At 50.6% G+C, this 119,241-nt stretch overlaps 3 protein-coding genes and 2 long non-coding RNA genes across 11 annotated transcripts; 3 read left to right on the top strand and 2 right to left on the bottom strand.

Annotated features, from left to right (window-relative positions):
- The first annotated feature begins 10,850 nt into the window (after positions 1–10,850).
- CRYGN (crystallin gamma N) lies at positions 10,851–18,872 on the top strand. The gene is made up of 4 exons (XM_082473837.1): positions 10,851–11,035; positions 12,962–13,210; positions 14,912–15,057; positions 18,628–18,872. The coding sequence occupies exons 1-4, from the start codon at positions 11,015–11,017 to the stop codon at positions 18,761–18,763; spliced, it is 552 nt and encodes a 183-aa protein (XP_082329963.1). The 5' UTR covers positions 10,851–11,014; the 3' UTR covers positions 18,764–18,872.
- An 8,566-nt stretch (positions 18,873–27,438) lies between these two features.
- Positions 27,439–34,358, bottom strand: LOC309666405. Its single transcript, XR_014267082.1, has 2 exons — positions 34,230–34,358; positions 27,439–27,883 (listed from the first exon to the last, which is right to left on the bottom strand). It is a non-coding gene; the product is annotated as an uncharacterized lncRNA (long non-coding RNA).
- On the top strand, positions 33,942–71,878 carry WDR86 (WD repeat domain 86). Of its 5 annotated transcripts, none has more exons than XM_082473826.1 (7): positions 33,942–34,029; positions 34,932–35,219; positions 45,448–45,589; positions 48,077–48,497; positions 55,650–55,785; positions 58,843–58,946; positions 59,247–59,550. In XM_082473826.1, the coding sequence occupies exons 2-7, from the start codon at positions 35,057–35,059 to the stop codon at positions 59,418–59,420; spliced, it is 1,140 nt and encodes a 379-aa protein (XP_082329952.1). In that variant the 5' UTR covers positions 33,942–34,029; positions 34,932–35,056; the 3' UTR covers positions 59,421–59,550. The 5 variants fall into 5 exon arrangements, with proteins under 5 accessions (XP_082329952.1, XP_082329951.1, XP_082329949.1 ...); XM_082473825.1 differs by lacking the exon at positions 33,942–34,029 and adding an exon at positions 34,317–34,417; XM_082473823.1 differs by lacking the exons at positions 33,942–34,029; positions 59,247–59,550 and adding exons at positions 34,397–34,460; positions 71,479–71,878.
- On the bottom strand, positions 64,027–92,328 carry NUB1 (negative regulator of ubiquitin like proteins 1). 3 transcript variants are annotated; one of them, XM_082473780.1, is made up of 15 exons: positions 92,211–92,328; positions 89,621–89,738; positions 86,897–87,064; positions 85,125–85,183; positions 84,031–84,101; positions 81,378–81,560; positions 80,779–80,870; positions 79,414–79,520; positions 74,113–74,299; positions 73,320–73,427; positions 71,885–72,037; positions 68,085–68,231; positions 66,037–66,132; positions 65,184–65,361; positions 64,027–64,941 (listed from the first exon to the last, which is right to left on the bottom strand). In XM_082473780.1, the coding sequence occupies exons 1-15, from the start codon at positions 92,279–92,281 to the stop codon at positions 64,763–64,765; spliced, it is 1,917 nt and encodes a 638-aa protein (XP_082329906.1). In that variant the 5' UTR covers positions 92,282–92,328; the 3' UTR covers positions 64,027–64,762. The 3 variants fall into 3 exon arrangements, with proteins under 3 accessions (XP_082329906.1, XP_082329907.1, XP_082329908.1); XM_082473781.1 differs by having other exon boundaries at positions 92,082–92,217; XM_082473782.1 differs by lacking the exon at positions 92,211–92,328 and adding an exon at positions 91,997–92,017.
- Positions 92,329–92,445: 117 nt separating this feature from the next.
- On the top strand, positions 92,446–104,257 carry LOC309666399. The gene is made up of 3 exons (XR_014267075.1): positions 92,446–93,095; positions 100,844–101,616; positions 103,476–104,257. It is a non-coding gene; the product is annotated as an uncharacterized lncRNA (long non-coding RNA).
- Positions 104,258–119,241: the final 14,984 nt, after the last annotated feature.

Here is a 119,241-nt window from a genome sequence, read left to right as displayed (position 1 = left end):
CCTGGAGTCCGAGGAAGGCACGGACTCTGCGCCCTTTTGCTCCGCATTCCTGACCCGCGGCAGCCGGTACTGGGGTGTAGGTTCCCGAGGCCCTGCCCTAGTGACCTGCAAGCTTGTCCATGGTTTCTTGTCTCACCTTCCGAGATTCCTTTTCGGGATTTCGGGGTGAAGGGCGATCGGAAAGCGGGGGACTCCGCAGGAGAGGGAGGGGAGCCCGACGCCGGGGGCGGGGCGGGGGGGGCGGTCGGGGGGGGGAGGGGGAGGCCTGGTGCTCCGCGTGTTAACATCTCAAAGCTCCGCAAGGAAGGGGGTGTGGCAGATGTCACGCGGTTGTCCCGGGCCCCAAGTCCACGCGCACGCGCCACGGCCCCCGGCGAGGAGGGCGGCCCTTCCTCTCTCCCCCAGATCCCGGCGCCGAGGGTGCGGCGGGCTGCATCTTCCTCGCAGGCTCCCCGCCCGTCCCGCCACCCGCCCCTGATGGGTGACTGGCCGCCAACAGCTCCTGCGTTACCTTTCCGGAGGCGCCAGTGCTGCCTGGCCGGTGGGCTCCCCACCCCCTCGAGGTGCCAAAAGTCACCAGGCGCCCGGAGCGGGTTCTGGCCTCTCAGGGGAGATGCAGTTCCATCCCTCTGTCTACTGGCGGCTCTGTGATGAGTTTCCTGAGCGGGGAGAAGCCAGGTGAAAGCTGTTTGAGGAAGACTGATCTGCTGATGGGCGCCCCGGCTTCCTTTTCGGGGATGAGGTGAGTGACGCCAAGGAAACAGAAGGAACCACGGAGGAGAGCATCTGCTGCTTAAACTTCTCGACTCCCACCTCACCCCCAGCCCGGCCTGGGCGATGCTGTCTATTGAGGGAAAGCGGACAGCGCCAGCTCTTCCCACAATGGGAACGCACTCCAGTCTCGGGAAGCCGGGAAAGGGCGCTCTTAGCGTTTCCCCCTCTCAGATGAGGGCGCCCCTGGGACGGCGGGGGCGCAGGACGGGAAGCAGGTTAGGGGCGGGGGACTCAGATTCAACACGTAGGGAAGGGACCGAGGGCCACGTGCAGATGTTCCAGAAACTCGGATTCAGATATTAGCAGTGGAAAAAGGATATTACAGCAGATAAAACATTTAAAATTTTTAAATGGACACTATGAACATCTATATGCCAGTAAATCTGAAAACTTGGATGGTCAATGGAATGGAAGACTATAAATGACCAATAATGACTCGAGAAAAAATACAACGCCCAAATAGAACTATAAGTGTTAAAGGAATTGAATCCGTAGTCAAAAAATCTAACCATATATAAAGCACTAAGGGGGCTTCCCTGGTCACGCAGTGGTTAAGAATCCACCTGCCAATGCAGGGGACACGTGTTCGCGCCCTGGTCCGGGAAGATTCCCACATGCCGCGGAGCAACTAAGCCCGTGCGCCACAACTATTGAGCCTGCGCTCTAGAGCCCGCGAGCCACAACTACTGAGCCCACGTGCCACAACTACTGAATCCCACACGCCTAGAGCCTATGCTCCGCAACAAGAGAAGCCACTGAAATGAGAAGCCCGCCACACTGCAACGAAGAGTAGCCCCTGTTCATCACACCTAGAGAAAGCCTGCACACAGCAACGAAGACCCAACACAGCCAAAAATAAATAAATTAATTAATTAATTAATTTTAAAAAATTTAAAAGCACTAGGCCTAGACTGTTTTAAAGGCCAGTTTTACCAAAACCTTCAAGGAACAAACTCCTCCAGAGAATGGAAGTAAACAATTCCCCATCATCTTTTATGAAACCAGCATAATTTGATACCCAAACTAGAGACAGCCAAACGTGACAAAGAAAAATTATAGGTCAACCTCCTGCCGAGGGAAGGGGACAAAAAAGAATCCGACACTGTGAGGGCAGGCAACAAAGAGTGGAAGACACACATCAGCAGGCTGATCCTCATCCCCAGGGAACGTGGCAGGAAAAGCCAGTAGGAGGTGCACCTGCCCCTCAGGTGTCCCAGGGCCTGGAAGGGACAAAGCCGGTGCTCCCTCCAGAGCCACTCACAGCTCATGAGGGCACTCTGTCCTCACCAGCCACCCCACCCAGAGGGTGCTGGGCAGGGGCTCCACTAGTACCCCCCCCGGGGAATTGCCCCTGCCCAGGGCCCTTGGGGGTCTCTGCCGCTGCAGCCAGTCTCACTGTCTGCCAAAGCCAGCCAGCCTGCACCCTGGGCTCTCAGATGAGCCCTCTGCCACCCACTGTCCTGTGACCTGTCACTCTGCTCTTCTGGGACCTGGGTTGCTCATCTGTAAAATGGAATAACTGTACAGAACTCTAGTGACATGGAGATCTGTAATGAGTGGTCACCAGTTAAACAATAAGAATTTATTAAACACCAAAAAAAAGGAAAAGGGAGGAGAGGGACTTCCCTGGTGGCGCAGTGGTTAAGAATCTGCCTGCCAATGTTCGAGCCCTGGTCCGGGAAGATCCCACATGCCGCGGAGCAACTAACCCCGTGTGCCACAACTACTGAGCCTGCTCTCTAGAGCCCGCGAACCACAACTACTGAGCCCGCGAGCCACAACTACTGAAGCCTGTGCACCTAGAGCCCGTGCTGCACAAGAGAAGCCACGGCAATGAGAAGCCCGTGCACCGCAACGAAGAGTAGCCCCCACTTGCCACAACTAGAGAAAGCCCACGTGCAGCAACGAAGACCCAACGCAGCCAAAAAATAAATTAATTACTTTTCAAAAAAGAAAAAAAAAAAAAGGAGGAGAGTGGAGATCGCAACCCGGCCCTAACTGCTCACTCTCACCTGCTGGTGAAGCCTCATAGCAGGGCTGTGGAGGAGGAGTTTCTTTGTCCCTCTCCCAGCTTAGGCGACTGGGACTCAGGGCCAAACGCCAAGACCACAGTGGGTGTGACTCGGTGGGGTTGCTCCTTCCTGCCGTCACAGCAGGCCCGGGGCTTGTGGATCTCGGGACACCTGAGCCCTGCTCCGGGGGGACAGTGGCGGGTGACACAGGGAGAGACAACACAAGCTGCCCTCTGCCCGGGACGGAGCAGACACCAGCCCTCTCCCATCCCAGGTGGCCAGGACATCCCCTGTGGTGACTTCCATCTGCGCTAATGAACAAGAGGGACCAACGCTCCTCCCCTTGGACAGCACGCAGTAGCCGCGTAACTAATTCCTCGCAGGCCGGGACCCCTCTGCGACGGCCGGGCTGCGTGACTCCTGTTGGGTCTTCCCACGTCACCCTCACTCTTGTGGGGGCCACCCTGGCCGGTACGAAGGGGCAGAGAGGGACCGTGAGGAAGGCGAAGTGGGAGGGGGAAGCCAGGTCTGCAGGGCCCGGAGGCTCTTGGGGTGAGGGTGACACAGAGGGAGGAGGGGTTGCAGGTGGCAGCCAGGTTCAGGACTCGGGTCACTGGGCAGGGCATGGAGTGGGTTTCAGAGGAAGAAGACGGATCAGGTTTTAAACATCTTGACCTTGAAGGACCTTGGCATCTGGGTGGGCGGAGATGCCCGGGAGGCAGTTGGGTCCTCAGCCATGGAGCAGAGTAGTCTGGGCTGGAGATCATGACTTGGGGGTCCTGGGGGCTGCTACCCCCTGGGGAGAGGCTGTAGAAGGAGGAGGTGTGTGAGGGTGGGCCTGAAATGGGAGGGGGTTGCAGGTGAGTTTCCAGACAATCATTGGTGTCCCTGCTACGTGGAGAGGCACGGTACCACCCCTTCGGTCCAGCCCCTGGGGTGAGGTGGGTTCCCCTTTGAGAGGACAGTTTCCTTGGTGGGGAAGAGGGCGGTCACTGAAGCCAGAGGGAGTGGACTATTTTTGTGGCAGGTGACGAATGAAAATATAAGAGAGGGTTGCAGTGTTGGGATGAAAGGGGACTCTTTTAATACAGTTGTTATTTTTTAGGTATAATTTACACACAATAATAATTTACATACCTCTGGACCATGCACTGTCCGACCTGCTGCCCATCACTGAAGATTTGTTCTACCTTGTCCAAATTTCAAATAGAATCATCCAATGTGCAGTCTTTTCTGTCTGCCTCCTTCAGCTCAGTGTAATGTTTTTGAGATTTTCTTTGCTGTTTGCTTTGCTTTTCTATGTGTATCAGTAGTTTGTCCCTTTTTCCTGCTGAGGGATGTTCCCCTTTCTGGGTGAACTGTGATTTCTTTATCTGTTGAAGGAGGTCTGGCGCTTCCATGTTGGGGTTGTCAGGAGTGAGCTGCTGTGAGCAACGAGGGCTAGTCTTTGGCGAATGTTCTCATTGCTCGTGGGTAAGCACCAGGTCGCACGGTAGGTGTATCTTAACTTTATAAAAATATGTTTCTGCAAGTGGCCGCAGGGTTTTACATCCCTGCCAGCAGCTCAGGAGTGTCCACCTGCCCTGCATCCTCACCAAGACTTATAATTTGTTGTCTCTTTAAATGTCCGCCATTCTAATGAGATACAGTGATGTCTCATTGTGCTTTGAATTTGCATTTGAGGGGGAGTTTTTAAAGGATGGGCATATTCTTGGCCTTTGAGGCATTAGATCAGGAAATGTTGAAGACTTAGGTGAAGGAGGGGGAACTGGAGAAGCAAAGTCCAAAACAAGAACAGGAATAGACAAGCTGGACATCCTTGGAAAACTGCCAAATGCTGAAGGAATGTTAAAATTGTATATCTGTGGGGGTTAAGGGCATGGATTCTGGATTCAAATCCCAACTCCACTGCTTACTTGTTGTGTGACCTTGGGCAAGTTACTTATTCACTCTGTGCCTCACTTTCCACATCTATGAAATGGGGGTAATAATACCTACCTCTTTTTTTTGTGGGTTTTTTAAAAAAAATTATTTATTTTTATTTATTTATGGCTGTGTTGGGTCTTCGTTTCTGTGCTAGGGCTTTCTCTAGTTGCGGCGAGCGGGGGCCACTCTTCATCGCGGTGCGCGGACCTCTCACTTTCGCGGCCTCTCTTGTTGCGGAGCACAGGCTCCAGACGCGCAGGCTCAGTAATTGTGGCTCACGGGCCCAGTTGCTCCGCGGCATGTGGGATCCTCCCAGACCAGGGCTCGAACCCGTGTCCCCTGCATTGGCAGGCAGATTCTCAACCACTGTGCCACCAGGGAAGCCCCCTACCTCTTAAGATTGTTGAGAAAATTAAATGATATAATGTCTTCATTGGTGCCTTACTGTGTAAACACTATGAGAGTCATTATTACTGTTCCCATTTTTGAATTTATTATAATTCTATGTCTTCCCACTACCTGGCCCCTAGCAATTTCCCTGGGAGGGAGGGGGAGGTGTAGTTACTGTAATCACCTCTAGGGGTCAGGCTTCAGCGCCTTTCACCTACCTAAGCGGCACAGTATTTGAGGATAGGATATGGGGGACAAGGGAATTCTTTCCAGGACCCAGGCGTCCAGCCTTTGCACTACCACCCTTTTCTTCCCTACCCCAATCCAATGTTCCCCCCTGGAGACCTCTGGCCCCTCTTTTGGGAAGGAGATGTCTTCTCATCTCCTAGAAGTGGATTTGAACTAAGGCAGAGCAGGGAACCCCTGGTTGGTGGGGCCTCACACTGAGCAAGCCAGAGGATGTTTTCACCCCTCAACCCAGAAGGTTGAGGTCCCGGCTAGTGCACAGACAGGGCACAGACTCTGGCTAAAGGTGTTCCCTCCTTCCCTGTCCAACAAAAATGGGTCCCAGTCCAGTGGTTCAAGCCACAAACTGGGAAAGGTCTTCAGATAATAGGTTAGATTACAGGTTAAAACACACATGGACACAATAAAGGAACAGATAACAGGTTAACACACCCAAAAGCAAAGGAACAGATAACAGACTAATAGACATACCACAAAGGAATAGATAACAGGTTAACACACACACATCAGTCAGGAAGGACTCGGGGAAAGATGAGCAAAGGGTATGAATAAGCAGTAAACAGCAGAGCAAACATGATGTACGTATGGACGATGTAGCAGCTGAACACAAATGCACGGGTCTGGGAGGCCTTTGCTTCATCCTGTGGAGCTGAAGGTGTGCTCATGCTTCCCCTGGCAATTTTACTAAAGGTGTGGACCCCAAAGGGGGCGAGATTGGCCCCTGGGATCTTTTGGAAATTTGAAGGTGTTTCCATTTGTCAGAATGACAGAGGAAGGGTAGCCTTCAGTAGGGAGGGCCCAAGGATACTCGATACCCTGCAACATGCAATGAGCAATTGTCCCGCAGTTTCACCCATAAACGCAGTATTCTTGGGAATTCCCTGGTGGTCCAGTGGTTAGGACTCCGTGCTTCCACTGCAGGGGTTCGATCCCTGGTTGGAGAAGTAAGATCCGACCAGCCTTGCGGCACGGCCAAAAGAAAAAAAAAAAAAAAAAAGACAGTGTTCTTTGCCTGATTTTAATATACACCGAATTTTCCCAGCATGCAATTTACTAACTAGATGGGAGATTTTACTTAGTTTTCTGAGGGACTTTTCCAAGAGTTATTCATTCACCGTTTCAGAAACTGGGGTCACTAACAACAAAATAACAAATGACAGAAGGATGCATATACAATATTGCCACATTGTAAAAATGTGTATTATTTCCAGGTATACAAATAGACAGTAAAGATGTGAAAACATGCAAAGAAATAATAAACACAAAAATCAGGATAGTGGGTATATGTGGGGAGGGAAAGCTTCTGATGACTTCTTTCTTTAAAGAAAATAAATCAACCTGACATAAACATGGCAAAACATTAATATGTGACAAACCTGGGTAGTGGGTGTGTCATTGTTCCTTATTTTCTAGAGCTCTCTATGCTCTAAATTGCCCAAAAGGGAGAGAGACTTGACAAAAACAAGAGGCAGGAGGAGGCAGGCAGGTGGGCACTGAATCAGCACACATTTTGCAACTTTCTGACACTGAGCAGCTACTAACAGCTTTTAAGTTTGCATGTTACTGAGATTTTCTAAAAATCAAGATAGCATCCTCAGCCTTGCTCCTTCCACTGTCACCACACTTACGCTGAGCCCATTCCCCCAGTATTTTGTCCTCAACTAGCTGTCATATGCGGCTTAAGATCTCACCTATTTCAAAGTACATTTTAACCATGCTTTGAAGATGATTCACTCAAAGAAATGACTCTCTACTGGTGAGGTTTTGCCAGTCTTGCATTTGTATATGTATGTATTGATAGCTACTTAGGGGAGGAGCTCTTCTCAGGCACACATAGATCATGTGAGTCTTGGCAGACCTGACCTCCTTATAATGAAAATCCTGAGTGAGAATTGAGATGTTGCATTGGGAATGGGGAATGGAGGTTAAAATTGCAGAAATCTTATCGACAGGTTCATTTTTTACCAATTCTCTGAGGCTTGTGACTGATCATTTTTCAGTATTCTTTGCAGAAAATACCCCAAATCACTGCTCTGTTTTGAATTCTGCCCACATCACCTGTGTGCATTGGCTGTGGGCTCTGGCCCTGGCATAGTAACGGCAAATACAAATTAAAGATAAGACACTCTGAAAATAATGAGATCCCACTACACACCTATCAGAATGGCTAAAATCCAAAACACTGACACCACCAAATGCTGACAAGGTTGCCAAGTAACAGGAGCTCTCATTCATCGCTGGTAGGAATGCAAGATGGTACAGCCATTCTAGAAGACAGTTTGGCAGTTTCTTCAAAATTAAACATACTCTTACCATATGATCCAGAATCGCTGGATCATATTGCTGAAATTTACCCAAAGGAGTTGAAAACTTATCTCCATGCAAAAACCTGCACATGAATGTTTATAGCAGCTTTATTCATAATTGCCAAAACTTGGTAGCAATCAAGATGTCGTTCAGTAGGTGAGTAGATAAACTGTGATGCATCCAAACAATGAAATACTATTCAATGCTAAAAGGAAGTGAGCTATCAGGCCATGAAAAGACATAGAGGAAATGTAAAGGCATATTACTAATTAAAAGAAGCCAATCTGAAAAGACGACATACTGTATGACTTCCAACTAGATGACATTCTGGACAAGGTAAAACTATGGAGACAGTGAAAGGATCAGTGGTTGCCAGGGGTTGGGGTGGGGGGAGAGGGATGAATAAGTAGAGCACAGAGGATTTTTAGGGCAATGAAAATATTCTGTACGTATGATGCTATAATGATGGATACATGTCATTATACAGTTGTCAAAACTCGACACCAAGCGTGAACTGTAATGTAAACTATGGACTTCGGGTGATAGCGATGTGTCAATATAGGCTCATCAAATACAAGAAATGTACCGTCTGGGTGGCGTGCTGATGGTGGGGGAGACGGTATACGTGGAGGTGGGGAGGGTATGGGAACCTTCTATACTTTTATTCAATTTTGCTATGAACCTAAAACTGCTCTGAAGAATAAAGCCTATATTTAAAAAAATAATAAGGGGCTTAATTTTCCCAGGTGAATACAAGGGAAGAGACTTCCCCTTTTTCTTCCTGAATTTCTTTGTCTTTTTCACATGTATGGGCACCATTTTTTTTTTTTTTAACATCTTTATTGGAGTATAATTGCTCTACAATGGTGTGTTACGTGCACCTTTTTAACGGCTAAAGAAACCTCTTGCCAATCTAATACTCTGAAGGTTTCCTCTAGCAGCTGGGAGCTATCTCTTTGAAACAATGACGTCCCACCTCCCAGTTTCCTGGGAGGAGAGGGGCTTAACTTCAGCTGTCACCTTACTCTGAACTGCAAAGCCTATTTTATTGCAAAGCCTAATTTCTTTGTATCTGGGCATAAAGATATGAGAAAATTAGCAATTTTATCTTGAGAACATGTATATAATGAATATTTCTGCCTGACTGTGACAGGCTGAGCTTTCTCGGTCTTTGCAGTCACTGTAGCAGATTGCCTGGGACACATCATCTCTTGGTTTAATGCTTAGTCAGTAATACGACTGTTCTTTCTCTTCAACCTATATGGACAGGCTCTCTGGGTTGGGAGATTTTGTTTTGAATTCCATTTCCCCAACAGGGCCCATGTCCGAAAGCAAACGTTAGAATGTGTGGTTTGGCCAGTGTGGTTGCCTGTGGGGACGACAGTCAGGCCAGGCCCCCTGGGAGGCCTGTCCTTGGATGCAAGGGTGACATGCAGGTGGTAGTGTCTGCACTACATGTGCCAGCCTCCCAGAGCAGGGACGAGGTCACCCCTGTGCTCGCACGGTCCATGACCTCCTTTTCCTGGACCTGAAGTGTCTCATCCGTGAAACGGTGATAAAAATCTTCCTTCCTGAGAACAGCTCAGACTGCTCCCCACACCGAGTCCTCTCTGCCCTGTCCTCTGTGAAGCCCCCTGGGGTCACCACGGCTTGGATGAGCTCTCTCTCCCTCGAGCTCAGGGTTGGCCCCTCGCCCCAGCTAACCGCCCTGCATTGTTCTCCGTGTGCACGTCTCATCCCCCTGGCGATTTGGGGGCGCGCATCTTGTGGCCTCAGTGTTGACTCTGTTCATTCCACAAACAATCTTTGAGCCTCCGTTATGTGCCAAGAACGTCTGTGCCCTGAGAAAGTCCCACGCTGGGGTGAGGCTGCGTGTTTCTGTAAACCCGTCCTTGCCGTCCAGGGTGGTCTGGGTGTAGAGCACTGCGGACCGCTGGCGAGTGGGGTTTGAGTCGGGACGGGTGACACCGCAATGGATCAAGGGTGAGCACGGACTGGGCGGAGCGGGGCAGAGGTAGAGGGACAGCATTCTGGGGGGCAAAACAGCAGAAGTGGAGTCTGCAGGCCCACAGCCTGGCATAGAGATGTAGGAGCAACCCAGGGTGCTACTGGAGCAGAAAATTTAAGGTGGGGCTGGGAGCTAAGACCAAAGTGTAACGGAGCAGGACCCTGTGGGACCTTCCTGACAGACCCCTCCCCGCCATGCCCTCTGCCTGGCTCTTGTCTGTAGAAAAGCTGTAGTCTCTCAGGCCTCCCCCGAGTCACAAAAGCCTGGCTCAAGAATTAATGAGTGGAAGGATGTGAACATGTAGTGATAAAAAGAGCAGTGGGGCCAGGAGAACTGGTAAGAATTTGGACGGTAAATCAGCCATGTGGCGGTCACAGAATCCTTAGCTCCTCCCTGAAGTACCTAGATAGCAGTATCCGATGCACATTTCCTGAGTTGTTTCACAGATGCTAAAATCCCCACCAAATGGAAGAAGTTAACCACTTGAGGACCATGAGCACTGTGGCCCCCAGGCCTACTGGAGCCTGACGACTGATCGCGTTAACCCCTGTGACACCGCCCCACTACCTCACCATCAGCCAAGCAGAGACTTGTGCAGGAGCTGATCACTTCACACCCTGCAACTCCCCTCCCTCACCTTGCCTATAAAAAAACCTTCCCTGAAACCCATCAGGGAGTTGCAGCCTTTCGAGCACGAGCCAGCCGGTTCTCCTTTCACGCCCCTTGCAGGAAACCCTTCTCTGTGCCAAACTCCAGCGTTTCGGTGTGTCTGGCCTCACTGTGGGTAGGATACACAAACTTGGGATGGACAAGAGCAGCGGGCACGAGGGCGGGCAGGGGCTGTCTTCTTTGCCCTCTGGAGCAGGGGTCCATCCTTCTTCACTCGAAGAGAGAGCGAACTCAGTAGCAATGTGAGCCTGGGTCCCCGGGTGGGAGAGCGCGCGGCGGGAGGTCTGGTAAGGCTCCGTGCTCTGTGCGGAGGAGGGAGGGCGAGGGGAGCCTGAGGAACCCCACCCCAGGGCAGAGGCGTCGGGGAGGGGGTGGGCGGGGCCCACCCGTCCTGACTCAGCAGGGCCGGCAGGCCGGCTGGGTCGGCGAGAGAGGAGGCCTTGGGGTCTGGCTGGGCTCGCGGGCGCGATGGCACCAGGGAGACCCCCGGGCGGGGGCGGGGGCGGGGTCGGGGTCGGGTTGTGTCCCACGGGCCGGGCGGCCCCTCGCGGGCTTAGCACGCCCGACAGCACTAACGCGCCGGCCCAGCAAATCTTTTGTCGGGGCGGCGCTGAGCCAGCAGGGCGCCGCCCGCTATATCTGGGGCCCCCGCGGGCCGGTGGGACCGCGCACCAGGCGCAGCATGGCGCAGCGCTCGGGGAAGGTGAGTGCCCGCTCTAACCTCTCGCGTCCGGCCGCCGCCGCCCAGGGTCACCGCAGGGCCCCTGGGGCGGGGCCCAGACACCCGCTCTCATTGCCCTTTGTGCTCAGGATGGGGGCCGGGGACAGGGGCGGCCAACCCGCTTGATGCCCTTTGCATCTGACAACCCCGAGCAGAGTGGGCTAAACCTCTGAACAAAACGGGGTGCCTGGCCCCGGCTGAGGGCCTCTGTGATGTGGTTGGGGAGGCCTTCCGCCCAGCCCCTCCAGCACTGGCTCTGCGGTGCCAACCCCCGGCCCCAGAGCCCGGAGCAGGGACGGTGCTCAGACCTAAGGGGTGCCGGGGTTGGAGTGGGGACCCTTGACTTGCCCTGCAGCCCCTGGGCCCCGCTTCTTTGCCTGAGGCTGTTCTAACGTGGCTGCTCCTTCCTCGGCTGCTCGGGGGCACTTGGGGCTGGTTCTCTGCAAAATGTTGAAATTTGAGGGACCTTCGAATCCTGTGGGTGACCAGTTGTCCTTGAATATCTGGGGGCGGGGGGGGAGCCCTCAATCAGACCTGCCTTGTGTGGGAAGATTGGCAAATTTGGATCTCTGCCCCCTTCCCTGGCTCCCTATTCTAGCTAGTCTGAGACTGCCTTTGGTTTCCAGGGGCTGCATTCAAGGTTAGTGGGTGAGACCGTTACTGTATCTGTCTGCAGGGGGCTAGGTTACACCTCAGCAGCAACCCCAGGAGCTCACCTCCACTGTGGCCTGCACCCCCTCCTCTGTGCTGCAGAGGGACACCTTGATATCAGCAGAGGGAAAGGGAGGGACGAGAAATGGTGCGTGGTTTTCAAAGCTTCCACGTCCACGCACATCCCTTTGGCCAAAGCATCTGGCCTTGCCTAACTCCGAGGGGCCCAGAGGAGCAGTTCTACCATCAGTGACAGCACACACACATCATGACCACAGTTACTGGGCCCCAGGTAACATTACTTTGCCAGGGCCCTTCTAGGAGCACAATTCTTGAAACCCAAAGGGTTATTGAGAGTTGGAATTTTAGGTTCCTCTGCAGAAAGTGAGTGAGTTTTGGGGTCGGTATGGTTCTTTTGTTTGTTTGTTTGTTTTTGTTTTGTTTTATTTTTATTGAAGTACAATTGGCTAACAAGGTTGTATTAGTTTCAGGTGTATAACATAGTGATTGTATATTTTTATACATTATCAAATCATCACCACACTAAGTCTAGTTACCATGTGGTTCATGTTTAGTTTGGGAACAGGGATTACCCATCAGTGCTACATCACCATAGGACACAGTGTCTGAACTGACCGCTGGGTTAGAAAGCGCCAGATCTGACACAAGCATGTCACCCAAAGGAGAGGCCTAGGACACAAAGGGACGGGGTTGCATTGAAAAAGCCCTCTTTTGAGCCGTTAATCCCGTGCCAGGCCCTGACTTGGCTCGTTGGATTCAATATCTCCTGTTAAGGGGCCCAGTCTCAGAAACCTGACTTTCTGGAAAGTGAATATTTGGTTATAGGGTTGTAGGTGAAGTGTTTTCTTTTGAAACATTTCCTTGGATGTTATGTCTTAACAATTAACAAAAATTGAGTTTAAAAAATTCAGTGGGAGTTTGAAAAGACCCTGTTTTCAAACGGGCCCCTGAACAAAGGGGAAATCCCTGTCCCCTCGTATCTTCTGAGATTTGTCTGCTCAACCGTGGCCTCCCGGGGCGGGGCGAGCCGGGCGCGGGGTCTGACCTCAAGCCGCCATCCAGGCATTCTCTCACCCAGGCGACAGACAGTGTTGAGCGCCTACTGTATGCCGCAGGGCGGGGCTTCAGGGCCTGGGAATTGGGGTTCAGTGGTGGATGTTGGGCCCCCTGTGTCCCTTCCCAAAACTGACAGGAGAGGAGCCCCTGACTCTGGGTCCTCTAACCTGGCCGTTCTAGATTACTCTCTACGAGGGCAAGCACTTCACGGGGCGGAAGCTGGAGGTCTTCGGGGACTGTGACAACTTCCAAGACCGAGGCTTTACGAACCGGGTGAACTCCGTCCGCGTGGAGAGTGGGGCCTGGGTCTGCTTCGATCACCCCGACTTCCGGGGCCAGCAGTTCGTCCTGGAGCATGGCGACTACCCCGACTTCTACCGCTGGAACAGACACAACGACCACATGGGCTCCTGTCGGCCTGTTGGAATGGTGAGTGGGCCTGGGCCACTCCACTTGGCCGGGATGGGGGGGTTTCCTGCTGGAGTGACCCAGGGCCCGGTTAGGCCTGGTCAGACATGGGATGAGTAATCGGGGGGGGGCGGGGGGGGCGGGGGGAGGGGCAGGGCCCTCCCAGCTTTAGGAACGGATGAGACCGTGGGATCTTTAAGCCCGAGAGATGTCCCCACACAGACCCAGCCACTCTCGTGCATGGGGACCCAATTGGAAAGCCCCTGGAGAGTTTTCATGCCTGCGTTTTCAGCCATGTATCAGGAAACCACTTTCAGTTTCTGATGCCAAAATCTTGCTGAATTTTCCACTTAAAATGCTATTGAAAACATTAGAGGTTTGGATTTGCAACCAGATGGGGGAGCATTCAGCTAAAGTAAGGCTGATGTGGTCCTGGTGCGTCCACCCAGGCAGGTCATCTTCTAGCGCTTTTCAGGAGCCTTCGATGGAGTGGCCCACGGAAGAAGCTTAGGTATCACTGGCCAGGCAGCGGGAATTTGGGGGCAGGAGCCAGCAGGTGGCTGCCTTTTCACAGGGCTGCCCAGTACGTGTGGGAGAGCCAATGAGAGGTGTCACTCCCCCATGGCGAAGTTGCCCCGAGGGTAGGGTTTGAGGACTGGGCATTCCCATTCCTTAGGATTCTTCCACGTTAAAGTCCTAACTGACTTTCTGTGAGCTCTAGAAGCTAGGGTGGGAAATGGCTGGTTCCTGAGATCAGGAGTGAACAACTTACCAGAGAGTCTCAGCCCTGTGTCTGCAGGAGGACCCTCTCCTGGACGGACATCTGAGGACCCCCAGGGGAGGGGCCTCCTGTGTGGAAACCCCTCTCTTTTCTACATGGGTTGCAAAACCAGCTGGGCGTTGGCCTCTCAAATTGTAAGAATGCTTTCTTAAGATTTCCACCAGGTCACGGACATTTGGAAAAAGGAATTAACGTGGCTGGCCCTGGATCTTGCATAATGCTATTTATATGAAAACTATCCTGGGTATCTTTCGAATGCTGTTCTCGTAAGAGCTATCCTTGGGGCCAGCTGTGGCGCAGACCCAGCCCCCGCCGGCGCCAGAGCCCGTGGGGAGCTGGCCCACCTCGGTCTTTGGAAATACGGGAAATCTTATGGGGAGATGTATATCCTCGTCCCAGGGAGCCAGCAGGGATTTCAGCAAATGAGATCCCTGTTATTTGTTTTAGATTTTTGGCTTCATGTTTTAATAAACGTTCTATTACAGTTTGTAAAATATTATCATTTAAAGGCTGCCAGTGGCCTGTGGCCCAGGAGGGGGTGAAGGGCAGAGGAATGTGGTGGTACGTCTGGGGCAGGAGGAAGCCCAGCGGCCCGGGCCGGTCCGAGGGCGGCCGCTGTCCCAGGAGGTCTGGCCCTCTCTGGACCTTGGGTTCTGCAGTTGAAGAAAGAAGCGACTGGACTGCTTCAGGGGCTCTGAATCTTTTTAAACTAATAGACCCCTTTCATCCAACCAAATCTCATGTGCAAGAACGAGCGGCAGTTCTGGTCTGAGGGGCGTGCGTTGAGGTCGGGGTACTCACCGGCCCCCCAGCCCAGGAACTCACGGGTGCCCTGGGTGCTGGGTGGGCCCAAGCTCCTGCCCACACGGGCTCCTGTTTATGACGGGAAACGTCACCACTGTTCATCCTCTTTCCTTCCTCCCCTTGCGGGGGGCCCACAGCATGGGGAGCATTTCCGCCTAGAAATCTTCGAGGGCTGCAACTTCACGGGCCAGTGCCTGGAGTTCAAGGACGACTGTCCCTTCCTTCAGAGTCAGGGCTGGGCCAAGAACTGGGTCAACGCCGTCAAGGTGTACGGGGACGGAGCGTGAGTAGAACCTGCGTGGCCACTGACCACAGTTCCCCGCCTGCCGGGCTGGGTCAGACCCCAGCAGGGGGGCAGCCTGTCCCCTGCCCAGAGACCTTGTCCCTCCCTCATCTGTCCCCCTGGCCCAGGAAGGCCAAGGTGAGGGGACGCAGGGCCCCAAAGGCCCCCCTCGGTGGCAGGAGGGCACTTTGCAGACCTAGCCGTTCTCTCTGACTAGGCTGAGCTCATGGAATGCGCTTTGGTTTTCTTGAGCTGGGGAAAGTCTGCTCTGGCAAGGGTGGCCCTGCCCACATGCTCACCCCTTATTTACCCCGAACTGGACCTCTCCTACCACACACCCAGCCCTGCCACGCTGGCCTCCCGGGGAGATGATGGCACAGTGGTTCACTTCTGGGGGATGGAGAGTGGCTGGGAGGCTTTTCCCCAGGCCCAGAGGGGCTCGTCCGCCCTAGCCCAAGAGAGCCGTCAGAACCCTGTGCTTCCGTCGACTCCTGCACACCCGGTTCCTTCCACCAGCTGAGGGCATCTGAACGCCCATTGTGCACACCCTTTGTGCCAAGTTTCACAGCCCCTGCTCACACCCCAGCTGGCCAGCTCCTCCTCCTCCCACCTGCCCAGCTGGGTGGAGAGCGTTTCCCCATTTTACAGAGAAGCAAGCTGAGACCCAGAAGGTTACCCAACCCCGCTGGGAGTAGACCCGCTGGGATTGCAGCCAGGCCTTTGGCTTCAAGTCAGACTATCCCTGATCTAGAGCTGGGTGTCTCCACAGACCTCAGCCCCATGCCCCAGGAGAAGAGCCCCAAAACGTGGGTCCCAGGAGCCTGGCTCTTCTCTCGGCAGCTACGGGATCCCTTTGCTGTCTGTGTTTCTGAGGCACGGGATCAGGGTGCACGCGAGTGGTCATGGGAGGGACTGAAGGAAGAGGTGGCTGAGCTGGAGGAAGAACTGCTCCCCACCTTCCCCTGCGAGGTCAGGTGTTGGCTGCTGGGCCCTGGGCCTCTGACCCAAAGGCCGTTCAGAAATTCCAGGTTTGCCCTAAGTTGATGGCACCTGGGAATCCGGGGGTAGAATTCCAAAACAACCATTTGCTGGCTAAATTGTGTCTTGTGAGGCCAGAGTCGTACCTTTGCGTAGAAGGTGTCCTGAGCCCCGAGGCCCAATACCCCTCCACCCACCCCGGGGACTCCAGGGGCTTGTTTAGAGAAAAAGGCAGGAAGGTAGGAGCTAAGATTTGACCGTAGGGACTTCATCCCCCACTTCACCTAAGAAGAGATAATGCTCAGAGGGGCAAAGACTCTGCGGGGGACTGCCTGCGGTGGGTCCCACGTCTGGACCCGGGCTCTGCTCCACTCCCCATGGAGCCCTCGTCCTTGGCCTCCTGTGACTTTAACTTGTAAAAAAATAATGTAAGCCCTTGGCAAGGAAAAGCTGCCCAGTGGTGCCCCCCAGGATCCCCTAGTATGGACGTGACCTCCTTCGAGGGCTTTCCTGGCATCTGAGGTTGGGGGTGCAAGGTGGGTCTCCCCACCACCTCCTACCTGCCAGGAGTCATTTTCTTTGGGTCCCAAGTCGCTCAGGAATGGCCTGTCCCCACAGACCCGTGTCCTGAAGGGCACCTGGAAGAGATGTGCCAGCATCTCGAGGCCCACTTCCCAAGGGCTCAGTCCTGGTGCCGATGCGGACGGCGTGCCCCCTCCCTCCCTCCTTCTGCCTTCTCTCCACCCCATGGCAGGAAGCAGGGGAGGGTGAGGGGTTCCTGCGGAGGCCTAGCTGGTCCCTTCCTCTTCTTCCTTTTGGGGACACCCATGTGCTCCAGGGCAGCCCAGGACACTGCTGGGGTTCCTTCCCAGCTCCTCGAGGGAGGGAGGGAGGGGCTGACTCCCTTGGAGGTGCCTCAGGCCACGGCCTCAGCGTGTGGGCGGGAGTGTGGGGAGGTCATGGGCTGGGTGGGGGGATGCGGTGGGCACGGGGAGGCCTGGGGGCGGGGAGGGGAGGCCAGATTGGCCCCAGCCCGCCCGGTGCTCCCTGGCAGGTGCTCCCCACTCACTCCCACTCTCCACCTCTCTCTCCTCATGCCCGACCCCTGACCCTCAGCGGACTGAGCCAGGCTCCGGATGTGGGGTTGGGACGGGGGAGGAGAGGGACGGCGGTGGCAGGTGAGTGGCAGCTGGCCTTGTGCTGGATGGGCTCACAGATTCTGAGGATGTGTCTCCTGGGGAGAAACCTCCTTCAACACCAGAGTGCTTTGGGGTCCGCGGACAAGAACCCTTAGGTCAGAGCACCCCATGGCCTGGGCCGGAAGGGACCCCAGCAGCCAGACCTGGGTGTGTAGCCCCTTTGTCGGGGGCCTGGAGACTGAGGCCTGCTTTGCTTCCCAAGGCCCCCAGCTCCTCCGTGACTGACAGAGCAGAAAGCTGTGTTCTATCAGTGGTCAAAGAGAAAGAGGCCAGAGTGAGGTGGAGAGGGCCGCCCTGGACAAAGAGTGGGTGTGGACCAAGCTGGCTTTCAGCCCCGCCGCCACCCCCTCGCCCCTCAGCACAGGCTCCAGAGCCCGGCTCAGTGGGGGGTCCCCTCGGCCCTCCCAGCTGCCTGCTTGCCTCAGGGACAGTGGAGGGACGGGGCTGCGACAGGCCCGCTCCCCACGTGTCCGGAGGCCTCTCCTCAGATCACATTCCCTCCCCTCTGTCCCCAGGCACAGACAACTCTCAGAGGGGCCCCCATCCCCCCACCGAAACCTTCCCGATTACCGGGCCCTGGGGCCCTTCCCCTGCAGCCCCATCGCCTCTGGTGATGCGGGGCCCTGTCCTCTCCTGCCCTGGCCCAGAGCCCAGCCATACGTGCTCACAGACCAGTCCGTGTCCTTGTCGCCGGTCTCTGCTCTCCGGCCTGCTAGCAGCTGCCCCGGCCTGCTAGCAGCTGCCCCGGAGCGGGGAGCTGTGATGGGGAGGGGAAGGATCCCTCCTCCGTGCAGCTGCCTCCCTCGCCCCTCCCCCCACCGCAGGAACCTGTGCGTCTGACTGATTTGAGACTCGCCAGGGCCTGAAGCAGGGCTGGGCGCACACGTGGACCCAGGAGCACATTTGCTGAACGATCCAACGAATGGATAGTATTCGGTTCCCGTTCTGTGCCAGGCCCCCTGCCACGTGCTGGGTGCTGTCTGTGCAAACAGGCCTTTCCAGGAGCAGGAAGGAGTGGGGTGTGTGTGGGGGGGGGTGGGGTGGGAGTCGGGGGATGAGAGGGCGTGCCTCCTGGAACCACTTCCGGCCCTTGTGATGAACATTCTGGACTGGTCAGTTGCAAGTGTCAGCTGAACACCCCTGGGTGCAAAATGTCTCACCCAGCACTGGCCCGGACACACGGGGCAGTGAAAGGACGGGCGGGAGGTGGGGGGAGAAATAAGCCAAGAACGGGGATGGGGTCACGGGCGTGAAGGGCTGGCCCGGGGCGGAGGGGCGCGGGGCGGCGGCTGCGGGGGAGGCGGGCACGCGCCGCTGCGGTGCCAGGACAGGAGCGGCCGGGCCCTGCGCTGCTCAGCACCGGGCCCCTGACCTCCGCCGCCCTCTGGCCTAGGTGGGTCCTGTACGAGGAGCCCAACTACCGCGGCCGCATGTACCTGGTGGAGCGGGGCGACTTCCGCAGCTTCTCCGACTGGGAGGCCCACAGCGCGCGCGTCCAGTCCCTCCGCCGGGTGGCCAACTTCTACTAACCGCCCGCCCGCCGGTGTCCGGCTGCGACCAGGAGTGGCCGGAGAGAGGGACAGTCCCCTCAGCCCGCCCAGGACTCGGACCGTGGGAAATAAACGTCATACAAGCCAAGCGCTGCGTGATTCCTCTGCCCTTCGTGACCAAGGGACAGCCGGGCAGGGGGCCCCCAGGCCCTGGGCAGGGGACTGGCAGGACCCCCCCGGCGTGGGAGGGACCGATCAGGAAGGGTGGAGGGGGGACGTTGTGAGGCACCCGCTGGGGGAGCATTAGGGCTGGAAGGGACCTATAGGTCATGGAGTTCAATCCTGTCACCTCACACGTGAAAAGCCAACGTCCTACATGGGGAGTCACCACCTCGGGTCCCAGAGCAGCTCCCAGTGGAACCAGGATGGGGCCAGGGCGCTTCCCCTTCCAGGAACCCCACCCACCGGCCAGTTAGGGGAGAAAGGGGGGGCGGGGAAGGTGTGATGGGGGCGGGGCAAGGATGTGATGGGGATGGAGCAGGGCAGGGCACCGAGGGGGTCTGCTGCGAGGTGGGGGCTCCCTCTGGGCTGTAGTCTCCCTGATCAGGGAGAGGGGCTGCCAGGCCGTGTGGTCTGGTCCACTCCACAGCCAGGCCTGACCCAGGGTTCCTGAGTCTGCATCTCTGGGGGATCTTGTAGTTTAATGGGGAGGATCTTCTGGAAGGATTGGCTGGATCCCAGGGACACATCACCCCTTGTACCCTGTAAGGAGAGAGAAACTGGGGGGCTTGGAAGATGAGGGGGAGTTGCTGCCTGAACAGGTGGGCTCTGGGGGGATGGAGGGGTAGGAGACTTAGGAGGAAGCCGAAGGGGCTGAAGCTTTCAGGGCTGAAGGGAGCAGAGAGCGTCTGCTCACCCGCAGCTGCTCACAGGGCTGCACCACCCAGGGCCCAGGCTCTCTTCATCCCGAGGGTGAATCCACGGAGCTTTTTTGTGGCCCGGGCCCTCTGCAGGACACTGGGCCCACCTTGTTGGGGTGGGTTTGATAGGGGGGGTCACAGCCCCAGGAGAGAGGGAGGAAAGAGCCTGGCCTGGGAGGTAGTGGGATTTCCGGGAATAAGAGGCCCCCAGTGCCTCCCCACCCATACTTCAGTGTCCAGCCTCCTGTCCCCAGCGAGAGAGGGCCTGCTGGATCCTGGGAGTGGCCCGGGTAACTCCGCGCTCCCCGCCTACAGCTGCCCACCAGAATCCTGAGCAGCGGCGCTCACCGTCCAAACCAACAACTGAAAACCACCACATGGCTGATGGAAAGGCGTAGTTTGGAGTAAAAATAGGCCTTTATCTGTCATATATTGCAATTACTTATCCCAATTTATCTTTATCTGTTATTGTTGTATGCTTTACACATACACATTTTCAGTGCTAAGGAAAAGGATTTATTGATTTTTCTTGACTTTTCTTTCTTTTTATTATTAGGAACCCTTTCCAATTTTATTTTATTCAAGTTATTATATGCTTTCCTGTTTTCCACGTTTATCACTTGAATCCTTCTGAAATTTGCATCTAACTTTGACTAGCTTATTGTGTAAGTGATAGAAGCATAATAACTACCACCACGCACCAAACAAAAAAAAAAGAAAGAAACCACCACAAAACTAACAGCAAACCAGTCAAATCTCTGAGCCCGGAGTACCTCGCCTTGTGTGAGTTGAGAAGAGGGTTTGTTGAAAACCATGCTCTTGTTTTCCCTTTCTCTGCCAGTTTATTCGGGGATGTGGCGCTTTCCCTGTGACCTCAGCTACACTCGTCCCCACGTGTGGGAAGCCCTGCCCGCAGCCATGACCTTGTACCTGCTCAGCTGGTCTTTCCTGCAACTGTCTGACCCTCAAAGCTCCACATCAGGCCTGGGAGGGGAGGGGTCAGCGGGTCTAGCTGGCCCCAGGCCTCCAGGACCTCACACCCCTTTCCCCGTTGTTGATGTTGATGATGATACTATTGAACTTTTATTTTATGCTCTGACTTGATGCCAGGCTCTGTACTAGTGGAACCTGTGTAATTTTACTTATTGTGTGCGATAACACCAAGATGGTGATATGCTTATTATCACCACTATGAAGGAGAGCTAGACACAGACAGGTTAAGCAACTTGCCCAAGGTCACACAACAGTCAGGATTCAAACCCGGTCTGGCTGATACGTTTGCTCCCAACCACTCTACTGCACACGCATTTGCATATGCAGGTGTATTTTATCGATACAATCGTTAAAATAACAGTAGTCCACCCAGTAGCCATCACATACTCAAAAGCACAGTCCCCTGCCCCACCTCATTCAGACTCCCCATGGCCCATGAGGAAGGGAATCCAGACGTCCTTATCCTGGTCAGCAGGCATCACGGGGAGAAGCAGGGCCTGGTGTGAAATGGGAGCAAAGTGTATCAGTCAGCACGGGGCTTAGATAATGGAAATGTTTTCTCTCACAGTTCTGGAGGCCAGAAGTCCAAGATCAAGGTGCTGGCAAGTGTGGTTTCTCCTGAGGCCTCCCTCCCTGGCTTGCAGGTGGCCGTCTTCTCCCTGTGTCCTCACACGGCCTTTCCCCTGTGCGTGTCTGTGTCCTAATCTCTTCTTATAAGGATACCAGTCACATTGGATTAGAGTCCAACCTAACGACCTCATTTTAACTTATCACCTCTTGAAAGACCCTGTGCCTCCAAATACAGTCACATTCTGAGGTTCTGAGGGTTAGGACTTCAACATACGAATTTGGGAGGGGCACGTTTCAGCCTATAACATGAACCAAGTGGTCTCTCCAGGCCTCAGTCTCCTGCTCTGTGAAATGAGTGTGATCATGTCTGTTGTTCCAACTGTATACAGCTGTAAAGGCCAAACAAGTAACACTGGCTCTTAGTAGTAAGTGATGCACTGGACGTCACCCAGAACGTGGGGGGAGCAGCGTTAAGGGCCAGCTCTGGGTCTCCGCCCCAGTCCTCCCTCTGTTACTCGCTAGGATGTGTCCTTGGACAAGTCACTGCCCCGTGCCTCAGTTTCCCCAGCTGTACAGTGAAGATAAGCCCCTCCTAGGGAATTAAGGCAGAATCCCCCAGGCTGAGGAGCTCGGTCCAGTTCCCGGTAGCCAGGGGAGGAGCCAGCCTCGCACGCAGCCCTTCCCGCGTTCCAGGGGTTTCTCTAAACTCATCCTGCTGCCCAGCACCTCATTAACTGGTGATTTAGTGCTTCACCAATAGGCTGCGCTCCCAGGTGACCTCCCCCTCACCCCAGCCCTCTGCTCCATAATCTGTCAGCGAATCTGCTTTTTGTCTCAAGAAGAAAAACAAGATTCCCAGCAAAGTGCTTGTGGGCAGGCTTGTAATTTGTCTGATGTCGGTCCAGGGGGTCGGTGGACCGAGGGCCAGCGCCTTCTGAAGAGAGTCACACATGCTTCACATACTTCTGTCCCAGCCCTGCGGTTTGGAGGGCCGGGGCGCTCACAGAGCCATCCTCGTGTCCTCAGCCCTCGGTCCTCCCACCCGCCCACCGCTCCACGCCCCCTGCCCCCCGGCCCGCGCTCCCTGCCGGCCAGGAAGGCGCATGCGCTGTTTATCAGGCCCCTCTGATCACAGGAAAAACATTCCCTTTGAAAACCCCACAGATGTTCCCACAACCTCGCTGCCGCTGCCCCACCGCCCGTGAGCCCGGGGTCCTCTGCGCCCCTGAGGACCCCCTACGTTCCCTGACACGGCCTCCTGTCTCCACCTCCAGAGCCCTACAGATCTGTGTTCCCTCTAGAAACCACAGGGATGGGCTTCCCTGGTGGTGCAGTGGTTGAGAGTCCGCCTGGCAATGCAGGGGACACGGGTTCGAGCCCTGGTCCGGGAAGATCCCACATGCCGCGGAGCAACTAAGCCTGTGCGCCGCAGCTACTGACTGAGCCTGCGCTCTAGAGCCCACGAGCCGCAACTACTGAAGCCCGTGCGCCACACCTACTGAGCCTGCGCTCTAGAGCCCACGAGCCACAACTACTGAGCCCGCACGCCGCAACTACTGAAGCCCGTGCGCCTAGAGCCCATGCTCCGCAACAAGAGAAGCCACCACGATGAGAAGCCCACACGCCGCAACAAAGAGTAGCCCCCACTCGCCGCAACTAGAGAAAACCCGTGCGCAGCAGCGAAGACCCAACGGAGCCAAAAATAAATAAATAAATAAATATATTTATTAAAAAAAAAAAGAAAGAAACCACAGGGATTTTCAATAAAAACCTGTTGAATGAGAGAGCTTAAAAATGTAGCTCCAGAGTTTCCGTTTGGGAAGATGAGAAAGTTCTGGAGATGATGGTGGTGATGGTTGCCCAACGACGCGAAGGTGTTTAATGAACTGTGCTCTGGAAAATGGTTCGGATGGTAAATCTTCTGTCCCGTATATGTCACCACAATAAAGACAAAGTCTGGCTTCTCGTTGCTGGGGGGCTGAGGACTGTCGGGAGGTAATTTGGATGTGGAAGAGCCTCCCCAGATTCTGGAGGACAGCGTGGGTTCCACCTGCCCACACCTCCCCGTACCTGGGGAATCTCTCACTTGCACCCCTCAATCCCCATCCAGTGCTGTGCGATGGCTGCCGAGGGAATGGAAAGTGCACAAGGGGTCGTTCCTCCCACAGGGTGGCTCAGAGAGCCAGGGTGAGGACCTGGGCTGAGCCCTGACCTCCTGACCCCCAGTCCCTGCCCAGCCACACAAATGTCAGGGCAAGCCCGATGACACAGGAGGGAGGGCCTTGCACTGGGGCCCGTGAAGCCTGGACCTGTAAAATGAGCTCTTTTGTAAATAGGCTCTTGGCTTCCCTGCTGCCGGAGGCTAAGCCCCTCTTTGGAATGAGTGATTGAAAACATCCCTAAGAGTCCAGCGGACACTGTGCCCTGGCATGGCTCTGCCGGGAAGGGGCTGGGCGGCGGCTGCCCTGGACGGGCCTGTGGGTTTGGAGCCGGCCTCGCTGGACGCTGAGACCAGCCCCTCGGTCAGGGTATGTGGCGGGAGAAGGCTGAGCGGTCAGAGGTGAGAACCCCGCTCCTGGCCGTGCAGCCCCCAGGACTAGGCACCCTGGGTGGGGGGCGGGGGCCAGGTGAGCTATCTGTCGTGTGGCAGGGTCCAAGTTCAGCAAGAGGGGGAGGGCGCTTGTGATGGTGCAGGCTGCCTGATTCGGGGACCAAAGTCTGGGGAGTGGACAGGAGGACAAAGCCACCCCCTCTCTCCACGGACCCCAGAGTCCCCAACAGCCAGGGTGGAGACCCCAGCATTGGGACTGGGAAGGTTGTCTCCCGGGTCCCTTTCCCATCGAGGACTGGGGAGACTGACCCTGAGTGCCTGGCCTGGGGAGCAGGGCAGTGTGTCCACTTCACAGCTGGGCCCAGGCCACCCTGGGCCCCGGGGCTCCTGGATCACGTGGACAGAGAGGGCAGCAGGAATGGGGCGCCCCCCAAACGGGGCGGCTGGTGGAAATCCTTTCCTGGGGCCTGCCAGAGAGGAGCCTCGGAGACGGCAGAGCCCTTCACACAAACAGGCGTGGGGCTCAAGCACCACGGCACCACAGGGGGGCTGGCTGCCAGGGCCAGGGAGAGTGTCCACCTTCCTCAAAAAAGAAGATGGAAAAAGGATATGAAGGAATCATCGGACTTTTGAAAAAGAAGGAAAAAGGTGAGGCCATGGTAATGTTAGCGTCCACGATGCTCTATGTAGCAAGCAAACTCCAGATTCTTTGCTGGAGAGGGACTCCCGATGGGGCCAAAGCAAGCAGGGAAACAAGATCGATTCCATGAGGCCGGGTCCAAGAGATAAACCCATCTCCCCGGAGAAGCACAGCGATTCCTGGGACTCCGGCCAGAAAGGAATTTCTTCCCTGGGTCCTCAGGACCCATGCTCATCATCACAAGCTGTGTCCTCAGCAGATCACTCCCGCAAAGAAAAGAACAAGTTTCTTAGGATTTTTTGCTAATCACATCCCACAGGGGTAGGCCAGTGGCATCATGCCAAAGTAAACTTTCTGTGGGGGAGAAGATTTTAACATCACTTGTTTACATAGGAACATTTAGCAAATTCTAAGGGAATCTAATCGGGCTGTTGAAGCAGGGCCTGGCCATACTTGGTTATCAGTAAACAACTAGTAACGACAACACAGCTAACATTTATTGAGCAACTACTATGCCCAAAACACTGTGCTAAACTATTTTTTACTTATAATGAGGTGGGTATGTGACTCTTGTCTCTTTTACAGCTAAAGAAAAGTAGACTTAACAAGGTAGCTGTAACGTGTCCAGAGCTGCACCACAAGTGGCAAAATAAGCAAAGAGCTCCAGCCAGCCGACTCCAGAGCCCGTACCTAACTCCTGCCATCAACCACAGCAGAGGTTTTCCCAGATTTCAGACCCAGACACGCACATCTTAAAAATATTCTTCTCTTTGTTAAGTAGGGTAGGGTTCTGGTGTCTGATTTATCATTTAGTCCGTAGGTTATAGAATATAAGACAGTATCTCAAAACAGAGTGACAGACTGAGAGAACGACCTTATGGTTACTGGGGGTAAAGGTGGAGGGAAGGGGTAGCTAGGGAGTTTGGGATTGACACGTACACACTGCTATATTTAAAATGGACAACCAACAAGGACCTACTGTATAGCACAGGGAACTCTGCTCAATGTTATGTGGCAGCCTGGATGGGAGGGGAGTCTGGGGGGAGAATGGATACATGTATATGGATGGCTGAGTCCCTTTGCTGTGCACCTGAAACTATCACAACATTGGTAATCGGCTCTACTCCAATATAAAATAAAAAGTTAAAAAAAAAAAAAAAGACTATCTCGATGAGAGTGAACATACCTCATGCTCTAGGACTCAGAGACCAGCCACCCTATCACACCACTTTGGGGCATGGGAAGCTGGGTTGGCAGGGGCTCTTTGGATTGTCACCTGTTGGGAGTGGGGCGATGCATGTGAGGTTCACACAGGGCGGTCCCTGGGAGGCAGGGGCCTTTTTCATCAGTGACCATGGAGAGAAGGGTGTTTGTGTATGAGCCCTGGGCAGAAGTCACAGGGTCCTGCCATAGGGTCGCCGGCAGGGAGCGACTTGGATCTACTACAGCTGCTGTTATTCTGCTGAGGCAGCAGTCACAGGGTCCTGTTCCCAACCAAATGAAACTCGAGGTAGGGCAATTAATTCTCTCTCCTTGGAAATGAAATCTGGTACCAAATCACCCTGGGAGAGAGGAGGGCTGGAGCCAAGTAAACTCATAGCCACATCCCAGAGATGCATTCCTCAAGTTCTGGCTGCTGACACGTTGGCTTCTCCCAAGTTCTTGACCTTCTTTAATCTGGGTGTTCATCTCTTCTGCACTCGCTATCCTTCCAACAAATCCCCCTTTCTTGCTTAAACTCCCCAAACTCAGTTTCTTTCGTTTCAGCCAAAGAATGCTGACTGACACCCCTGGTCGACCTCCCTTTCTGCTCCCAGCAAAATAAAGGCAGGTGTGGAGTTAGGGGTGAGCTGGCCCTGGTCTCCACTTGAAAGAACCCGAAACTCATGTAAATACCCTTTGTAGGATTAACAACCCCGGTACGAATTACACTTGGCTTCGAATCCACACAGAGAGCAAGCAAATGCATGGCTTTGAGGGAAGCTAGAAATCTTCTGGAATGAGTGAAAACAGATGTTGCTAAACCAGGCTCACTCATTGTCCCTCCGAGGCACACACACACACACACATGCAGACATGCACACACACACACACACACACACACGCACACACCCTAACCAGGCTGCCACAGTGTCAGATGAGGATGAAGAGCACGGGGGCCCACGTGCAGCAGCTCTGAGGTCTCTGACAGGGGAAGTGTGTCTGCCCAGAGACTGTCGCCTTGCTTATCTCATCCTCAGGGAAATGCTCTTAGGGCAGCACCCACAGATCCTCATCTGAGTGTTCGGGGAAAGGGACTCTTGCCAGATCTTTGCCCAAGACCTCTCTAGGAAAATTCAGCGGGACTGGAGCGAAAGGCAGTGCCACAAGCCTTCTATGTGTTCACACAGAGGGTGGGCTTGCTCCATCCAAGTCACTGACTCTCTCATTTGCTGGACACGCCCTTAGACTTGGCGATAACAGATATGCAATCTCCACTCACCAGCTGAGCGACTTTGCTTAACCTCTCGAGGCTTCAGTTTCCTCATCAGGAAAATCAGGAAGATAATAATTATCCTGAGAAGTCGTTATGGAAGCCAAAAGTTATTACCCAACGTGTAACTGTGCCTGCCTTATGATTGTCACTCGATTATAGTGGAATAAAATAAACATTCCAAAAGCACAGGAATTTTTGTTTGTTTAGTGTTATTTGGGGGGCGGGGAATATGTCGGAAAGTTTCTACCGCCTTTGTAAATCGTCGCTTTCCCATTGGCCGGCGAATACAGAGACCTGGTTTTACCTCTTTGTAAGCTGGTGCAAGCAAGGTGCTGGTGAAGAGTATGAACGATGGGTTAGTTTCAGGTAATTACTTGCAAGGAGTTGGCAAAGTTGGTCTGAAACCATAAACCAAAGATGGCTGTCACCTGCACAAGGAAAAATCAGGATGCTTGGGAAAGTCTCTCTGTCTCAAATATTTCTCCTTCTGAGGCTGAAATCTGGAATGTAGGGGAAGTGCTCCCTTGGCCCCCTTAACAGCAAATGGAAGCCTAGTAATTCCACTTCAAGAATAATTGTGCTATATTTAATTGTTGAGTAATGGGAGGGACCCTGGGCTGGGGCCGGAGAGGGTAGAAAGGATCAGAGCAGGACCCTGAGGGAAGGAGAGACGGGCCCCCTGGAACAGCAGGAAGGTCCCTGGAGGCCCCCTGGCCAAATAAATGGATGCTGAGGCAGCATTAGCTCAGCTAAACTCTTGACTTGAAATCTGGGGGTGTTTCCAGTTTTGACTATTGGAAATAAAGCTGCTATGAAAATTCATGCATAAGTCTTCACATGGACAGATGCTTTCGTGCTCTTGGCTAAAGAGGAATGGATGAGTCATATGGTAGGTGTATGTTTAACTCTCTAGGAAATTGCCAAACTGTTTTCCGAAGTGGTTGTACTGTTTTATATTCTCATCAGATGTGCAGGCACGCCTCGGAGATGTGGGCTCAGTTCCAGATCACTGCAATAAAGTAAATGTAACAATAAAGTGAGTCACACAAATTTTGGGGTTTCCCAGTGCATATAAAAGTTATGTTCACACTACATTATAGTGTACTGTGTGCAATAGCATTATGCCTAAAAAAAAGTACATACCTTAATTTTAAAATATTTTGTTGCTAAAAAGTGCTAACCATCATCTGAGCCTTCAGCAAGTCATAGTAACATCAAAGGTCACTGATCACAGATCAGTGTAATAAATATAATAACAATGAAAAAGTTTGAAATATTTCAAGAATTACCAAAATGTGACACAGAGACACTAAGTGAGCAGATGCCTTTGGAAAAATGGTGCCGATAGACTTGACACAGGGTTGCCACAAACCTTCAGTTTGTAAAAGGCAACATCTGTGAAGTGCAATAGAACGAGGTGTGCCTGTATATGAAAGTTCCAGTCGTTTCATATTCTTGCCAACAAGAATTCTTGGAATGATCAGACTTGTTCATTTTAATCATTCTAATAGGTGTAGTGGTATCTCATTGTGGTTTTAACTTGAATTTCTCTAATGACTAGTTTATGTTGAGCATCTTTTCATGTGTTCATTGGTTATTTTGTATTCTTCTTTGGAGAAATGTTATTCAAATCTTTTCCTCATTTTTAAATTGGGTTATTTGCATTTTTATTGTTGAGTCGTAAGATTTTTAAAAAATACATTCTGAATACTAAAGCCTTATCAGAGATATGATTTGCAAATATTTTCTCCCATTCTGTAGACTGATTTTTCACTTCGAAGCACAATAGTTTTTTTTTTTTTTTGGCTGCGTTTGGTCTTCCTTCCTGTGCGTGGGCTTTCTCTAGTTGCAGCAAGCGGGGGCTACTCTTTGTTGAGGTGCACAGGCTTCTCATTGCAGTGGCTTCTCTTGCTGTGGAGCATGGGCTCTAGGTGCGCGGGCTTCAGTAGTTGTGGCATGCATGTTCAGTAGTTGTGGCTCGTGGGCTCCAGAGCACAGGCTCAGTAGTTGTGGCGCACAGGCTTAGTTGCTCCGCGGCATGTGGGATCTTCCCGGACCAGGGATTGAACCTGTGTCCCCTGCATTGGCAGGTGGATTCTTAACCACTGAGCCACCAGGGAAGCCCACATTGATTGATTTTTGAATGTTAAACCAACTTTGAATTCGTGGGGTAAATCTCACTTGGTCTTGATGTTTTATGGTTTTTATATTTATACTGTTGAATTCGATTGCTAAAGTTTTGTTTAGAACTTTTGCATCTATGCTCATGATGAATAGTGGCATATAATTTTATTTCTTATAATGTCTTTGATTTTGATATCAGAGTAATACTTGCCTCACAGAATGAACTGAGAAGCATTCCCTCCTCTTCAATTTTCTAGAAGCATTTGTAGAGAATTGGTCTTATTTCTTCCTTAAATATTTGGTACAATTCCCCAGTGAAGCCATCTGGGTCTTAAGTTTTGTTTGTGGAAAGGTTTTAACTACAAATTCTGTTTTAAATATAGATACAGGGCTATTCAGACAGATTATATATTCTTCTTGATGAAGCTTGTGTCTTTTGTGTTTCTTATGTTTGGAGTTTGGTGAGTTCCTTGGATCTGTGAATTTATAACTTTCATCAAATTTGGAAACTTTCAGCCCTTAGTTCTTCAAATATTTTTTTCTGTTCCCTCCTTTCTCCCCCCTTCTTCAAGGAGTACAATCACTCATATATTAGGCTGCATGAAGTTGTCCCACAGCTTACTGATGCTTTTTCCGTTTTTTACATTCTTTTTTTCTCTGCTTTTCGTTTTGGATAGTTTTTACTGCTATGTCTTCAAGTTTACTAATATTTTATGCTGAAATGCCTCATCTGCTGTTAATTCCATCCAGTGTTGCTATTGTTTAATATCAGACATTGCTTTCATCTCTAGAATTTCAGTTGGGACTCCTTGATTCTACATCACCTTTTGAACACATAGAATACAGTTACAATAACTGTTTTCATGTCCTTGGTGCACTACTCTCAGCCCTGTGTGGGGTTGGGCAGTAACCCTTTTCCCACCTTGGGTAGTTTCTTCCCATGCACGTGTTAATCTGTCTCCAGCTACATACTGGAGAGGGACCTTCTGTAGGTCTCCAGGGGTCTCTGCTCTCTGGTACTTTATCCAACTCTAGGCACTTGTTTGTCCTGGTTGCTCAGCTGTTTCTGAAACTCAGGGAGTCCACTGGGCTCCATCCAGGCTACCCCTTCCTGATCTGAGGTCTGGAAATTCTCTCAGGGCAGTAAAGTTGGCCTCTCATAGGACTCACCTCATTTGTCCCTGTCTCTCAGGAACTGCTGTCCTTTGTTGCCAGATGCCCAGTGTCTTAAAAACCGTTTCACATATTTTATGTGTCTGGTTTTTGGTTGTTTCAGGTAGGAAGCAGGAGGGTAAATCCAATCCCTATTACTTCACATTGGCCAGACTTGAAGTCAAAGCTAGTGAATTCTGAAAGCTGTTGAAAAACTGCCTTTCCTTTGTCTAGTTAGCCTCTGACATTTCTCCAAAGCTGCCAGGAAGAGTCTGTGGGGGAGATAAAATGAAATTTGGAGGGATGGGATGTTTACCAGCTGGCTTTAATACTACAGAATAGCCATGTCTTTACTAACACTGCCCCGGTCAGACACCCAGGAAAGGCCCAGACATTCCAGTGCCGGATGTGGGGTGAGCTTGGAGAGCCATGTGTGTGTCGAGTCTCTGAACCTTCCTCTGGGCCAGTCTCTGAGTGGCAACTCTCTTGTCCAGAGGGCCTGACTGCTGACTTTGGGGGCCAGCAGCGAGACAGTGGCCAGTAAAAGAGATTTTCTTGTCATGAGAGGGAGATTTGGTTTTCTAAGCCTGCTTGTTTTTAAATCTTGACCCTTTTTAGAATGGACGGTGACTCCTTGGAGCAGATTGAGAGCATGTCATCCTGGGAATGAGGGGGGTGGGGAGTGGGGAGACCTGAGCCCAGTGGTCCGGCACATTCTGGTTCAGGACCCTTGCTCAGAGACTACAGGACTCTCTGATATCTAATGCTGGTCCCATCCTTCTCTGGACCCTGGCAACACTCATAGTGTGGGACGTGCATATACAGGGTTCTAAGGGTATATGGCCATGTATTATTCCCCAAACAATAATTTTAATTCTCTGATAATCGTCCTCCAAACATTAATTATAATAGTAATAATACTGAGGTTTCACAAAGCCCTCTTTTTTCTTCCAATAATACAATATGTTTTGTGTTTGTGTGTGGTAAAATACACATAACAAAATTTACCATTGTAACCATTTTAAATTGTACACTTCAGTGACATTATGTACATTATGTACATCCACATTCACATTGTGCAACTATCACCACTATCTAGTCATACTTTTTTCATCACCCCAAATCAAAACCCAGTACCTGGGACTTCCCTGGTGGCCCAGTGGTTAAGACTCCACGCTCCCAATGCAGGGGGCCCGGGTTCGATCCCTGGTCAGGGAACTGGATCCCACATGCATGCCGCAACTAAGAGTTTGCATGCCACAACTAAGGAGCCCGCCTGCCGCAACTAACACCCAGTGAAACCCAATAAATAAATAAATAAATAAATAAAGAGAAGAAACTCAGTACCCATCTGTCTTTCTTGATGCCCTGCAGAGAGGCCCCTGCAGCAGTCATTCTTTCTAGCAGGTGGAATTGTGGCTATTTGTGTGGCATGTGTCTGAGCACCCCCTGGCACAAAATGGTCTCCTCCATCGCTGTTGGTGCCCGGAGTCCCCCCCGCCAACCTTCAATCAAACATTGCCCCTTTCCTGTTTCTCCCATGAGGCATCTGGGCCCTTGGAGGAGTCTCTGGAAGATAGTTAAGTGCATGACATGGGGGAGGGAGACCAGTGTTTGCTGATTGCACAGTTTTGCTGGCAGACCTAGCTTGGCTCCTGGGTCTCTACAGCTCTGTTTTCTCAAGGTGGGAGGCGGGAGACCCCAGTTTCAGAGGAATTAGGTGCTGTTTTCCAAATTTCCCACCTTCTTGCACCCCTGTTAGATTTGGGTGAAGTTCACCAAAGCAGAGTCTGTAATGCTTGACCTGGGAAGAGAAGCAGGCTCAAGATAGCATCTTCACTGCACATGCAGGCACCGAGACACCCCACACCATCTCACACACACACTCTCCCTACACACATAAGGAAATAGACCGGCTGGCTCACTCCCCACCAGGGGACCACTTTGGCCAAGCCAATGTGGGGGAAGAGGAATAAAGGAGAAGGGGAAGAGGAATAAAGGGGAAGGGCAAGATGAACAAAAACTGTATCAACTTGGAAAGAGGAAGATGGTGGGGGTGAGCAGTACTGGACCTTGGCTGGCTGACGTTGCGGCAGCGCTTCTGAATCCGCTCCGTGTGCTGGGAGCTGAGAAGGGAGCAGGTTTGTGTTGGTGGCGACTGAGGAACAGAAAGGTATGCCTCCCATCTTGCTCACTTCAATTGTGTGGGCTCCTTGGAAGTTCAACTTTTCTCGTAGTGTAGCTGTCCTTTTTCAAACACTAGTAGGCAGGCTCCTTGAGGGTGTGGCCATGGTCATCTCACCCTGCCTTGGACCTCCCCACTTCTTGAACACCCTCTCTTCTTGGTGTCCAAGATAGCAGATGCCTGTTCAGAACATTTGGGTCTCCTCTGGCTCTGAGACAGGCTGGGACCTTGGACCCTTTGCAGTGCTGCAATGCTCGCATCTGGACACACCTCTCCTCAAGCAACAAAATACAAAGAAACTATATGGGACTAAAAATAACTGCATGCATGAGCAGTTGGGGCAAATTATGGGCAAAAAGCTACAAAAGACCAAAAAAACCCCTACTGCCACTTTTGAAGAGCCCGGAGCAAAAGATGGGGGTCAGGAGCAAAAGCAGGGTACTGTGCATGCCCCCTGCACGCAACACCACAAGAAGGGTGGGTAAAACACCTATGCCACCCCTCCAGCCTGACTCCCAGACCCCTACCCTCACCCCATAGAAGGAACAAGCTCACCCACACACACAGGGAGCGAGAGAGCAAGGGAACCTGTTGTGTGTTCTCGCTCCCCCCCTGCTGCAGCAGGGGCCCCAATAAAGCCTTGCCTGAATTTCTTGTCTGGCCTCTAGTCAATTTCTATTGACTGGGGAAAGCCAAGAACCCTGGTCAGTATCAGCTCTTCTCTGTGTAAACTCTCCCTATGTCTTCTCACTCTTCACCTCACCTTCCCCAAGGGCTGCAGCTCCCAGGCATGCTCATGACTCCCACCCTCTCTGCCTGGCCTCAGCTGTAGGCTACACCTGTATGGCCAGATGCCCATCAGTGTTCACATGTGGATGTTGCAATGGCCCCTTTAAGTACACAGCTCCTAAAATGAACTCACGATCAGCCCGTAGAAGCATCCTCTGAACAGGTGTCATCAGCCACCATCTACCCAGTGTCTCGGCTCAGTGGGGACTCCCAGAGTCCCTCCTTCCTCCCAGCAGGCATCTAGTTTCTGAAGAGTCCACCTCTGGAATATCCCTGCCCTTTCTGCCTTCCTCTCTCCTGCTGGATCCCAGCAGCCCCCTCCTGCCTCCTTTCAACCCACCTCCACCAGTCTTTTTCCAAACGTCTCCAAACGTCTAACCATCACCCCCCCCCAAACCCTTCACTGGTCCCCATCGCCTACGAAGTAAGTTCCCACTCCTTAAGCGGAGCTGCAAGGTGATTCACAAATTTGGGGAAAGAAAGAATGGTTTTCTCTGGTTTTGACCACTTGGAGAATAAATGGCCCAATGCCCCATGAGACCCCATTATGGGCTTTTCTTTCGGAGTCTGGACGTGGTCAACCATTAGAAGGTCCGGTCGTCGTGATGAGGGCTAGCTTTCCGGAGCCACCCTGCTCCCCGCCCCCCAAAACACACCGACACAAATCCGATCTGAGATCGCCTGGCTAGCTTCTCTAAAGAGCCCTGGAGGGTTCGGGGAAATCCTGCTACCTTTAGGACCTGGAGGATCCGAGTAGGGGGTCACCCCGCCCCCACCCCCACCCCCACCCCCGGCCGCCGAGCCGGCACCGGAACTGCCTGATGGGAACCCGCAGACCCGCGCTCCAGGAGGTCTCGCTGCCCGGGGCGTCGGATTCCTGCAGAGATCTCGGTGGACAGTCAGAGGTGCGCGCCGAGCCTGGGGGCGCGGGGAGGGGGGGCTCCCCCTCCTCTGGCGGGACTTATTTAGGATTCGAGGTGGGCACGTGATTCCTCAGCGAGGGCGGACGAAGGGCGCTCTCCAACGAGGAGGGCCGACCCCAAGTCCCCCGAGAGCCCCTCTGGCAGGGTCCCTAGGACTGGGAGCCTGGAAGGAGCTGACTTGCCTGGTGGTGGCGCGCAGCCGCGGGCCCGAGTGCGTTCCCGGCGTGAGCGTCTCCCCAGCCCAGACCCTGCAGTCCACCTCCTTCTCCTCCTCCTCCTCCTCGTCTCGGCCTTTGGTCCTGGCGGGGGTGGCAGAGGGCGGGAGCCCAGAGGCGCAGGCCGGGCAGCAGGAACCGTCGCACGCCGAGCGGTGCGCAGCGTCCCCGGGGCGGGCGCGGGGACCGCGGGCTGAGGTCTGTCCCGAGAGGGCGGAGGCGGAGGCGGGGGCGAGGGCGAGGGCGGGGGCGGGAGCGCAGGCCAGGAAAGTGGGAGGGGACAGGTTGAGGGGTGGTCTCTGAGGAGGAGCCAGGCTGAACCGTATTGTTCGCCTCGGCCGCCCGGAGCGCGCGGAGCGGGCCGGGGAGCGTACGCGGGGCGCTCGGTTTCCCGTGTTCCCCCCCGTCCCCGACGCCCCGAGAAGAGAGCCGGGCTTTCCCGCGCGCCCCGGGACGCCTCTGCTCAGGTGGGGTGCGGGTCTTCCCTGGGGGCGCGGGCAAGGGAGGCGTTCCGCGCCGGTGGGGCTGCGACTGCTGCACCCGGGGACCGGGAGTCCCGAGTGGGCCGCCCCGCGCAGCGCAGCCCCCGCCGGCTCCGCGGGCCGGGAGGCCGGGTGGGCGCACGGGAGCGAGCGTCCGCCGCTTCACCCGCGCCGCGTGCTTCCGCAGGAGCCGGGGGCCGGGGGCCCCGCGATGGCCGCGGGACGCAGCCACAGGGAGCCGCGGCGAGGATACCCGGGCGCCCCTGCCTAGCGGGGCGCAGCCTCCTCCTAGTCCGCCGCCCGACCGGCGGGATGGGGGGCGGAGGGTCTGCCCTGAGGGTCTGCGCGGACCACCGCGGGGGCATCAACTGGCTCAGCCTGAGCCCCGACGGGCAGCGCCTGCTGACGGGCAGCGAGGACGGCACGGCCCGACTCTGGAGCACCGCGGACGGCCAGTGCTGCGCCCTCCTGCAAGGTAGACCCGCTCGGCCGCGTCCTCCGACCTCTCGCTCTGTCCTCCTCTCTGCCGCTCGCCTGCCTCAGACCTGGGCGCTTTCGTCCGCAGACCCCTTCCCCAAAGTCCAGCCCGCGCCCATCGCGGACCCTCGTGGAAGAGCGCTGAGTGGGGTGGGAGTGCAGAGGGGGCTACGATACGGGCCAGTGAGCCGAGGGGCGAGGCTGCGAGGGCGCAGATCACCTGTCAACCGCTGGGTGAAATCCCTTCCATCACCGCAGTTTTAACAAAAAGAAATCGCAGCTGTGCCCCTTTCAGCTTCCCTCGGCTCTCACAGGCCTTGTGACCTTTGGCTGAACATTTCCTCTCTCGGGGCCTTTGTAGTCACAACAGTGACTTGTTAATCGGCCTGGGCACTACGGAGCGCACTCCGCATGGTGTGGTACCGTTCTCCCACCACTCGTGCAGGCAGGGGAACTGAGGCACGGAGTTAAGTAGTTCGCCAGCGGTTTACACAGCCCATGGGGGGGCAGAGTCGAAAACCCCCTCCCTCATTCGACCCCCCTGCCCTGCTGTCTCGCTGCCTCATTTCACCCGCAATTTGGCATGTTTGGAAACTCCATGAAATAGCGGCAGGTACACATAGGCGTAAATATTGTTTTATGAAAGAGCCCTACCAATACATCCACACCGATTTATATTTGTGGCTTACTCAAGGGGAGGTGGATGTTTTTCTTACCTCGGGTCCCTGTCACATGCCTGCAGCACAGGACTGAGAGGTCCCTCTGTTGTCTGAGTGGCTCCGATAGCCCCTTGTGGAAGCACCAGGTTGCCTGCGCTGTGTGCACAGTTATTTTTCACTGCTGGTTTTTCCACCATAATCAGCAAATCCTGGGTGGCCTGCCCCAGGCCTCCTGGCTCATCTAGGCACAGGGAGTAAATTAGCTTCCGAATTGGCTGATCCTGACCCTGCTGGTTTTTCTTTTTTTCATTTTATTTATTTATTTATTTATTTATTTATTTATGTATGTATGTATGTATGTATGTATGTATTTATCTTTGGGCCATGCGGCTCGTGGGATCTTAGTTCCCCCCGACCGAGGAGCGAACCTGTGCCCCCTGCAGTGGAAGCGCAGAGTCTTAGCCACTGGACCGCTAGGGAAGTCCCACCCTGTTGGTTTTATTTTTATTTTTTATTTATTTATTTTTTGGCTGCGTTGGGTCTTCACTGCTGTGCGCGGGCTTCTCATTGCGATGGCTTCTCGTTGCGGAGCACGGGCTTTAGGTGCGCAGGCTTCAGTAGTTGTGGCATGCGGGCTTCAGTAGTTGTGGCGTGCAGGCTTAGTTGCTCCACGGCATGTGGGATCTTCCCAGACCAGGGCTCGACCCCGTGTCCCCTACTTTGGCAGGCGGATCTTAACCACTGGACCGCTAGGGAAGTCCCACCCTGTTGGTTTTACATCAAAGCAGTTATGGTAGGTATTTCAAAGCTCAGTAGGGATGCATTTTGGACTGCCTGTTCTTTGGGAGCTGGTGTAGATAATGGGGAGTTGGCCACCACGCACAGATAGTCACACACACTGCCAAGGCATAGATCTGTTAGAAAATTTAAATCCAGTGTGTATTGCTTTCTAAACATGAGAACAGTATCTAGAGGGCTTTCAGAGATTCAGATGCCTAGGTCTGGGTTTCACTGAGCCTTTGGGGGTAGGACTCCAGAATTGGCATTTCTAACAAGCTGTGAGGTGACTGTGATGATTGGCTGGCCCGGGGAGCCCTGGGCCTGGGACCCCTTGTGGGAGCCCAATTCGTAGGCCAGTTTCTGCCTCAGGAAGCTCCAGTCCTTTCCAGGGTGGTTCTGGCCTGGTGGGCACCTGGCTTCGTCCCCAGGGCCCACAGTCCTGCCCAGCCCTGCCCTGCTATCCTCACCCGGCTCTGTGCCTGGCAAGTCCCCTTCACATCCACTTTAGTGACCCTCACAGCAGCTCGTCCCCGCAGGACACCAGAACCTGCTTCCTAGCAGGGCCACGCTGGACCCTCTGTTGCCCTAGTTGGAGGCCTTCCCACTCCACGGGAAAACGCTATCAAACGGAAAAACTGCTGACAGGGTCGTTTCTTTTATAAGGGTTTGCACTTTAAGAATTGTCAAGGACAGAGGGGACAAAAGTAACCTTTCCTTATCCTGAAATTGCACTAATAGACTTGTGAGAGAGTCATTTTGGGTGTGTGATAATCCTTGTGTGGCCCCCATGGTAAGCAAGGACCTGCCAACTGCTCCTCTGTAGGATTTTTGTTTTTGGCTGCATTGGGTCTTCGTTGCTGCACGCGGGCTTTCTCTAGTTGCGGCGAGCAGGGGCTACTCTTCACTGCGGTGCGCGGGCTTCTCATTGCAGCGGCTTCTCTTGTTGCAGAGCTCGGGCTCTAGGCGCGTGGGCTTCAGTAGTTGTGGCGCACAGGTTTAGTAGTTGTGGCACACGGGCTTAGTTGCTCTGTGGCGTGTGGGATCTTCCCGGACCAGGGATCAAACTCGTGTCCCCTGCCTTGGCAGGTGGATTCTTAACCACTGCGCCACCAGGGAAGTCCACAGGATTTTTTTTGTATCAGTGAAATATTAATAAAAATGTCTTGACATTTTAGTGCCCTATATTTTATAAATACCCTTCTAAGTACATATTTCTTATGTTATTAACCCTTGCAACTGTGAGGTGGATAGAATTGACAGCAGTTTAGGGAATTCCCTGGCAGTCCAGTGGTTAGGACTCTGCGCTTTCACTGCTGAGGGTCTGGATTCAATCCCTGGTTGGGGAACTAAGACAAGCTGCGTGGCACAGCCAAAAAAAAAAAAAAAATTAAGAACAATTGACAGCAATTTATTTATTTATTTTTAAAATTTTATTGAAGTATAATTGACTTACAATGTTGTGTTAATTTCTTCTGTACAGAAAAGTGACTCAGTTATACATATATATTTATATATATTCTTTTTCATATTCTTTTCCATTAGGGTTTATCACAGGATATTGAATATAGTTCCCTGTGCTATACAGTAGGACCTTGTTGTTTATCCATTCTCTATATAATAGTTTGCCTCTGCTAATCCCAAACTCCCATTCCTTCCCTCCCCACCCCTGGCAACCACAAGTCTGTTCTCTATGTCTGTGAGTCTGTTTTTGTTTCGTAGATATGTTGATTTGTATCGTATTTTAGATTCCACATATAAGTGATACCATATGGTATTTGTCTTTTTCTTTCTGACTTACTTCGCTTAGTATGGTAATCTCTAGGTCCATCCATGTTGCTGCAAATGGCATTATTTCATTCTTTTTGATAGCTGAGTAGTATTCCAGTGTGTGTGTGTGTGTGTGTGTGTGTGTGTGTGTGTGTGTGTGTGTGTGTGTGTGTGTATACATACCACATCTTCTTTATCCATTTATCTGTCGGTGGACATTCACGTTGCTTCCATGTCTTGGCTATTGTGAATAGTGCTGCTATGATAACACCAGTTTATAGATGAGAACAGGAGATGCAGATATTTACCAACATGCAGCATATTCTAAGTGTCTCCTAGACACTCACATCGTGAGGCAGGTGCTGTTGTCAGCATGCCTGATGCATAGTGTGGTTGCAGGGCTTGTCCAGGGTCTCGCGGCTGGTCGGCGGCAGAGAGGCTTCTCGCCCACTGTGTGGCCCCTGCTCTGGGCAGGACAGAGTTGCAGGGAAGCTGTGCTCCCCCGGGGCCACACGGCTGATCAGCGGCAGACCCTGCAGGTCTCCTGACTCCAAATCCAGGCTCTTTCCACTGCCATCGTAGAAACTGCCACCTCGGGGTGAGTGCCAGCTCCTTGCGCAGCTTGGGGCCCACAGAAGGCTTCAAAGGAGAGCCTGTTGGTGGGTCAGGCCTGGATTTTTCGGGCAGAGCGGCCTGGGTTGGCAGCTCCTGCCATGCGTTTTCCTTCTGCAGACGAGCTCACGGTGCAGAAGCAGTTGGGGGCCAGAGGATCTTCCCAGATCTTCCCGGACCATGGCTCGAACCCATGTTCCCTGCATTGGCAGGTGGATTCTTGAGCACTGCGCCACCAGGGAAGCCCTATTTATTTATTTATTTTGGCTGCGCCAAGTCTTAGTTGCGGCACACGGATCTTCATTGCGGCATGCGGGATCCTCAGTTGCAGCATGAGGGCTTCTTAGTTGCGGCATGCATGTGGGATCTAGTTCCCCGACCAGGGATCGAACCCGGGTCCCCCGCACTGGGAGCGTGGAGTCTTACCCACTGGACCACCAGGGAAGTCCCGTGCCTCAGTTTGTTTATCTGTGAATTGGGGGTGATAACAAGAGGAACCTAACCTCATAAGGTCATGGTGGGCATCAAGCCAGTTAAGAAAGAGTTCCTAGGACTCCCCTGGTGGCGCAGTGGTTAAGAATCCGCCTGCCAAGGCAGGGGACACGGGTTCGAGCCCTGGTCCGGGAAGATCCCACATGCCGCGGAGCAACTAAGCCCGTGCGCCACAACTACTGAGCCTGCTCTCTAGAGGCTGCGAGCCACAACTACTGAGCCCATGTGCCACAACTACTGAAGCCTGCGCGCCTAGAGCCCATGCTCTGCAACAAGAGGAGCCACTGCAATGAGAAGCCCGCGCACCGCAACGAAGAGTAGCCCCTGCTCGCCGCAACTAGAGAAAGCCCGCGCGCAGCAACGAAGACCCAATGCAGCCAAAAATAAAAATAAAATAAATAAATAAATAATAAATTAAAAAAAAAAAAAAAAAAAAGAAAGAGTTCCTAGGTCATTGTATTCGCTGTCTTATCCTTCATGCCCAAAGTGAGTAACAGGATCCCTTGGCACTGTGCCATGCCAGCTCCAAAGCTCTTCTTCATTTGCCTCCCACAACTCTTTATCATCCCGTTTTGTAGATGAGGAAACTGAGGCTTGCCAGCCCTCTGCGCTCCTCCCTCTAGGTCCAGAGCCCTTTCTCCCTCACCTGCCTGTTGGCTTGACGGCACTGGATACCTGTGTCGGATTCAAAGGTGCAAGAGTCTCGGATCCCGCCCCAGGGAATTTGCGGATTGGATTGAGAGAACGATTGCTTAACTAAGGGGCTGTGTGCACTTCAGAAGAGCAGGAACTTGGTGGGCTGGGGTAGCCAGGGTTCACCTCTTGGCCCAGGAGGGCCTGGAACTGAGACAGTTTTTAATTGTTATAAAAAACACACAGCAGGGCTTCCCTGGTGGCGCAGTGGTTGAGAGTCTGCCTGCCAATGCAGGGGAAAACGGGTTCGAGCCCTGGTCTGGGAAGATCCCACATGCCACGGAGCAACTGGGCCCGTGAGCCACAACTACTGAGCCTGCGCGTCTGGAGCCTGTGCTCCGCAACAAGAGAGGCCGCGATAGTGAGAGGCCCGCGCACCGTGATGAAGAGTGGCCCCCGCTTGCCACAACTAGAGAAAGCCCTCGCACAGAAACGAAGACCCAACACAGCCATGAATAAATTAATTAATTAAAAAAAAAAAAAAACACACAGCATAATATTTACCATCTTAGCCATTTATAATATACAGTTCAGAGACATTAAACGTTCAAAACGTTGTGCAGCCATCACCACCGTCACCTCCAGGATTTTTTCCTCTTGTAAAACTGAAACCGTTCCCTCTGAACAATATCCTCATTCCTCCCTCCCCCAGCCCCTGGCACCCACTGTTCTACTTTCTGCCGCTAGGAACCTGACTCCTCTGGGTACCTTGCATAAGTGGAATCACATATTAGTTGTCTTTTTGTGACTGGCTCATTTCACTCAGCACAATGTCCCCAAGGTTGTCGCATGGGCCAGAATGTCTTTCCTTTTGAAAGCCGAATGCTATTCTGCCGTGTGGATCTTACACATCTTCTTTATCCATCATCCGTCGGTGGACGCTTGGGCTGCTTCCACTTCTTGACCATTGTGAGTGACGCTGCTGTGAACATGGGTGTGCAAATACCTCTTCCAGGCCCTGCTTTCCATTCTTTTGGGTATATACCCAGACGTGGGATTGCTGAATCATCTCATACATATTTCTAAGCGGGCACTTGGGAGCACAGGGAAGGCTCTCAGACATAAACAAATCGTTACTAACTTTGTCCTGGTCAAGGAAAAATTCCATCAAAAAACAGTTTGTTTTAAGCACGGATGTGAAGGAAGCCCACACTGGCAATTCACTCTAAGGCTGTGCGGAGACCACCGTCTGGGGCAGGTGAGCTCCCCTGTGGGTGCGGATTAAGGAGAACGGGGATGGAGGCGGGAGAGCAGTTTGGTCAAGGTTGTGGAGCAGGAGAGGCTGGGCTGAGGACAGGCCCTGTGGCGGCAGCAGTGACCAGAGCATCAGCCCGGCCTGGGAGCTGGGGGGCGGGTGGCCCAAGCCTGAGTCCTCATGGCTTTGTCAGACCCTGTCCATTCCAGCCAGGGCTCCCGTGCTCAGACAACGGCAGGAAACAACTGGCACCTCCGAGTGGTAACTCAAGGAGGGTCTAATCAAGGGACGCTTGCAGAGTGTGGGGAACCACTGTACTTATGGCGAGTACCAGAGGGGCTGTCACCATCCCCAGGCCTGAAGGAGGGAGGGTGGGAGCGGTCACTGCCGCCTGGAAACGGCTGGGGGGGGGGCTCCCTCCAGGGAGGCGTGACTGTGGTTTGAGGGCCTCAGCCAGCGTATCCCGAACTAGAGACCCCCTCCTGGGGCTCCCGATTGTCTGAACCTTGTGGGCAGCGGAGGAGACGGAGCCCACAGCGGGTGAGGGCGCTGCAGGGAGCAGGCTGGAGAAGACGAGGACCCAGGGGGGCAGACGAAAGACTCCAGGGGCAGCAGGGCGAGAGGAGGCCCCGCTTTTCATGCTGAGGTGAAGGCGTGTTCAGCTGGGCCGTGCCCACTCCAGGCCCCTCTGCCCCTGCAGACCCTGGTCTCCAGCGCGGCGAGCTGCTGCTGCACGGGGAGGGGGCACTTGGACTCTAAACCTGCAGCAAGTCCAAGGGCGTGCAAGCCGGGAGACGGGGCCGGCTACCTTGGCAGGAAACCCTGAGCCTCAGCATATTCTTTTGAACATAATAACCGCATTTTATCTGCATTCTACATCCCTTCAAAAATATTTATTTTTAGTTTGGCTTTCTTGCTTATTCTGCACAATTCCAACAGCTTGTGGCCGAGGCGCTGTGGTCCCTGGAGACTTGATGGGCCCTCCCTTCTCCGAGCCCTCACTCCTCCACCCCTGGTGATCCTGCCGGGGCGGTGGAGCCCTGTTGTAGGTCTGTGGATTATAGTCAGGGGCGCGCTCCGCAGCCCCCAGGGTCCCTGTGCTGCAAGGGCTCTGAGCCCGGATCGCTCCCTTGGGTTGTCAGATGTGAGATGGGCGTCTTGTGCCGGAGAAGGGGCTTGTGCGGGGGGGGAGAGCCTTGATCGATGCAGGAACCCCCGCCAGCTTGGCCAGGCCCCTGAGGGGGGCCGGAGGATCAGCCTGGCCCAGCTTCAGAGATGAGTTTTGTTTACATTGAAAAACTTCTTTTTATTATCACCTCTTTTCTTCAAGTCTGTTTATATTTCTGTTGATTTGCAATCAGCGTATATATCCTTTTTTTTTTACTTCTACATATCAGAAAAGCTGTCCCACTCTCACGGTCTTGGTTAATGGCTGCAGTTTCACCGAGTCTAGGTGCCACGCTTGGATTTTCAGTGTTTTTCTTGGCCTGATTGACGGGTTCACATGACACTCTGCCTTGCTGCTGTCAGATGCTGTTGAGATGGGACGGAAGGAGCTGGAATGGGAGTGACAGCCCGAGGGAGCCTCTCCTGGCCTTGGCTGGCACTGGGGACCTCTCTCATGGCGCTGAGCCCTCCCGACCCTCCTGATGGCTGATCTGGTCTCGGGGAAAGCTCGTTGAGAATCCTCAAATATTTTATAAACATTTTGGGGTTGGCAAAGAGCTGGGCTGGGGTTTGCCAAACACATTTGCCCTCGACTTTTAAACTGATGTGCACTTTGAGGGAAACAGTCTGCAGCCTCTTCCCGTGTTTACTTAATTTACGCAAATGTTGTTTTCCTAGAGGCCTGGTATGTGCTATCCAAGAAGATGGGATTCTTTCTTACTTTAAAAAAAAATTCTGTTTCTTAGAACCCAGGAAGTTGGGTTCTTCCAAGAGAAACTAAGCTTGACCCCAGGGCCAAAAAAAAGAAAAAAAAAAAGTGTGACTCAGCTTGAAACTACCCAAGAGATTCTAAATCCCCGTCTACAAGATACCAGATATCTAGATGAAGTTTTAAAATCTGATCGAAATCCTTGAAGTAATAAATATGACGCTCCCATGTGTTATTATTGGAATTCATCAGTCTCCTCGTCTGTGAAATGGCTCTTAGGTCTAACATTCCTTTGCTTCCGTTGATTTTCTGGTCCCTGAATTCTTCTCCAATTGAGTCAGCTTCAGTTTGCTGTTGGAAGTGCTTATATCCGAGATGGAAACACTTTTACCTGAAAAACAGGCCCTACTGTGTCCAAGGATGGAGGGCTCCTGGGCTGCTTAATAATGGTCGAGGGGTAAACATTGACCCCACAGCCAGGGTGAGAGTCAGAAGATCTGACAACTGCCCCGTAAGAGGATGACCACGTGCACTTGGCCGAGACCCCAGACTGCGGGGCCCTCCCTCCGTCCCAGACCTCCACCCTCACTGTGTCTGCTTCATCCACCGTTTCTGCCAAACGCCTGAATTCTGGCCCCAGGGGCCCCTCTTGCTTTGGTGTGTGCTAGCTTCTCTCCCAGATGCTCTTCCTCTTCTCCCGACAGACACGGGCACTGCGTAGACCCTTCCTTGCCTGCCACACCCAGGCTTCTGCTCTGTCCACCCTCGTCACGCTCTGTCCCAGCACGTATCAAGCTTGGCTGACTGTCCCTCCTTCTGGGCTGGCTGCTCTGTTTGAAGGCAGGGAATGTGTTTTAATCATCTCTGCATCTGTATTTGTGTCCTGCGGCTGCTGTGACCGACGATCACACTGGGTTTCCTTAAAACAAGTTTATTCCGGCACAAGTCTGGAGGCCAAAAGTCCAAAATCAGTGTCACTGGGATGAAATCAAGGGGTTGGCAGGGCTGGGTTCCTTCTGCAACCTGTAGGGGAGAATGCCGTTGCCTTTCCAGCTTCTGATGGCTGCTGCATCCCTTGGCTTGTGGCCGCATCACTCCGGTCTTCAGGGCCAGCACCTGCCAACCTCTGCTCTGTCTTCACGGTGCCTTCTCTGTGTCCTCGGATCTCCCTCTGCCTCCTCTATGTGTGTGTTTATTTATTTATTTATTTACTTATTTGGCTGTGCCGGGTCTTAGGTGTGGCATGAGGGATCTTTAGTTGCGGCATGTGGGATCTTTAGTTGCAGCATGTGGGCTCTTAGTTGCGACATGCAGGATCCAGTTCCCTGACCAGGGGTCGAACCTGGGCCCCCTGCATTGGGAACATGGAGTCTTAACCACTGGACCACCAGGGAAGTCCCTCTGCCTCCTTCTTATAAGCATGCTTGTGATGGCGTGTAGGGCCCACCCTGATATCCAAGACAATCTCCCCATCTCAAGATCCTTAATTAATTGCATCTATAAATGTGTCTCCTTCCAAGAAAGGTAACATTTCTAGGTTCCAGCAATTAGGACCTGCTGCTCTCTTTGGGGCCAGAATTCTCCCTACCACAGTGTCTCTCCCCAAACGTAAGAACAGCTCACGGCTAACATTTACACAGCCGGCACAGGAACACCGTGAGATAGGCACCGTCACTCTCCCCATTTCAGGGGAGGAAATCGAGGCACAGAGAGGTGAAATAACTTGCCCATGGGCAGCCAGTAGCAGCACCAGGCTGCTAGCCCAGGCATTCTGGTTCCGAAGACCATGGCCTTGGCCTCTGTACTTCCTGCCTCTGTAACATGGGGTTTGTTGAATGACTGAGTGAATACAAATAGCTGAAAAGTTTGAAGAAGACTAAAAGGAGATGACTAAGAAGGGGGAGGGAAGGAGTGGAGGGAGGAAGGATTCCAGGGCAGGCTAAGTGCCCCCTGAATTGCTCCTGGCTCCCACGATTCCTGAGATTCTCCCAGACTTAAAGCGTCATTTCAACACGCTAGTCACTACTGGACTTGCTGCAAACACTCGCCGCCCCCTGCTTTCCTCCCTTCCTCCCCATCTCAAACATTCTCAAAGAAAAACAGGAGCTGGCATGCCCTGCTGTGCTCACGTCTCCCCCCACCTCATCTGCAGGGCACGAAAGCTACGTGACCTTCTGCCAGCTGGAGGACGAAGCCGCCTTCACGTGCAGTGCTGACTGCACCATCAGGAAGTGGGACGTGCTGACCGGGCAGTGTCTGCAGGTGTTCCGGGGACACACGTCCATTGTGAACAGGTCGGTGTGCCTGCCAGGCGGGGAGGACTCGGCCTCTCCTCGTGGTACCCGGCCGAGTCCCAGGGGACAGAGATGTAGGCTGTGGGGCCCCTGCCCTGGAGGAGCTTAGCTTCCCTGGGGAACACGTGTGGACGTGCGGGGAGGCGGTCAGGAGCACACAGCAGTGGAAGGGCAGCAGTGTCCCCTGACTGCCCGGGGCTGCAGGTGGGGGGTTGGGAGGCCGAGGTGGGGCAGGGAGGCACCACCAACACTCAGACCAGAGCCTGAAAGCCCTCCCATGGCCCTGGCAGCACAGCTGTCCCCAGCTGGGTGCAGGGAAAGGGGTTGGAGGCTACAGCTCCTACCGAGGGAACAAATTCCAGAGGAAATGGCTTAATTGGTACCTGATGGTGGACTTGGGGCTCGGAGGAGGAGGAGAACGGCGATTGTTCTGAAGAGGGAGTCGCGGGCGTTTATAAACCTCTCCTCTCCGTGTTGCTGTTGAAAATATCCCAGACCCTCCTTCTCATGCAGGTTTGAATTTTTGCAAAAACGTATTGCGTTTGGGTCTGAGCTGAGCCATGGAGATTCCTTGGTGCTCAGATCAATTGGACACTATTTCTTTAACTTGGGGCCGTCGCAAACTCCCGAGGGAATGCCCGGTATGAGCAGGAGTCTGGGCACCGGGGCCCTCGTGACCTCACTGGCCAGGAAGGGCAGCTGCCCGGGCAGCGCACTAAGCAGGGAAAGGGCCCCGTGCAGGCGGGCGTTTGGCGGGGTGGGGGTCAGGGACGGAAGGATGTTCTCAGCCAGAGGGGATCCTGGCAGCCTGAGCTTTGTGGAGCCTGGGTCCGGGTGGGACCCGTCTGGCCTAATGTTCCAGCGCACGGTGGGTGGAAGTGGTGGGTCAGCCCGATCATTAACTGCCCGGAGTACCAGCTGCCTGCGGATGGAACGGTGCTCCCGCAGGGCGGGAACGGGGAAGCATCCCTGAGCGGAAAGGCAGAAGGGTCGTGTTGGCTCAGGATGGTTCTGAGTGGAGAAGGACCCCAGTGGGGACCCCATAGAGCTCCGCCCCAGCCCCCGCCTCCTGCAGCTGAGCTTTCATCCCCCCTACACCCCTTAGATAGAGCAGGCGAGGCCCGGGGACCTGGGAGACCAGCCAGCACCACGCAGGCCGGGGCGGAGGAGGGCTGGGATTGGGACCCGGATTTCAGCCCCTGCTGGCCTCTTCCACACTCTTTCTTGAGAAAGAAGTTTGTGACTGAGGTAAAAGTGTGGGCCTGGGGCGCCTCCTCTAGTGAGGCTGTGAGAGGCTGGAAGGGCTGACAGAGGATGGGGTGGGTGGAAGAAGGCCACATCTCAGGGGACCAGCCGGCCCTCCGGTTGTACCTGGAAACGAATCAGTGGCTCCTCAAAAGTAAATCTGGACAATTAAGGCTAGAAAGGATGCTCTGCCAGGTGTAGACTCTCCCGAGTGCACACACAACACACACACATGTTCACTTACAAGTAGACATATGCACTCATGCACACACACACACACACACACACACACACGCCGCTTTTGAGCAGTTGGCTCTTCTAAACATCTCAGGGTGCATATTTCATTATGAAGTAACTGTGCTCACAAATGTGTGATGGCCCCGAGGTGAGGATGTGGGCTACACTTCTCGTGTTTTCAGAGCCGGGCCAGGTGTGTGAGCTTCTGGGGGCACCGGCCCGGCCTGGCGTTCCTGCCGTCACAGGCCACACCCGGCAGGACTCGGGCCGCCAGAACATCACCCGAGGCACCACGTCGTCACTGTCCATTAGAAACACACATGTGGTGAAAACCGTATCTCCTGGCATTAGGGAAGAAGCCATCAGTAGAGAGTGTGCTTTTCTTGTGCTGCGTCCTTAATGACTTGCAGGAAGTGAGAACTGCTCAGAGGTGAGAAGCCGCGGAAGGAAGGTCTGCTCTGTTCCGTGTCCATCTTTCCTCCTGCCCGTGCTAGGCTCCCAGGCAAGACCTTTTAAAAGAGGGGGCACCAGGTGCCTCTGAGACTGAGATGGGGGTCCTGACCCCCCTGTGGCCACACAGACGACACGCCTCATTCCAGGTTCAGGCCGTAGCCCTTTGGGGGTGGTGTGTAAATTAGGGTCCACCCTCATGCCCTTTGAAGTTATACACAGAGTTCTATGCTAGAGACCGATGTGTATTTTCTGCAGAGAAAGTCTTAGCATACATCAAGATGAGAATAGGAGTCATGAATAGTTACTGTTTGGCAGGCTCTGCTCCCCCCTCCCCCTGCCCCTCCCCCGGGCTCTCCTGGCTCCCTCACTGCCCCCCTCCTGCAGGGGGCCTGAGATTCCTCAGCCTTGAGATTTTCTCAGACTCGGGTCTCCCAGTCACTGGGACCGTTCATTCTTCTCACCCATCACCTGGGCTCGTTGAACACGTAAGACGCCAGCCTGCCGGGCAGCCCTGCGCGCCCTGACCCCTGACCCTTCCCCTCTTGCCACCAGGATCCTGGTCGCCAACAACCAGCTCTTCAGCAGCTCCTACGACCGGACAGCTCGAGCCTGGAGTGTGGACAAGGGGCAGGTGGCCCGGGAGTTCCGGGGCCACCGCAACTGTGTGCTGACTCTAGCCTACTCTGCCCCCCAGGACCTCCCTGGGGCTCCGTGCGCGGAGGAGGCCGTGGCCAGGGGGCTCCTGGTGACGGGCAGCACGGATGGCACGGCCAAGGTCTGGCAGGTGGCCAGCGGCTGCTGCCACCAGACACTGCGGGGCCACACAGGTGCCGTGCTCTGCCTGGTGCTGGCCACGCCTGGCCACACGGCCTTCACCGGCAGCACGGATGCCACCGTCCGAGCCTGGGACATCCTGAGTGGCCAGCAGCTGCGGGTGTTCCAGGAGCACCAGGGCTCCGTCATCTGTCTGGAGGTGAGGCCGGCCTGGCTGCCAGGGAGGCCCCTGGCTCCTCCTCTGAGCTGCCGCCCCGCCCCAGCGTACCAGTCAGCTCAGGCTGTGGAACAAAGTACCACTGACCGGGCAGCTTAAACGACAGAGATTGATTGGCTCACGGTTCTGGAGGCCGGAAGTCCGAGACCAAGGTGTCGGCAGGGTTGGTTTCCTCCGAGGCCCCTCCCCTCGGCTTGTAGACGGCCTTTCCCCCGGTGTCCTCACACGGTCTGCCCTCTGCTTCCAGATTCCCTCTTCTCGTGAGGACACCAGTCATACTGGATGAGTTTCCACTCTAATGCCCTCATTTTAACTGAATTACCTCCTTAAAGGCCCTATTTCCAAATACAGTCACGTTCACGGGTACCAGGGTTAGGGCTGTTGCCAACACAAGAATTTTGGTTTCCTTCCGTGTGGAGTGAGGATTACGTCCGCGCACAAACCGTGGTCCATAATTCCTAAATCCAAAAGTCGAAAAAAAGGAAGGTTTTTTCTTAGGCTTGGCATCAGAACTCATTTTGATATGAGGCTGGTTGTAGTTAAGTTTAACCTCACTTCCTGGGACTACGTGTACCTTTGCTGTGGAAACACGACTGTGGTCCTCAAATCCAAAAACTCCTGAAACACATCGGCCGAGGTTTGGGTTAGGGATTACGGACATGGAGCTGTGCCCACCCCGGGTGGTCGTGAGGATGTAGTGAGTTGACAGCGGACGCAGTGCCTGCTGCAGAGCCAGTTCTTGATGCCCGTCCGCCTGTGATACTGTTGCTGTGAAGCATGTGTTGCTATGAGGATGTGTGGCCTGCACTTGGCGGGCACGTCTGCAGGATATGGTCCCTCCCTCTCTCTAGATATTAGGGTCTGGATGTTCCTGGCCCGGGTCACGGCCACAGCCCTTTCCCTTCTCCAGGCCAGTTCCCACACCCGAGGTGAGCAGGTTGGGGTGCAGTGCTCGGAGGCGCCGAGCCCCTGGGGAGCCACCGATGAAGCGATGGGGGTGGGCTCAAGGTGGCAGGAAGTAGTGTGTGGCAGTCCCCTGGGGAGCCAGGCCAGGACGCCCGTTTTGGGTTCTCGAGGTGAAGGGCAAGCCCTAGGGCCCCAGGACCAGTGGAGTAGAGAAGGGCTCCACTTTGCTTGGACAGAATGATCTCTGGCCCCTAGTGAACGCCAGAGGGCCCATGTTTGTTTGGTTGTCTAAATTGCATTTTTCTAGCGATGGGGGCAAGGCGGGGGATTGGTTGTTACTGAGCTGAGATTTGGCCACCTGGTTTCTTTTTCTTTTTTCTTTTTTTTTAACTTTGATTTTTTTTTAAATTTTTATTGGAGTAGAGTTGATTTACAATATTGTGTTAGTTTCAGGTGTACAGCAAAGTGAATCAGTTATGCATACACATATATCCACTCCTTTTTTAGATTCTTTTCCCATCTCGGCCATTACAGAGTATTGAGTAGAGTTCCCTGTGCTGTACAGCAGGTCCCTAAGCCACCGGGTATCTGATCCCGGGACTTGGGGAGGCAAAGGGAGGACCGGGAGGCACCTGGGAGGCAGCACTGTGTGTGACGGGGAGAGGTGTGCAGGGGGCAGTGGGGATGCGTCCTGGGCGGGGCATGGGGGGGCGGGCTCTGGGTTCCTGAGGGTGGGCGGGGTCTCTGGGCTCAGTTTCCTGGTACCGCCCAGGGGCAAGTCCGTCTCCCATGTTGGAGTCAGCCTGCAGGGCGCGGAGCCCGGTGTCGGGCACAGCAGTGGGAGTGAATGAGCCCGGGAGCAGAGCCGGACCTCTGCAGGAGGGGGCTCAGGAGACCGTGAGAAGCAGGAAGGCCAGGCCAACTCGTAGTGTGGGGAGCTCCTGGTGTGGGGTGGGGAGCTCCCAGAGTGAAGTCAGTGTTGTTCCCGTGAGCACACACCGGGGTCTGTCCAGGATGGGTCCCAGGCGGGGGTGGGGGTGGTGGGCGTGGGGAGAGGGCCCTGCTGGGCGGTGGGATGGGGACGGGGCGGGGTGAGGGTGGGCACAGTGCAGTGTGTGGAGGACCCTGGGGTCAGAGTTGGAAGGAGGCAGGGCCCACGCTGTTGGCTTGGGCGGGGAGGGTCGCCCCCAGTGTCAGGAGCAGCGGGCCCCGTCATAGAGGCCGGTCCTAAAACGGAGCCTGAAGGGACGGGCACAAAGGCAGCACACACGCTGGTGCCGCAGCAGCAGCGGCGCTTGACTCAGGAAACATGCGGTTATTTGGTTTGTTGGTTAGCTACTTCATTAGCTGTTAAGTCACAGCCTGCTTCGCCCCACGGTGGGACTGAGGCAGAAAAGCCCCCGTTTTTCAGAGTAGTTGGGGGATAAGATTCTGCTCCATAAGGTCCAGGGCCACCATCTCCACAGTAGATGGCTGGCGCCTTCCCGAGAAACGGAGGACCCGCCGACCCCCAGCTGTCCAGGCTTCCTTTGCTTTGATATGACGTCCCCTCAGAGGGGGCCACAAGGGCCCCTGTAGCTTGGATGCTGTATCCTCGCGTCTCCCTGTTGTGTTTCCCCGGTACAAACTCAGATCTAGGTGTACCGCGACTTGGGAGACGCACGTGCGGGTGACCTGTGGGTGTGCTGGCTTTGCCCGCTTGCCAGGGTCCCTCCTCCTCCCCACGTTAGGGTCGGGGAAGACCCTTTCCCTCCCCTCCTGATCTGCCTCTTTAATAGAAGGGCTTCCCCACGTCCCCCCCTGCCATCAGAAACTTGCAGGGCCACCTGCCAGTCTCGGCCCCAGCCCGTGAGACCCTGGCCATGCGGGGCCGTCGCTGGGACCCTGCTGTCACCTCTGGGCTGAGTGTGAAGCACAGCACAGAGTCGGGGCGCCACCCCCCGCCCCTGCTCACCTTACAATCTCCAAATAGATGACCCTCGGTTCACGTCTGCATGTCTGTTTCCTCCCTCTGTCCCTTCCCTGCACGTCCACATGCAGGTTGAGCCACCTAAGCCAAGGAAGGATCTCTCCTTGGGGACCTCCCAGAATTGCGACCCTCCCAGCTCGGCGAGCGGTGGGCTGGCTGCCTTCCCAGACGCCCTGCAGAGGCAGGCAGGGTTCCCGGGGGTCTGGAGACGCGGGATGGTTCTGTGAGCCCTGCGGCCTGGCCTCTGGCGTTGTTTAGGGAGGAAGCACTCGTGCCGGCAGGTGGAGAGCGAGGGAGTTGTCATCTGTGGTTTCCCGTTAGGCTGAGTGGGAGGTGTCCACTGGGATCCCGGGGGGCCTGTTCCATGGAGCTGCGGTGTTTACACCGTCCCTGGGAAACAGGTCAGGCCCTTTTGTGTGTTGAGATAAACTTGGGGGCCACCTTTTCAGAGGCTGGGGAGAAGAGAGGAAGCTCACAGAGCTATGCAGCCTCCTATGCCTGTCTCCGAACCATTGGCCCGTGTGGATGAGGTACCCACTGCAGCATCCTGCCGCCTCCTTGCAGGCCTGCGGCCCACTCTGAACTTGCCGGGAGCTGAGACGAGGCCCAAGAAATCGGCCAAGCCCTGGGGGGCCTCTGCCTTTCCTCTTCACTGTGGGATGTGTATCCAGGGTCAAGCACGCCAACCCCAGAGGGTTCCAGAAGCCAGGTGGGGGCAGAGCAGGAGTGCACAGGCCTCCTACGGAGAAGGTGGGCCAGAGCAGAGGTGAGGGCTCACTTCCAAGTAACAAACTCAAGGTCAAGCCCGCTGACCACCGAGGGGGACCGCTCCTTTACCCCTGCTCTTCGGAGGGGCTCCCAGGGTCTGGGCTCAACCGGGTGGTCCTTCTGAAGAAAGAGAAAGTGGAGACGCTTTCCTGTCCCTTCATATTTTTAAATTTTTAGTTATGAAACATTTCAAACATAAAGTATAGCAAACGGTAAATGGGACACCTATGTACCCACCTTTGAAATGAGATATTAAAATAAACATTTCCAGTACAGCCAGAGGGGGAAAGGAAAGGCTCTGCCAGGTGTGGGGCAGCCCAGGGGCTCGGGGCATGCACCTGCCCGTCTGCAGCATTGTCAGGCCCTCCGTTCTTTTCCTACAAAAGCACTGTCCTGCCAAAGCCCGAGGGGCTGGAGCAGAGATTGCTGCTGCCTTTTAGGGATACGTACCGGCTCCCGGCTTAGATCAGGCTGCGTGCATTATTGAATTTATCCTCACGGCCACCTGTAAGGGTGATTATTTTTTCTCATTTTGTACATGAGAAGACGGAGGCTCAGAGTGGGCAAGCAATTTGCCCAAGGTCTCACAGCTGGTAAAGGGCAGAGACAGGATTTGAACCCAGGACTGAACATGCAACCTGTGCTTTTAACAAGCAGCTTTCAAAAGGTGTGTCTGGGCCCATACCGTGCTGGAGTCGGGGAGCCTCTTGCGACAGGAGGCTGAGTGCCCGGAGCCTGGCTGTGCTCTGCACCTGGCCCTGCTCACCACCTGGCCCAGCTGCTTCTCTCCCGCTGCCCTGTGCGTGGCCTGTCGTGAGTGGAGGGGAGGCCACGGCCGCACCCCTGGGGCCGCAGCAGCAGAGCCCCAGGCCTGCCCTCCGCTTGGGTGGATCACACGCAGGGAGATGGCCCATAAGCCCCGTCCTGTCCTCTCGGAGCTGCCTTGGCTGCTGGGAGGGAGTCCTCCTGGACTGGCCTTTGTGACTCGCCCTGTCAGGGTCTGTCCTGCTTTCCCCATCTGCCTTGAGCCTCTCTGGTCTCTGCGGGCTGCGCTGCTCCTCCCCGTGGGTGTCCTTTCAGGAAACCAGCCAAAGCAAGCAGTGAGGCGTCCGCCTGCTTATCAGCCTCGGGGCTCAGGATCTGTGCTTTGAAAGTGTGCTGCTTTTTAAGCACATGCGCCAGGCCCTGCGTCGTCGTCGGGACACCCGCTATGAGCAGGAGGCGTCTTCCCTTTGTCTCGGCCGCTGTGGACGCTCAGTGCCTCCTTCACGGGGCCGGGCAGACAGAGCTGCAGAGGCCGAGTGGCCTAGGTGTGCCACTAGGGTCTCCATCTCACAGGCTGCACGTACCCACTCCCCTTATCATAGGTCTGGGAGCCTCAGTGGGTAGTTTGGAGAGTGTGGTCCCTGGAGGTCTGGGGCTGTCTCTGGGAGTGACACTTGATGGGGGGACAGTCAGGAAACACTGGGGCCAGTGGCACTCGGCCTGGGGGGCAGGGTGCAGACAGTGCTGGGCAGCATGAGGAGGGGTCCTGGAGGGTGGCTTTCCCACAGAAGATGAGGGGGGGTCAGCACAGAGAGGACTTGTAAAGGGGGGCACGGCATGTGCCCGGGATCTCAGGGCACAGCGAGGACACATGTGCACCTGGGGAAGCCGGGCCACGTTCAGGCTCCAGGCACAGGGCTGAAGGGGGTGCCCCGCAGGTTCCCCTGCCCTTCTCGGTGGTGGTGCAGACGGAGGGGGGACCGGGCGATGTTCTGGACCCTGCTGGAGCCCTCGGGTGTGCGGACATCGCACGCGGCCCTGTCCTCGGGGAGTGGACCGCCAGCGGGAGAGGCCAGAAGCCAGGCTCCATTGGCTGGGCCAGTCGTCAACCCAGTAGCACCGGAGGGCAGGGCCTGAGAGACGCGGGCCAGGCCTGTCGCCCACTTGGTCCACCCTCAGCCTCTGCCTCCAAGAGGTATACGTGTCCCTCGAGATTGCACCCCCTCTGCCATAGCGATTGGCCCAAGGCCAAGTTTGACCTGTGCTGTGGCTGTGGGGTGGAAAGATGCACTGGGCCAGAGTCCTATTCTCCGGGATTTAAACTGGGAAGTAATATGGGGAAACTAAGTCAGCTGTGGGAAGTGGAGTGGTAAGTGGCCAAGATGGGTAGGTAGTGTGTGCTCGAGCTAGGAGGACTTGGGACGAGTAAGGATGCCCATTCCAGGGACTTCCCTGGCGGTACAGGGGTTAGGACTCCGCGCTTCCACTGCAGGGGGCACGGGTTCGATCCCTGGTCGGGGAACCAAGATCCCTCAAAACAAACAAACTAGGCCCACCGCCTGCTGCCCCTGGGAGAAGGACCTCATCTTTCCTAAGCCTCCAGCGGCCCCTGGGCCCCAGCGGCGCCCTGGATGGCTGTCTTGGGGACTTGTAGCCTGCCCTCCTCTTCCTGGGCCCTGCAAAGTGGGAGAAGGCCTGGTGCCATCAGCCAGCTAACGGCAGCTGAGTACCCCACTCCGCCAGCCTTCGGTTCGCGTCCGTGTCTCCAATAACCAGAGGTGCTGTGCTGGTCGGGAGCTCTCTGGGCTGCGTGGTGTTTGCTGTAGGGAAATTTGCAGAATTATTTCAATTGTCTTTGGGCTTCCCTCGCGCTAGTACCCTGTCCCTCTTGGCAGGGGTGCTTCTGGGAGCGGGGCTTCCTCATGCCCTTCCCTTGTCTCCCAGGCCCTCTCCTAACCTCCTGCAACGCCAAGCAGGGGTGTGAAGGCCACTGCAGCTGGCAGCAGCGAGCGAGAAGTGGGGGAACCTGTGTCCAGGGGCAGGGGGGCAGGACCCCATGATGGCCCCTGGGTGTCCAGCTCCGGTCCCAGCAGAGGGCTACCTTACACACACCGCGGTCAGTCAGGTTACTTCTAGAGCTTTCTCTTATCTCCCTTCCCCAAGCAGAAGTCCAGTGTGAAAGCCCTGCCCTGGGTGCCCCTTTCTCAGCTGGAACAGTACCAGGGAACAGAAGCAGCTACAGGTGGAGTCACATTGACCTTCCCGGGGGCCAAGCTGTAGGGAACTGCTAAAGAGAGACACCTGGCAGTAGTAGCAGCGGTGCCGGCCGACATTTTCTGGTCCTTGCTCTTCGGGTGCTGAACGCTGTACGGTCGTGTCTGAGCACCACAAGGAAGGGTCTGGCGTGATCCTTGTCTGCGGGTGAAGCCGCTGAGAGCAGAGTCACTGACTTGGCCAAGGGCCAGTCAGGATCTGAAGCCGGGTCTGCCTGAGCTACACGGCCCTGAGGGGAAGGGAGGAGCATCGTGACCTTGGGTGCTGGAGTGGGTAGTGGTGGGGGATGACCCAGGGGCAGGGGCATTTCTGGCTTGTCCACAGTGTCTCCATTGAGACCTGCATGTGCCCCTCCACGTTCCGCAGAGAGAGGTTTGGAGGGGCTTCCGGGGTGCCCCCTACAGTCAGCGGTACCCATGTCCGGTGCCGACCCTCCCTCCCCCCACCCCCAGCTGGTGAACCGGCACGTGTACTCGGGCAGCGCCGACAGGACGGTCAAGTGCTGGCTGGCAGACACGGGCGAGCGTGTGCGCACGTTCGCGGCCCACAGACACAGCGTGAGCGCCCTCAAGTACCACGCGGGCACCTGTAAGTGACCCCGCCCTCCCCGTAGCCCCAGCCTGCCTGTCCCCTTCACGCCCCGCCCCCCAGCACATCCACTGTCGCCCAGACCTCTCTGCTGCTTCTGACTGCACTCTTCCCCCCTGGAGTCTCAGCTGCCACTCAGTTTGGTCAGTGGCCAAGGGCGGCGGCTGTGCCCCCTCAGTGCACGTGTTTGTTCCTCCAGCGAAAGAAGTTCCAAATAAGGGTGTAGGGGCTCCTCCCCACCTTTACCCCGCTAGGACGTGCAGCGACCTGCGTGTTCGGAGGACCTCAGGTCAAGAGCAGGTCTCAAGGACACATTCTAATTCTCGAGACAGGGACACCACTTAACTCCAGTCAGACTTGAGGGCCACATGGGTTTGGCTTCACTTGGCATTAGGTTTGACTACAGATAAGAGAAAGTCCAGATAACAGGGATTTAAATGAGATAGTGGTTTATTTTTCTCTCAGAGGAATTTCAGCAGCTGGTGGTATAGGCTGGAACGGATGGCTCCACAAAGTTGTTAGACACCCAGGTTCCTTTTTTCACTTTACTTCATCATCCTTAACATGTATCGGCTATCTTTAAGGGGGGGGCCTCATGGTTCAAGATAGCTGCTGGAGCTCCAGCCATCATATGTTTTAGGCAGGCAGGAAGAAGAGGAGGGAAGGGCAAAAGGTTGTGTCTCCTAGATGAGTAGGCCCCTTTAAAGATCTTTCCTGGAAACTCCACCCAAAAACTTCTGCATACATCTCTCTGACCACTGCCTGCAAAAGAGACAGAATAATAAAAACTTTTATCTGGGGATACTGCTGCCAGGATTAATCAGGGTTATTTTGGAAAGAAAGAAGGGCAGCGTGGCTTACTGGGTAGTCAGCAAGCTCTCTGTCCCACAGGTCTCAAACTGTCACACATCTGGGCTTTCCTGGCTCTGTCCAACTGGGCTGCCACCAGTTGTTTACACCCCAGACACACGCAGAAGACAGGCACTGTTCTGTGGAAGCAAAACCCACAACCTCACCACACCTACATGGGAGTGGGGCTCCCAGCTTGCTGGATATCTCTTTCCTAAAACGATCCCCAATGTTATATTTTGCTATCAGCGTCCTTCCTCCCTCCCTCCCTCCCTCCCTCCCTCCCTCCCTCCCTCTCTCTCTCTCTCTCACACACACACACACACACACACACACCTGCAGCAGGAAGCCAGCCCCCCTAGGGGAAGCTGAGCCTGAGAACCATCTTCCTAGCAGAGCAGTGAGGGAGCAGACTGGGGTGGGGGAGGAGCCACAGTGGAAAATTCAAGTTGACTTCACAGCACAGGTGTTAGATGAAGATAGAATGGATTTCCGAAAATAGAGCGTGAGATGCCCTCAGGATTTAGGTGTCTGACGCAGAAAAATGATCTTTTTCCTGTTCCTGTGTCCAAGTGTGATTATGGCTCTGCTCCTGTCGGGGACCTCTAATTTAAAGAGAAGAACGTTGCCCAGAGCGCCTCCCCGTGGCAGCGGCTGGGATGAAACCTGCCGCTGCAGCAAATCCCACAGACCCTACCTGCTGCCCGCTGTTAAGGAACTTGGTCCTTGGTCTTTGCCAACAGGCTACAGGATGATCAGACCTAATTCTGGACCCTCTTCCCACCCTCAGGATGCCCAGTAACCACAGTGCATTGGTGGAGGGGAAGGCAGGAAAGGAGCTGAAGAGGCCGAGAAATGAAACTTCCCCTCCAAGTCCACATGCGCTAGTAGCTTTAGCAGCAAACCTGGGACTAGGCAGGTGACACAGGAAATGGGATAAGGAATAGACACCCCAAGGACAGGGAGCCCCCAGGGGGTGCTTACTGTGGCTCGCTCAGGCTGCTGAGTGGCTGTAGCAGATGCTATGGGTACCACGCTCAGGGGCATTTCCTGCTGCAGCACCTGAGGTCCTCTGCCCGAGGGTGTTTTCCTGTGAGGCAGGTCATGGGAGGGCTGGGAGTTGACGGATAAGTAGCCCAGTGTCCTTGTCCCTGGGTGGAACAACTCTGAGACCCAATCCGCCCCTTCTCCCAAGGGCCCCCAGTAGTCACCTGCTCCCTAACACACCTGCATGGGAGTCCTCCTTCCTTCCTGTTTCTCTCCCCACTTCCTGGAATGCCCTGCTAGATAAACTGTTTGCACTCAAAACCTAGTGTCAGGGTCAGCTTCCGGGAGAACCGGGGCTAAGATGGTAAGTGGACGAGGGAGTTTCTCTGGCCAGTGCCGTCAGTGTGGTCCCTGACCAGCAGTATCAGCATTACTTGGAATTGGCTAGACATGCAGGTTCTCAGGCCCCACCCCAGACCTCCTTAAATCAGAAACTCAGCTGGGCCCAGCCTGCACTCGGGAGTTTGAGAACTCTTGGACTAAGTTATAATGTAGGAAAAAGCCCAAGGGAGGCAGAATCGGGAGGTTCCCCCTGGGAGAGGTTGCGCAGGGGCCCTCTAGTGAACCCCGGAGGCGCTGGGTTGTGTTTGGAGGGCCAAGTTCATTACTGAGGAGGGGGAGGAATGAGTTTCTGGTTGGTCCTTGTCCCGAGAGGCTGCTCAGACGGTGGGGGGGGAGGGATGACCCCCCCCCCCCCGAGGCAGGGGCTTCAGAGCTGCTGGAAACACCCGGCAGGGAAGCTAAGCTTCACCAAAGGCTTCCACCAAATGGCCTGAGAGTGGGAAGCTGGGCCCAGGTGGTACTCAGGAGGGGTGGAAGCACCTGGAAGGACTTGGCAGGCTGACCTGAAGCCCAAGGGCGGTGGGGCAGCCGAAGTCCTGCAGAGCCGGCTGCAGCCCACAGAGGGCGCTTCCGGGCCCCTGGGCGTCACCCTGAACTCACAGGAAAGTACTGAGATAGGGAAGGTGCCACCTCCTTCCTTTCAAGGGGCTTCTGCTGTTTCCCATTTGCAATTATGACATTCCTGGGAGGTGAAAGGATGGGTCCCGGAGAGGGTCCCCGTCACTCTCCCCGCCCTGCCCATCCACGACCCCCGCCCTGCGGAGTCCCGAGGGGACGAGGGCTCTCAGGCGGGAAGCAAGTGCCACCGTGTGTTCACAGTGTTCACGGGCAGCGGCGACGCCCGCGCGCGCGCCTTCGACGCCCAGTCTGGAGCGCTGCGGAGGGTGTTCCGCGGCCACGCCTTCATCATCAACTGCATCCAGGTAGGCGCTCCCGCCCTCTCCGGGGCCCCGTGGCTGGTTGGCTGAGGGAGGGCGAGCCCGCCTGCGCCTCTGCCTCGGAGGGGGAGGGGGGAGGCGGGGCCAGGCAGCAGCGCTCCCCCGCGGGCAGAGCCTCCCGCATCGGGCGGCCTGGGCGTTCGCGGCTCACGCCGACGCCCGAGCCGGCGCTGGCCCGAGGCAGGGCGGGGCCTGCACCTACGTGACCCCGTAGCTGCGGGGAGGCGCGGGGTCGGGGGGCGGTGGCGCGCCCTCTCCAGCGCCGCCCACGCCCCGCGCCCGCAGGTGCACGGCCAGGTGCTCTACACGGCCTCGCACGACGGCGCGCTGCGCCTCTGGGACGTGCGCGGCCTCCCGCGCGCCCCGTCGCCGCGTCCCGCCGCCCCCAAGCGCAGCCTCTCGCGCCTCTTCAGCAACAAAGTGGGCTGCGCCGCCGCCGCGCCCCTGCAGCCGGCCTGAGACGCCCCGACCGGCCGCCCACGGACCCGCGGAGGGAGCGCGGCCCGCCGGCACCGGGGGCTCCGAGGGCAAGGACCGAGGCGGCGGTGGTGCCTGTCCTCCGCGTCCGCTGACTTCCGAAGCCCTCGCCAAGCCGCCCGTGGGGAGGCCATGCCTGCCCCCCACCGCGTCCCCAGCCCGCCTCTCGGTCCCCACCTCCTTCGGCCAGAGCCCCTGCGGAGCCCAGCCCTCAGCCTGCTCTCCAGCCCTCCTGGGACCCTCCCGGGACCCTCCCGACTCTCAGGGTCTCCAGCCCCGCGGCTCCGGCGCCCGAGGTCCTCCGAGGCAAGGCCTTTCCTGCGGAGCGAAGTGGACGCTTCAGAAAGCCTCAGACCGGGCCTTCCCTGGCGGTCCAGTGGTTAGGACTCCGCGCTCTCACTGTCGAGGGCTAGGGTTCGATCCCTGGTCGGGGAACTAAGATCCCACAAGCCGCGCGGCGCGGCCAAAGAAAAAAAGCCGCAGACTGTCGTTATTTTGGCAAATTGTCCACTTGTGAAGAACCGAAATACAGGTCCTTAACAGTGCTCTGCGACACGTCGTCTTTTGTTCTGCCCACGGAGTCCCAGCCCCATCTCGGAGGGAGAAGGGGTGCCGGGAAGCAGGGGCCTCACGCCCGCCTGGGCCTGGCCCCAGGGGCTGCGGCCTCAGAGCCCCTCCAGTGTCGCTGCAGCGCCACTCGAGTGCGGAGTGGCATGGGAGAGGCCAGGGAGCAAGGAACCGGCTCCTTAGCTGCCTGGGTGACAGCGGGGACGCCTGCTATTCCGCCGGAATCGAGGAGGCCCCTTCTCTCAGGCGTGGAGCAGAAAGGCCCCCGCACAGGTGCCAGCTCCGCGCGCCGCGTGGCGAAGGCCTTGGAGGTGTACACAGGAGACAGCTGGAGCACCTGCCCGGAGGGCATGAAGGGGGAAGTGGGGCTCAGACCCTAAGAGGCCCTGAGGGGAGCCGCCCCCAGCAGCCCTTCTCGCACCGGGAGGGGCCCACGTTCCGCACCCACAGGGCCCTCCATGCCAGGCCCTGGCTGGCCCCCCCGCCCCATGCAGGAAGAGGAAACGCTGCAGAGGACAGTGTCTGCCCTTGAGAGCTCAGCGTCTAGCCAAGGACAAGCCTCCCCGGGCAGCGGCAGCCCTTGACGCAGAGAGGTGGGTGCGCCAGCGTCTTCATGCAAGATGCGCGGCAGGACGGGCTTCACCTGCTCCCTGGGGTGCCCAGGTCCATGCCTGATGGGTGGATCCCACCCCCTTGGGAACAGGTACAGGGTATTGACACCAGGGGCGGTAGAAAGGGTTGCATACCTCTGTGATGGGCTCTAGGCCCGACCCCCAAACCCTGGGAACCCAGGGGCCTCGCCGGGAAAACAGGCTGGCCGGTGAGAAGAACCTGCAGAAGCGGCAGCACCCAGCCTTCCTTGGGTGGGACCCAGCACGGAGTAGAGGTGAGGGGTTCCACGTGCGCGGCCTGTCGTGTCTGGGAGCGCTCACTCCCTAGCGGTTCTTCTTCTCCAGGGCCCGAGGCTGCGGTTACAACGGCAGGCCCACCCCGAGGGGCTTTCGGGGGAGCTGAAGCGCACTTCAGGGAGGGCAGGCAGAGAGAACCACCTTGAGTACCTGCGCTGATTTAGTCACCTTCTCAGTCTGCTTTGCTGACAGAGGCAGTCTGAGTAAGCAGACTCTCGCTCCTTGGTGCTGACAGCTGATGCTGCCTTCCTGCCTCCACAGCTCTCGCTAGCAGGGCAGGCAGCTTATCCAACCACGGGGGGCAGATCCTAAAACGGCTGCTGCGTTCGTTTTCTCCAGCCTGCCTCTGCCAGAGAAAGAGTAAGAAGTGAAAAGCCGCTATTTTGCATTTATACAGCATGACATATTTGGGTAAATTTTATTTCAGTAATTTTCTTTTTTGTGTGCTATCTTTGTCTGGTTTTGGCATCAGGGTGATGGTGGCCTCATAGGATGAGTTTGGAAGTGTTCCTCTGCAATTTTTTGGAAGAGTTTCAGAAGGCTAGGTGTTAACTCTTCTCTAAATGTTTGGTAGAATTCGCCTGTGAAGCCATCTGGTCCTGGACTTCTGTTTGTTGGCAGTTTTTAAAATCACAGATTCAATTTCAGTACTCGTAATTGGTCTGTTCGTATTTTCCATTTTTTCCTGGTTCAGTCTTGGGAGATTGTACCTTTATAAGAATTTGTCCATTTCATCTAGGTTGTCCATTTTATTGCTGTATAGTTGCTTGTGGCAGTCTCTTATGGTCCTTTGTATTTCTGCAGCTTTTCCTTTTTCATTTCTAATTTTACTGATTTGGGCCCTCTCCCTTTTTTTCTTGATGAGTCTGGCTAAAGTTTTATCAATTTTGTTGGGTAATTTTTATTTCAGCAACATAGAGGGCTTTGCTAGATGTTGAGGAGGATATACAGACCAGATAACCACAAGATGTTTCTTTGCCTTCGATGATACCGTCTTGCCTCTGATAAATACCTTCAGTTGGGTAGGGGAAGGACAGGAAGTACTTATAGGACATATAGGCAGGAAAACAAGGACAGGACATGGCAGTGTCACCAGAGTCAAGAGCAGACAGAAATTCATACAAGTGATGGGCATCAGATCGGACCGAGCACAGCACGTTCTCGCCGCAGCCTCCCGTCGTTGACCCCATCGGCCTCACAGGCCTGTGCGTGCCACTCCTGCTCGGAGCCCTCTCACGGCCCTGGTATTCACCACTCAAGTCTAGACCCCCGCCTGCCTTTCAGGGTGCTTTGTAGTTGGACTCGGCAATCTTTCCAGCCTCAGTCTCTTCCCCCAGCACACCCTCTCTGGCGGGTCTAGAACAGCCCCTGCGACCCCATGAACGTGGCGCACTCAGCTGCTATCTCATTTGTCCCAGGTCTGGAATGTCCTTTCCCTCTGACTCTCCAAGGAGAACCCCCCAAAGCCCATCTGCCCTGTGACTTCAGGCTCAGCACATTCCCTCCTGTTCAACAGCATTTTCATCACAAACGTCCTTTGCTCCTTCTCTTGCATTCCAGAGCAGGGAGTGATTCCGGAGCAGGGAGTGACATGCAGTCGCCACCTGTCAAGTTGCATACAACCAGCTAGAGGCAGAGCCAGGACTGTAGCCCGTCTCCCGGTGCGTGGAGAGGGCATAGCCGGCACTGTCCCGAGCTCAAGAACTGGCTTCTCTGTGTCTCTTCATAGGAAAATGGAGCACTAGACCTGCTAGTGTGGCGTGAATTCCCTAGCCTTTTCCAAGATCAATTTGGGAAGCTAGAAGCCACACCTGGCCCAAGCCCAGGACAGTAACTTGTTAGCCGGAAGCTGCAACCTAGGCCCCAAATCCAAGTCTGACATGGTCTCAAATGAAGCTAGAAACTCCTCATCGCCTCGGCCCTCAGCCGCTTCCAACGCCGAGGAAGCGAACCCTGCTTCCCCGACTCAGTCTCCCCTCTCCCACAGGCCCAGAGCCTTTGTACACTTCACCTTTTATTATTATTTTTTTAAAGTTATGTTTATGTGAGATGGGTCTCTATTTTTTATTTTTTAATTTTATTTTTATTTTTGGCTGCGTTGGGTCTTTGTTGCTGCGCGCAGGCTTTCTCTGGTTGCGACGAGCGGGGGCTACTCTTCATCGCGGTGCACGGGCTTCTCATTGCGGTGGCTCCTCTTGTTGCAGAGCACAGGCTCTAGGCGTGCAGGCTTCAGTAGTTGTGGCTCGCGGGCTCTAGAGCACAGGCTCAGTAGTCGTGGCGCACGGGCTTAGTTGCTCCGCGGCTTGTGGGATCTTCCTGGACCGGGGCTCGAACCCTTGTCCCCTGCATTGGCAGGCGGATTCTTAACCACTGCGCCACCAGGGAAGCCCACACTTCATCTTTTAACAACAGACATTGATGGTGCTTTTGAGGGCATACGTTTGACTTCCTCACAGAAGTCAACGGAAGCAAACGTCTCGAACTAAATGAAGCTCTAGACCACCCAGACATTTTCAACACTCAACAGTTTAGGAGCTTGAGTAACTCATTGCAAAGCTAGGCTGACAATTTTTGAATATATTTTCCACCTTTTATTTCCATCTGTATCATCCATTTTAAAAGAATGACAAGAAAATATTTCCACCCATTCAAACTGGACTGCTCTCCAAGCTTTATGAAAATGATTCCTGAAAAGCTGGAGCATTTCGGCCAGCCCCTTGACAGCCACCATGTGGCCCACCTGCCCTCTGTCACAGGGGCTTCCGGTGACTCCCGGAGGGCAGGGAGAGCCTTGGGAACACACCTGGCACTTGATTCATCAGCACCTGGCTGCTGCCAGCTGTGTCCTGGTGCTGGACAGGGTTTTCATGCAGTACACGTTTACGGAGGGACGCAGGGTGCAATGAGAACGGTTATTTGAGCTGTTAGACGCTAACAACATACCTTTAGAGACAGTCTTCTGTAATATACCCAAGAAACCCCACAAAGACATGGAGAAAACATACCTTAATCTCTGACAGGTATCTTACCTTAGCCAGCAGTGAATTTAATAGGACAGAAATGCATCTAAAAATGCTAATTAAAAATAAGTTGCTTTGGCTAGCATTTAAGACTTTACCATTTAATAAAAGACTTTATTTTTGTAAAGAACAACTTTGAATACATATATATATTCTGAATTTCAACCTGGACTTTCAAGTGCCTACTTTACTAAGCTAAGCACAAAACACGGACGTTTCAGGCTGAGGGCGTCTGCCACCGTTTGGTGCGGCTGCGGGAGCCGATGCCTCATCATCAGGCCCCCAGAGCACTTGCCGTGGTTGAGGCTCTAAAGGACGTTTCCGGGACGGGGCAGAGAGGCTGAAGCAGGAAGGCAGAGCTGCATCATGGGAAGGAGGAGACGATCAAGCAGGGGGCTCAGGAGGGCAGGAGAGCCGGGCAGGGTGAAGAGGAGGAGACAGGGCCAGCTTCCGCTCCCATGAGCTCCTGCCGGATCCCTTCCCTAGGGGCCACCCTATCCCAGTCCTTCCCATTTCTGGGTGGGGAAAAAAAGGAGCAGGGAGGGCGGCATTAGGGTTGCGGAACCTGAAGGCAGCTGGGAACCGCAGGATCAGGCCAGAGGCAGCTCAGTTCCCAAGAAGGACCCTGGGGACCGGCACCCGCCCCCCCACCCCACCAAGTCTCTTACTCTTTACATCCCTGTTCCCCGCCTACCCCTCCCACCCCCAGGTAGGAAGCACTCTGGAGCAAAATCAGATAAAACGTAAGAAAAAAAAAAGACCTGCATTACACTTTTCATAATGATAGAATTTATAAGCAGAAACTTAAGTGCTTATTTCTGTTCATCATTTAGTTTCTCTTTGTTGCTGACTTTATATTTTCTACATAGGATAAGTACTCTGCAATAATAATTTCTTCGTCTTCCAGAGTTGAGTCAAGGTAATCTTCTTCATGTTCTGGGATATCTTCCAGGATTTCATTCACAGCCTCTGTCTCCATATCTTCATCTGTTGAGGCGCTAGAGGTCCCTGCAGTAAAGAAGTGCAGCAACAGGGGAGCTGAGGGAGGAGGACAGAAAGAGAAACCTCCACGGGGACCAAAGGGACCCACGTCGGCTCCAGCTCGGCCCTCCCGCCACAGCGCCCGAGCAGCCCGAGGCGTGCAGGTCTGCGAACGCCCCTCGCGGCCCCGGGAGGCGCACGCCCCGCCTGCCGGCTTCCGCCCGAGCAGACACTCCCTCCCAGACGGTCTTCAGAGACCGCAGACCCACCTGCAGAATCGGACGGGGACGTGGGTGGCGTTGCGGAAGAATCTTCCGCCGAGAGCTGCAGGTCAGGAGGAAGACTTCCACCGTTGTGAGCGAGGGTCTGAGCTGCCAGCTGGATGTTTCCCCTGAACACCCTCAGGGCTGCCTCGGCCGCTGCCGCGTCGAAGCCCATGTACACGAGCTGGGAGAAGGGGGGCGGCACTGCTGAGGGCCCAGGACACACGGTGCGCCCGGCGCTCCCGCCCCCACGCAGGGCCGGGACAGCCAGGTCTCGGGGGGACACGTTCCTACAACCCACCGCACGCGTGTGCCACCGGCCTTCCCGCGCTGACGTGCGCGTGCGGCGACTCGGAAAGGAAGGAGGAAGACCTGAGGCGACCACGTTGGTGCCCAGTCACCTCAGAACGGCAACCGGCTCGCAAGCCAGAGGAAGCGCTGCGTGCACAGACCTAGTTGTCACCAGTACCGTTAGCTACGTGTGTGCAGCGCGCTGGGCAGGCTAACGTGACGGGGGGCACACGTGGACAGCACAGTGGCATCCCTGCAGGTCACAGGCAGGGGAACGGGCTGACAGGAACGGGAGGCGATGCCCCAAGAGGCGTGTGCAGAAAAGAGGAGAAGAGCCTGAAGAAAGCCTTCCCGTCGCTTCCCTGGGTTTCCTACTCTGAAGGAAATGCCTGTGCCTGCTTCCACCCGCTGCAACTGCTGCAGGGAGGCTGTGCCCTCGGGCGGGCTGGTCACACCCGGAGCCCAGGGAGCCCAGGACTCGGCCCCGCCTGGCCGCCAGCCTCGTCCCGACAGCCAGTCCCACACGAGGCTGCCCGGGCGGAGAGGGGCACAGGGCGCCTGCACTTACTTGGTCGATGGTTTCCCGAGAAGGACTTTCTTGATGGCTGTTGGTTTCCGGACCAGAATCGTTTAACCACCACATCTGAGGATGACTGAGAAGAATCTAAAAACGTACAGGGATACCCGTCACTCATCACTAACATCCGCTCGCGCACTCAGGCAGAGGCTGAGCACCTGTCACGTGCTAGGCAGGCACAGCCGCGGGACACACGAACAGGTGTGGGCAACTGTGGCGGACAAGGCTCGGGGTGCTGTGGAAGCAGAGAAGAGGGACCCCTGAACAGGCTGCGGCTGGAGAGGCTGCTGTTCAAAGGCGGCTCCTGCCAAAGGTCGTGTCTGAGTTGAGGTCTGGAGGATGAACAAGACTATTCAGGCAACAAGAGTGCATCTGAGGAAGCAGGAAAGGATGTGAGAGCAGGCGGAAGGATTCCAAGAAAACAGAAGCTTGCTGCAGCTCAGCCTTAGGGGTGACAAGGTCATAAAGAGCTATAAACGGAAAGCTATAAGCAGTCCAGGGCTGCCCAATGTGACTTCTCTTTGGAAGGTGACATGCTCTAGGTTTACAGTGTCACGGAGAAGAGCAGAGTTCTTTGGACCCTTGATTTCTCTGTCACATGATACTGACTCTTAACCTTACAAAGCCCTTTTGGGGAATTTCCCTTTTAACACTAAATACTTCTATATCGATCAAATGTATTTATGTACTATTTGTATAATTAAAAACTAGTTTTGAGCCCCATCAGTCCCTCCGCATATTCAGAATTTTTAAATTTCTCTAAGAAATCAAATGAGATATTCAAATAACATTTTTGAATTAAAAAAATATATTAATACATATATTTGAAAATTCAGTCGACCCTTGCACAACGCAGGAGTTAGGGGCGCTGACCCTCATCGCAGGGGAAAACCCAAGTATAACTTACTGTGGGCCCTCAGTATCCACAGTTGCTCCGCATCCGCAGATCGTGGAGTACTATATATAGTATTTATTGTTGAAAAAGGTCCACGCATAAGCGGACCCAAGCAGTTCAAACCCATGCTGTCCAAGGGTTAACGGACTGACTAATGGGGACCTCTGAAGAACAGGATGGGAGGTCTTGAGAGTAAAAGGCAAAGGTAGGGCAGGCTCCCCACTGCCTGTAGGATTCAGCGTGAACTCCCCAGCAGGGCAAACAAGGTGACGCGGCCCGCCTAGCCCCTGCCTACCTGTCCAGCCGCATCTCTGGCCATTCCCCACCCCGCCCCACCTCCAGCAGGTGTAACCCAGGCCTCGGCAACCTCGGGGGGCTCAACTCCCCCGGCCTCATGCTTCAGCCCTTGGCGCTGACCCCGCTTCTCCTCCGTCTGCCGGACCCTCTCCCGTGACCGGCCCCCCCAGCTCAGCTTGCAGGCCCTGCTCCCCCACTGTGCTGCGCTCCCACATGGTAGCCCTTACGCCACTGTGCTCTCTGCGTCTGTCTCCCCACTAGCCTGTGGGCTCCCCCAGGGCAGGCGTCATCTCCGCTGAGACTCCACAGCGCCTGCCTCATTAAGTATCCTGTCTGCTCCTTGAACAAAAATTGGAAAGGACGTGGACCCAGGCAGAGTTACGACTAATCTGGATCCCAACCTGTTTAGTCACTTCTGAGGACGTCTTTAAAAAGCCCCTTTGCCAACATGTATTACTGACTAAATAATAAAACTACATATTCAAAGAAAATATTTTAATTCAAAAAAATTATCTTAAAACTTCAATCACCTTTCTTCTCGTCCACCTTACTGTTAAACTGCTGTTGCAAACAGAAACCTCATCAAAGTTCCTGCCCTGTGAGCCCTGCGGAATCGTGGACAGGCACTGAGGTGGCTGGGGCTCGTCGTTCTGGCTCTGCCACTGGGTTCGAGAACAAGAGACCTCTGACCCTTAGATCCAAACCAGGAATGAAGAGGAAGGCCCGCAGCCGCGGGGCTCCTGGCGTCAGGAAGGACAAGAGAGCAGCTTCAACGAAGAAGTGGAGGGGAGGCGCCTGGGCCGGGAGCAGGGCTGCTCAGGGAGGCCAGAGGCCGGGGAGGGGTTACCTGCAGGGCCTCCTCCAGGTTTCCGCTGGCCTGGTGGAGCGCCTGCTTGGCTGCGCGAGCGGAGTAGCCCATTCCTTTCAAACAGTTTATGTTCTCCAGGCGGCGTCTTTTCTTCTCTTTTTCCTCCTTCCTTATTTGGTCCAATTTCTTTAGGAAAACAGCAGAGTCACCAAGTTAGGGATTGCGGTCTTGTAGAAAGCCTTCTCAATCCATGCTCTATAGGATTCTCGGGGTCACCAGGCAAAGTGAAAACCACAAGGAGGGGTGACCCTCTCTCTCCCCGTCCCGCCCAGCATGAGGGCCACTAGGGCAGAGACCAGGGGTGTGCTGCTCGTGGGGAAGCCCAGCGGGAGCCGGAGACGTCAGTCCAGGGAGGGAAGAGAGCACCTCGGGGACCACCACCTGGCACCAGAACAGGCCACTGGGAACCAGCGGGCACATCCTGCGGACCCACAGAGAGGTGGACGTGCCTTCTTCTAGGAAGCGGGGGGAGGAGCTTCCTGCACGGGTGGGAGGGCTTCTCAGCCTCTGCTGAGTCACCTGGGATCTTACCGAAATGTGACTCTGAACATGGGGGCCGTGGAGGGGGTGGGTGGGTCCTAGATGGCGCCGAAGCCACTGATCCACCCCCCACTCCCTGGGTAGCGAGAACTTAGTCCACTTAAAACCCCAAGAATGCTCACGCCAGGTGACAAAGGTCACCTACCCCCGTGGTTCTCAACCCTGAGTCTCAGAGGTGCCTGGCGTTGCTCCAAGAGCCTGAGGAAGGCCACAGGTTCAGTCTCTTCTCCTCTTCCCACCTCAGCCCTCATCAGGAGAGTTCTGAGTTTGTTTTGAAAACAAGTATCACTTTATTTTATTTCTATTTATTTATTTATTTTTTGGCCGAGCCATGCGGCTTGTGGGATCTCAGTTCCCCGACCAGGGATCTCCCTGGCAGTGAAAGCGCCAAGACCTAACCACTGGACTGCCAGGGAATTCCCACAAGTATCATTTTAAAAGGATTTCTGCTGATGAAAACAGTAAAACTAAAACAGGTTTGAAAACCACTAACTGAATCCAACCTCATCATTTTGCCAATGAGAAGACAGAAATCTCTCAAGACAGGTGACCCAGTCAAGGTAATCACCGACAGCAGAGCAGAGAGACGGCTTCTGCACATTCTAGAAATGGTCAGCCCTCGGCCCAACACAGGGAGAACAGCAGAGAAAACAGCTTTTTCCTTTGATGTATCTACTCCTACCTCCATGGCTCAGTGCAAGCAACAAGGGTCCCCTCTACATTCTTAGAGCAAGAACACGGCCTCACCTCTCAGGAGAAGAAAGGAATCCTCGCCACGGAACCAAACACTCCCAGCTGGCAGTAGGACTAGGCAGAAGGGGTGACTGCCCACATTTCCAGGGAGGAAGACAACCTCAGCCTGTAATTCCCTGTTTACAGCAGTGGAGAGCCTACCTGTGAGCAAGCGGGGCTGACGACGGCTCGGCAGCTCTGCCAGCCCGCTGCCCACCCCCTTCCCCGGGGCCGCGGTCCGCACCTCCACCGCGCCCTCCAATTGCCTCCTCCGGGCCAGTCTCCCCGACTCCGAACCCTTCTGCACAGGCCCGGCAGCTCACGCACCTACTCCAGTCCCGCAGCGGCCCCTCCCCACACCCAGTCAGGCACCAGCGCTCCTGCGGCTCCAGCTCCCAGGCCCCGGCTCCGCCTCCCAGCTGACCCCCCCCCCCCCCCCCGCTTCACCACAAAACCCACGCAGGCCGGCGGAAGTAGTCCTATCACTCACATTTCCGCTTTCATTCACACGTACACACCATGTAAAATGCCTCTACCCCGTCCCATCCTCTGCTTGCAACTCCAGCTTCTTCCACTTATACTTCAAAAGGCTAATAAGAAGCACGAATAACATTCAAGCAGAGAAAGACCCAGCCAGCCAGCCAGCAGACACGGGCCTCAGAGCTGACACAAAGTTGGGGCCTCAAAGAACCCTTTTTCCTTATTACAAATGCCTAAGTCAGTTTTCTCTGAACCATGTAGATACACATGATATTTCTCTTTATACTAGAATTAGGAAAATAAAATAAACCAAGGAAATGACAGTAAGCATTGCATTGCGAAATCTTATCGACACGGTAGGGTCAGATGTTGTGAGAGAACTGGGTCCTAAAGTCACGGCTGCGTACAGGCAAAATGACTGAACATCTCTTAGGAAGGCCGCCACGCTGCCTCTCACAGCCTCGCAACACTTCAGCACTGTACAGTGACCTCGGTTTCATTAGTCTGTTTCTTTTGCCAGATGAGAAACTGGCCTGTACTCAGGGCCACGATGTACAAAAAAGTCAAACTTTTAGGAATCACCTATTACCTCTACTCAGTGAGATGTTCAAACCCGGAGCTTCAGGAGCTGAGAGGACAGTAGATTCACGGGAGCTCACCTGCTATGGGACTCGGAGCTGGTCTTCCCACCAGCCACCCCAGCTCTCCCTAGGGTGTGGGAAGCTGACTAGCTCCCCGAGTAGGCCCTGACCAGCCTAAGCTAAGCAGACAGGCTCAAGCCAGTCAGGTCTTGGCATTCCCCTGGCCACGGCGACCGGCTCAAAGGTGGCCAATCAGTGAGCAGCTCAGAAGGTCTCTGAGGATTCTGGGACCCGGGCCATGCTCTTGGTGTGATGGGATGACCCCGGTAACACAGAGGAGGCAGAGAGACAGAAACCAGAACTCAGCGACAGGGCGAAGCCACTGAAGCAGCTAACCTGAGACCCAGCCCTCCTCTGGGCTCTTTACAGTTAAGTAGGCCAGTGAATCCCTCCCTTACCCTCTTTATTGGGTGTTTAAGCCAGTCTGAATTTGTTGCCTTCAACCAAAAGCATCCCAACTACACACCCACTGAGTGGAAGAGTGAGCAGGGTCAATTGCACTGTATACACTATTGGTTTTTTATTTTCTCCAAGGGCTTATAGTTTAATTCATTAAATGCACATCTGATAGGACACCACTATTTTTTAAAAAAACACTTATTTTTGCTACTTATAAAAAGTTAGGAAGTGAAGTGGTAACTTTTACCATTTTATAATATCTCTTGGCTTTTCAGAACCTTCTGTAAAAACTCAGAATGCTATTCTCAGATGGGAATTAGAAAGTACAGGAGAAAACCAGAGCCTTAGTTCAGGTTTTGCCACCGATTTGACCCATGACCCCGGAAAAGACAACCTCTGAGCCTGTTTTCCTCATCTGTAAAACTACCATATTCGATATGGTAACATTCCTTCCAACTCTGAAATTCTAAGTTTTTCTTTTAACTGTACTTATCTCTAATTGTTTTAAATGATTATAGTTTTGAATCTTTGCTTTTATAACATAATGTTAATTGTTCATATGATTTGACTCATGTTTCCAGGCAAGAATGACATCCTGAACTGTAACCATGGCTCCCTGGAAAACACAGACCCCTTTAAAATGCTTTCCAGAAATGTACTATGTAATGTAAAAGAGAGAGAGAGAGAGAAGACTGCTTGGGTAACTGTACTTATGAGCTACCTGCCACCATAGCAAGAATAAAAGGAAGGAAACTACACTGTCTGAAAACTGATGCAATTAAAAAAGACAAGTTTTTCTCCTGACTTCCAAGTCTGAAGCAATACAGAGTTCCTTGTTAATAATACCTACTACGGAATTGTCTTTTTCTGTTCTTTCATATCTGAGAGCTAAGGCACTTTGGAGATAATTTTGCTATTGCCTCAAGTTTCACACCTACTCAAAGGCAAAGGCCTCAACCAAGCATTGCCAAGACCATATCGAGGTACCTCTCTGCGGCTGGTGACGTGGGCAGCTGCGTGGGCCACGTTCCCGTCACATGCCCTTAGGCCAAGCCGAGCTTCCTGGGCACTGAACCCCAGCTGCATCAAACTGTGAACTTTTGATGGATCAATGTATAGCTCTTTAAAGAGCTGACATGCCTACAGACAAAGAAAAATATAAGAATCATGTAACCATAGTAACATTAAAGCTTAACACACAGCTAAAACCTAAAGGAAACTGGACTGTACCCAATGTGAATTAGGGTGTGTCAGATTTTAGATAAAACCTCTAAATGTGACCTATTATCAACCAGTGCAAATGCAAAGAGACAACACCCTCTCTGCTCACATGACTTATATGCAGTATAACATGAGAAAATAGGCTGAGGGTTGTGGGAGGGGCTGGTATCCATTATCTCCTCCTTTTTGGTAATAAAGTCCCCTGAATTGGAGCTGAGTGTAGCCAGATGGTCTAGGCCAATGGCATGTAGCAGAAATAACAGGAGCACCTCCTGAGTCACCTCTCTAAAGAGGCCTGCCCCGGACTCTCTCCCTCCCTCTGCTGGCTGGAAGAGGCACTGACAGGAGCCACCCTGGCTGCCTCACCAGCTGCCCCACTGCCCTGGCTGCTCACCTGCCACACCAGCTGCCCCACTGCCCTGGCTGCTCACCTGCCTCACCAGCTGCCCCACTGCCCTGGCTGCTCACCTGCCTCACCAGCTGCCCCACTGCCCTGGCTGCTCACCTGCCACACCAGCTGCCCCACTGCCCTGGCTGCTCACCTGCCTCACCAGCTGCCCCACTGCCCTGGCTGCTCACCTGCCTCACCAGCTGCCCCACTGCCCTGGCTGCTCACCTCCACACTAGCTGCCCCACTGCCCTGGCTGCTCACCTCCACACCAGCTGCCCCACTGCCCTGGCTGCTCACCCGCCTCACCAGCTGCCCCACTGCCCTGGCTGCTCACCTCCACACCAGCTGCCCCACTGCCCTGGCTGCTCACCTGCCTCACCAGCTGCCCCACTGCCCTGGCTGCTCACCTCCACACCAGCTGCCCCACTGCCCTGGCTGCTCACCTGCCTCACCAGCTGCCCCACTGCCCTGGCTGCTCACCTGCCTCACCAGCTGCCCCACTGCCCTGGCTGCTCACCTGCCTCACCAGCTGCCCCACTGCCCTGGCTGCTCACCTCCACAGCCAGATGAGAGAAACGGAAACTTCCAGCCAATTAAAGCCACTGCCTTTTTGAGGTGTCCTTATTACAGCATCTTGCCTGTACTCTCACAAATACGAATGTGTTTACAGTATATGTGAAGGAGAGGGGAAGGGAGGGAGATGCACTTTCCTCACCAGTCACCACTGAGTTTATGAAATACTTAACTTCTGGGGATTAAAAAACAAAGTAGGTGAAAATGGTCACAACTTTGGAGCATCCATTTTCTTACCTTGTTGAGATATTCATAAGCCTCTTCACCATTTCCACTGTGATAATTTCGGATACCTTGGAGCAAGTAAAGTCTTAAAAACAAGACTTTCTCTTTTCCACAATTCCCCTAGAATTATTGGGGGAAAAAAAGATAAGACTGTCTCATTTCTCATTACAGGTCTGTAATACTCACATTTATAATTCCCTTCATCTCCATAGGGGCAAAATGGCATTACTAAAATGTTTCTATCTTCACTATTGCTGATGGCAAAAGTAAGGATCCCAGGGTACAATGGCATCGCCTGTCCCAAACAGAACACCTATCACCTCCAGGTGCCCAGGACAGGGGCCCCTCTGGTCAGGAGGGAAGTATGCAAAAACCCAAACCAGGAATATCTCTTATGTTGCCCTGCAATTCCCAAGCAGAATTCTGATGACCTGTGGAAACTGCCTGAGAAGAATCCTTATTCAGAGCCCAGCTCTGGAGCTGTGACTCACTCGTGTGAACTGTCACTGTTCAAAACGTCTATTTTCTGCATTTAAACCTTTCATTAGACTCTAATGGATACAGTCACCAGCTCTCTCGGTCACAGTGATCAATGGGTTTCTGTGACTAGAAAACTGTGTTCCTCTGGTCACAGGCTAACTTATAAGATGTTTAACAATCCCCTTAAAATATAGCTTAAAAAGAACACATTGCATACTACTATCAAATAAATCACCTTTGGCAGCAGTCTAAACACTTTAACAGGAATAAACTCAAATTCTACAAATGGGCTCACTAATACCTAAAACTAATTACAGCAACATACTTTTATGTGGACCAGTCTCTGATGATTCTCTCCGTAGCAATTTTTAAAGCATTTCTGGGCCATGTTTAATTTCTTCTCTGCGTCGTCCAGGCACTCCAGCTGCCCCAAGCGGAAGTAGCACCACACTATGTCCAGCTGGAGTACTGCATAGTTGTCCACAGTGTCCAGCAGTTCTCTGCAGCACTCGCTGCCAAAGACAGGAAATGACATCACTGACAAGCAGCAGTAAAAACCTTTTTGTGAACGACTGCAATTTTTTTTTCCCAGTTTTTGCTGTATTTCCAAAGACTAAGACAGAGATCACAATGTTTATGAAGGGAACTGTATTTATAATCTGAATCCTTCCAATGGGAAAAAAAAAAAAGGAGTTAGGGCTCAGGAATAGAAGCTCAACACCATCTGCCCTGGGAGGGGGAAAGAGAGAGAGAGAGAGACAGACAGACAGACAGATGCACACACACACCCTTGCCATGTTGGGAAAGAGGCTTGGCAGGAAGCGGAAATCGGGGCCACTGTGTCAGAACCCTTCAGCAAACGTGGGGAGACCATGCTTTAAAGCAGTGGTTTCCAACCTGACTGCAAATTAGAATCACCAGGATGAGGAATTTTTCTTTCCTTTTCTATTTTTTTTTTTTGTTTTTAAGAAACACTGATGCTAGGACCCCACTATATCAATTGTAACAGAAACCTCTGGAGGTGGGGCCTTGACGTCGTATTTCTAAACCCCCCTAGGTAATCCTAATACACAGCCAAAGTCAGAACCCCAGAGCTTTAAAAGCACACTAAAAAACAAAAAAATCCTTACTATGAACACCTCACTTGATGAAGACTCTGACAAGGCATTCATGTCCAATCACATTAAAGCTGGGGAAAAACAACCCAGACAAATGTCAGGCTCTGAACGCCTAGCTGATCTTGGGGCCCAGGTGCAGGTTAAATGCTACTTTGCAGCTGTCACAGCAGGCTGAACCCAGATACAGAGAAAGGGAGAAGACAGGCAAGGCAATGGAAGGTTGACAAAGATGGGCATCGAGATAATTTATTTTGATTTTAAATTGTGATTATGTTAGAAATTCATAATGCAAATCTAGATCTCAAGTTTGAACCCTCTTCAATAAGAAAGTAAAATCTCGAACATTCACAAACTTTAAAGATCTCATCTGTTTTTGTTGGTATTCTACTAAAAGTAAGACTGCTCTGGTATAAAACTACAAAACCTGCATGCCCTCAAGCTTCCCATCCTGCCCATCAAAATCTGCTTGGGGTGGGGGGCAGGGAAGAGCTCTGATTCTGTCATTTATGTTTTTTTTTTAAAATAAATGTATTTATTTAATTTATTTATTTTTGTCTGCGTTGGCTCTTTGTTGCTGTGCGCCGGCTTTCTCTAGTTGCAGCGAGCGGGGGCTACTCTTGGTTGCGGTGCACGGGCTTCTCATTGCGGTGGCTTCTCTTGTTGTGGAGCACGGGCTCTAGGCGCACGGGCTTCAGTAGTTGTGGCATGCGGGCTCAGTAGTTGTGGCTCGTGGGCTCTAGAGCACAGGCTCAGTAGTTGTGGCGCACGGGCTTAGTTGCTCCGCAGCATGTGGGATCTTCCCAGACCAGGGATTGAACCCGTGTCCCCTGCATTGGCAGGCGGATTCTTAACCACTGCGCCATAAACGACAGGGAAGTCTCTGTCATTTATGCTTTAAAGCAGAAGTCTCCTAAGTGGAGTGCCTGCACTCCAGGGTGCGTACAAGACAATCCACTGGGGCATAAGAATAATCTCTCAGAGCAGGATTTCCATATTTATTTGTGGTTGCTTTCTTCGAACATTTCTATTCTTTGTGAACGTTTTGTAACATACACACCATATTTTACACACATGCACACACATCCAGATGTATGACCAGGTGAGGGGCACCTTCTCTGAATCTTCTGCTTGGCCTGAGAACGTGACATTGAGAGGAGAGGAAGAAGTTCATGGACCATGGTCTGATCTTACACTCCAGGTGAGATTTACTGATCTACCTGTAGATGCCTTCTGTTTCTGGGAGAGAAGCCTACCCCACCATTCTCAGGAAAGCAGCAGACATTTAGCAAGTTTTCAAAGTCTCACACATGTGAACAGGCTTGTTTGTGTCTAAAGCATCAAGAGTGAGGACAGAAACTGCCTCCTTTCAGTTAAAAATAAAATCATGCGTATAAGTTTGACCCAGAATTGAGTATTTGTGCAGCCAAAGCCAAAACCAAAACCAAAACCAAAACACAGCACAGGTCTCACATTAAAGAGGTTCATTTCATTCTTTTAGTTTAAAAAAATAACACTTTTTATTGATATATAGGCCTATAAGAGATCATGACATCACCTGTATATAATAATTTTGAAACTGTTAGGACTATATTTGAACCTGATCATGTCACTCAGAAAAAAATTTAAAGCCTTGTATAAAATTGTGTCTTAGAGTATATTTTTATTGATTTTGCTTTAGTAGCCTTAATAGTCAATAGCCAATAAATTTTCATGTTAAAAACATTAATTAAAATCAATGTATAACATTGATTTAAACAAAATATACTGAGCCTAGCTTTAGAAAAATTAAATCCCATTTGGGCTTAAGTCAGTTATTTAACAGAAACTTATTACACTTGCCTCATGAGTTTTACATTTTTTATATAAAATAAAGATATTAATTTCAAGAAAGGTAAGCTAAGCTTAGGTATCTGCTTTTTTTAAAAGGAAGGTTGGCTAAAAAGTCATTTTTAGTTTTATTACTGGCTGTAAGGAACTGGATTGTGTGTAGTTTTTTTTCGTATTTCTCGGTACATGGGTTCAATAAATATCATTAAGCGTTGCTTGGGATGCAGTTAAAAACATGTTACTTGAAAAGAGTGGTGTGACCTTTTCAAGGCTTAGTTTTAAGCTTTGTTAGGTGGGGACCAGAGCAGCCTGTAGGGCAGAATTAGTCCTTCTTCCGAGGCCACACCCTACTGAATTCTCTAGCGTAGGCCCCGTTTCCCACAGGTTATCACCTGCCCTCCGTGAACTCTCTGCTTCTCTGAGGGGGTGCTTTCCCAGCCTGGGGGCAGGGCGGGCGGGACCTCACAGGCCTGTGCTGACCATCACTCAGCAGAAGAGTCCAGGGGCGCCCTGTGCGCTCTCCCGCAGGCAGCTCTCTCCTCCCACCACCGTGGCCTCCCTGGATTCCGAGCTCCATCTCTTCCACTCAGGGGAGACCAGGAGGCTCTGCCTGGGTTTCTCCTCCGCACACTGAGGCCTGGGAACTCCAGGCAGTGAGCTGAAACAATTCGCAGGGTTCCACTCGTTTGTTTCCCCACCTCAGGGACCACTGTCCTGCATTGCCAGAAAACCACTGTTTTCACACATTTTGCCCAGTTTTTCAGTTGTTGCAGGGAAGAGGGTAAATCCGGTCCCTGTTACTCCATCTTGGCCAAAAGCAGAACTTACATTTTTAGCTTTAAATAGGGCAAAGAAACTACTCTCAGTCATACTACATACCATACCCCAAGATGTACAAAAGAAAGCTGTGATAGAACTTTGAGCCTACTTGGAGAAGGCAGGAAAAACATCAAGGGGCAAAGGAAGAAGAACAACTTAAGTTTCTTCCACCTCCACTGCTGACTTGCATTAGAGTTGATCTCCTTTACGAAGAGAGGGAACGTGCACAAAAATTACGCTAATAAGTTGACCTGAATAAACAAATCCCCAGGAGAAAAACCCAGTATTTTCTACTTAAAAAGGCACTGACAATTATTATTGGATTATTATGTCTACTAATCACTGAACATGTTAACGTACTGTGAACTGAAGAGAGAGTTCTTTTTATTCAGGGTCTCCCTGAGACCTGAAAATGACTTCAAGGATGTGTCCAAGGTAAAAAGATTGAGAAAGGCTCATACAGACAAATCAAGATAACCATGTCTCAATAACTGCTGAAGCTGAATTATAAGTGTATGGGAACTCATTATATTAGTCGCTATTTTTATATGTTTGAAATTTTCCAGAATAAAAAGTTAGAAACAATTATGGAAGGGAATAAAAAATTTACCTGAATTTAAGGACCTAACTTACAGCCTGCACTGCTACCTGTAGCAGAAGAGAATAAAACTGACACTCAGAAAAAAGCAGAGACAAAGAGGCAGAGGAGGAAAACCAGAGAGGCACCAAGCCCTTGTTCTGGTTACTTTCAGCTTTGCCCCCTCCTCCCAAATATTTTATACAATAAATCCCCCTTTTTGCTTAAATTTAAGTTTGTTCACTTATAACACAGGGTGCTGCCAATACAGCTGGCAAACTATATATACTTACATTTATCTTCTCGAATGTACTGTATATATTGGGAATTCCTCAAAACGGAAAAGAAAATAACACTGATGTTGTTACCTTTTGAATATTTCAGACATCAAGTCTATTTTTCAAATATTTCATCTGCCTGGATTATAGCTTCTCAGTACTGTTTCCCATTAAGAGGAACCAGGAGCCCTTGAGAAAGTGCTGGCTGTTGCTCTGGGGCAGGAAATATTCAGGATGAGTCTGGACCAGCTCTGGGCACCAGAGAGCAGAGACTACAAAGATTACGCCAGAATCGGGTCAAAGGGATGCAGGACCACCTGTCAGCTGAAGACAGCCAATTTAAGCTCTGAGGTGTGAAGCGTATCAAATGTGTTAAAATCCATGAGCTCATACTGATACTTAAAAGAAAAAAAAAAAGGCAAACCTCACCGGTGATGTCATCTTTGGAAGATGCTAGGGAAGCAACTCATTTATTCTGAAAACAAGAAAATAAAGAGAAAGAACCCAGCATTTTATTCTGTCTTTCTGTACAAACTGTACCTTAGGAGGACCAAACAGCTGATAAGGAAAAATATTTTTCAAATGAATTCTAGCAATAAATGCAGAAGGAGTAAGTTATCACCATTTTGGAGCACCTAATGGAACAATGGATTCGGGGAATGCTCATCAACATCTACACCAAAATCATTAAGTGAAAAGCTGACAGGGACTGTATAATGGACAGTTCAGGCTGACAATATGTCATAAGAAACAGACATGATACCCTACATGCTTGTTGTAAAAAAATAAGTGCATATGTTTATAAAATTCTTTACAGGGAAGAGAGATCGATTAGAAATGGAACGGGGAGAAACAGTTCACAAATCAGTCTACACCATAACTACTCTTTTACGTTAACCATCTTGGGTGAAAATCTGAAGTCTGAAGTGCACGGGGTGGGGGAAGGGTGCTGTGTATAATTGTCATCTTCCTTCAAACTGGCATTCACCAAGTACAAAAGCGCCTACCAGAAATATTTGTCAGCGTCCAACAGACATGGCAAGGCTATTCCATATTCTTTTCTTTTCAGGAAAGCTCTGCCTTTCTCATGATATCCCATAGCTAACATAAGGGCCTAGGAAAAAATAAGGATTTAAAAAAAATCACTTTAAACTATAATAAAACGAATTATATTAAAAGCATATTAAGTCTAAAGAAATCAAATAATGTGAAAACAAACAAAAAAAAACCTCAAGATCACAACTAAATCTAAAAGCCAAAATTAAGGAAAACAGAATTAAACCTTCATTTCATTTAAACACTGAAACCAAGAACTCAATTTAACATGGCTGAAATGGTCAGAACCGGCAACTGTCCCTTCGTTTTCATCACTTTATTTTAGTATCGGCTGATCTAGATCTATTTCTAGTATCCCTAAGACTAAACATATAAAAACACAGCCAGTAATGACTGTATCCTTTTTAAAAAGAGCATTCATTTCACTCTCTATGCTTAATCAGGTTTTTTCTGAAGTATTTGTCAACTGTAGCATTTCTAAAACAATTTTTGCAAGGTGATCCAAATTTCTTTAAAGTTCATTAATATTTTTAGATTTGAATTTGTATATAATTCGATTTTGTAAAGGTTTCCCCTAAAGATCTAAATATCATCATTTAATATACGAATGTAATATCTGCAGTGGGCAAATAGTTGCCATAAAAAAATCAATTCAATGAGAGTTACAAAGTTCTCTTATTAAAACTTAACTTTAATCCTTAATTTTAAATCCATAATTCATATAGTGAAACCTACTCAAAAGTGTCCTTTAAAGACCAAAAAATTAAAATTAACTTGACCCACAGTCAGTAAAGCTTTTCATATAAGAAGCTACTGGACTCCAGCTCAGAGACTGATCTCATGGGCCAAGTTGTAGATGCTTCTAGAAAGACCCCCTTGGATATGTTCAAAGGTAAAGCCACTTCCCCCTTACTCCAAATTAGAGAACGGGGCTGTGGAGAGACAGGGGAAGAGATGGCAGAATCATCTGTCACACTTTTCCCAAACTACCTAGCACCCCAGCCCCCTCTTCTGATCCATCCCTTAGGGAATGTGGCCCCCAAGTAAAATAAACTACAGCAAAACAAACACTGCCACAGGAAGCCACTGCTCCAGGACAGTGAGGTCCTGCCGTTCTGTACTCAGGCACTGAAACTCACAGGGTGAGCCGGCCAGATGCAGCGCTCATCACATGGTCATGTTCTCTGTTTATGAGCTGGAGACTGAAAGCTGTTTCTAATCCTTTACAATAACATTCCAAGATAAAATAAATAGAAAACCACTTCTGTTCTGACAGCAGATCAAAGAACAAGCCATAAATTTCTTACAGTACTTACTTTTCTTTCTGATGGAGGGATTCTGATTGATCTGCCCGTCTGGTTAGCTATGTCTAAGTATGGTGTGGTTTCTGGATCCACCACCATCTCAGCTGCAACAAAACCAAAAGGAACTCCATTAGTTCAATGTTAAAAAGCGATGATGGTGACATTAAAAATGTTAGACTGTAGGGGAAGAAAGGCCAACAAGAAATGTGACACTCGGGCTTCCCTGGTGGTGCAGTGGTTGAGAGTCTGCCTGTTAATGCAGGGGACACGGGTTCGAGCCCTGGTCTGGGAGGATCCCACATGCCGCGGAGCGACTAGGCCCGTGAGCCACAATTACTGAGCGTGCGCGTCTGGAGCCTGTGCTCCGCAACAAGAGAGGCCGCGATAGTGACAGGCCCGCGCACCGCGATGAAGAGTGGCCCCTGCTTGCCGCAACTGGAGAAAGCCCTCGCACAGAAACGAAGACCCAACACAGCCAAAAATAAATAAAATAAATTTATAAGAAAAAAAAAAGAAATGTGATACTCCCCTCCCACGCACGCCCCCGGCCCATTTGCGTGATTTGCTGCCACCTTTGAGGACTTGAGCGAAAAGCCTGAAGCTCTGTGTACCTCTCTCTGCCAGTATCTCCAGGCCTCTCTTAGTCCTCTGAATTCTTTTTTCTTTTAGTTTGGCTTCATTCTGCTCTTCTTCTTCAATCTGGGAATTTTTTCTCAGATCCTCTTCAGACTGTTTTAGTTCGAGCACCATAGCTTTTACATTGTGGGTCACTCCCTGTTCCTCAAGTGTTTTCCCTGTCAAAATCAGAAATGCATGTTATAAAAAGTCATTAAATTTACTGGGTAATAGGCCATCTTCTATGTTAAATGGAATTCTTAAGCCTGAGTCAGCACTTGCAAACCACCATGCCACATGATTGGTAAGAAGATGTTTAAATTTGGCTGTTTACCTATGTTATTGTTAAGCACTGGTTAAAATCAGCCAGTGAAAATGAGCTGACTAAATTAATCCTTTGTAATTTTCTTTATTCTCATCATAAGGTCAAATTAAAGCAATCAACTGCTTGAGAATCTACTGCAAAGAGAGACATGAATTCTCCCCCCCTCTAGCTGGAGGTATAATCCAGTTCTCAGCAATGGACTGGAGGCCAGAGTGCAGCGGCGCACCGTGAGAGGTAATTTACTGAAGTGGGTAAAAACAAACACCTTGGGTTCCACCCCTTCCTAACTCTATGGCCCTGAGTGAACCACTTACTGTCCACGTCCTCACATACAAAATGGGAATAAAGACAGAGGGAGAAGTCAGTGGAACAGAATGAAAGAGAATATGAACAAAATCAAAAGCTGGCTCTATGAAAAAAATTAATCAAATATACAAACCTAACAAAAATTAAGTCAAAGATGCAAAAAAACAACAAACAAAAGGAAAAAGGGTAAATATAGATAGCAAACATTATAAAATAACAAAATAATATTATGAACTATAAGCATATAAATTTGAACATATTTCTGAAAACTCTAGTTGGACACACATTCATATACATACATACATATACATACACATATATATATTTAGAAACTCGACAACCATTCTAACATTTATATTGAAAAATAAAGGACTTCCTTGGTGGCACAGTGGTTTAAGAGTCCACCTGCCAATGCAGGGGACACGGGTTCGAGCCCTGGTCTGGGAAGATCCCACATGCCGCGGAGCAACTAAGCCCGTGCGCCACAACTACTGAGCCTGCGCTCTAGAGCCCACGAGCCACAACTACTGAAGCCTGCACGCCTAGAGCCCATGCTCTGCAACGAGAAGCCACCGCAATGAGAAGCCTGCGCACCGCAACGAAGAGTAGCCCCCGCTCGCCGCAACTAGAGAAAGCCCGTGCATAGCAACAAAGACCCAATGCAGCCAAAAATAAATTAATAATTTAAAAAAAAGAAAAAGAAAGATCCATCAATGGCCAAGTTACCTTGATAAAGAAGAGCCAAGAGGGAGACTCATCTTACTAGATTTTAAAGCCACAACAACAAACAAACAAACAAACAAAAACCTCTGGTGAGACTATCCGTGCAGCCCTGGGCTTGAGGAAAGAACTTCTTAAAACACGAACAATAAGGTGAAAAACTGATGGATTTGATAACATCAAAATCAAGGATTTCTGCCCAATGAAGGATACCACAAACTAATTAACATAGAGATGAGATGACAAACAGTGCAAAGATATCTAAAACAGGTAACAGGAAATGGCTAGAGGTGATGCCGGAAAGGCCGACTAGGGCTAGGCTGTGAAGGCTGCGTTACATCAGGCTGGGATGGGAACCTGACTCTCCGTGGGCCATAGGAACCTACTGGAAACCAAACAGACTACAGTGCTTGCCCGAACTGCTGCAACAGCTAACCCGTCTCCCAAGTCCATTCGTGTCTCCTTCACATCCATTCCCCTACTGCAGCCAAAGTGATCTTTGAAGCACAAATATAACTGTGTCCACTCCCCAGCACCAATGGCTTCCCACCTCTCTGGAGAGAAGCGCTCTAATACCGAGTAAGGCTCAGGTCCAGGGTTCCTCAGCAGCACTACTGGCATCCTGAGCTGCACTAAGTCTCTGCTGTGGGGACCGTTCGGTGCCTTGATGTTCAGCACCATCCCTGGTCTCTTCCCATTAACTGTTATGAGCACAACCTCCCCTGGCCCCCTGCTACCAAGTCATGACAACCCGAAATGTCTCCGGACATCGCCAAATGTCCCCTGGGTGGCAAAGTCACCCTTGGTTAAGAACCACCACTATAATCTTTACAATGTGGCCTGTCCGCCTGGCCCTCCATCCTTAAACAGCACTGCCCTCTGCTCACCTGCTACACTCAGCCACACTGGACCTTTTCCATCCCTCGAGTTCACACGATGGGGCTCTGACACGAGGCGCTCTGTCTGGAGCGCTCCCCACCGCAGCCTCCTCCCCGTCTTCACTCAGCTTTAGCTCTTCTCCCTCAGGGAGAATTCACTAGAAACTCTATTTTACTTTCAGCACGCCTAGACTTCCATTCTGTAACATTTCATCAGACCTCTACTGAGTATCTCTGGAAAAGCTGCTTCCTGCTTTACATTTTTATTTTAGTAAACTCTAAAATAATTGGTTTTGCATTATATACGTGATAAAGCCACCCAAAATTTTTGAACAGAGGAAGAGTGCGAAAAAAAGATACAAAGTCATTATTTCTCTATTGACTTGATTTACAAATTCTGCATACTTTGCCATAACATACCTAGTTGAAGTTGTTTCTTATTTATGACAATTTTGATATAATTTTCTTGAAATCCAAAGGTTTCAGCTATTCTGTAAAATAAACCAGAAAACTATAGGTAACCAAATTTGTTATTTATTATCCATTAAATAGATTTTAATCATGATAGCTATTTTATACATTCTTCTCAGAAACACCCAGTATTCCAATTTACTGACTCTCAACATTACTTCAGATAAAGTCAGCTTACTAGATGGTTATTTGAAACTGTGTCAGAGACAATGTCCTTTTATAAACTATCTGTTTTACTATTTGGTTCCTTGTGAAGTAGAGACCACTGGTGCCGTGTATCTGTTTGAACAGGAGGGCCCTAGCTGCATGTCAGGAGAAAATCCATCCTCTATACCTTCTGCGGTCTCCTTGGAGGAGCCCATAATAGGGGGGGTTGGTCCATACAATCTTCTGCTCATTGTGTGTTGAATGAATGATGCTTCCTGAATCCATCCCTAACAGCCCTGATGTAGACCAAAGAAGAAAATGAGAAAAATCACTTTAAGAAACACTGACTGGCTATCCCTGGAGGTATTCAAAATACTTACCATTTAAAAATACACAAGTAGATGAAGTAATTGACCAGGTCTCAAAAGTTAGATTTTCACTGGTATGTGACAGGCAGGTATTTTTTTTCGTTTTACAAATGGGCCAACAGCCTGAAACTGGCTGAAATACTTCACTGAACACCACAGCAAGCTATTAGTGCATTAAGGAATAAAATTCAAAACTAATGATCTGGCCAGTATCAGGCTGTCTCCTATTTCTATCACTCATTCATTGATTCAAACACGGATCAAGTACATGCATCCAGAGTTCCCACCTGCTCTCAAGTTACACCAGGAAGTGAAGGAGATTGCTGCAAGTCCTGAGTTCTCACTTTGCCCTTAAATGCCAGTGTGAGCCTGCATAAGTCCTTCAGCCTCAAAGCCTCAATTTTCCCTTCCATTCAGTGACGATAATCATACCTGCCCCATCTCTCTTACAGGATGGCCAGGGAGGATCAAATGAGAGGGTGTAAAAGAGCCAAGAGCACCTGGGGCACAGGGCACACAGATACTTACTTAGACCTCAGTTCTCTGCCAGTGACATGCAGTCGGGTCTCCAACAAGTTTTTTCTATCCTATTTAAAAATAAGACAAATAAAATGCACTTGAATTTGACACTTTTTGGAGCTGTTACTCTGCCTATAAAACCAGACAGGTTGATATCAGAGGATGTAAATACTCGCATGCCTAGCATGAAGCTATTGAACAAAACCTGACGTGTGCTGACCCTGTGACCCGGAAGTCCTCAAGGGGGCAGCAGTGTGGCACCACAGGCAGGGCTTCAGTCTCTGGGGGGATGTCAGCTGCTCAGTGGGGTTTGTCCCCTGTCTACTCAAGGGAGCTGGCCTCTGCTCCACAAGGACCCATCCCACAACCTCTGGCACTGGGGCCACCTCAGTGAGCAAAAGAGATAGTCCCTTCAGCACTCTCCCACTGAGGAGGGAGCAGCAAGACGTGTTCTTGGAACCTTTCCTTCTCGGATGGCTGGGCTTCAGAGGAAAATATGGGACCACCAGGGACACCTATGAGACCACGCAAATCATCTGCTCTGATTCCATACTCACCAATCAGCTTTCTGACTGGTGGTCTGGTTTCCCAGGTACTTGATACTAGCAATGAAGAGTCCTGTATATACATACTGCCCTTTAAGTTCCCGAACTGGCATTCTGAGATAGATACATATATAATTTCCTTCTTCTAATAAAGCTCTTTGTTTTTCCTAGAAATTTTTAACAGCTTTATAGGGATGTAACTTACATACCTTAAAGTTCCCTGTCTAAAAGTATAAGAGTCAATGGTTTCTAGTGTATTTACAGAGTTATACAACCGTTATCATAATCAAATTTCAGAACATTTTCACCATCTCCCCAATCAAACATGTGCCATACCTCCTATTCCCTCCCCTTCCCCCACCCCAGACAACCATGAATATATTTTCTGTCTCTATGGATTCGCCTACTCTAGATATTTCCTATCAATGGAACAACACAGTATGTGGCTTTTTGTGTCTGGCTTCTTGCATAATGTTTTTGAGGTTCGTTCATGTTGTAGAGCATTGGTACTTCGTTCCTTTTTATGGCTGAATAATATTCATTGTATGGGCGCACTCCATTTATCCACCGACAGACATCTGGGTTGTGTCCACCTTTTGGCTATTGTGAACTGAGCTGCTACAAACGTTCATGTACAAGTTTTTGTGTAGACATAGCTTTCATTCCTCTTGGAGTAAAATAGCTGGGTCATATGGTAACTCTTATACACACTTATTTTCATTTCTTCTGAGAATAATTAACATTGCTCAGTCTGAAGAGGCACCCTTGGGTGCCCTGCCTCAGTAACATTTCTGGACTTCAACTACTGAGGACGTGGCCCTGACACAGGTGGCCCAGGTTACGGTGGCCCTGCTTGGGCGCTCTGCTATGCCTCTGGCTTCCACTGGCATAGAAAAAAAGACGAATTCCTTTGTGATGTGTCCTACTGCACACAGTTTTAGAAAATCTGAAATAATCTTTTATTCCCCATTTTTGCTAAATGTTCATTCAAACTCTAGAAAAGGTAAGAATGTGACGCACAGCTCTGTGAAGCCTGCAGGCCAGACTACTTTGTAAACGTTCCAGCTTAAGAATCCATAAAATTGACTTTTAAGTTTTTAAATGTTCAACATGTAAAGTAACTGAAAAGAATTTTATCTTTGGATTGTATCTTTAAAAAGAACTCATAATTTATTTAATCGCATTACCAAGTTAACTAAGCATTAGTAACTATGTAAATTTGGGGAAACTACTCACTTTTTTCACCCGTGGCGGTAAGAAGACTTCGATTGTAGCGATTCCTGTTGCTTTATAGTGCTCATTGCCTGTGCCACGCTCCACTGCTTTGCAACGTATTTCTTCTATTATCTTTTCTACTTCATTTTCACAACATTCTAGCTTGTCAGAGTACTTCTTAGCAAGGTCCTATGAAGAAAAATTTAAAAACACAGATCAATACAGTACCAACTCAAAAAAGAAAAAAAGTATAATACACAACAGTGCATGTGGGACTCTAAGGCGAAAAAACTAATGAGTGGTGGTCACCCCCGTTATAGTGAAATCCAGACTGTGGCTTGACATCTTGAGAGGTGTAGAGTTTAGAGAGGACCCAGGGAAACATCAAAACCAGGAAAGGACAGGAAAATAGGCCCAAGAGAGAAAGTAAGACCAGTTGGGATTACGCTAGGGGGGGAAAGCAAGGTGGGCTGTGACTTATGTAACTGCAGTATATACACAATTATACTGCGGCTGCAGTATATACACAATTATTTTTAGGAATAATGAACTGTTCAATACCACTAAAGGGTGGGGACAAAAAAAACAAAAACACAAACAGAGAAAACATTCTAATTTTCCTAACTTGTGAGAACAAGTCAGGTTAGATGATGGTGTAAGTATATATTTATAATAGGGGAGATGTTCATGGTACACATAAGTTACAAAACAGATCAGAGGATCTCCCTGGTGGCGCAGTGGTTAAGAATCTGCCTGCCAATGCAGGGGACACGGGTTCGAGCCCTGGTCCGGGAAGATCCCACATGCCATGGGGCAACTAAGCCTGTGCGCCACAACTACTGAGCCTGCGTTCTAGAGCCCGTGGGCCACAACTACTGAGGCCTGCACGCCTAGAGCCCGTGCTCCACAACAAGAGATGCCACCGCAATGAGAAGCTGGTGCACCACAAAGAAGAGTGGTCCCTGCTCACCGCAATTAGAGAAAGCCCGTGCGTAGCAACTAAGACCCAACACAGCCAAAAATAAATAAATAAAATAAATTTAAAAAAAAAACAAAAAACAAAACTTTCTGTAATTCTCTAGAAAACATAAACATAATTACCCAGTGAGGGTTTTTTTCCCCCTCCTGACACCAACCAATTCTGACACCAACTGGATGTCCTACAATTCAATTCAGTTCTGTCACTAACGACCTGGAGTTAGAGGCAGACTCCACAGGCTAAGGGCTCAATCCCACACGTCTGCCTTCACTTCAGGCACCAGGTATCAGGCCCCCAGGTTACCCACACTTCTGTCTGACTTGGCTACAAAGTCAAGGGACCCTACAACCCCTACTCCTTCAGTCTTGGTAATTTGCTAGAATAACTCCACAGAACTCAGGAAAATGCTCTACTTATTATTATAGTTTATGATAAAGAGTACAAATGAACATCTATATGGAGATGTACATATGGCAAAGTCTGGAAGAGTCCAGAGTGCAGGAGCTTCTGTTCCTGTGGAGCTGCAATGTGCTACTCTCTGGCGCATGGACGTGTCTGCCAATCTGGAAGCTCCCAAAATCCATCATTTAAGGGTTTTTATGAAGGCTCCATTATGTAGGCACGATTGATTAAATCACTGGGATTGATTAAATCACTGGCCGTTGGTGAGTTGCTTGATCTCCAGCCCTCTGCCCTCACCAGAGGTGGGAGGGTAGGGCTGAAAGTTGCAAGCTTCTAATCAAAGTCTGGTCTTTTAGGGGAGCAGCCCCACCCTGAAGCTCTCTCCAAAGAGCTGCCTCTTAGAACAAAAGATGCCCCTGTCACCCTTACCACTCGGGAATTTCCAAGGGTTTTAGGAGCTCCGTGCCAGGAACTGGGGACAGAAAACAGCTTTCTTATTATGTCACACCTAGTTTCTAAGCCAAGAATTTATAACAAGCAGATTCAGAAGAAAGATCAGAAGGTTTGCAACAACTAAGAAGTGAGTCCTGTCAGGAACGAGAGAGACAGGAAAACTCTAAGACCCTGACACAGCTATCACCTCCCAAGCACGTCACTGTGTCACAACACAGGACAATTTGATGCCCTCCTGACAATCCTTAGTCCTTGATAAATGTTACACTGTTTATCTCAATATACTCAGACTGAGAAAACAGAGAAGTACATTCTAGGATATTCCAATGTAATAGATTTCTATCAAAAATGATTAATGTTCCTCAGCTTCAAAAGGCAGGCAAACTTCAATTTCTAGAAGTTTCACTTATGTAAAATAATGCCATTTCTGATGATACCATAAAAAACCGAGACAAAATTATTAGGAAAATATATTTTGGAAAAATGAACAGATAGCCATAGTGTAAACAAAGCTGGGGGAGGGAAGCATTGTCTTACAGCAGACCACAGTAGCAAGGAGGGCTGAGAACCCACCAGAACACTAACCCTGAACAGCTCACACACTAAGCTTCTGACTGGAACTGCCCCGCTAGCAGGAACACCCAGATTAGTAAACTTAGGTAACATCGTGAAGGTATTAGAAATGATATATGCCAAAATAATTAGATGCCATTCTCATATAAATAAAATCTTTTTAAATAAAAATAAGCTTGCCAACTGCTAATAAAATGTGGGAACCTGCTTTTCACTAATGTTTTTGGTTATGACAAAAGTTTACCTGGTTGTGCCTGGCAATTTCTGGTGACTTCAGAATCTTACTTACCAAGGAGACTTACGCACTACTAATTATTAATGTCTTAAAAGAAAAATACCTTCAATGCCAAACCAACTTTTTTATTTTCATCTGTATATGGAGGCTTCCAGAGTTGAATTCTGTCTTCCCTTAAAAACTGGGTCAATTTTGCTTGGAGATATTTCTTTTGCGCCATCCTTGAAAGCAAAACAGTACATCAATGATACCCCACGCCACATTTCAAAGTGTTTTATAACTTACCTAATACACTGACAGGTTTTGTAGAGTAAGCAGAGGTCTCCTCCACTCCTCCTTCCCCAGTTTAATCTAAATTACTTTTAGATTAGGTTTTAACTAGCTCCAGGCTTCTCTAAAAGATATATATATTACATACAGACTGAAATATATATTACATATGCAATTATATATATTACATAAAAATACATATTTCAAAGTTGCTAATATGTAGCAAGGTTTATTACACTTTTCTATTTCTTAACCTGCTATTATTCTAAGAGAAAAGATAAGATAAATCCCTAAAGTAGTGAACTTAAACAATCTGACGCAGAGCTTATCAATTCTCCTGTATGTTGGCTATTTCAACACAAAAAACCAATCACCCTGGCAGGTAAACATGAAGAAAAGCTAGCTTGAACCATGAACTATCAATAATAAATATTTTCTACATCTAAATTTTTAAAATTAAAAATTTAGTGTTTACAATCCTAGAAAAGTTATGCATTCTATTTTGTGATAAAGCATAAAAGCAAATCTACATATACTATTCAAATCAATACTGGCTGGGCCATCATTTTACAGATGAGAAAACCAAGGCCCAAGTTTGTAAAATGACTCGATCAAGGATGCAAAATTAGGCAGCATTATAACTAGCACTGGAACTTCTGCCTACAACACTGGACCACTGGAGTCTGCCTTCTGTCGCGAAATCCCCTGCTGCTTCTCTGTCCTGTGCATGTAACTACTCTCTCCCAAAGAATCACACGCAGCAATGGAGCTGTCTACTCGTCCTTCACTAGCACACCAATTCAAAGGGGTGAGTGAGGCTGCTAGAGAATAAAACAGCTGACAGGGGCAGTACAGCCAAAACAGATAAGCAGTAAGAAAAGTCAAAAGTTATTACTCCTGAAGGATGAAGACACAGTCTAGGGAGTGAAAAAATATGTTAAGAGTTAATGTAACCTAGATAAGTAACTTTCTTTTTTTTATTCAGGGCCTGTATTCCACACTCCCCAAAACTCAATTCACCCGATTTTTAAATCAAGTTCGAGAACTTAAGTGTATTCCATAAACAAGTGTTTTAAAAGAAAGTTCAAATCTATTTTATATCAAGCTGGAGGCAAGAAAAAGGGTAATCAGGATAGCGGGGAGAAAAGGGATAAAGAAAAAAAACACATCAAAGAGGGGGTTGTGTGCATCCAGGTAACCTACAAAAGAACCCCAGATTTTCAAGCACTAATAAATTGCTTCTCGCACAGAAAAGCATATTAGCACTTATGAGCATTAGCTTTCCAAACACAATAACTTACAGGACCACTACACAAAGTTAGTTCTCTACTCGTAAATGTTCAGAAATTCCCACTAAAGTATCACTTGTGGGGAGAGGGCCATTTACTGGAGCCAAGCTATCTCGAAGGCTGAATGCACAGCCCTCTGCCATCCAAGCAGCTACCTGACCAAAGTCTCAAAGGATTTCCTAAAACTAGTGTTCGGCCCACACTCCACCCAACCAGCAAATAAACAGCAAGGAGGGTCTATGAACCATCACTTATGTTTGAGAAAAGATTACACCACTGTCTTGAAACTTACAAAACTTCACTTCCAGACAACTGAATAAACGAGGATACATATTTTAAATCAAATCAAAAGGGAAAAAGGTTTAATAAATCAGTTTCCGATTTTAACTGGAGAACTGAACGTTTCATGGATGCCATACAATGTTCGGCAACACAGCCCCCCACCAAAAGCAGAAATTCATTAGTACTACTGCTCTAAACTGAAAGCGAAAGGGTATCAAACGTTCCTTTAAAATTTCACTTTCACTTTTGTAATAAATCGATCAACGCTACCTTTCCCCAGAGCTTTTCAAATATATATCTATATATATATTCATTCAAAATACATTAATTTTTCTCTTAGGCAGTCTATTAACAAGAATCTTGTATTAAAAAATAAGAGTATGGGAAGGAGTTGAGAAATACAGAATCAGATCGTCAAGGCTGGAGAAAATAAACAGTGTTTTCTCATTAAACAGCAAAGAAAATCTGTCTTTGCAAACAAATCCCAAATGGCATATCTGGAATTACAGTGTTATGACTCAAGCTTTTTGTATGGCTAATTAATTTTAATATATACATATATTTCTCTTTCTCCCTCCAAAGACACTATTCAATCTTCTTCTTAAATACCCAGCACCTCTGCCCAGCCCAGAGCAAACCTAGGGAGCGGCGAACGGCCGGCGCGACCTGAAGCCCCGGCCCGCCGACCCCAGTCCCGGCCGAGCCTCCGCGCAGGGCGCCCACCTCCCGCCGCTGCGGTCGCGCCCGACCCACACGGGGTTGGCGTCGGGGTCGCGCCGGGGGAGCGGGGGCGCCAGGCGGCGCGGCTGAGACCCGGGTCTGGGACTGGACGCCCAGCCGCCGTCTCCTCACCTGCGCCACAGCAGCGCCAACCGCGACCCGCCGAATGCCCGGATGCGGCGGCGGCCGCCGTTTGTTTTCATTCCGGGTGAGGCCGGCCCCGCCCCCGCAGCCTCTGTCGCCGGGCCGCCCCGCCCCCACGCGGTGGCGAAGCAGGGGTTGTGGGCGGGGGCTAAAATGGGGGCGGGATTGTGGGTAGGCTGTGGGCGGGGCTAAGACGGACCCGGGGGCGAGGCGGGAGTGCGGGACAAGGGTGGGGCGGGGTTGGGGCGAGGACCCTGGCTGGAGGCTGGGGGAAGATGTGGGCGGGCAGAGGGGAGGGCGAGAAGGAGCTGGGGCGAAGACCCCGCCCCGGACTTGCTGGGGGTCGGGGGCGGGGCTGGCGGGAAGACCCGGGCCGCGAGGTGCTGTAGGCCTCAGCCCGGAGCTGCGGAGACCGCCGGCCTAGCCTCTGAGGGCTGAGGCACTTGTCAGGGCGGGACTGCTGGCCCGGCCCGGTTTGCCTGACTTGAGGAAATGGAGCCTGGCTTCGTTTCTCCAGAAACCTCGAAAGAGGCCAGAGCACCTGGCAGGAAGTGCCTTTTTCCCCCCCGAGGGAGAGTCTGGACCTTCTGCAGCCGGGTCCGCCCCCCGCCCCCACCAGGCTGGGCCAGATGTTTTGTCCCCCCTAAAGTCCGGCTTTTCATCCCGCCGTCCATCACCCCGCCGGGGCCTCCCCTCGGTGAACTTCCCGGTCCCTTGCCCTCGCGCCTCTCCGCTCATTGCTGGCCTTCCTGAGCCGGTCCCCACACGCTGTCGGCGACGAGATCCGTGGAGATCCGCCTGCTGCCGAAGCGCTCTGCCGTCGGATGTGGTCCATACCCGTAAACCTCTGCGCGGCCGATGTCGGATGTCTAGGTGAGGAAATAAGACCAGGGTGCACAGGGGCTTCCCTGGCGGTCCAGGGGTTAGGACTCTGTGCTTCCAGTGCAGGGGGCGCGGGTTCCATCCCTGGTCGGGGAACTAAGATCCCACGTGGCGCGGCCAAAAAACAAACAAACAAAAAGACAAGGGTGCATAAAAACTTGAGGGCAATGTGTGAAATGCTCAGAGGTCGAGAGCAGAGCCTGGGTGGTTGAGCACAGGTCCTGGCCGAGCTTTGAGAGATGGTTACACCCGCCCTTGGCAGGACCCGGGAATGGAAGCTAGAGTCCGTCTCAGACCCCAGAAAGTTTACTCCGGTGAGGCTGTTGGCCCTTCCATTGCGAATCCCAAGGCCCTTCCTTGGACCCGCTCTAGCACTGCCGAGGGCTGGGGCTTGAGAGCTTGGGCCCGGCACCCGGCAGCCGGTTCCAGCCCTGGGTACCTGGGCAAGCTACCCGGCCCCCACCTCACCCGGGACGACAGTACCGCTGCCCGCCGGGGCACCGTGGAGAAACCGTGCGCTAGGATCTGGCCCTCTCCCTACACCGGGACAATCCCCAGGACACGAGTAGCCCCTGCATCACCTTTCCCAAAATGGATGTGTTGGGTCTAGAATCACACCAGGCGCCGCGGACGGTCTGAAAGAGGCTCTGCACACGCTCTGACACCCTCCACCAGGAGAGGGAAACACGACCCCCCCCCTCCTGGTGCCCTCCGACTCTCTGGGGGAAGCCTCAGGTGGGATGTGCGCCTAAATCCGTCTTCGGGCAGAGAAACGTGTTCCCAAAGGTGCCCTGTGTGCCAGTGTTCCTGGCCCCCACCGGGAGGACTCTGCACACACCATTCGAGTGACATCTGTTCCCTTTTTTCCTCCGCTGACCTGCAGGCGTTGCCCACGGGCCTGACAGGGCGCAGGAAGCAGGCAGATTGCTGTGTCTTTCCAAACAAGAGCCTCCTACCTCCGTAGCCTCCTTTGAGGACACAACCACTTAGGAAAGCTTTGAAATTAAAGTTCTTTACCTTGGGCCAAATCAACTTCTTAGTCAAGGCGAAAGACGAATGGCAAAACGGGGGAAAATATTGGCAGTTCACATCAGAGACAAATCTCTTTAGTACATAAAGAACTCTCACAATTTGATAAGAAAAAGACCAAAATAGAAAACTGGGCAAAAGCTATTAAAATATGATTCACTGAAAAGGAAATATAAATGGTTTGTAAGCATACGAAAAATTACTAATCTCATTCATGATGACATACTAGATATAAAACTACACCAAAATACCACTTTTTACCTTTCAGATTGAAAAAAAATTGGATACCATGCTATGATAACAAGGCTATGTGGAAATAGGCACCCTCATACCTTACTTGTGGAAGGTTAAATTGGTCCAACTCTTAAGAGGGCGATACAGCAGTATCTTTCAAGATGAAAATGCATAATTCAACTTTTATGGGTCTTACTGTATTTTATTAATCTGCCTCTTTTTCTGTTGTTCTTACACTTAGTGGCTTCAACTGCAATTTCTTGAGATGAAGAATTCTTAATTTGTGTATGTGTTTTGGTTGCTGTGGGTTTTGTGGTGATAAAGAATCAGGGGACTTCTGCATAACTGTTCCTACTTCCGGTGGAGTAAAACCGGAAAATCCTTAAACATCCTTTGCATGACAGTGAAATTTAATGCTAAATGTTACCAATTCTTGCTAGAGAAAAAATGAAAAGAGGGCTTCCCTGGTGGCGCAGTGGTTGAGAATCTGCCTGCCAATGCAGGGGACACGGGTTCGAGCCCTGGTCTGGGAAGATCCCACATGCCGCGGAGCAACTGGGCCCGTGAGCCACAATTGCTGAGCCTGCGCGTCTGGAGCCTGTGCTTCGCAACGGGAGAGGCCACGATAGTGAGAGGCCCGTGCACCGCGATGAAGAGTGGCCCCCGCTTGCCGCAACTGGAGAAAGCCCTCGCACAGAAACGAAGACCCAACACAGCCATAAATAAATAAATAAATAAATAAATAAATAATTTAAAAAAAAAGAATTTAAAAAAAAAAAAAAAAAAAAAAAAAAAAAAAAAATGAAAAGAAACAGGAAGTTTTGGCAGTTCAGCTTTATTTATAGTTGCTTGGATCAGAACAATATACATGCAGTGGGTTAAGTTGTGTGGTAAACTAATTTTTTTATAGATGGAGAAATGGATTTGAAAAGAAAATAACTTCATTCTTGATTTTTCTACTTATAAATGGGAATTTCCGAGGAGTGGTTATAAACTAGAATTTTGGGGGGAATTTGAATGATGATTCATACTTTCAGTCTGGTAAGTTTTCAGTTTCACTGATATTAGGAGATATGGTCGTTTTATTCAGCATCTTGGCTGGATGAGAAGACTGTGGAAGGAACAGAGAAAACAAGCGGGTGGAGAGGGAGGTTTGTTCCCATCTGATTGGGAATACATAATTTCAGTCACCCTTGAAAATGATAGAAGCTGAAAGAAGTTATGAAAATATCAGATGAGAGTTACTCCGAGACTCAGGAGACATGGGCTGGGAGAATAGATCTCAGGTACTATCAGAAAGGAGTTGGCCTGCTCACCTGTGACTCGGGTAGAATCATTCTAGAAGCATTTAGCCCTCATGTTCTGTGTCCTGGTTTTGAATCTCTGACATATCCTGGTCCCAGATGTTTAACACAAGTACTCCATTCATCTGTCTCCCAAAAGATGCGTACGTAGGCAATGTACTAACTTTGAAAAATAAAATAAAATAAGGGCAGAGACGATGAAGTAAATTAAACCATGGTATCAATACTACTGAATTAAGTTCTGGGTAATCTATCTGTGTTCTACTGTTTAATCCATTTTTAAAGTTAAAAAGAATTCTATATACAACATTTGTTTTGTGATTTAAATTTAGGGATGAATTAAAACTAAGGTGACTATGAAGGCAAGAAAGTAGCTAATCATTGCTGTAGGCTTACAGTTTGAAAAACTTCTATGGAATGCTAGAATACTTCTTTTTTCTTTTTTTTTACTTAATTCCAGATAACTTATAAATCACATATTATGCAAGACAATTAAAAAGATAAAATCAGAGGGGGACTTCCCTGGCAGTCCAGTGGTTAAAACTCCGCGCTTCCAAGGCAGGGGCGTGGGTTCGATCCCTGGTCGGGGAACTAAGATCCCACATGCCGGGCAGTACGGCCTAAAAAAAAAAAAAAGATAAAATCAGAAATCTTCACTATCCCTGTTCTCTAAATAAAACCTAATGCCTAAAACTTTGGGGAATGTTTAACAGGTTTATTTTCTTTCATCACATTAAAGATGCCATTCCATTGTCTTCTGGCTTTATTGTTTCTAAAGTCAGCCAACAATCTTCAAAGGTAATGTATCTTTTTTTTTTTTTCTGGATTCTCTTAACATTTTATGTTTATCTTTGGTTTTCAGCAGTCCTGCTATGATGTGCTAGGTGTGGCTGGCTTTGTGTTTATCTTGCTTTGGAGTCATAGTGCTTCTTGAATCTATGATTTGATGTCTCATCAGTTTTGGGAAACTCTTGGTTATTATCTCTTTTGGTATTGCCCCATTCTCTTTCTTTTTTCTGGGAAACCAATTACATATATGTTTCACCGTCTCATAGTGTCACACATGTCCTAATGCTTGTTTCTGTATTTTTTCCATTCTTTCCTTTTGTGCTTCAATTTGTATATTCTCTATTGATTTGTCCCCAGTTCACTAACCCTGTCTTCTGTTGTGTCTAATGTACTGAATTCATAATTTTATTTAATGTACTTTTTAGCTCTAGAGCTTCCATTTGATTTATTTTTCCAGATTTCAATACTCAAGTAAAATTCTCCATCTTTTCCTCTATTTTCTTGAACATGTTAACCATAGTGATTTTAAAGTCAGGTAACTTCAGTATCTGGCTTAACTGTGGGTCTGTTTCTATTGTCTTTTCTCTCTTGTTTTTCATATATCTGGTAATTTTTTATTAGATGCCAAATTTTGCTTGTAAAAAGTTGTAGAGGCTTCAAATGTTATTATCCTCCAGGGAGGGTTTACCCCTTACTCCAAGAGACCAATGAGAAGAGTAGCCAATCTCCTTAATCTAATCAGAGACCGTACTGAGTCACGGCTGCATTGAGATCCTGGTAGGGCTCAGTCTACCTCTGTGTCTCCAACTTCCACCTGGGAGCCTGGGGTTTGCTCTGCAGTGACCCACCCCATCAGCACCCCAGCAGGTCTCAAATGCAAATCTTCACCTTGCAAGTCTATCAAAAGCTTCCTCTGCTTTTCAGAGGCTTTCCGCTTAAATTTCAGTTTCTTGAAATACAGAGTTGCCCAGAATCTGGCACATGTCCTTGGAATTCCCCACTCGGTCTCTGCCAAAAGCTCCGCTGTTTGCCTGTCCCCAGCAGTGGCCCTCTGCGGACTCAAAGTCTGGATTCTCAGCCTCATGCCTGTGTCCAGAATTGGCAGATGCCCTCAGGGTAAATAAAAGTGGCTGGAGACATTAGCTCACCCTCTGGGGTTCTCTGCTCCCTGGAGTCTTTTTTTTTTTTTTTAATTTATTTAATTTATTTATTTTTGGCTGCGTTGGGTCTTCGTTACTGCACGCGGGCTTTCTCTAGTTGCGGCGAGTGGGCGCTACTCTTGGTTGAGGTGCGCAGGCTTCTCATTGCGGTGGCTTCTCTTGTTGCGGAGCACGGGCTCTAGGCGCATGGGCTTCAGTAGTTGTGGCACGCATGTTCAGTAGTTGTGGCTCTTGGGCTCCAGAGCACAGGCTCAGTAGTTGTGGCGCACAGGCTTAGTTGCTCCGCGGCATGTGGGATCTTCCTGGACCAGGGATCGAACCCGTGTCCCCTGCATTGGCAGGTGGATTCTTAACCACTGCGCCACCAGGGAAGCCCCTGCTTTCTGGAGTCTTAATTCCTCCAGCTCTTGTCTCTTCAGCAGCTCTTCACTGCCTTCAAAGTGATGGATTCTGACGTTTCTTTCTGGCTTTTCTAGTTGTTGTTAGTGGGAACGTTGGTCTGCTGCAAGCTGCTTTATCACCCCTGAGAGTGGACATTCAGTTTATTGATGGACCACTATGTAAATTAAAAGGTAAAAGTGATGGGACTTCCCTGGTGCGTTTAGCAGAAACCAACAATTATTACTTAAGAAAATAGGGGTTTATTTTTCTCCCTTCAAAGGAGTCCAGAGGTCTGTAGTCCAGAGCTGATACCATCACTGAAGGTTCTTTTAATCTTCCTTCTGGAGAAAAACATTTGTACTTTGATGGAAAAGTACCCGTTATCTGTAACACACCCTTCCACCTGATCAGACCCAGGCAGCTACTTCACAACTCTAACTAACTGTAGGTAACTAATAGCAATGCAGAATTCCTGTCTGTAACTGAGCAGATGCTGCCCTTTCAGGTAAAGGTTCAAGTGTCTTCCCTCCTACCCTGTGGAAAGCCAGTTTTATCTCCATTTTCCATTCATTTCAACATTCCTTTACTCCATATGAATTTGTGCTTCTTGGCACCTTATAACATCTGCTTAGTTCCCTCATGAGTTCAATAAAATCTTTAACATATGTTCATTTTATATCTGAATGTGAGGCATGATTTTACTTTTTTTCTGAAACTTACCTTTTAACACTTTTTATGCCATCAACAAAAGATGTCAGCTGTACCTCCAGGCATTGTGTTTGTGGTCCAGATGAGAAGAAGGGGGAAGGGCTAAGAATGAAAAGTATGTCAACTAACTCTGTCCATTTTTATCTGGAAAACCATAGCTTGTCCAGAAGCCCCACTCCTAAACTTCCTCTCACTTCTGACTGATAAGGAAAAAAATGTCACCTCATCACTACTAGTTGCAAGGCACGACGGGAAATTACTGCTCACCCCCCCACCAAAAAAAACCAGCAACGACCTGGTAATCGATTAGCAAGGAAGAAGGGGAGAATGGACTTTGGGTAGACAGCCAGCAGCCTCTGGGTCAACAAGAACTCATTTAGGCAAAGCTTAAGGTTGATGACATCTATCTCTTGATGTTTCCCACTTTCCCTTTCTTCCCCATCTGCCTTCTCACCCCCACCCATGCCCATTTATCTCACAAGCACTAATTACTAAGCTGTTCCAGCCTATTAAGGGATTCATCCCAATGTATCAGACACTTAGTGTGTTACCTCAAAGGGGGGATAAAATAGCAGCCAGTAATGGAATTATTGTAAAGAGCGTGTCAGTAATGGAATTGCTGTAATCAGGGGTGGTCTTGTGAGGCAGCCTTTGCTGGGAGCGTCTTCCCCATGTTCCCTACAACATTGGCCAATGCCTGTGCTACCTGCACATGAGGCCTAGCCTAAGGCAACCAATCCCAATACCCGGAACATCCTAGGAATACTATTTAACAATTTTTTTCTTGTTTTTTTATTTCAAAAAATTTTAAATAAAAAAATTTTTAAAAATTTTAAATAATAAAGTGAGAAGAAAAAATATAGATCCTTCAATGTTTCATTATCTAAAATATAACCATTATTAATATTTCAATGTAAAATTTCCAATGTTTTCTTTCTAATAAGAGCTTTACTTAGATATAATCATCAATCCACATGCAAAATTTTTCATCCTTTTAAAAATTAATATATCTTAAGAGTGTTTATTATTATTTCACACCTTCATCACTTAATTTCAGCAGCTACCTAACATCTCACCAAGTGGACATGCCACTCCATTGTTTCCTGTTGATTTATGTGTGTTTTAGCTACATGCAGACTGCCTGCTGGAACAGAGACTCAAAATAACAAAGGGAGGAATTTCCTGGCGGTCCAGTGGTTAGGATGCAGTGCTTTCACTGCCGGGTCCCAGTTTCGATCCCTGGTCAGAGAACTAAGATCCTGCAAGCCATGTGGCGTGGCCAACAAACAAACAAAGGGAAATTTGAATTTACAGTTTTCTTATCCAAACAGACCAGCTCTAGTATGGTGGCTCCACGGTGCAGACAAAGAGGCTTTTTCCATCTCATTGCTCTGCCGTCGCCCGGGAGCTGCCCACATCAGCACAGTCCCAGCTGGCTCACGACTACTACGTCCACATTCTAGACAGAGAGTAGGGGAGCCTCAGTCAGAAGCCACATCCTCGCTTTTGCTTGTATCTCCATTGGCCAGCACTTAGTCACATGGTCACCTGGGTGCAAGGGAGGCTGGGAAATGTAGTCATAAATTTTGACAGCCATGTGCTGACCTAGGTCAGGGATTCCGTCATAATTGGAGAGCAAGGGAAATGGATATTGATTGCAGACAACTAGTTGCAAGGTTGTTTCTAATGATTCACTGTTTACAATGGTGAAGGTCATCTTTGATGTAAAGCTTTTTCTATACTTAGGGTTTTTGTTGTGGTTGTTGGTTGCTCTGTTTTGTTTTGTTTTGTTCAGTGACATTCCCCGAAGTAGAATGAGTAGATAAAAGGGTACAGATCTTAGACTCTCCATACTTACTGTACTCATACATTCTCTTTACTCCCTCACCAGAATTGGATACTATAATTTTTTATTGAATAAATTTGACATATAACATTGTGTACAGCATGTTACATTGACATTTATGTATTGTAATATGATTGCCATTGTCACAATATTCATCACATTACATAATTATCGTACAATACTCTTGTCTATATTCACTATACTGTGCATTAGATCCCTGTGACTTATTTACTACTCGTTGAAAGTTTATAAGATACTATAATATTTTTTTAATCTGCCTTTTTCAAGGGAAAAAGAAGGAGCAGGAAGAGGAGGAGAGTTGAAGAGAAGGAAGGAGATATTTTGTGGTTCTTGTGATGTTAGTATGTGTTTCATACTAGCAGGGCAAACACCTTCCGGTGTTTGCTTACTGGCCATATTTTCTTTTTTATGAAACCATTTGCTAGTGTCTGAGTTAGACCCTGTGAGGTCAAGGATCAGACTCACTCAGGAATCTCAGATAACGGAGGATTTACTATAATGGTTCACATGGGAGTAGGAAGAGCAGAAGCTTCAACCTCGTCTGGCCTCGTGGTAACACAGTTGGACTCCGTGGAAACTAGATTATAATTCTTGACTAGAAGGGTCTGGGGCAGCCCCAAGATTTACAGGATTGGTTGATTTACTGCCTTCTTAGCAACAGGAGTTTGTTTACCTGTTCAGGTGTGTCTCTGCTTCTCCTGGTTGTGCCATCCACCGGCTTCCTCACCCTTGCTGGGAAGGGCCCCCCCCCCCACCACTGCATTAGCAGGTGCAAGTCTGGTATAATCAGCACTGTTACTGGGGAGACCCAAAGCACAAGGTAGGCTCAGCCCAGTGTCTCTGGGTTTAGTAAAACACATCCATAAAGGTATCTTTAAACTTTGTTATATCACAAGTCACACTATAGAGACTGTTCAGATTATTTATAATTGTACCATTGCCTGGTTCAAAAGCTAAGTGAAAAAGAAAAGGGAACAAGGCCTTACTTGGACTTATTCTACCATACTTTGCAGTGTCCCTCGAGCTGCAGACCAGAGAAGGTAGGTACACCCCACCACTTTCTTTTAGCCAAAATAATTTTGAAGTAATGTTAACCAATTCATAAATGTTAGCCATATTTAATAAAACTTCCTCTATACCTTCTACTCTGTAAATAATTAATAATAATAATAATAATAGAATGATAGTTAACATTTATTTAGTACTCCCTATGCACCAGGAACTATTCTAAACGCATTGCATGTGTTAATCATTTAATCCTTGTAAGAACCCGATGAGAAAAGCACCATTACTACCTCCATTTTCCAGATGAGGAAGTGAGGCACAGAGATCTTAAGTAACTTGCCCAAGATCACCCAGCTACTAAGCGGCAGAGAAGGATTTGAATCCAGTAGTCTGGCTCCAGAGCTCGTGTTCTTCACCACACATGCTTACTCATTGTTTTTACTGCTTCATTGTTCCTCTGTTTGTTTTCACTGTTTGCTGAGCACATATGGTTGAATTTATACAAGTTAATTTCTTATGCACGTGACTCTAATAAGGAAAAACTGGAACTAACCTAAATGTCCATCAATACACAACGTTAAATGAATGATAGTATGTCCTTATTATAAACACGATGCAGCCACTAAGAAGAATGAGGTAGATCTATATGCACATAGGACATGGGAAGGTGTAAAACTAAAACTGTAAGAAGCAAGTTACAGAACAATGTGTCTAGCATAGTCCCATTAAAAACCCGGTGTATGTGTATACGTGCATTTACAGATGCATGTATATTTACCTCTAAGAACACTGAAAACAGCTTGGAAAGATCTCACGAAGAGCGACTGAGAAGGGAGTGAATAGGGCCTTTCACTTTTACTCTTTATACTTCAGAACTGTTTTAATTTTGACAACAGGCACGTATTACTTCTTTGAGGGAAGAGAGACTTGATCTTAAATTTCTATTTCTTCCATCAGTGCCTAGCACAGCAGATGCCTAGTAAATATATACTAATTTATAATAATTCCCTAGGAACACTTATTAGAAGCTTCTGTTCTCTGATTACTCCATAAATTTCAAGATGAATCTATTTTGGACACATTACACGAGCATAGAAATACCCATTGTCTTTGCTAGGAACCATACATGCCCTTCCCATCATATGAAGAGTGTGTCAGACAGGAAGGGACCGCCTCTCCTGGAGCGGGTCTGACTAAGAGGGACACCCCCTTAGTCCAAAGAGACTGCAGTGTGGGAGGCGAGCCAGGCAGGAGAGGCAACCAGACTGGAGAGGCTGCTGGAAGAAGGCAGGTCCCGGGGTGCTCAGAGCACAATGCACAGGGGCTTTTGTACAAGGGGAGGTCCTGCAGGGTCCTGCTTGGCTTCAATCACCCCTTTTCTTTGATACTCCTCAGTCCTGAAAGGGAAGAGGGGTGGGACAACAAAGGGAATAAAGTTTCGCATAGAGATCAGTCATAAACTTAGTAAGGGGACTTGGTTTTTGGGGGACTCAGTTTCAGCAAGGGGATTAGCCTGTGGCAGGAGGAAGCCCCCCAAGTAAGACAGTGCGGTTAGAGGAGAGAGAGAACAAAGGGAACATGATGTCAGACAAGGTTGGAGGGATGAGCCGGCCTCGTGGGGCCCAGCATGACTGCCCCTTGGGAGCAAGAATCCACTAAGATGGTGAGAACCAGGGTGCATGGTAGGAATGCAGAAGAGCGGCCAAACCAAGAGACGGCTAGAGATTGGACCTTCCAGGGGTTGTGAGGGATGGGCTACAGGAAGTGGGCAGGACAGAGGGGTCAAGGTCACTCCCACGTTTCTGGCTGGGTGGACAGCAGTACCAGTCACTGAATGGGAATGGGAGGCCCTGGAAGAGAACTGGCCTGTTTCATTTCTGTTTATTGTTTTTAGGAGGGAGAGGTTTGGAAGGACTCAAAAGTTCAGTTTTGGAGATGTTAAATTTAAGTTTGGAAACGTCTTTGAGACGGGCAAGAGGGATGTCTGGGAAGAATATGACTAAAAGAGGAGAGATCTTGGTTAGAGATATAACTCTCTGAGACATGTGTGCTCACGCACAGAAATCGAAGGCATAGACGTGGATTCGTAAGAAAGCACAAGGCTCAGAGCACAGAGAGATGAGACGTGGTGCAGGGGACTCGTCAGCGGCTCAGAGCTCTGACAACGATGGGTGCACCTTTTGCAGAAATAAGGAGAATGAGTGTTGAGAAACTGCTCCAGCAAATGTGCCAGCCTGAGTGGTCACCAAGAAGAAAACTCTAGTGAGTGCCAAGCAGGAGCTAGTTTATGCAATGAAGATGTGTAGAGGAAGCACAAGGTGTCAAAGCAGAAATGAGATTCGGGCAAAAGCTAGATACCTGCACAGACATCCCCAGGAACCAGCAGGCAGAAGGTGTTTTGGTGGCCGCTGAGCTAAACCTTACCCAGAAAAGTGGGTTTGAGTATTTTGTCAGTTTTTTTCTTTGCATACCGTGAAGTTACTGAGTGCAGCACACACTGACTGTATGGTGGGAAGTATCAATATCTCCTCTTCACTTCGGAGGAGTGCCACAGGCTGACAGCATAAGTGCCCAGGGAAGATGATGTTGACACCACAGGAGCACGCAGAACCAAGGAAGGACGCAAGAACTGATTGTATCATCAGCTGATAGACCATTAAAAAGAATTGCTAATGATGGATCATGGCATGATTTCTTCTTTTTTTTTTAATTAATTTTCATTGGAGTATAGTTGCTTTATAATGTTATGTTAGTTTCTTGCTGATCACTGCATGATTTCTGGCTTATAACTCGAGTCCAAAAACTTTTGTGGCATTGCTGTAAAAAAACCCTTCCTTTCTCTTGTACTTAACTATGTGGAAGTTTCTCAGCACCAGCACCTATAACAATAAAAAAAAGGAACTGATCTGATGTTAATGTATCTTATTCCAGTAGAGAGAGAAATAAACTGATTGGGAGAGAAAAACAACCTCATTCACCTCATCAAGAGATGCATTTCCAATAAAAATTTACTTTTTTATGTTTAACAATTATTTGCCAAAATTAGCAACCCATATATATTGCTTTAATCAAATACATGTTACTAATAATGGCAATGATAACCCTAGCCAGAAGAAACGTTTCAGTACTTAAAGACTTCGGATCATAGGAAACCTATCAGGTTTCTCAGCAACATAAATATAAATTTAAGGAAACCTGATAGGAATAATTCATAAAAGACTTCCAAACATATATTATATTAGTATAAAATTAGATGTGGGAAGTGGATGGAAAGACAAGTTTAGGAAGAAAAAGGAACAGTTAAAGAAGAACTTAGGGTTTCCCTGGTGGCGCAGTGGTTGAGAGTCTGCCTGCCAATGCAGGGCACACAGGTTCGAGCCCTGGTCTGGGAAGATCCCACATGCCGTGGAGCAGCTAGGCCCGTGTGCCACAACTACTGAGCCTGCGCGTCTGGAGCCTGGGCCCCGCAACAAGGGATGCTGTGATAGTGAGAGGCCTGCGCACCGCAATGAAGAGTGGCTGCCGCTTGCCGCAACTAGAAAAAGCCCTCGCACGAAACGAAGACCCAACACAGCCATAAATAAATAAATAAATAAAATCCATGATTGTCTGCTTTCATGCTCTAAAAAAAAAAAAAAAAAAAGAACTTATATATTTTTATTTAATTAATTAATTTATTTATTTTTCTTTTTCTAAATCCCAAGCTCCTAATTTATCCCTCACCCTTTTCCCCTCTGATAACCATAAGTTTGTTTTCTATGTCTATGAGTCTGTTTCTGTTTTGTAAATAAGTTCATTTGTATCATTTTTTTACATTCCACATTTAAGTGATATCATGTGATAATTTGTCTTTCTCTGACTTACTTCACTTAGTATGATAATGTCTAGGTCCATCCATGTTGCTACAAACAGCATCATTTCATTCTTTTTAATGGCTGACTAGTATTCCATTGTATATATGTACCACATCTTCTTTATCCATTCATCTGTTGGTGGACATTTAGGTTGCTTCCATGTCTTGGCTATTGTAAATAGTCCTGCTATGAACATTGGGGTGCATGTATCTTTTCAAATTAGAGTTTTCATCTTTTCTAGATATTTGCCCAGGAGTGGGATCGCTGGATTATATGGTAAGCCTATTTTTAGTTTTTTAAGGAACCCCTATAATGTTCCCCACAGTGGCTGCACCAATTTACATTCCCACCAACAGTGTAGGAAGGTTCCCTTTTCTCCACACCCTCTCCAGCATTTATTATTTGTAGACTTTCTGGTGATGGTCATTCTGACTGGTGTGAGGTGATACTTCAATGTAGTTTTGATTTGCATTTCTCTAATAATTAGCAATGTTGAGCATATTTTCATGTGCCTGTTGGCCATCTGGAGGTCTTCTTTAGAGAAAAGTCTATTTAGGTCTTAGGTCCATTGGGTAGTTTGCATTTCTTGATGTTGAGCTGTATGAGCTGTTTGTATATTTTGAAAATTAAGCCCTTGCCTGTCGCATCATTTGTAAGTATTTTCTCCCATTCCGTTGGTTGTCTTTTTGTTTTGATTATGGTTTCCTTTGCTGTGCAAAAGCTTGTAAGTTTGATTAGGTCCCATTTACTTATTTTTGCTTTTATTTCTTTTGTCCTGGGAAACTGATGATTTATGTCAGAGAATGTTTTGTGTATGCTCTCTTCTATGAGTTTTATGGTGTCATGTCTTATATTTAAGTCTTTAAGCTATTTTGAGTTTATTTTTGAGTATGGTGTGAGGGAGTGTTCTAACTTCGTTGATTTACATGCTGCTGTCCAGCTTTCCCAATGCCACTTACTGAAGACACTGTCTTTTCTCCATTGTATATTCTTGCCTACTTTGTCAAAGATTAATTGACCAAAGATGTGTGTTTATGTATTTTTAAGTGGTGGGTATCAAATTGCTATGGTATTTAGATATCACTGCATGTATAGCCAAGAGTCACATAAGTCTTATTTTAAAATATGTTAATAGCTGCACTAAATTTGGAGTTGCATCCTTTTAAACTTGTGATGGAAAATTTTAGGTGGAAGATTGAAAATTGTGAGGGGTATCTTTGAAGACAGCACCTTGCCACATTTTGGAATCATCCCGAGTTTAGGGCTCTCTCTTGTGGTGAGATTCAGAATTTGAGTCTGTCATCAAGCAAGAACTAAAAGTGCCATGTTCTGCAAGCCACACCCTCCCTGGTGTATTTTCTGAGATCATCTCTATAAATCATGAGCCAAGTAGGATTCAGTTCACCTGTTCATACTGGACCATCACATCCTATCTCCACCTTGGCTCCCCTCCCCTCAAAAGCAGGAAAAGATTTCACTTCTCTACCCAAGCTCAGAATCAATCAGGAGGGCAAAAAAGCAGGACAGAATAGTACCCTACACACCTCACCAAGCAGGTTGCTTGATGATGTTTCATTAATTTGCCACAGGTTTATTGAGTACCTACTATGTGCAGGCGTGATACTCAGTGATCTACTGTTAGGCTGCCATCCACTAGTAGAATCTGCCCTTTACTTCTCTTTTAAAAAGCTTAAAGAAGCACTTAAATAAAAGAGGAACCCAGCAATAACTAACAACTATATGTTTTCACCAAAAAAAAAAAAAATTAAAATGATCCACGAACATTTAAAAAGATGTTCAACCCCTCTAGTAATTAAACACAAATTAACCACAATGAGAAATCATTTGCCTGCTATTAGACTGACATAGGTTGATAATATCCAAGGTTGACAAGGGTGAGGGGACTGGGAAATACACTTCTACATAATTTGTTGGTGAAGACATAAATTGGTACAAAAATTTGAGTGAAAATGAAGAATATTAAGCTTTTTTAAAGTTCATACCTTTTGATTTGTTGATTTCCCTTTTAAGACTACCGTCATGACCCTGGCCCAGCCTGCTGCTGGGATTGTCAGGACCTTTGTAAGACTTTGATTACATGTCCCCAACCACTCCCATTTTTGAAGAACAGCCTCTTGGGGCTCTGCTCCCAACACACTTTTCAGTGCCGAGAATGGGACGGGGAGTGGACGGGTGCCCGACTCAGCCACCCGGGGATGCAGGGGCTCAGGCTGCACTTCTCTCTCTATTCCTGCCCTCCTTCCCCACCACACACACACACACACACACACACACACACACACACACACACACACACACAGGGAAGGCTAGTAAGAGCACTGGGCTTGAACATGACACCCGGGTGGGCTGCCCCATAGGCCTCCTTTTCCTTCCTGTCCGTAGGAGATTAGATTGGATGACCTCTCTGAGTTCCCCATCCGATTAGATTGGATGTTCCTCTCTGAGTTTAACCCTACTTCTGCCCTCAAGGAATTTATAATGTAGTAGAGGAAGCAGGAGATATATCTTAATTCATGCAAACATTTATTGAATGCTGCTAGGCAATAAAGTTTAAAATATATATAATTTTTAATTTTATTTTTTTGGCCATGCCATGTGGCTTGCATGATCTCAGCTCCTCGACCAGGGATTGAACTGGGGCCCCGGCAGTGAAAGCCTGGAATCCTAACCACTAGGCCACCAGGGAACTCTAAAATATATAATTTTTAAAAATCATTTTTTCATAGAGAAAAATAACGCAATAACTACAAATACAATATTAGGAATGGAAGTAAATATTTAGAATGAGAAAAATACGTTACAAATTTTTTTAAGTTGAAAACTACCACAAACATTATAAAATCCAGAAAAATAAAATAGAATTATTAATTATCTGCTACACCTTTATAACATTTTTTCCTTATAATTTCTGGCTACAGGTTCTTTGGCGAACTCTTTAAATAACAATAATCTTGTCAGAGAAATTAAAAAGATGGTCTTCCCTCCAGCATGGTGGATAAAAAGTTAGTGATTTAGTAATTTAGAAAAGTTTCCTTCACCTTCTGTGCCAGTTGTCAATTTATTGCATCTCAGCTCCCAATATCTCTTCGTTGTTCTCCTATAATTAATTAAGCTGGATCCTGGAAATATTTATTGTTTGCCAGCTGCTATGTGTTAAGCTTCGCCAGCAGAGGGCGCTGGAGGGACACTGGAGGAGAAAGGGGTTTCTCTTCCTGGTTCAGGTGCGTTCCTGGTGGCCACCTCCTGTAGCACAGGGGGATCCGCCAGCATCTGGCTCCTGCAAGACACAGGGTTTCCAGCAGCACGTGCGGCTTCCGCAGCACTTAGCTCCAATGATTCCCAGCAGCCAGTAGCTCCCTTGGCACCCCCGGGGCAGCTTCACGGGGGGTTGTGGCCCGTAAGGCACTGTCCTGTGAACAGATTCCCCTGGCGTTTTCTCCCATGGCTTTGGGGCAGATTCTAAAGCATGACACCTCCCCGTGGATGGTCCCTCCTGCACCCCAGGGTCAGATTTCCAGCAAGTTCTGCCAACCTGGCACCTCAGTGACTTCTCTGCCTTGCAGCGAGCCAAGCCCTCTCCAAGAAGTTCTGGATCTCAGCCCTGCAGAGGGACCGCTTCCGTGGGAGCTCTGTCTCACCCGGGGTGATGGCCACTCCCTGTATATGCTGTGCCTGCGTTCTTTAAGTAAGCATCTTTACTTCTTTCTAGCCAATCCTTTATTACTCTGATCCCCTGTTAATGTTAATTCTTTAAAAAAATTTTTTTTAATTGAAGTAAGTTGATGTACAATATTATATAAGTTACAGGTGTACAGTATAGTGAGTCACAGGTTTTAAAGGTTATGCTCCATTTATAGTTATTATAAAATATTGGCTATATTCCCTGTGTTCTACAATATATCCTTACAGCTTATTTTATACCTAACAGTTTGTACCTCTTAGTCCCCTACCCCTATGTTGCCCCTCCCCCTTCCCTCTCCCCACTGGTAACCGCTAGTTTGTTCTCTATATCTGTGAGTCTGTTTCTTTTTTGTTATATTCACTAGTGTGTTGTATTTTTTAGATTCCACATATAAGTGATATCATACAGTATTTGTCTTTCTCTGTCTGACTTATTTCACTTAGCATAATACCCTCCAAGTCCACCCATGTTGCTGCAAACGGCATTATTTCATTCTTTCTTATTGCTGAGTAGCATTCCCTTGTATATATATACCACATCTTCTTAATCCATTCAACTGTTGATGGACACTTAGGTTGCTTCCATATCTTGGCAACTGTAAATAATGCTGCTATGAACATTGGGGTGCATGTATCTTTTCGAATTTGTTTTTTGTTTTTTTGGATATATACCCAAGAGTGGAATTTGGGGGTCATATGGTAGTTCTATTTTTAGTGTTTTGAGAAACTGCCATACTGTTTTCCACAGTGTCTGCACCAATGTACATTCCGCCAATAGTGTATGTGGGTTCCCTTTTCTCCACACCCTCTCCAACATTTGTTATTTGTGTTCTTTTTTATTTATTTTTTTGTGTTCTTTTTTATGACAGCCATTCTGACAGGTGTAAGGTGATATCTCATTGTGGTTTGCATTTCCCTGATAATTAGCGATGTTGAGCATCTTTTCATGTGCCTGTTGGCCATTGGCATGTCCTCTTTGGAGAAGTGTCTAAAGTCTTCTGCCCATTTTTTAAATCAGGTTGTTTGTTTTTTTGATGTTGAGTTGTATGAGCTGTGTTTATATCTTGGATATTAACCCCTTATCCGTCACATCATTTGCAAATATTTTCTCCCATTCAGTAGGTTGTCTTTATTTTTTTTAATAGTTATCAGTGTTTTTTTTTTAAGGTTAACAAAGCCTTTTTATTTATTTTTTAATATTTCTTTATTTTTTTGCTGCGTCAGGTCTTAGTTGTGGCACGTGGGGTCTTCGTTGAGGCACGCGGGATCTTTCGTTGTAGTGCGGGCTCTTCGTTGTGAAGCATGGGCTTCTCTCTGGTTGTGGTGTGCAGCTCCAGGGCGCGTGGTCTCTGTAGTTTGCGGCATGCGGGCTTAGTTGCCCCACGGCATGTGCGATGTTGGTTCCCCAACCAGGGATCAAACCCGTGTCCCCTGCATTAGAAGGCGGATTCTTTACCACTGGACAACCAGGGAAGTTCCCCAATAGGTTGTGTTTTCATTTTGTTGATGGTTTCGTTTGCTTTTGCTATGCAAGAGCTTTTTAGTTTAATTAAGTCCCATTTGTTTATTTTTGCTTTTATTTCCTTTGCTTTAGGAGACAGATCCAAAAAAATATTGATTATGTCAAAGAATGTTTTGCCTATGTTTTCTTCTAGGAGTTTTATGGTTTCTGGTCTTACATTTAGGTCTTTAATCCATTCTGAGATTATTTTTGTATACAGTGTTAAAGTTAATTCTTTATGTTAAACTTTCTTGCTCAAGTTGCTGTGAGGTTTCTATCTCCTGACAGGACCCTGACTAATAACATCTTTACAACCCATTGTTGGTAAATTTTAAGGATTATTTTTGCATTTAAGGAAATCTCTATCAAATTTCACATATGAGTTGTAAGGTTTCAGGGCATTTTGAGTTATTTTGCTCAGTGACTAATCTTAAAAACCCTTTGAATTAATGACATTTATTAACCAGAGTGTCACGGATGGCCTCCCTGAAGTGGCAGTCTATGAGTTTTATTTTGTCATTGTCAATGTCAGCATTTCATGTCAAATTAGCAAAGAAGTTACATTCTTTTCCAATGTGTTCATGCGATTCATTAATATTCATTAATGAATATTCATTAAAATATTTAATATTCATTAAAATATTTAATATTCATTAATGAATATTCATTAAAATATTTAATATTTTTAATATTAAAAAATAAACAAACAATATAAATAAACAAACAATCCAAAAATCTATTCAAAATTTATATTTTCCCCTGAATCAATGACTGCTTTTTATGTGATCTGAAAGTTGTTACAATCTGCTTCTCAATGTCAGAATAATTTTTTTTTAAATTATTTTTCCTCTCCTACACTCTTTTTTAAAGTATTTTGTTTTTATTTATTTATTTATGGCTGTGTTGGGTCTTCGTTTCTGTGCGAGGGCTTTCTCTAGTTGCGGCAAGTGGGGGCCACTCTTTATCGCGGTGCGCGGGCCTCTCACTATCGCGGCCTCTCTCGTTGCGGAGCACAGGCTCCAGACGCGCAGGCTCAGTAGTTGTGGCTCACGGGCCTAGTTGCTTCGCGGCATGTGGGATTTTCCCAGACCAGGGCTCGAACCCGTGTCCCCTGCATTGGCAGGCAGATTCTCAACCACTGCGCCACCAGGGAAGCCCCTGTCAGAATAATTTATATTGAATTTCTTTTTCATCGTCACAGCTTTTGTAGAGTCTGCTGATTTTAAGTTGAATTTAAAGATGCCAAAAGAAGATATCCTATAACCGCAATCTAGAGTCTATAATTTCACACTCATTTTATTAAAATGTTCCGAAACAGTTTTTGAAATTGCAGTGAAAAGACGGTATCCCAGTTTTCTGAGACATAGCATTCCCATCGATAAAAGGGGGGAAATGTACACTGTACTTAATTTATACTCTGCCGAAGGGGCGAGCAGAGGGCACGTCCCAACACCACCTGTTACAGACAAGTCAGAACTTACAGTCTTCTCTGGGCTGCAGAGCTGAACCTCCCTCCTTTGGACTCAGTAATCCCTCCCCCACCCCAGCATCTGAAGTTCTTCATCTCTTTTAATATATTTGTATTCCTGTGTCTACGGAGACCCTTTTATCAGGCAAAAATCACCTCCCCCACCCCAAGCAGAAAATGCCAGGCACCTCACCCTTTCAGCCTCCCTGGCAACTGCAGGGCAAGCACATATAAAAGTTTCCACCAATCAGCCACATCCGTCCCAGACCTCAGATGGGAAGCTAGTGACTAAACGAGGTCGGTCTATGCAGACTCATTTAGCCCTGGTACAGCTACACCCGGTGTCCAGGGGCAGCGGCAGTAGCAGCTCTAGCTGCCTGGAGCAGTAGAGTATGGGGGTGGGTAACACCGGGGGACTCGTGAGGTGAGATCATAAGACACCATGGACCTCACTGTGCTCCACGGGACGCTCCTTCCCGGGACCCAGCCGCCATGCCGTGAGGAAGCCCAAGCCAGCTCGTGTAGAGCGACCACACCAAGAGGCTTGTGCAGGAGCTCTGGCTGACAGCCGGTCTCAACTGTCAGACCTGCAGTGAGCGAGGAAGCCTCCACAGGATTCCAGCCCCAGCTGTCGAGTCGCCCTAGCCTTCCACTCTTCCCAGCTGAGGTCCTGGACACCGTGGAGCAGAGACTACTTTCCCCTCTTTGCCTCTTCTGGGTTCCCAACCCGCAGAACCCAGGTGCGTAAAAAAAAAACCCAATCATTTATGACACTCAGTTTTGGGGAGGTTGGTTTTGCAACAAGCAGACAGAAGTGGGCGGCAGAGCTATGGGCAGGGTAAAGGCACCGAGCTGCCCCAAGAAGGGCCCTACCTGGACAGCAGCCGCACCCAGGCCTGACCTCGGCAGTCGTGTTAGCAGATCCCGTGAAGGCTGGAGGCGGGCGAGGGGCCGCCCGAAGGGGCAGTCGTCCTGAGGCACCAGAATGCCCGGCCTCCTCGGTCCACCCCTGAGCACCTGGGGGCGCAGCCCCGAGACCCAGCCAGACAGGAAGGGTGGAGAATGAGTCTGGGGGCGCAGTGGTGGTACAAGGGGGACACCCTGCAGGGCTGGAAGTTGAGACGTGTGGACATGGGATTTCCCTGGTTGCTCAGTGGTTCAGAATCTGCCTGCCAATGTAGGGGACACAGGTTCGAGCCCTGGTCTGGGAAGATCCCACATGCCGTGGAGCAACTAAGCCCGTGAGCCACAACTACTGAGCCCGCGTGCTGCAACTACTGAGCCCGTGAGCCACAACTACTGAAGCCTGCGCGCCTAGAGCCCGTGCTCTGCAACAAGAGAAGCCACCGCAGTGAGAAGCCCACGCACCACAACGAAGAGTAGGCCCCGCTCGCCGCAACTAGAGAAAGCCCGCGTGCAGCAACGAAGACCCAACGCAGCCAAAATAAATAAATAAATAAATATATTAAAAAACAAAGAAGTGTGGACATGTATAATCTCCCATGAGTGACCAAGATGTGGGATGGTAAGCGCTTCCATGAGGTGGGCTTTTACCAGCCGGTGAGGAGCTGCACATTACGGACAATCCCTGGATGCGGCCGAGCGCAGTGACAACCACTTCCTGCAGCTCATTTGTCTCCGAGCCCCTGTACAAGCAACGCCCGTAGATCCCGCTGAGCCGAGGCCTTTCTGGCTGCCCTGATGACAGCGCCCATATATCTCGGAGGGAGGTGCACGGAATACTAAAAAATTTAAATGCTGCAATCAGGACTCTGAAAGTAATGTAGCTGGGATTATTGAGGGAAATTTACAAGTGAAATAACCTAAAAGGCTGCAAATGCAAATGACATTAAATTAGCAGGGACTCAGGGAGCACAAGAATGACTCGTCCTTCCTGGAAAAAGAAAGTGGTCAGAGATCAAATCACAAGCCAGGAAGGACAGGGGACACCACCCCCAAACCCCTTATTCCTGACACGGTGTCCTTGGACCCCGGCCTTTAAGGAGCTGACCCCAACCTCAGAGGGTAAGTACCGCCAAACCTTGCTTACCAGCAACCTTGACGCAAACCTGAGCACCTGGGTCATTTCTGAACTGAACCCGTGTTTCATCTGGCTCTGGTTCCCTGTGAGGGCTGGCTGCTCGGGACCCTCTGACAGGGGCATCCTGAGGACCCTGACCTGGGGAATACGGCGGCGACACGCAGAGCGGTGGGATGTTATGTTGGGACACGTGCAGAGTGGACGTAACTGCCCTTAGCACTACATCCTCAACATGAGCTTAACATGCAGATCCTCACGTCAGATTTTGCCAACAGCAACCTCTCTGCTCTGGCCCACTGTCCCCTCCTTCCCCAGCGGGACACCCCATGAAGTCCCCAGGGCTGAGCAGCTGAGTGCAGGTGACCTTCAGATGAAAGGCTGCCTCTCCCGCTGTGAGCACCTGAGCACAGGCAGGGAGGCAAGAGCCCAGGGCGGGGCGTCCAGAGATGGGGTTCTAAACGCAGCTCTGTGTCTAATGAACAGTGTGACCTTGGGCAAATCCTGTGCCCTGTCTGGCCTCTGCTCAGTGTCTGGGTGGCTCTAAGATCCCTCCTGGTGCCGAGACTCTGACTCCGTGGGGAGAGAAGGGAGGGTCGTGGAGAGTCCTCCCAAGTTGACTTACATGAGCAGAACCCACTGCCTTTCCGTTCCAAGAGGAACCTCTACCTGCTTGTCTGCCTCTGCTGCCCGGGTCCTCTCTGGTGTGACTGGGCTTGGGTTGAATGCAGCGAGGCCATTGTTTTCTCCGTGGAAAATCTCAGATAAGGAGCAGGGCTCCGCTACAGCCAGATCAGACTGGACTCCATGATAGGGTCCCACCTCCCCTTCCCTTGATATCCCAGCCAGCCTGGCCTCCTGACCCCAGCGCACAGTCACCTGTGCACGCACACACGCACACCCTGCCGGTTCAGTACAAGCTCAGTGTTTCCCTGATGTGGAATGTCTAGCTCTCCTCTCCGTCCACCCATCCCGTATAATCCAGCTCAAGTTTCACCTCCTCTGTGAAGCCTTCCTGGATACATCTTCATGCAGCCAAACAGCATCAATTCTGCCCCGTTTCAGCCGTAGCACTTAGTGCCCAAACTGTAGACTAAGGTCTAGATCATTTCTGTGCAATATTTAAATGCAGCTTCAAACATACAAGCCAAGAAACGCAGGCTTTCTCTAGTTGCGGTGAGTGGGGTCGCTGAGGTGCCCGGGCTTCTCACTGCAGTGGCTTCTCTTGTTGTGGAGCACGGGCTCTAGGCACGCCGGCTTCAGTAGTTGTGGCACGCGGGCTTCAGTAGTTGTGGCACGTGGGCTCTAGAGCGCAGGCTCAGTACTCAGTAGTTGTGGTGCACGGGCGTAGTTGCTCCGCGGCATGTGGGATCTTTCCGGACCGGGACTCGAACTCGTGTCCCCTGAATTGGCAGGCAGATTCTTAACCTCTGCACCACCAGGGAAGCCCCTTCCAAGGACTTTTCATCTGCAGACTTAACGATACTCAGTTTGGGGGAATGTTCATGTATTTTTACAAATTAACTTCTTTCCTATATTTTTTGTTCCCTGTTTCCAAAACTGCAATTTGGATATTCTGGATTTATCTTCTAATTTTATTTTCTCTCCTAAATTCCCAGAAGCGAAGGTCATGAAATACATATTGAAAGAGTACCCTAAATGCCCCATACAATGTAAAGTTAGACCCCCTCAAAAGGACATCATCATGAATTTTCAGGATACTAAGGATAAAGAGAAAACTCTAAAAGTTTCCAAAAAGAAAAAGAATAGATTTGATAGGAAAGATCATGGATCAGAATGGCCTCAGACTTCTTTTTTTTTGTTTTTTAATGCATTTATTTATTTATTTTTGGATGCTTTGGGTCTTCGTTGTGGTGCGTGGGCTTCTCATTGCGGTGGCTTCTCGTGTTGCTGAGCACGGGCTCTAGGCGCGTGGGTTTCAGTAGTTGCGGCACACGGGCTCAGTAGTTGTGGCTCACGGGCTTAGTTGCTCCGTGGCATGTGGGATCTTCCTGAGCCAGGGATCGAACCCATATCCCCTGCACTGGCGGGCAGATTCTTAACCACTGCGCCACCAGGAAAGCCCGGCCTCAGACTTCTTATCAACACTAGGCAGTAGCAGTGCCCTCAAAACTCTGAGGGAAGGTCATTCCCAAACAACATTTATATACCCAGCTCAGCTGCGGAGGGCTAGGATGAAATAGACGCATTCACAGGTGCATGGTCTCAAGACTTCATCTCTCACACACCCTTTCTCAGAAAGCTGCTGAAGGATGCGCTCAGTCAAAATGGGAGGATAAAGCAAGAAATGAGAGGAAAGAGGATCCAGGAAATGGGCTGCCACCCAAGTGAGAGGAGGGCAAGTCCAGGACACCAGCTGGGCCCCAGACGAAAATACCAGCCCATTTACATCAGGGCAGGGCAGAAGGCCCCAGGAAAGAACTCTTCAACACACTGAAGTTAATAGAATAGCTAACATAGCCGAGTTTATACAACTTGTAAATTGGTTAGAATTTGGTGATAAAATAGTGATAAGCCTATGGAGCAGGAAGCAAAAGCCCACGCAAGACAATAAAATCCGGAGCAGATGAAACATGGCAGAGAGGAAGAAATAACCACGGCTCATCTGTGAGTAGCAGTTACCTAATCTGTTAAAGGGGAACTTGATCTAACCCCAAATAAGAGGTAACTGGGAGGTGAGGAGACAGGAAGTGTGAGGGGGTGAAGAAGAGCTAAATCTTCATTCTCCATCCTTAGCAGAAAACACCTCAAATGAAAAGCGGAGATGATAAATCTGTTGTTTTGTGACGTGGAGGTAAAGCATAAAAGAATCAGCTAAAAGCGCAGAGAGCTGCCCCCGCAAATAGGAAGTGGGGAGGTGGGAACTGCTGCTTTTCTTACCAGCCTCCTGTAACTATTTGACTTCAGTTTGTGTAATTTTGGTAAAATTACAAAAAGCGAGACCCTAAGGAGTTGAGTGGATGTGCCGTGTGCGTGGGCCGGGCCTACTGGCCACCCTCGGGAGGTCCCCGGTGTGTCGCGTCACTCACACCCCAGACCTGCCCCTCCAAGGGACTCGACGGGGAGCGGGGAGTGAGGGTCAGAGGGGGGACTGGGAGGGCGCGGTTGGGTGGGGTGCTGAAAGGGCTTCCGGAGGTCAGGGCAGCACCGGGTGGGCCCGGCGTGGGCGGCCGGCTCCGGTTTGGAGCGCTCCATTTGCCCGCCCCCGGGAAGCAACGCAGGGTGTCGGTCCCGCGAGGGCCGCCAGGTGGCGCCAGAGCCCGCGCGTCCCCGCCGCGCCCTCCCTGGGCGCCGAGGTCAAACCCAGCGCGGGGGAGGCAGCCGGGTCTCAAGGGTGCATCTTAGGATCCCGCCTCGGCAGCCTTAGGGGAAAATTGTTTTCAGTGGAAATTTTAAAATTTTCAAATATGTACCAAAGCAGAGCGAAGGCTAATCCAGTTTCTCCTATCCGCGTCCACCCATGCCTCCCCACCCATTTTATTTTTAAAGGCAACTCCCAGACATCCAATCATTTCATGTAAATTTCTCTGTTGGTAACTCTATAAAAGAAGCACACTTTAAAAAATCGTAGTCACAATGTCATTACCATAAACGTTGAACAACTGCAGGTCCTGGATCAGGAATCTGAGGCATGGAGGGTTGGGACCTCCAGGATCAGGTAGAGAGCCGGCCCTCCACACAGGGCGCGGGGTGGTGGGCATATTGGGGGAGAGGGAACCCCCCACAGTTCCTCGTGTGGACTCCTGCAGAGCTGGGTCACGCAGACAGTGAGGGACAGGCTGGGGAGCCCTGGTCCGGCCCACACCCTCCCCACCCTGGACCACTCTCTCCTGCCCCAAAACAGATCCAGGTCAGCTGGACGGTGAAGGAGCAGAACGGACGACTAGTGCCTTACAGGGCTGTCCTGTCTGGTCCATTAAATTCAGTGCAGTTCGTAAGGCTTAAATCTTGGGCCCCTTTCTCTGCCCAGCTGGTCCCATGTGCCCAAGGAACTGAGCAGCCCAACTCTCCTCCGAGCTGCCCTCCTGCCTCCCTCCCGGGGCTGCTCCTCTCCTGCACTGACTGCAGTGGAGGACAGGCCTGCTCTGCTCCTTCCTTGTGTCCCGCCCTCTCACGTCTCCCCCATTTCAGGACCAGTCCCTCCAAGGAAACAGGGGGCACATGCAGACGGGTGTCAAGGGTTGTATTTGTCTCTGATCTCCACTGGCAGGCTGCTTGGGGCTCCAAAGCCGGGCTGGGGAGGTCAAGACCCAGCTCTGCCTGGCAAGCCGGCTAGCCTTGGGCAGGCTACCTCACCTTTCCTGCGTGCAAATCTTCATCGAAGCGATGGGAACGATGGCACCAAGAATAGCTCTGAAGCTTCGAGGGGACCATCCTAAATGCTGAGCTCAATGTGTCCCTTGGTGATGTTCTCGTTAAATTGGCCTCTTTCAGACCCCATCTTAGGCCGGCCCCTTTCATTCGTCCTCTCGACAAGTGCCTGCTGTGTGCTGGGTGCCAGGGAGCTGCAGCGAGGAAGGCAGAGCCCACCTCTGCTCTGGCCGAGCTGGGGTTCTTGAGAAGACACAGTCCAACAAGGGCCGGGCAGGTTGTGGGCTGGCAGAGCAGGGAGTTCTGGGGACCAGGGCGCCGGCTTCAGGATGAGCTGGGCTTTCCCAGGTGAGATGAGCTAGCAGGTGGCCCCAAGGTGGGCTCACTTGATTTGCTCAGTGCTGTTCATCCCGACAGGGCACCCCTGCCCAGTACCCCTTCCTGTGCTCTCAGCTCCTCTCTCCCCTTGGCTTTAGCTACTCTCTCCTTCCAGGCTTCCTCCCAACCTCTGGCCCATGTGACGGGAAACGGAGGCCCTGGGAGCTGGAGGAGGCTTGTTGCAGCCCAGCCAGCGGGGGAGACACCGAGTAGATCAGAAGGACACGGGTCTGCTGACCTGGATCAGCTCTGGCCAGTTGGGTCACATAGTACTGGGACCCACGGGGCCGACCTGCACCTGTGCGGTCCAGGGGAGATGAGGGGGGACAAGGGGGATGAGCTGGGCCTTGGGGAGTCCCCCCTGCAGCCTCCCGGGAGTGTCTCTTC

Source organism: Balaenoptera physalus (genome assembly GCF_965194825.1).
Source record: "Balaenoptera physalus genome assembly, chromosome: 8".
Classification (NCBI taxonomy): Eukaryota; Metazoa; Chordata; class Mammalia; order Artiodactyla; family Balaenopteridae; genus Balaenoptera; species Balaenoptera physalus.
The sequence above is the reverse complement of the archived record's forward strand: the minus strand, read 5'-3'. Positions and strand labels throughout refer to the sequence as shown.

What these genes read in the sequence shown, in the direction of transcription:
- CRYGN (XM_082473837.1), top strand. Translation starts at nt 11,015, where the DNA reads ATGGCGCAGCGCTCGGGGAAG. An exon ending in TGGCGCAGCGCTCGGGGAAG is followed by an intron (nt 11,036 to 12,961) that starts GTGAGTGCCCGC and finishes TGGCCGTTCTAG; the next exon opens with ATTACTCTCTACGAGGGCAA. An exon ending in CCTGTCGGCCTGTTGGAATG is followed by an intron (nt 13,211 to 14,911) that starts GTGAGTGGGCCT and finishes GGGGGCCCACAG; the next exon opens with CATGGGGAGCATTTCCGCCT.
- WDR86 (XM_082473826.1), top strand. Translation starts at nt 35,057, where the DNA reads ATGGGGGGCGGAGGGTCTGCCCTGAGGGTCTGCGCGGACCACCGCGGG. An exon ending in CACACGTCCATTGTGAACAG is followed by an intron (nt 45,590 to 48,076) that starts GTCGGTGTGCCT and finishes TCTTGCCACCAG; the next exon opens with GATCCTGGTCGCCAACAACC. An exon ending in CAAGTACCACGCGGGCACCT is followed by an intron (nt 55,786 to 58,842) that starts GTAAGTGACCCC and finishes GTGTGTTCACAG; the next exon opens with TGTTCACGGGCAGCGGCGAC.
- NUB1 (XM_082473780.1), bottom strand. Translation starts at nt 92,281, where the DNA reads ATGAAAACAAACGGCGGCCGCCGCCGCATCCGGGCATTCGGCGGGTCG. An exon ending in AAGTTGGTTTGGCATTGAAG is followed by an intron (nt 87,065 to 89,620) that starts GTATTTTTCTTT and finishes TTTTCTTCATAG; the next exon opens with GACCTTGCTAAGAAGTACTC. An exon ending in GGCAGAGAACTGAGGTCTAA is followed by an intron (nt 84,102 to 85,124) that starts GTAAGTATCTGT and finishes TTTATTTTACAG; the next exon opens with AATAGCTGAAACCTTTGGAT.